Genomic DNA, 126,637 nt, shown 5'->3' on the forward strand with positions numbered 1-126,637 from the left:
AAACCCTAAGCGCAACGGACCGGAACTTCCGCCAGCTGAACTGCCCCGAGGGTAGTAACTTAATAAATTACGTGTTTCTTGCGGCCACTCCAGGGAAGCCGCGCGCGTGACGGACCGTTCCTGACAGGGCCCAGTGTGACAGTGTGACACGCACGGTTTAGCCCTCGCCCAGATGGCCGCCAGCGGAGTTGGAGGCCGAGCCAGAAACCATACCTAATTTTCACCTAATTAATTATATCATCACAATGACGCGATGTTTGCTGTCGGTTGCCAGCCAGTCAACCGGCGGCAACATAAGAAAAGCCTTCGCTCCTTGAGGGGCAAAGGCTTGAGGGTGCGCGGAAAATTCGAGTAGCCAACGCCGATATTTTCCACTTTTTCGCATTTCCCAGACAGTCCCACAGTGACGCTGACAGTGATCGACGATGGAGGCGCGCGCGAACTGCAGGAAAAGAGTATGGTAATGAAACTCTGTGACATAAAAAGGGACACAAAATTTTTTGTGAACAGGAGAGAGAAAACGGATCGCAACGCCCGGAAAAGAAGCTAAGGCGAGAGAAAAGAAAATCCGTTATTAATTGCACGTTACGGGAATTGAGCAAAAAAATGGACCGATAACACACGCAGAAGGCAAAAGTAGCGAACCAAGGACCAAGAACCGTTTTTCCGGCAATTTGGTGCTTTTCAGATTGAGCGGAACCCTATTCACTGCTTCACTCGGCGTTCGATTTGTTTGTCGTTTTTCCCGTTTTCTGCTTTTTCCCGTGCTTGCCATGGTCTTTCTCTTTTCGATCGTTTGAATTTGTAATTTTCCATGGAACTTGTCGGCGGCCGGCGATTGGAATCGGCAGCTCGGGTTTCAGCAGTGGACTGATTATAGATTTCGGAGGTCGTCCCGTTGATACGAAGGATTTTCGGGAGAACGTTTATTACTTGTGTGAACGAATTTCGATCGTATTTTGTGTAAGATCACATTCATTTATTTATTCATTTTCATTTTATTGGTTTTGTTTTCTAGTTTCGGGTTTCCCACTTTTCTTCTTTACTTATCAATTCGACGCTTTCTTCAGCGAAATGTTATGATTTTGCTTACTCTTTTCATACATCACACATTAAACTGTGTACGTGTTATTCAACGAAACGTGGTGGTGGTTATTGTTCGTCAACAACGATCGCTGCATACTGAGTGCGAGTGCAACATCTGCCGGAGATGTCTCACACCATTTATGTGCCTCTTTCCTTTTCGCCGGTGCTTTATTACCCGAAATCCATCAGCACCGGCCAGCCAGACGGTTGGCAGACCAACGTGTATCCTGCACGGCCTCGGATTTAAGCGTAGGGCGGAAAATTAAGCAAAGCACCGCGCCGGCGGACAGAAGGACATAAAAATAATTGCAACCATGTGCCTCCGTATTCCGGCCCAGCAAACGGCCCGCGGCACCGACATGACGGTTGAATGGGACACTTTGGCCGACGTCCCGTGGGGCCGGAAGATTCATCGGGTGTCGCTGTGGAGCATGAATCAATGTGTCACATAAGTGTGGTGGGGGAGCCCGGAACGGAGTGCAACAACGTACGTCATCCGGCACCGTCGGCATTCGGCAGATGTGTCACACGTGCCGAATGTCAGGCACGGCTCGGACCAAAAATATGGTCGGCCACAGACGAATTATGAGCGAAGGCGACGCAAATGGAACTCGTCGGTTTTCCCAAAAGACGAACCGGAATCACACCGTGTCAGCAGAACCCGGTGGGGCCGGGACTCCCCGGCGAGCGACGGGAAAGAATTTCCAATTTCCTGTCGAAGCACACCTCGGCCCGGCGTAGTCTGGCCCGCTGTCCGCAAAGGACGTACCGCATAAGTCGGGTGGAAATTATTTTTAAACCGATATCGTGTGTGTGTGTTCCGGTTGATTTGGCAATTCGGTTCCTATCGGGTTCCTCCAGACCTTGGCATACCCGGACCCGGAGCAGTATTATTACTTCCAGGCACGTTCTTCAACGGGGGAAGTCGAGCGTCGTGCACGGAATGTGATTGATATCGCCGGCCAGCCTGGACTGCGTTTCTCCATTCAACCGCCGAGGTTCTCCGATCGTGTGTAGACGATCCTCCTGGGCGCCCGCATGGACGACTTCCGGGAAGCGAGAGAGAGGATGTGGTTCCCTGAATGACCCTCGTCCCCGGACAGGTTGCCACCAATTATGACTATTAATAGCCCATTGACAGGGCACCAAACACGCACACACACAGACACGTGCCAAGGAGGAAAGCATTCAAACGCTCGTCGCACAGAAGTTGTTGTATGTTTGGTTTCAGTTAATTTGTCACGCACGAACAGTTCACGCTTTGCTATGATTCGTACTTCGTCCACGGTCTCCGGGAGCCTCCGCCGACTGCTGGTTGTGGGGGGAAAGGAGGGCCACGCTTCTCTTGAGAGTTTTGTTGTTTGTCTTCCACCTTGTCACATGTCGTAGAGTACTTCAAAGCCGGTCACAATCTCGACGTGCCGATGCTCGTCGTCAACATGCACACGGACGATCAGAGCCGAAATCAGTGAATATGATTCAACGATTAATTGCGAAAACACAACCATTCGGTGCATTCGGAGGACGTTCACATAGAATCTCCACAAACTCTCTCCGGAATGGTTGATAGGGGTGGTGGCTCCTAGGTGGGCACACTGAATTGCGGAATGGGAATAGTAAAGATGCTGCCAAATTAATTACCATAAGTGACTAGTGAGTTCCTGGCCAAGATGATTTTGTACTAAATGTTGAAATGTTGGAGCCGTTTTTGGGGCGCTTCGGGTGAGATAGCCAATGTTGAACTAGTGAACGAGCATTTTCAGCATTATTTGGAACGATTTCCCTCAAGGTATGTTGTATTCAAGTCAGTATATTGTATTGCAAATCTATAGTATCCAAACCAAAAATCTAAACCACGCTTAAGGTAACTACTAAATTGGTGTTAGTAAATAAACGCTGCCTGACTCACTATCTTCTTTCTTCTAGGAGCGCTGCGAACTTAGAGTCCTGTTGATAGACTGTTTATTGTTCAAAGTTCTAAACAAAAAGGAGATGATAGAATTTCAATTTTAAAATATTAAGAAATTAAATTAAAAGCTGTTATTTTAAACTTAAGTTTTAATGTATTTTTTGTATTTACACTTAAGTTCTTTGTCAAAACTACCAAATAAATAACCCTGGAAAAATGTAAAAATTGGAATTAACCACGATTCTTTTAATCGGACAGATAAACAGGCGCACAAGCCACATCACCTTTAACGGCTCACCCGATTACCATCAATAATCGCTCGAAGCAGCCGGAATTGAAGATTTTCAATTATCGCTCGAACGGAACCGAGGGTTCTGCACCACCATGACTGCACTGTGCACGTTATTCTTTATATTTTCGTCCGTTTTTGTATTTTGTTCCGATAACCTGCCAAGTGTTTATTGGCATTTAAGCACAAAAAATATGGGGCGCCGCGCCATTAAGCAACCATTAATATTTATTATTTTCAACCATTTGAAATTTCACGAGCAGCCAACCCGTTGGCCGTCGCCTAACCGCATTTCCGAGGCTCCAGCAACTCTGCACGAGCAACAAGTTGTGCAAAGCGTCTGGTCATGGCCGTGGTCGGCCGCATTGGTAGATTAAAAGCGCAGAAACGCAGCAAAAAAATAGAACCCATCGCAAAGTCGTCCCACTCGGGCACACTTATGAATGTTTAATGCTCAGGGTTGATATTTTTTATTCCTGCCGGAGTGGTGGAAAGCTCTCGGCCCGTTTGCCGCCGCGATTGGCGACTGTCGATTTAAATGTGAGCTTTTCCGCTCGTCACGGTTTTCTATTACCCGGTCACTGTGCGTGTGTGTGTTGGGCAGATCCCTTTTCCGCCCTGATGCCGGTGCCGGTGGTGGTCAGTATTTTACCGGTCAAACTATCTCCCCTCCTGACCACATTTTCCCTCGGTTTTCCGTGTACTAACGGCGAACCAACGTTCGGTGGGGCGCATCGCGCAAGATGAAATAAAATACAAAAAACGCGCCGCTGCGGTGCTGTTGGCTTTCACCCAGCTTGGAGTGGTATTTTCCAGGAAGCCAACCATGGCCAACGAGAGCACCAATTGCCCACCGGGGTGCAGTTTGTCGGAGGTAGGGGAAAAAAACAACACAATTTTCATTTTCATCAACGCCCGAACCCCGGCCCTACCCAGTGCCTCTGTTCCGATGGTATCCAAAATTGAATTGAACCCCTCCAAAGCCCAGTGGCCGCAACCAAACCTCCACGCTTTCCACGTACCTGGCTTCCATTCTAGCAGCTTCATCATCATCATCATCATCGTCGTTGTTGTTGTTGTTACGCTTCTTATTAAAGCTCCCGCAGGAGTAATTAGGATGCGCTTCTCCGCTTTTCTTAATCTTTACTGATTAGCATAATTTGTTACGAAATGGATTACCGTGTGGCTTCCGCCACGCCACGGACCACAAATTTCGCTCTAAAGGGTGGCCGCAGTGCATCGGGTTGGAAGGCAAACACCACGGAAGCAGCTTATCCACCCTTTCCAGCCCGTTTGTTTGGCGCAAAATTAGTGTCCCGTGCAGACTGACAGTGGGGGTTAAAGTTCTTGGCCACTCCGGAAGGCGGAGAGGCCGTGTGACTGATTACCACTGATTGTCGATAATCAACGAGCTTGTGTCAATATTGTCGATTCGGTTTGCGGAGTGTTTGGCTATTGGTCAGTGTGTTGCCCACTAGCTATATAGTGTCTCTAAAGATCTATTATCGCATTTTGAGTTAATATTAATTCAATCATATTATTAGTGGACATTTCAATCACTGCAAGCCGGGACCGGTCGGCGGTTTTGATGAAGCGACAATTACAATGCACCCAAATCGAATTCTATGCTAATGTGTGCTGTGACCTTAGCATCGCGGGATGTTTAACATGATTGCGTTTACTGTTTGACGGCGTGCCAATAAAAAAACGGAACACGTTACTCTCCATGCAGTGCATGAATTAAAACAAACACCACAAACACGGTGCTCTCGGTGCTCCAATAAACACGCCTGTGGCAGGGTCATAACAAACATGAAAAAATAAATAAACCAAACTGCAATCGTATTTAACGCAACTAGCGACATCGGACAACGGCCGAAACCGAAGAAGCAAACCAATCGAAAAATTCAATCACGTAACCGAATTCAGGGACCCCAACAACCGGCTGAACAACGAACAACGGTCGACAAATAAACGCCGGTGTGTTGGGCAGAACCGAACCGCAACCGATGCACAGTTTACAAAGGCACTGAATTGCACAAACCGCACTCCTCGATGTGAGATGCACGCACCAGGGATGGATGCAGTTTGGTATAAAAGCGGATCCCCCGCACCACCCATTTGTTGTGCACCGACACCGACCAACCTGCCGACGGTGATAATTAATTTTGCATCAATTTAATATAAAGCGATTTAATTCACTCACTTTACCGAATGCATTTTGCAATCAACCGACCTAGGGGCCTAATTCCAGTTCGCCCATTTATTTGTGCCCTAAATGCTACCAATACTCGAAACATGCCGCTCGCGAGTGTGTTTGTGCAAAGAAAAGGAACTGTGAAAGCAATAAAGTAGAGTTTGTTGAGACTTGGCACTTTTTTTATGTTATTTTAATCGAAATTCCTCACGATCGACATCGGGAAGACGGGCGAGGCCACTAGGCAAGATCAACTTCTTCCTGCCCGAGTGACAGTTTGTACCGGTGATATGCCGGCGCAGTTCCGGTGAAGTGGAAACAACTTTTCCACCACTATCATCGAGTCTTGTGCCCGTCAAGTTGTCGCAAACTTCCAACAACTACCACGAACCTCCGATCAGTACTGGTGCGCCTGGAGGTCGATTTCAATCGAACGAACGGAAGAAATTTATTAAAAACTTTTGTGGAAAAGTGTGGAAACGGCCCCGGTCCCGGAAGCGCCGCTCCCGGAGTGTTCGGCAACGAGTTGTCGAGTAGTTTATTGAAATCATTGTGCCAGCATCGTTCTTAAACCATCGACAGCTCAGCCGTACCTGACTGTGTATGCGAACACGACATCGCCGTTGTGTGCCCATTAAAACTCATCAAAATGTTGTTGCTGCTGTTTTGCATTCATCGTACGTTCTGTAGCTGAACAGAAAAACCGATTGATGCATTTTGCAAACTAAAGCGGCAAAAGCGGTCTCCATTGTGAGACAGCCGGCTCTTCCACCTGGACCAGCTTCAGTGCAGCCTTTAGGCAAACGAAGCGAGTGCGAAAATGGTTGATCCACGATTGGACGAACGTCGAACTGTAAGCCGAGAATCAGCACTCAACCGGAAGTTCTGATACACTCCCGACATGACCGATTGAAAGGAAAATCCAAACAACACAGAGCTTTCTGGAAGGCACTGCACGAATGCGGCTGAACGAGAATTTGTTTTTCTTTTCGACACCCCACAAATCCTCCAGCTCCGGAAACTCAAGGTCCAAGGATAACGTCACCGGCGCGTGGGAGGTAACGTAAATTGCATGTTATAATGTATAAACCATGTTCGTGTGGCCCCTGGCGAACGGACTCGAAGGCAGGTGCCAGGACTAGATTCGCCACATTGTGTACCTCGCTACACCGGCGCAAAAATAACGATTAGTGCACTCTCTTTCGCACCCTCGTATGAGCTCTTTGGCCTCCGGCACGCCAGTATCCAATATCCTCGGCAGCCGGGCTATCGGCCCACGGGAAAAGTTGTCGTTTGGGAAAAGTCTCCAAAATAAAACCAGTAACGCACGAGGAAGTAGCTGGTTCGTGAAGCTTTTCTCCCATTCAAATTCAAATCGCCAGGGCGCAAAAACGTGGTCAACGATTCGGTGTTTTCTTGGGCTTCAGGCGTGCGATCAAAGAACGAGGTACGATGTGGTTCCGACCAAAAATTCTCGAGAAATAACTATGGAGAAACAAGATTAGACCGCGCCTCCGAAGAGCTTCTTCTAGGAACCATTGCCAAACCATTCAGAAATGGTCATTTTGAAGGCGAGTTTAACATCGGCCTTCGTTATAGAATTGATAGAATCAATTTATTTTCTTTGCTTTATTTGGCTTCTATACTCATTTTGTTAATTAAAGTGGTAGTAAATGCAACAGTTGTAGAAGTTCTTAGAAGTACAGTCAATTTGGCATAATTGACAGTATAATTGGAAATATTTAATCTGCAGAATGGTTTGGTTGGAGTGAATTTTTTGATGTAGATGCGTTAAATGCGTTTTGCTGGGATTCAGTTATCTTCAAACCTGTCGATAACCCGGTTCTACTTTGTGGCGTTGTGCCGTTGTGAAATATCATCTTATTGGCGTAATCCATTGAAAGCAACAATGTTTTAATTCACTGTTAATATCTTACAGACAATGATTGGCCCTACCTCGCATTTATTGCAATAATAGTTTCTGAACTACCCGCGCCATCAGCATTTGAGGCAGAGCTGTTTTTCATTCCCCGTTCGATGTAGCTCGGAACCCTTCTTCGAGAGCTTTAATATTAAAGTTCGCACTCGTATGGAACCTGTGAAGCTGCCAGCGAACACACACACACACCGGCGTGGAGCCACTTCCAAAAGGGCGAACATTTTAGTAATCAGCAGTATCCGGGATTTATCGCCCAATCGCACGGCCTCCATCGGGGGCCCGAACAGAGGCCGAAGTAATCTCTTCGAAGCACCAAATTATCTTCCAATTATTGCCCACTTTTTTCCCGATGGGGGCCCTCAAAAGTGTTCCGCGAGAAGAAAGTCGTCGTACGTGCGCCATTCGGGCCGCGTTCCTTGTGATTAATTTGTTCTCTCTTATCCCCGCCCGCGCCCCCGTCTTATTTTGGGAACTCCTTCGGGCTACCAGAGAGTATTGCGTTAATCTGCTCTGTTCATTATCATTATTGATGGGACTCAGGATGCCGCCCGGAGGAAAACCGATAGCACACTCCACCATCGTGGAGCGAAACTCTTGCGCGCGCGATTTATGATGGTTGCTGTGCCTTCACGACTTCATCGTTTGGCTCGATTGGGCTCGAATTCGATTTTTTTTTCTTCCTAACTAAACCTCATTATTTCGTCCTTAAAGCGCTCCCCGCCAAAAAACGGAACCCGAGCGGCAAGGACCTGCTCATTAGAGAACGGATGGCGGCAGGGCAAAGGAAAACTAATTTCGTTTTAAATGTGCCGGGCCGGCCTTCCAGGTGTTGTTGGGTCGGACGGTCTATTTACGTAACGATTTCAGCCCATTAAATTCAATACCTGAGACCGGCTTAGGCTCATTAGTACCGGCGGGTGCCGGGTGTGGGCTATATTCTTGGGGACAGGACCCCCACCCTTTTAATTAACGAAAAGCACACTTTCCCGCCTAAGGGGGAACTGGGCGCCCGGCACCTAATGACGCCGGTCACGGTCTCGGGAACGATTGATGAAGCTGACCCCCCGACATAGCTCTGCCTGCCGAACCTCAGCGACAGAGTTTTACTTCCCGGGTGCTGTAACTAGATTTCGGGCCAAGGTCCGGTTCAGGATTTCTTCCGGGTCTAGACGGCACTTGAAGTGACGAATGTCGAAAGCCGTGCGCTCGTAAGCACATTTTTGCCTTTTCATGAATACGTAATGTGACTCGACGCGCACCGGGCCAAATTTCTCGACACAGACTCGACTCTTCCGTGGCAAATGGTTGGCTCTAGAAGTAAAAGGACTGTCCCAGGACATCCGACGCCGTCGCTCGCGGAAGTGTTTTCGTAATTGTATTGTCATCTGCGCCGCAGCTTAGATTTCCAATCGACTCCCCGGCACCAAAAAGGGAATTGCAAAAGTCGGTGAAGTTTCGGTGCCCCTTTGAAGTGTTACCGGCAGAGAGAGACAAAAACAAGTGAAGTCATATGTCAGCTCAGAAGTGATATCTCCTCTCTCGGGTAACACATCAAACAGCCGCGACCAAGGAAGGGAGTTTGCGAAACAAAGTTACAGGAGTTCTACATTGCACGGTAATAGAAGTGACTCGTCGTTAGCAGCAGTTAGTGCTGATTGCCGTAATTCCCTGATTGGATATAAAGTTGCGCACTGCCCAAAAAGGGAGGACGATGATGATGGTGTGTGCCAATAAAAGTTGCGCGTGATCGTGTCCTGCGACAAACTTGAGTTACCGCTTCGTTGGAATCCGCCCCTCTTGTGGTGGGCAGGACTTTAGGTTTCCCACAAGACCTATTCGTTGTGTCAGGGAACGCAACTGGTACAGACGTTCATAACTCATCTTCTGACACATTCGTCTGCCCGTTGGGCCGTGGGATCCGGTGACGTCCCCGCACGATGGTTTTATGTACCTTTGCGCGGTTTTCGATTAATTTTTGAATGTTACTTAAATGGTTCCACATTTCAAATTGATTTAAACGCTTTCAATCATTCCCGCACCAACGTTACACTGGCAGGAGTTTTCTCAGAACCCACGGACACGCAGGAGACCGGGAGGCCGGGAGCGTCGCGTTTGATGTTGTTTGAAGTTCTGCTGAAGCGCGTTCTCGAGGCCCTTCTGGTCGATTAATAGAGATAGCGCACGGATAGCGACAAACAAGGTTTTGGCGAATAATCAATTTACTAAAAACCTTTTTCCACACCGCAGCACCGAACGGGGCAAAATGTTTGACGAGACACGCCGAGGGATGCGGGTTTTGGGTTCACCGCCGTTGTGCAACCCGGACCCCGGAGAGTTTAATTGATCTTCCATCAGCAAACATTTCGGCAACCTTTCGCACCCCGGAATCCTAGACGAAATTGATTAAATCTCAACCGAAAATCGATATCCGCAACAGGAAAAACCGTTTACGGGGCACCTGATTTGGGGGTCTCCCTAAATTGACGTGAATAATTAATACGCAACCGTGCACTGTACCCGCTGGCCGAAGGTTTTGGCTGCTGCGGACACATTCCGCTATCAATGGGCCGCCATTTCGGGGGCAATCCCGAGCAAACCGACCGCAACATCCTTTCGGCGGTGTCCGATGGGCAAATGAAATAAAAACCGAGTAACTTTCTCCACCATTTGGCGCGCGAAACGATCAATAACAGGTGTCGATTTAGTGCTCGATTAAACTTTTCAACAACTCCCGGCCGGCACCGGCCATTCGATGTACAGACAGATAGACAGATTCAGAAGTTGGGTGTGAGTTGCCCTTGCCAGTGCTATGTTTTGGGACTCTCGTTTTGTTGCTCCCTTTTTGACCCTCCCGCTCTACGGTTTATTGGTGGGCCCTTTGAAGCTGCCTTTGAATAATTCTGGCTGTGGATCGGGAAAACGGATCTGGACGGTTGGTTTAATGGGTATGTAGAGGAAAGTAAATCGAAAATTACGGGAGCACTCGTAAAATTAATCGTGCATTAGCTTCCTGATGTTGCCCATTACCTTCCTGATGCCTGCCAGTGGATCTTTGAAATTTCTTGTGTCATCCTAATACCCTTAAGTACAGTATTTGTATATTGCTTTAATTTTCTATATTACATTGTTTTTTTGACAACAAAGTGCCATGAGGCACTAAACCCGTAATCCTTGCACCATTTTAAAATGGTTTTTCACAGCTTCCGTACGCGAAACGGAGGAGACTCACAACAAGCCATAAACGTTAAACCAGTCCTAAGGGTGATCAACGCCGGTCCTAATTCGACAAAATTGGTACTACTAGCCTGCACGGTTGCCTTGCATTTCGTGGCCCGGCCGAACGGCTGCATCTGCGAACCTGGCACCAAAAAGCATCCTCAACCTCCCCACTAGACACACAGATCACGTGTCTGGCGCAAATATGACGTAGAACGCGCGCCACGAGCGCGAAAGAAAAACATTCCACACTTGGTTTTTCACTTCCACTGGTACAAGCGAAACCATAAACGTTACCGTTTGGCTTCATGGCTCTGCGCTCCGGCCACTGCGACCCGTGCCAACGGTGTACGATGAAATTTATACAACGTTCAGAGCATCTCCCGGAACGTTGCCATAACGCTTCGGCCAGCTTTCAATTACCTCGTGAACCTTCGTGCTCCATAATTGAGCCATTAGCCACCCCGCCGATCCGGAGCATCTGGTCTGACAGTCGTCAATTTGGCCACGCGGATTGCGGTGTACGATGCAGCAAAACTCATCTCCGCCTCATTATGCGCCACACTCAGTCGAACGTGGTAGATAAAGTAAAAACTTTACAACCAGTCAGTAAACCGAGAGTGCGTTGCGAACGAATAACAGTCACGTTATTGATGGGTGAATTTTTTGACACCGAATTCAACAGTTCACATCACAAACGCTTCAAAATTACGCCTGCAACGGATGCCCAACCGGTTAGCGATTTGAATTCAAATTGCTCGACCACTTTCGGTGCTCATCTTTAGGCATCAAGGTGCTTAGAAGAAGAAGAGCAACAAAACATGACGATTTTATGAAAAATCTCCTCATAGATACGGACACAAATCTACGGATAACGGTGCTCTAAGCAGTGCAATCTTTATCAAACCGGCATTCACAGCATCTTTGCTGGTTTCCGTTCACTACCTTCTTGTTTAGTTTAACATTTCACATTGCTAATCGTGGAGAGCAATCTCGTTTGTTTGTAGCTTCGCAAGCAGCTTTGGCTCGTTTAGATATCCCTCGACCAAATTAACGTCGCCGTTAAGGTTGGCGAGCTAAATACATCTTTGAACACATCTTTGTTTATAAGAATAAACCCTTAAAACTACATACCTTAACGGAGCATTCCATTCCAAACGCTTCCTGTTTTGCAACCAATACTGACCAAAAATTCGTACAACGAAAACAGTTCTTCGGAGGATTCTTTTTCTCTAAAAGGCATCATTCAGTAAGTAAGAAATAAACGCAGTTCTGTTTCATCCTGTGTTTTCAGTTGAAAGTGCTGCACTTTCGGTCGCAAGAATAAGTTTCCTGGCGTTTTGATCACTCATTATCATGCTTTCTTTACCATTCGTTCAACGCCTTTCATGCCATCGCCGACCAATTCAGTAGTTATTTTAGAATCCGTTTGAAACGACCTAGAATTCGAAACCAAAAAGACTAAAAACTGTTGTTATTTTGTTCAATTCGAGTTAAATTGTACAGTCGGAGTCGGACTTGACGTTGCAATCAACCCAAGATGTATATAGATTTAGTATGATGTGATGCCTTTAACTGAAAAATACTTTTATATTGTCTCATTTCGTACGTAATTGAATATTCACTTTCAGTGTGTTCGAAAGTATGAAACGAATTAACGAAATAGGCGATCAGTTGCTACCACTGTTTCCAACAGTCTGAATATAAGTATTTGAATGTGTCGGACTGCAAAGTCTGTCGGAGTGCGTTTGACAGCCCTCACTGAGCGGCAATTTGACGTTTGTCCTTTGTTGCTTGGCAGTTTGCTTGGGTTGTATTTTTCATAGTCATTCCCGTTCGAGTCCCGAGTGCATTTTACAATTCGGTCGCGATCGTTGTGCTTTGTAATCGTTTATTTTAGTTTGCTTCAGTTGTAGCACCCGACAATTTAGAGGAACCCGCGTCCCGGTATAATGGCCGCCACGTTGGAAGACAAGGCACTGTGGGAGGAGTGTGGCATAGAGCTGAGCGATGAGGTGCTGAAAATGTCCACCGACGAGCTAAAGACTCGGGCGCTGCTGATGGACAACGAAATCAAAATCATGATCAACGAGGTCGCGAGGATGAAGCACGAAGTGAAGACGCACAACGAGAAAATCAAGGACAACAAATCGAAGATAAAGGTAAACAAAACGCTCCCGTACCTGGTGTCATCGGTGATCGAGCTGCTGGACATGGACGGGCAGGAGGAGGAAGAGGAGGACGGTGCGGTGAAAATGGCTGACAGCACGCGGAAAGGCAAGAGTGCGGTCATCAAAACGTCGACACGGCAGACGATTTTCCTCACCGAAATCGGGCTCGTCGAGGCGGAAAAGCTGAAACCGGGTGATCTGGTGGGCGTAAACAAAGACTCGTACCTCATCCTGGACACCCTGCCCGCCGAGTACGATGCGCGCGTCAAGGCGATGGAGGTAGACGAGCGGCCCACCGAACAGTACTCCGACATTGGCGGGCTCGATAAGCAGATACAGGAGCTGATCGAGGCGGTCGTCCTGCCGATGACGCACAAGGAGAAGTTCAAAAACCTGGGCATCCACCCGCCGAAGGGAGTGCTGCTGTTTGGGCCGCCCGGGACGGGCAAAACGCTGCTCGCCCGCGCCTGTGCCGCCCAGACGAAGTCCACGTTTCTCAAACTGGCCGGACCGCAGCTGGTGCAGATGTTCATCGGTGACGGTGCGAAGCTGGTGCGGGATGCGTTCGCACTGGCGAAGGAAAAAGCACCTGCCATCATCTTCATCGACGAGCTGGACGCCATCGGTACGAAGCGTTTCGATTCGGAAAAGGCCGGTGACCGCGAGGTGCAGCGGACGATGCTGGAGCTGCTGAACCAGCTCGATGGGTTCAGCTCGTCGGCCGACATCAAAGTGATTGCGGCGACCAACCGCGTCGACATCTTGGATCCGGCCCTGCTGCGGTCCGGGCGCTTGGATAGGAAAATCGAATTCCCGCACCCGAACGAGGAAGCCCGGGCCCGGGTGATGCAGATTCATTCGCGCAAAATGAACGTTAGTCCCGACGTTAACTTCGAGGAGTTGGCGCGCTCGACGGACGACTTTAACGGGGCACAGTGTAAGGCGGTGTGTGTCGAGGCCGGCATGATCGCCCTCCGACGCGGGGCCACAGCCCTCACCCACGAGGACTTTATGGACGCCATCATGGAGGTGCAGTCGAAAAAGAAGGCCAACTTGAACTATTTCGCGTAGAACCCGTGTACAGCCGACACACGGTCGTAAGAGAAGTTTAGTTTGAGCTGCTGTGAAACTAGTTTTTTTTGCTTTTCGTTAATTTATGATCAATAAATAACCGTTTAGTGTGTTTCGTCGGTACACGTGTGCTTGCTTTGCTCGTTCGTCGACCGACCCTTGCTGATAGTACTCTTTTCGACCAGGTACTTGATAATGAGAAACACAGGGTAGATTTTCAGCGCTTCATATCTTTCTTCTCGTGGTCTGTGCTTTGTTTGAATGATTGTAAAGAACTAAATAAAATGAAGCATTGCGTAGCGTCAGTAAACGGTTGGGTTTTATTCTTAACACAATAAAATGCTAGTTCACATCCATCACACGAACTGTTTTCTTTCTCTCGCGTTGTATACGGTACAGTATAAGCAATATGGCAACACCCTCGGCTGAGGGCGGTGAAATCAAGGCACTGGCGGCGCCTCCCTGTATAGCTGCGGAACATTGGCGAGGACAGCAGGTTTTGCTCGTCGACACGGAAATACCTTCACTCATGCACCGTTTGGTTCCGGCTGTTCACAATCAGTCTTAACTGGACCCGTTTGTACTGTGGGTGAGTCTTTCTCCGGTTCCGAGTTGCTTGCTACTGGGTCGTGCTGTTCGGACCGCGAGCTAGGGAGTACCTCTGCTGGAACCACATCAGTGACTGCTTGTTGATCACCATCATCACCGGCAATCACTGCGACTTCCTCCAAACACTGCTGGCCACTTGGTGGCTCCATAGGAGTCATCGGAATCTTCTCACAGCCGCCCTGCGTGCCCACCGCGCCGGGCTCCGTGATCACTTCCGTTAGTAGTGGTGCTTTCGCGGCTCCATCTTCCTGGCCCGTGACCGTATCGCAACACTGGCGACTGGCACACTGCGCTATGGTGCGACACTGGATCAGGCAGCTCTCGGTCGGGGCAACCTGGCCCCTTTCACTCATCGTTTTGAATTCCGGCTGGATCGTCACCTGGTAGATGCCCTGCTCGTGGAAGAACTCGATCACATCGTCCCGGATGGTATGGAATACCTGCCAAAGAAAGAGACAGGGCGCGTTAGAACGATTCCGGAAAACGCTTACAGCGGAAGCATCTTCTAAAGGTTACCTTTGGGCTTTCAAATATGATGTGCACCGTCGAGACGTACTGGTTCCGGCTCAGCTGCCAGATGTGTAGATCGTGCACACTGTCAATATCTTTGAACCCGTCCAGTAGCGATCGTTTGAAGATTTCGATATCGATCGTGTCGGGGATGGTCTGAAGCAGTATCATCCCCGATTCCTTCACTGTGAATGGTAGTGTATATTTTAAATGATCCTTTTTGGCCAAAGCATGGGATACTCACTATACGGGTAGCTCAGGGCGATCAGAATCACACAGGACACGATCGCTAGCGCGGGATCGACAAACTTGGACGTCTCTTCGGTGGTGTAGTACACGATCAGCGAGCAAATGATCACGATCACCGTGCCTAGTGCCACAAACGGGGGGGAATAAAAATAGAAGAACACCTTGTAGTGCACACGGCAGGGACCTAGCCTATCCGGCCACAGACTTACTGCAAATGTCACGCGTCAGCTCCCGGACACTCTCGCGCTTCGACTTGCTACGCAATTGCAGCGGTGCCTCATGGTGTCTCGAGCCGGACAGACGTCGATTGCCCTTCCGCACACCGTCCCCGCTGATGGAGTGGTCAATGATGACGTTCCCGCTCGAAGTGATGTACAAAAAGCTGCCCTGATGATAAGTGTACCCGCCGATCAAAAGATAACAAATACCGTTCAGCACCAGCCCGAGCGAGGCGAGCACTAGGATTTCGCCCGCAAAGTGCATCGCATCTCCGTGATGCGAGATGTGGAACAGGGTTTGAAGCGCTTCGACGACGGCCGAAAAGCAGAACGAAGCCATGAAGATGCAAACAACGAGCATCGTTAGAATATCGATACGGGTCCAGCCGAAAGTGTTCTTAAGGCTGGTCTCTCGCACCGCGCGGGCTTTCGCCTTCACGTTGCGCTTGATGTCCAGAGCCATATCCGTACTTTCGCTGCTGCCTTCCGGTGTTCCCAGTGCAAGTGGAACCTCCGTGAGCTTGCCGCCGGCTCCACCACTCACTTGCGGATCGGTTAGCTGTTGCGAGACGGACCGGGCATCTAGTTGCAAGGGTTGTCCACAGTCTTGGGCCGTGTGCTTGGCACTTTTCTGAGCGAGACAAGCAAGAGTACAAAAAGAAACATTATCCCTGAACCTATATCACGCTGGATCGGCATGGGCCGCCCATTATCTCCTTATCGGTACCGCTGCAATAATGGATAATTAATTTTGTAATCGCAGTTCAATTCGGAGCGTCGCCCATATTTTTACTGTTTGGACTGGAATGGCATAGAGGGGGGCAATCTGTAACTATCCACAATCGAATCGATAGCACGAACGTGAACGATAATCGATCGCCGGACGGGTAGTGGGTATGGCCAGTTATGAGAGAAACAATGCGATTATGCGATAGAAGTTCAATGTTGATAGCTGCCTGGTAACAGGTTGATTATGGGCACAGATTATGAAGTTACCAAAGTTGGCACTACCGATTTCTTTATCCGGTCCGATTTATTTTATGCGTAGGAGATTTTATTCTAGTCTACCTTATCTTTTTACTACCATCAATCTAACAATGCGTCTCGCCTCGGAACTCATGTAAAAGAATGTTTGCGTTAAGACGTCTGATTGTAAGGTAATATGCATTATAAAGAAAATAATTCCCGCAAACCAAAAGATCACAAGGTTTTCCGTGCTTTAAAATTAGGCATATAATTGAGACGCCAAAACACTGTAATTTTCAAAAACAAATTCGTTCCCCATTTCTACTTCTACAACTTGGACCCACCTCATTGATACGGCCTGTTCAAACAAACCGGTGATAGGGCAAACAAAAGTGTAAACCTTTACAAGCCACTCTAATTACCCACGATAACGTGGTAGAAAGCCAATGGAACACATTAATTGGGTGCCACTGCAGAGCCTACACACACTTCAACGAACGTTGAACCTTCTGGGTGAGTGATAACGTGCGGCTTGAATTCGGGCTAATGAAGAGCCTCGAGCCACGTGTGGCCACGTTCTACTTAGCTTACGGCGGCGTTGACAGCAGTTGCATATCCGACGTTCAGTGGCCGCGGCAATTTAAAAATAACGATGCGCTACGGAAAACTACGCTCAAATGCCATTCCAGTGCCAGCTATGGATGCAAAACGGTGCCTTTTCGCGTACCTTGCAATTAGTCTTCGATGATGTTGCGGGTGGTGGCCAACCTACAACGCATCGCGAGGCATGAAAGCGAAAGTCAGCCCATAAATACTCGGCACCGATGCCGAGGGTCTTTATCTTGAAGCGCCATCGTACGGGCTGCGGTGTTCAAGTTATTCGCGATCCCGCTCAGAGGCGTTACCGCACTTGAATGATGAGCTGATTTGAAACGAGTACACCTCCGCGCAATGGCACGATCGTACGGGTCTGGGCAAGGCAAGCCACGAAGCTAAATGCCACCCGGCTTGCTTCGTCGGAAGAAGCGTACCTCATAAATAATGGCCCACTAAGCAAATCTAATCATCGTAGCAGCTAATCATCGTACTTCTGTCTCCGGCCGGCAAACAGGTAAGCGCCTATTCAAACGAACGTTAACACGAGTAGCTACAATAAAAGCGAATCAAACAGATGCTTTATGCTATGCCAACCTTTATGGTGAGGATGCAGCCCGTGAGGGCGATGATGTTGCACATCATGTGATAGGAGTTAACGAGCAGCACCAGCGAGTGCGAAATGTGGCTCACAAAAAGCTGCACCACGAAATACACAGTCGAGAGAGCTAGAACGATGTAAAGCTGCACCGGTTGCAGTTGGTAGATCCATTCCTTCATCGGCATTCTAGGGCTCTGCCGTTGTTGACGGGTTTTATCACACCAAGACGAATCACTGTTGGCTTCACCAGTGCCACCAGTTCAACTCCTTCATGGGACCTGCAAACAGAAGACGAAACGTTTGATAAGTTCTCGGTGTTTTCAATAATTTAATAATTAAATTTTAGTTTAATCAAGCCATTTAATTCATTTACTAATGTTTAAAGGAGTTACAGGGCTGTCTACAAAACAGCGTGACGGGACAAGGAATTTGGTGCTTTTGGTGAGCTCAGCTGACAATTATCTATTACAACCTGTTGGGTCAACCCCACACGGTAACCGCCCATCCGTACAAATACGAACAGCCTATTGAAACCACCCCACCAGAAATTTTAACGCTTAAGTGCACATCTTTTCCTTCACATTGCCACCAACGTTACCCCAAATGGAAGCCAAACACGCCACAATCAAGTTTTGTTCACGCAGCAGCATCATTACTTTCAACAATAATTCTGATCCCGCATCACACACTTCCCTCTTTTATTGGGCCCCCGGACTTCGTGGACGCCGCGGCCCCGAATAGCCGACACCATCCCGTCCAGGTACGGCCCGTTGTGAACTTTACATAAATCAAATTTAATTTTAAATTCGACGAAAAATTCTCGCCTTACCCTGCGGGAGCGCATAAATCTGTCCAAAGGCAGAATGATTCAACCCTAATGGAGCCGCAGGCAGGGGGCCACAACACGCACATTTTAATTGCATTTCGCAGGAATCGGCCACCGGAAAAACCGGTTCCGTCACACGGTGCAAGGATCAAGGATCCAGGACAGCGGATTTTACAACACATCTTTTTCCACGAGATACCTTGTGACCACGTGAGCCACGGCCGTTTTATAAGGCCGACTGTAAGACTCGAGAGCTCGACCGCAGATAGCATTCGTTATCGCGTTTGATTATCGACCAGCATGCACTCTGTTGGCTGGCAGCGCAATTGTATGATCCGTCCGCCATTAGCCACAATAAGCGCACAATATGACAATTGGATAAATGTACTCTCCGTGTGATAGCTTTGCGGCCATTTGAATACCGGGAGACGGAGAAGTTAAGAGCAACGCACGAGAGGTTGGGCTGGCTCGAAAGCTGGATGGAAGCTCGCGGTAGGTGCAATCCACTTTCGCTAATCGTGTGCGACATGTTCACTGAGCTACGACGACGAAGCGGATACAGTAAGTTACTGGGGACGGGTGAAATGCAAGAAGGCGACCACGGGAAGGAAGCGACTCCTCAACAACGGCGTGGCGTAAATACCTGTCACATTCGATCGAAAGCACTGGTTGCAATGACTGGTGCCCATAATATTTCCATAATTAATAACGTGTGAACAGGATTTCGAAAGGGTTTCCGTGGGACGATGATAGCCGGTGTCCCAAAATAGTTCCCTTATTTTTAGTCTCCTAGCTGGAAGATGTTAGTGGTAACAGACCACCTCTTTGGCCTTCGGTGGCCGGCTGGGAGCCCAGCAACGTTTCCATTCCTTAAGCTAGATTAAATTTATGATGAACCATAAACTGTCGCTGGCGCAATTGCTCTTATCACTCGGGTTACACCCGGCGTGTGTGGACTGGTGGCTTCGAGTTTCTTCGACTGACAATTGGCACGCAATTCCGGGGACCGTGCGCACTGTTTGCCGCAGAGCTTAAATGCCTTAGTGGCACTCGGAACCACTCCGTTAGTGATTACCATACTTTATACGCGGTTCGGGGCACCGTGAAGGAGATGCGGAGAATTGCTTAACTACAATCAATTCAATGCTAACGAGGAAACCAGAAGAATCGGTAGACCGCTGAAGCAGCTCCCACGGTCTAGACAGGAAGTGGCAGCTTCAGTCACGAATTAGGTGGCCACACATTAGATGGTTGCTGAGCCTGCGCTGAGCCGTTAGCGAAGAAATATGTTATGTTTTAATGTCCCCTCCAAACAGAAGCCATTTCATTCAAATGAAAGTAGTGACCATGATGAAGCGCCCACGTACGGAATGGAATTCATTGCACGCGACCGAAACCAAGAGTCACAGGCAAGCGATGGCCACCGCGACAAACCTTGTCCCAGTCCCGGGCGTTACATCAGCCGACCCTAATCGAACCGATCAGCTCCAATCGATTTTCGCTACCGCCACCGCTACCATTGCATTGCCCAGCTCAGCGCCCCCCTTCAAGTGTGTGTTCCACATTAAAATCCATCCACAAAAAAGTCCATCCATCAGTCCGTTCAGTAATTCGTTGCGCGAAGGTGTCACGGAATCCGTGCCTCACAATACGTACTCGACCGATGACACGTGCAACGCAGGCACAACGCGCAAAACTGGAACAATATTTGCACAATGCGCACCAACAATCCACCACCTCCGCCGTGGTACTTTGACACTGAGCAGACTGCGCCACGCCACGGTGTACCGGAAGGGTTTTTGGGGCTGTGGTTGAGTTATTTTAAAAAGACTCTAATTGGTTTTGGACACATAGCCGACATCCGCCGACGTCCGCCGTTTGTTTGAAATGTTAATTCGGCGGTCATTTAGCACTTTGCTTTGCTGACCGCGGGAAATCGGCTTCGTTTGATAACTGGGCCAACGGTCGGCCGACTGAGTTGCCAGCTTCCTTCAGTGGTTCTACTTCTGTCGAGCCGGGTAGGGCCATTCTGTGAGAAAGATCAAAGTCACAGTCGCACGAAGCGGTTCTTCTTTTGTGGCGATCCGCACACCCTGTTTATGGAGATGCGACAGCTTCTTGACCTCGATCGCTCAAATCTCGCCCAAACCGGATCGATCCACCCTTCCACTGCCCTCCAAACCTCCATGATACTAGGTGGTGCAATGGAGCCATCCCGATGACCACGAGCTGGCATCAATTTCGTCAAGGTTGATGCATATTTGTGCATTCAAACGGCGTCGTCTGTCTGCCTTTCCCGAAAATGTACGGCTCAGTGTCAATGACCATAAGACCGGCTATCATTTTCACCCCCGCCGAGGCTCGTCGTTGTCGTCCGTCCGTCCGACACCCACGAATTTGTATGCCACCCGCGGACGAGGTCAAGGTGAAGACGGCCGGTCCGTAGAAGGCGTTTGTTTACCGACCGGCTCTTCTTTCGATGTCCCTGGCCCGGCCAGTTCTCGATGAAGCCGCGCAGAGGTTATCGAAATGTTTGCGCCATCAATTAGGATTTTGATTTAGCCTTAGTTCGATTCGGTGGGCGTCAGAAACGTCATCTGGTGCTGTAAAGACAGGTCAGGGAACAGACAGCATAGGGAACTTGTTTAACTCCTGCTCCCATTGTAGATTCCTGATTCCACTGACTGACACTCGCGCTATTAGCAGGACCATTTTTCTTGAGGCTAGACATCAAAACGGTAGCACACAAATGCCCCGGGGGCAGAGCATAATTGCTAATTAGGCTGTTTAGAAGTGAGCCTGCCGGGGAATATCTGATTCAACGGGCCGCCCAATTACGATCCGAATGATTTATTAGCACGCCAACACACTCCAACACAACCTGTTGATAGGCAGATCATCAGATGAGAGAGCAGACATAAACCGACTCCGGTTGGTGGTGCGATAAAAGAACCGCCGGGGTACCGCAATAGAGGACACAATTCAAGTAGCGCGATTAGATTGGGGTTTTTGTGGTTTCCATCATGAAGCGGCGCCAACGCGTTCAGCGATAGACACTTTTCTGGTCACGATGACCCCAAGGTCCAGATAGGCCCAGATCAGCGGCCGTGGTTAGTAGAGCGAAATAATGATCGTCCGCCGGGGCCATGTGTTCCGGTTCTGACCCCAACATCGCGATCCGATAGCGAAGTGTTTAGGTGCGCGATATTTGCCCCCTAATCTGCCGTGCGATAAACAATAGAACCGCACACCACAGCGAAAGCCGCATTCACAAACATTCGCCACAACAGATTGTGGCTCATTTTTTTCCCACCAGATCGAGTCGAGGGTGATGGGGGCGCGCGTAGATTGTGGAAGACTTCTAGTCGCAAGCCCATATTCACCGTTATGGCTGAGGCTTTTGCACTTTTAAGCTTCTTATTTCTGGTGGTTCTCCTTTGAGTATCAATCAATAATCACCTATCGGTTTTTCGGACACTCCGACGGCAGCGTGTCGCGTCTGGACACCCTCGGACTAGGGCGCGACAACGGCGATTACTCGGGAAACCGCTCGAAACGAATCGCTTCTAATAATAGATTTCGACACTGAAAACAGCACTTCTTTTCTTCTTCTGTGCCCACGCGCTCTAATTTGGCCCCCAAGCGAACGGCGGAAAACTACGGGACGCCCGATGCTGCAAAACCGGCACCAGATTGGTGGCTTTCCGGCTTCGAACGCACAACGCGGAACAACCGGTGGTGGAGAACGATCGCGGCACAGCCAAACGTCGGATCGCGGCGGAACGATCCGCTTCGGCCACTTGTTGAACGCGAACTGCTGTACGCGAACCTCTAAATCGCGCGAGACGCGATATTCGGCCGCGGCTCCCGCGACTGTTTACACACAGCCGGGTGGGTGTGGGTGCCGGTCCCGATGTCTATCCCCCCAGGCCAGTGATCGACACGATCTAATCTAATCGCAGACTGGTTGGTTTTGAGGGGTATTACGTCGTCGGTGCCACTCGAAAGGCAATCTGTTTGTCTAGCACTGTGCAAAATTTGGAATATTTCATCCGACGAATCCGAACTTACAGTTTAAAAATGCCACTGTTTGGGATTTTGCTACGATAGTGATTTTACCATTTCAGGCTCTCCGAAGCACACGATAGTTTTACACTTCACAGTGAATGACTTTTACGCTTTTCCTGGCCGACCCTGCATTCAAATCGTACACAGAAGGACGCAACGACGAACACATCAAACATCTCCACGCGACCACAAAATATTCACACCAACACACCGGCTGTTATTTTGTAATCAACAGCTGATAGCATTTCCACCACCAGAACGCACGATATCCGCGCAGCATAATGCTTTAATTCGGGGGCTCCATGAGAGCGTTTCCCAGCATAAAAAATCACCGGATGTGGCTCGGGAGTTTGGTGATGACTTTGACCACCATAACCCAATTGCATAAAAAGGCACAACCGCTCGATGCGTGCGAGCCATAGAACAATCTCTCTAAAAATGGCTCTTTAGCACTTTTAGGTTCCATACAAAATATGAAGCGCATTCACTTACCTGAGGGAAAAACAAATCAAATTCAGCTTCCGGATTGTGCGATACCGTTCGACAGCAACACAAAGTATGAAACAATTATTTTAAACTTAAATCTGAATCCCAACGAAACAGAATCAAGTTCCAGAACGGCACACTTGCGACTGATTTGCGCATATCCTGCATATCCTGCGTTAAGTCCAGCGGCACTTGGATCCTTCGTTCCCACCCTTCCCACGATCTTCCGCGTGGCTTGGTGTGCGTGTGCGTTAGTGCATCATGGAGATCCTTTTAACACCAATGAACCACTGGTTAGGGTGTATCGTCAACTCGGTTCCGGTTCGGTTTGCCCTTGCCCAGCATCGATAATGTCTCTATCAGGCTTAGCATTACCGGACGGCGCAATCTACTACCCGCAATTGGTACTGCTAGCATTGCTCACTTTGTCATGTTATGCTTCAGCCGGCGACCGAAAGCACTATCGTGGCTCGTTAACAGGTACACGCACACGCGGCGCATTACTCACGGCTCCGATAACAGGAGCGAGATGCTGTGCGTCCTTGTGAGTGGTGCTTGATAATGGCGATTTTCTAAAGCGTGATTAATCGACCTTGAGCGAAACCAGCTAGCCGGGTTTTTCCTCAGCCCCAACATAAGCTTAACGACATAAGCTCAACTTTCTTCAAAAACGTGCCGAAACGTGCCCATGTGACGCACTGGCAAAGTTTGATTGCGTCATTACTCTCTTCTCCAACCTGCTTGAGCATTAATTTTATTCTCACCGGATTTCAGCACACATCAGCAACATTACCGGTTCTATAAGCAATCCAGAGCCGCATTTCGCACCGCGTCACATTTTACAGCGGAAATGTATTTTTTCTATATAGTACATTAAGCAAACATAGTTTATCCACTTCGAAACCACAGTTTTTTGACTATATTAAATTTTTAATGGATACATCTAAATTTTATTATTAGCTAATGAGGAGCTTTGAGAAATATTTGCCTAATTTGCAAGGAACTTCAACATAATTAAACCAATGCAGGACACAATGTTTTAGAATAATTAACGGTTCTCAAGATGTGAATTATTCTATTTGCGCGAAACGTTTCAATTATGCTCTGAAATTGCATATCTTTGGGTCATTCAAAATTTAACCGTGAATTATTTCAACACTTTTTATGTGTCCTTGCAACGCTCGCTTTTGGGTGAAACATTTCAATTTCGTCAAATGTCAAAACAAAACTGTCTGGAAGCTGTCAAACAAAAGTTCTTGTACCAGAGCAAAACAAAACCCAGTTTGCAAAAACCCCAAAAAATCATTCCGTTGTGGGGGAAAGACACGGGGGAAAGTCAAGTGTGTGACGATTCTAATCCAATTAACATTCCGTGGCTTGCATTTGTGGTCGAAGTGAAGCAACAACAGTAGTTCGTCCGGTACACCCGAAACGGTGTCGCAATACTTCGATCGGGTAGACTCCCAAAACAGAATCCTGGAAATGGATGCTGAAAGTTTAAGATGCTTGCTGAGCGGTGACTACGGTCTGGTGGAGGATGCACTAAACAAATTCAACAAACAGGTACCCGGCTACTACGGCTATTGCGGATACGCGATTTGCGCACTTGCTTACTCCCGTAAACTTGTTCCTTCTCTGGCTGGCCAGAATTCCCAGGTGTTCAACTTCACGCACTTCACCAGCACCGGCCAGTGGATGCTGATCTGGAATAAGTTGTTCGCGTACCTGGCTGACCCGAGCATGCCGCATCGGGTCGGGTGTCTGATGGCCATCAAAGTGCTGAGCCGAGACAAAACGTACCTAAACGAGTCGGTCACGGCCGAGCAGTTGGATGCGTTGCTACGGTTGGCCGGCATTGGACCGGTTGGCGAGCGGTGTGACGCCACGGAGGAAGTACAGGTGGAGGCCCTAAAGTGTCTGAGCAATATGATATTCCAGAGCATCAAATGCCAAGAGATGTGTCTCGAGAACGCCTCAACCGAGGGCATCATTCGGCGGGTGAAGATGTACAAGTGCGTCTTGCAAGTCAAACTTCCAAGGACCGAAACCTTCATATTTTCCCCATTTTTGTCATTGCTATCATGAACCGCAGGGAGGTCGCATACGGCTACGACATCAAATATTTCGACATGAAGCTACTGTTTCTGCTGACCGCGATCAATTGTGATATTCGGGCCAAAGTGCGCGACCAGCTGCACGGGCTGGTGTACCTCGTCGAAACGCTCGATCTATTCATGGGTCAGGCGGCAACGTTTAAAGAATTCAGCGTACGTGGTTCAATGGGTTTAGTGTACTTTCCTGCCACTAATTCAACCCTCTTTCTCTTCCGTTGGCGCCGACAGGACAAAGATTTAGATTTGATCAACGAGGTGCTGAAGGTGCTGTTCAATCTGACTGTGCGGACGGGCGATGGGCTGGTGCCGGAAGAGGAGGAAGCGAATCAGTTTCACCGCTTGGTGACGGTTCTGCACGATCTGTTCTTCTACCGCACGCTGAACCGCGATCGCATTGTGTCCCTGCACTCCAATATCGTGAACCTGCTGACGAGCGTCCCGGTAAGCTGTTACCTCGAGCTGGTAACGCCACTGCAAACCAAAGAGGAACAGGACCTGATGCAGGACGATGCCGACGAGTCCTCCGTCACCCCACCGACCGTGCCGTTCGAAGGAAAGAACGTTTACGTGCTGCAGGTGTTGGTGGAATTTCTGCGTCGCAACTTTCAACGTGCGGAGAAAAAGTCGGATCAGTACGAGATGCTATCGCCAGTGCTGACCGTACTGATCAAGGCAATCCGTGCCGATCCGGTGCATCGGCGTTACGTCCGTTCGGTAATACTGCCACCGTTGCGCGAAGTACACGATCGGCCCGAAATAGGCAAGGAGCTTCGAAACTATCTCTGCGCGCTGCTAACCAGTCCTTGCACGCAGATTGCCGACTTATCGGCCGAACTACTGTTTGTGCTGTGCAAGGAAAACGTTGGCCGAATGATCAAGTACACCGGGTACGGCAATGCGGCCGGTTTGTTTGCCAACCGTGGGCTGCTCGGTGGCCGATCGGTGAAGGTATCCGAACAGTATTCGTCCGACAGCGAGGACAGCGACACGGAAGAGTATAAGCAGCTGCAGCACGGCATAAACCCTGTGATCGGTTGCTACGAGCCCGCGAAACCGAACCCTCTCGAGGGAATGTCCGAGGAGCAGAAAGAGTACGAGGCGATGGAGCTGGTGAAGCTGATGGACAAATTGCAGCGCCAGGGGCTTATTCAACCGTGCAAAATCGGGGATGATGGGCGACCGCACGCCGTGGACCACATAATGGAACTGCAAGAGGAAATTCCCGAGCAGCAGCGCGACTACAAGCGAAAGACATAGAACGGGGGCGCTGGTTAGCGAACATTTCTGTGCATTCGTTAACATGTTTTTTTGGAACGATGTCGCTTCTTTGGTCGCTCATCGTGACCGATCCTTGTTGCGGTTTCACTTGTAGTATTAGAAGAATGAATCCCATAGCACTCGGATTCAGTGTGCTCGTCATCTGCTCACCCCAAAAGCAATCCGCGGTGTCGTCACACGTTACCGTTGCCACGTTCGGACATCAATCCATGGCCAAAACCTGGTTCGATACTAAATTTTAACGTCAATATGGAGGAACGACATGGAAACAAGGAGGTTGCGTGCCGCAACACTGTCTCTAGCGATGGTACAAAAATCGGGTTCCAGATCCTAATCGTCGCTAGCACGAGATATGAATAATACTTTTAAAACGGAAGGAACAGAATATTATTCAAAGGGTTAACACAATCTCCTTCCCTAGCGGTATGTGCGATTTGTTTCGTTCTCCGTAATACGGCTGTCGCAGAACCATAAATCTCGTATGTGTTAGATGTTTGCCGATTGAGTTCACTTCCTAGTGTCTTATTTCTTAGTTGCCTCGCAACAAATAAGAATATTAATCCCTCATTCAGCTACAACTATTCTCTCGTTGTCCTCTCTGCTTGGATGTCGTGTTTAGGACTCCCTATGGGGTTTCATTTGCAAGTGTATCATGAAACAATGATCTCCAGCCAATAAATAGGCCAATTCCAACAGCTACACAAGTGTTTTCCATTCGTCCGTTCAAAGTTTTTCATCCGCGCTTCTGTTTTAGTTCCAAAAATCTCATGTAAAGAGATCAAATGTTTTTGTTTTCGTGTTTATTTTGTAAGTTACGGCAATAAATTTTTACATACGCTTGTCGTTCACATGTTTATGGCCCGTTCAGAGGCCCACTCGTTTCACACGGATCGCTTCGCCTCCAGTTTTCAGACGATACGAGACGTTGACGCAATCACTGAATGAACTGTGGCGGTGTTGGCTTTTCGAACTCATCCAATTCGGCATCGTAGTACTGAGCAGCGCGGTACGGTCTCAGCTCCCATGGAACCTAAAACGAACGAACGTTTGAGTGGCTGCATACACCGGTTTCTACCACTTCCTACCTGGTCCTCCATGTACGTTAGATTAACACCCAAATCTTCCAGCGTCGGTACACCCTTCTCTACCACGTCCGTAACATACTCACGCTCAATTCGCTGCGTGTGCACGTCACCAACCGGGAACGACGGGCATACGAACTCCGTGAACAGTGCCTTCATACGGAACGTCGGATCGTAACGGAGATCGTACCGGAAGTAGCCCCACTTGGCGTCCTTTCGCATGACCTGGTGGAACCAATCGAGGAGCACCGATAGTTTGTACCGCCTGGGCCCAACAGCCTGATACGTTTGACCTTGGCTGTCCGGATCCTTGATTGCATTAACGATACCCTGTGCCAAATCGGAACAAAACACCGGCTGCTTGATGGTACGCTCGCCCTTATACCACAGCGGCATGGCCCGGAATTGTCTGCGCCAGATGTGCGCATAGTAACGTAGAAAACGGTCTTCCTGGCCATAGATATCGGCCGGCCGGAACACGATCGCGTCCGGAAATTCTTCCCGAACCGCCAGCTCACCGTAGTACTTGCTCTGCAGAAACTTGCTGCCGTCCTTAGTGAAGAATGGTTGCGGAGTAGGCGTTCCGTTTAGACTCGAGACGTGAACGAACTTTTCAACGCCAGCTTCGCGAGCGATGCGTGCCAGCCGGCGGGCTCCGTCGACGTGTACATCTTTGAAGGAAAAGTTTTTCGTCTCCCAGTCGCGCCCAACCAGATTGATGACAACGTTCGAGTACTTGACCGCCTTGCGGATCGCATCCTCGTCACGCAGATCGTAAGGATGGAACAGCACTTGACCCAGATCGCCGACCAGCTTTAGACGCAGTGCTTCGTAGTGATCAGCTCGGTAGGGGATGATCACTTGCGAACCGATTTTCCCCAACTTATTGCACACGTAGCGACCCAGGAAGCCGGTGCTACCGAAGACGGTGGCCACAATGCCGTTAAAGCTGGACCGACCCCCGGTTCCGCGCTTTATTGCGGCCACATTGGTCGTCTTTAGCTTACGCGGTGCATCGGTGCTGTAGTTCGCCCTGATGCACACGACTCCCAGCAGGCCGGCTTGTTGTTCTATTTAGAAGGCGAAAGAAGAGATTCGGGGTTCGGGAGAAAGATTCAAACAAATTACATAACTAAACAAAACGATAGAACTTCCAAATCCGGGAGGTTGGTTCAATGAATGGCCGGGGACGGTTTCCCAACGACGTACTTGCCAACTGCACCCCACTCACGAGGATTAGTGATGCCATTTTCCCGGGGGAAGGTACAGAAATCCGACTTTCCGAAATTGCCAATCGAAGGCTAATTCGTCTTTTGGTCTCGCTGTGCAGTTCCACTGAGATGTTTTGAAAGAGCAAAAATACGAAAGCCACTGATGTCATCAATGACGTTTCGAAAGGAGGTTGTCAAATTGGTCTAGATAAAAACATCATTATCGAGTGTTTTAAGTTAAGGATTCGTTGACTGATTGCTCGAAATGTCAGCTGCTGAGCGCCACTGTTTTGAATCCATATTTTTGACGTTTCACTCGCGGCTCACAATTGCCCGGCGTTTTGTAAGAACATTTTTCCGTGCAACCGTTTTGTAATTGTTCAGCGATCGGTAAAGAGACCGCGAGCTCAGTTCCTTTGTTAGTCAATAAAAGAAAATTGTGCGACCATTTCACTCGCAATGTTACACAATATTTCGCGCCTTCGGTTGAGCAGGCGAAAAGTGTTTACCAACATACCATGCTTGCAGTGTCCGCGAAGGAGATGGTTTTCGCAGCACGCGGCACCGCCAGAAGTGGACATTTCACTCAGTACCGGGTGAATAGCGAAAGGATCCAGTTTAGCAGGGAACTAAATTAATATGCTTTATCTCTCGAACAGGCGCGTGGTTCGGATATCGTGCGGAAAGTATGCGCGCTTTGCCGATGGTTGCTCCGTCGTAACGATCGGTGATACGGCCGTGATGGTAACGGCGGTGGCGAAGCAAAAGTCTCAGAACTCATCCTTTCTACCGCTGGTGGTGGACTACAGGCAAAAGTCGGCAGCCGCTGGCCGGATACCGACCAACTTCCTGCGCCGTGAGATGGGCCCGTCGGAAAAGGAAATTCTTGGCGCACGGCTTGTCGACCGTTCGATCAGGCCACTGTTTCCGGCCGAGTTTCGGCTCGACACGCAGATCGTTTGCAACATGCTTGCCATCGACGCCAGCAACCCTCCGGACGTGCAGGCCATCAACGGAGCTTCGGCTGCCCTTGCTGTCAGCGATATACCGTGGAATGGCCCGGTTGGGGCCGTCCGTCTCGGACTCGTCGATAACGAAGTGATCGTGAATCCCACGCGCCGGGAAATGCAGCTCAGTGCCCTCGATCTCGTGGTAACGGCCACCCGCCAGAATCTGGTCGTCATGATCGAAGGTCGCGGCGACGTGGTGAACGAGAACGAGATTCGAATGGCGATCAAACGGGGTACGAAAGAGGCACAGCTCATCGTCAACGGTATCGAACGATTGCAGAAGGCTTACGGAAAACCAAAGCGCACCCTAGAAGCGGTCCCGGCCGTGGACGATGAAATCGTGCAGGCAGTGCGCACGATGGCGGAGATGCGATTGCGGGAAATATTTCGCGATTTCACGCACGATAAGTTTAGTCGCGATCAAGCGGTGGGCAGTGCGCGGACTGACACGATCGACAAGGTGTGGTCGAGTTTCCCGACCACTGATCCTGCGCTCATCGGGGAAGCGTTTAACAAGTTCGTTCGCCACGTCTTCCGGGAGATGGTACTCGAGGACAGTGTCCGGTGCGATGGCCGTGGCTTGGATGATCTACGGCCAATCAACTGCTCGGTGAACCTGCACAAACCGCTGCACGGCTCGGCGCTGTTTCAGCGAGGGCAGACACAGGTTTTCGCTACCGTGGCCCTTGATTCACCCGAAAGTGCCCTGCGGCTCGATGCGATCACGTCGCTCGATACGGGGCTGAAGTCGAAAAATTTTTTCCTCCACTACGAGTTCCCACCGTACGCGACGGGGGAAACGGGTAAAATTGGGCCGATCGGGCGACGGGAAATCGGCCACGGTGCGCTGGCCGAGAGGGGGTTGGTACCGATCGTTCCCGGGGAGCATCCGTTTACGATACGGCTCACATCGGAGGTGCTAGAGTCGAACGGGTCCAGTTCGATGGCGACCGTTTGTGCCGGTTCGCTGGCACTAATGGACGCCGGCGTTCCAGTATCGGAATCGGCAGCCGGTGTCGCGATCGGATTGATCACCAAGTACGAAAACGATGACACCAAACACCTGCAGGACTATCGCATTCTGAGCGATCTGCTCGGCATCGAAGACTATATGGGCGATATGGACATGAAGGTGGCGGGAACCCGGCGTGGCGTGACGGCGATCCAGGCCGACCTGAAAGTGCCCGGCATCCCGTTGAAGGTCGTGATGGAAGCGCTCCAAAAGTCGATGGAAGCCCGCTTCAAGATCCTGGACATTATGGACGATTCGATTGCGGCCACGCGCACCATCCGTAAAGACTGTTGGCCGGTAACGGACCGGTTAGTGATTGAAGCGAACCAACGTCCGAGGTTGCTCGGGATGGGCGGCATACATCTGAGGCGCCTCTACCTCGAGACGGGCGTACAGCTGACGCAAGAGGACGAGACCAGCTTTCGTATCTTTGCCCCGTCCGATGCGGCCATGCACGAAGCGAAGGAGCACCTGGAGGAGCTGCTTAAAACGGAGAAAGTTCCCGAGCTCGAGTTTGGCGCCATCTACACCGCGAAGATTGTGGAACTGAGAGACACGGGCGTGATGGTGACACTCTACCCGTCAATGCCACCGACACTGCTGCACAACTCGCAGCTCGATCAGCGGAAGGTGTGCACTAGTAGCGGGATGTGGCTTTTTTATGTTGAATGTCATTTCGCTAACGTTTGCTCCTCTTTTAGATTGCCCATCCATCGGTACTCGGTTTACCGGTGGGATCGGAAATACAGGTGAAGTACTTTGGTCGCGACCCGGTGTCCGGGTTTATGCGTTTGTCGCGCAAAGTACTGCAAGGACCGGCAACGGCCATGAACCGGAATCTGGATCGGATGAGCGGTGGCGGTAATGGCGAAACGAAAACCACGTAACGTTCGTCGATTAGCTACTAAAGATGACTCACTGCCTGCGGTAGCGGACAAGTTAGCGGTAGGACAAGACAAGAAAAGCGAATGAACTATGTTGTAAATATTGGTGCTCTCCCGAGACCCCTTGTCACACACTATGAGTGCTTTATTACTACTGGAACGTTTCCGGCACGATCAGCGCAAGGCCGGCGGAAATGATTTGACTTTTGTCTACCGCGGCCTCAATGTCCATCGTGATCGAGCACAGAAGCACGTCGCGGGAGATGCTGTTGTACAGTGGCACGGCCATTGCATCGTTTCGACTGGCTTTGCCCTCGAATTCCTGGCACTCGTAGCTCAGCGCGAATGGACCCGTCGACGTTCCACTAGCGTCCGATGCCGATGATTGCTGGATGGCCAGTTTGGTGTGCTTCAGTGTGCCCCCGTCAATCTGTGGACAAAGCGATGTGTCTTGCTGAAAACGTTACAGCCATACGGTATCGATACCTACCAAGAGAGGCTCCACAAGGATCCCGCTCTTCGGGGCTCTTGAAGTTGTTGGCCCAAACGAAGCGCAAAGCGTAAGTTCCGTCGTAGAAACACCCAGTTCCTGCGCCTTGCACAACTTCAGCACCGCCAGCATGGCTTCCACGTTAAACAGATGGCTAAAGTCCACCCGGGCAAGCGTTTGGCGTTCGAGCAGCGTATTGAACATGCTTTCGGCGTGGTTCCTCTTGAACGTTACCGCCCGCAGGTACTCGATGACAGTTTTCGGCCCACTCCAGATGCGGCGCCATTGCACCGGCACCAGGTTGTCACAGATGGTCGTTAGCAGAGCACGGTCCTTTGCGTTCAGTAGTGCTGCGTCTTTGAGCGCTAGCTTCAGTGCCTGCAGTGTCTCACCGATCACGACGTGCAGGTGCCGGGCTGTCGTTAGTTCGGAGACCACGAAAATGGTCCACGGATCGGTGCTGGCACGGGAGCGCTCGATCAGTGATTCAAGCCGAGTGACAATCGTCGTCGCATTTGTAACAAGCTTAGCCCACAAACCTACGATCGGTCGTAAGCGTTTCTCGTAGTTTTGCACCGTTCCGGCCGAAAAGTACTGCGACCGGAGTGCTTTCAACGTGTTGCGACAGAAGATGAGATCGCGCGACGCATTCGTAGACGATGGGATACCGTACAGCGTCGGACTGTCGGTATCCGGCAGCTGGTCAAACGCTTTCACGTAGTCCTGGTGAAGTGAGGACAAAGTTCGATTTAAAAAAACCGTTCACGATGTCAGTGGCCTTGAGTCAATAACTTACCTGCACGTGGCTCGAATTGGGCACGGTTACGTTGAGGAACATCGGCTGCCAGCGGCTGGTCATGATCTTCTCGTCGATAAACTCCGGTATCAGGTGGTCCAGTCGCTCGAAGTCCTGTTCGTTATCGATGCGGCCACCGTAGCTTAGCTTTCCGCACAACCCGCGCATCAACGGCCAAGGGATCTTCTGGCCCACGGCCGACCCGGCACTCTCGACGTACTGCACCATATCCATGGCGCTGCGCAGATCGGCATCGGAGAAGTCGTACCGTTTGCTCCAACCTGCCATTAGCATTTGGAATGGCCCGAATGAATCGGTTGGTTCAATCGATCGAAGTCGTCTGTTGATTACTCACCCTGCGGGATGTACGATCGTCGTTCCTGGACGATCGAATGTAGCAGAAACAGCCCGACGTGGAGTTTGATCATTTTAAAGTCACGCTTCTTGCCGTCCAGCACCGGCGAGTGCTGCTCGAGCAGCAGCTTCAGCTTGTGCTTCAACCCGGCCGGCGGTTCGTACAGCACCTTAAGGCATTTCTGGAGAAACACCTCGCCGATGTCGCGATCCGTTTCGGTGGTGAGCCACAGCCGGAAACCGTCGGCAAGGGTCGTTCCCTTCAGGGCGTCATCCAGTGTGCCGACCAGAAAGTGCGGAACCGTGTGGACATTTTTGATGCAAATCCAGCTGCCCGTGTTGGCCGCATCCTTCACCAGCTTCAACGCTTCCATCTCCTGGCCCTTGCCGATCGAGAACTCACCGTACTTGGCCAGCCCGATGCCGGGCGTGTGGCGTGCGTGCTCACGGATCTCCTCCGATGGATCCATCCCGGAAGCGGTCACCAGCAGGAGGGGTTCGCAGGGGCTTGATTCTTCGGCCAGCGCCCTGATCGAGGGCCGGGTACTGTAGAGCGTCTTAAGTCCCAGCATGTTGCGCACAGAACGGTGTATGGTTTTAATTAACAGATCGGGACGCAGAATTTGGGCGATCAGGATCTGTTGAAACTCGCTCAGTGACACCGGAGCCACCGCATCCTCCGACTCCGTGTAGCGTCTCCAGGCGGACTCATTGTCCAGCGCCAGCTGGCGGTATAGCTCCGGGTGGAGTGTTTGCAGGGCTATGACCTTACCCCGCAGTTCCGGTCTGAGCCACGCCGGACACCGATCGTCACCCGCGGTGGACGGAGTGTCCGCGTTGGTGAAATTATGCACAAACGATTCCCACTCACGCTCCGGAAGCTGCTCCGGAAACGCTTGCTTGCAAACGTTCAGCCCCAGCAGGATCTGATCGTCCCGCGGGATGCTGCGGCTGAGGAGCGAGTGAACCCGCCGTACCAGGATGCGGTACAGTTCTTCCGCCCCCGTGTGTTTATCGTTGTCGACCACGCTCAGGAAGATCGTGACGTACTTGGTCACGTTGATCGGGTAGAACCGGTGGATGCCCATGTACAGCTGGGCGGCCTGCCGGCTGAGGGCGGTCCGCTGCGTGTAGTGTTCCATGATCGTGTCACGGACGTGCAGGAACTCTTCGAGCGACTTCTCGATCGCCACCGAACTCGCCTTGATGCTGTTGAGCGTGCCGAGCAGCGGTCCGTTCTTCAGCAAGTCTCCCTGGGCCGACGACAGCTCCTGCAGCAGCTTGTCCTGCAGATTGAGCTTCTCCTTCATCAGTTTGCCCTCTTCCTGCAGCAGCTCGGTTCGCTTGCGCTCGATCTCCGGCTGGCGGGCGTTCACCCATCGGGACGTGAGCACATCGGTTAATCCGGCCACCGTCGTCGTGAAGCTGAGCGCCATCAGCTGCGCCCTCAGCTCCACACCCAGCGGGAGCGTTTCGTTTTGCGTGACGAGGATCAACTTGAAGTCGTCGTGCAGATCGACCGTTTTGTTGCCCACCTGCAGCAACCGCTTGCTGAAGCGACTGTGTACCGCCGTGCAGAAGAGCGACAGCAGCGGGGGCTCGATCGAGTTGACGCCCTTCACGATCAGCACCTTCCCGAAGCGTACCGCTAGCTCGAGGCTGTACGCGAACCTCTCCGCTCCCTGGCTCGTTAGCTCGAACGTGCGGTGTAGATAGGCCAGATAGTTCACCAACCAGCGTTGGCCGTACTCGGACGGGTCAACCAGCAGCGGAACGGGCGTGGTGCAGAAGGGCAGCGACAGGTACTTGGCCAGCAGACCCGCATTCTCCCGGTACTGCTGGTCCGCCGTTAGTCCCATGCTTTCCCAGATGATCTTGTCCTGGTTGCTGACGAGCTGTTGGTCCACATCGAAGATCGGGCCGCCTGTTAGCTGGGCCAGCTTGTCCATACACGTTCTGGAATGAGCCGGAAAGTTCGTTAGGTCGGTCGGTTGGCGTCAACCATGACGCCACATACCTTCGCTCCTCGAGGCTCATCTGCGAAAGGTGCGTCAGGTTGAGTGCGGTGTAGAAGCTGCGTCCCGCCAGATCCTCGATCGCCTGGTTCAGCTCGCTCAGCTCGTTGCTCCAGCTCGCGTACTCGGTGCTAAGGCTCTGCACCAGTATCTCGGCTGTGTGAAGTGTGTTTCTGTAATGGGCGAGCAAGGAGCAAAAGATGAAAATACGATGGCCACACCATCGGACGACGAATTAAAAGCTCTGGCGAGTTGCGCGTTTGCCCACCACCACCTTACTTGGCATCGTCCAGCTTTATCTCCAGCATGGCCGCTTCCTGCGTGTACACGTTCAGCTGCTCGGACAGACCGCGGACCGTGTCGTTGACGTTGTCGAGCCCGCTGGAGAGCGACTTCATCGACGCTTCGGCCTGATCCAGGTTCTCTTTCAGTGCGTTCTGTTCCCGCTCGAGCGGCTTGATGCTCTGAGTTACCTTGGCGTATCTCACGTTCGCCACGACCCAGGCAGCCAACGGGGCCGCGGCGGCCGACGCCCGTTTCGCGTTCCGCTGCTCGTACGAGTCCGCCTTCGCCGCCAGCAGCCGCTCCACCGCGGCACAGTTTTCCGGCCCGATCCGGGACGGGTCGAGCGATCGGATGTCCTCCTTCACGCCGCGCTTGGCCAGAAACGTCTTCATGCTGTTCCACGACGTGTCCCGGATCCCCATCAGACGCAGCACGCCCTCCAGGATGTCGCGCACGATCTCGGGCGGTGCCCGGAGCGACCGGATCTCCGACAGCGCTTCCGTTTTGATCTGCCCGACGGCCGCGCTCGCTTCGCGCAGCGTCGGCTCCACCAGGCTCAGCTCCTGCTCGATGGCCCGCTTGCGTTCGATCAGCTTCTCGCTGCTCTCCTGCGTCTGGCGCTGCAGCTCGAGCAGTTCCGTCTTCTTGTCGTTCGCCGACCGCATCGTGCTGCCGATCATGTCCAGCGACTGGTTCGCCAGCTGCCGTTTCTCCGCCAGGGCACCCTGCTTCTCCTGTGCCTCGCGCTTCAGCTGCTCCACGACGCGGTGCGTCTCGGACAGCTTATCCACCCCTATCTGAATCTTGCCCCGATGCTGCCCCTGGCGCCGTTTCTCCAACCCGTACAGGGCCCCGTACGTGCGGAGAAGCTGTGTGCGGCGCAGCGGACACCAGCTCCACTCGCTGAGCGGCAGATTGACCAGCTTACCGAACGATCCCGGTAACGGGATCGCATCCGTCGATTCGGCATCCTGCTGCATGGCACCAACGGTGCCAAGGTACATGCTCAGGTCGTCCGCCGTTGACACGCTTTCAGGCAGCATCCAGATCATTTCGGTTTTCTGGTACAGCGCGGGATAGCGTTCGAAGAGCGCCCGGATGGTCGGGCAACCCGATTCGAGCACCAGCACCAGATGGAAGTTTGCCTTCAGGCGCTGCGCGAAGAAGGCCGCCACCGACGGCTGGAACGAATCGGCGGCCGCCTGGGCCTTCAGCGGAGCGGCCACGTTCTCGAGCTCGTCGCCAAAAAAGTCCTCGGCCAGTTCGCCCCCGGCCAGGATCGCTTCGCACGCACGGACCGCCGCGGGTAGGTAGCTGGCGACCGCGTGCGGCAAACAGAACGCCACCGGTTCGCCCTCGAGGGCACAGGTTTGCATCGCCAGCTTCAAGTCGGCGCTGAACTCGGTCGACCCGTACTGGCGCCCGAGCTGCGGGACGGCCATCTTCACGGCGAGCTGCGTACAGGCCGTGTACAGGGCCTGTAATCGGCCGGAACCGGTGCGACCGGCGAGCACCAGATTAACCGAGGGCCGCACCAGTGTGCGGCTGATGGCGGCTACCGTGTCGTAGAAGGCATCGCCCATCGGCACGTCCACGATGACACTTTCGGCATCTGCGAATGGAAGCGAGAGGACAGAGAAGGATCGTAAGCAGCAGCGAGTTGCGGTTGAGTTTACTGTTGTTTCGTTTTAGGCACGGCTTTTCCAAGAACAAGGGTCCTGGGTGAGGACAGAAGCCCCGACAACAAGGAGCATAGGAGAGCAGACGACGAAAGAAGTTGGCCACGTAGTTGATCGATTTCATGGGCGAGTGATCCACTCCGATCGTCTGGACACTGACTATCGTTCGTTATGGTGTTACTGTAGGAGGTGTCTATGGGCCCGAGGGATGTTGGAGTTTACGGACTAGCCAGTTGGTGAAGCGTCTGAGGGTCTCCTGAGACTCTGCTTCTAATCGACCATAAATTTTGGAATAGGCGCTTGTGGATGCTTCCAAATATGGTAAGTGTTTGGCAAAAACCTCCAGTCCTTCAGGGGCAGCAGCTATAAAGACCGGTCCTATTCCCCGTAGAGTAACGCACCGGACCCGGATATTTGTGATTTACTAATGAAGACGCATTTTGCGACGACTACAACAGGTTGAAGCCGAGAATGGTTCTATGCTCGATTGAAGCCCCGTATCGGAAGTGAACCACAGGGCAAAGGATGCTGCTCATATGGGAATTGATCGAAGGTACCGCGAAGGCTAGCTGGATGGTACTTACTGCACACGGTGACACTGTGATCGACCAGCTGACGCCACTCGTCCACCGCCAGCAGCCGTAGATCACCGGATCGTGGCAGCCGAGACTGGCTGGCGTCGTTCGCCGGAGCGAACACATCTCCGGGCGGGGCCGACAGACCAAACTCTTCCCGCATGATCCCATCGAGCTGGTGGCGATCGTCGGCCGACACGAGCCGATCGCGGAAGATACGCTCGGCCTCGTACACGAGCGCCCGACCGAGGGCATCCGCATCCGGGTAGTACAGCAGCCCGGCGATCCACCGTTCGATCATCTTCGGCGTGAAGCGGTAGTGCGGGGCCACCGTCGGCAGGAATTGGTCGTTCACGCGCCGATACACGCGGATGATGGAGCGCACGAGGTCGGCCAGTTGTGGCCGGTGCGCGGTGCCCTTTCCCGCCAGCCGGTTGTACACCGGTAGCAGCGCACTGCGGACGATGCTCTCCATGTCCTGGTCGGTCGGGTATCCGAAGCGCACGAGCCGGCAGGCGGACAGGAAGCGCGGTGACATGGCGCCTGCCGGACCATCGAGGCTGGCCACGGACGCGCACACCTGTACTCCGCTGACACCGATCCACTCGACGCCGTCACAGTAGAAGCCGTTCCGGTGGATCAGCTGCAGGAGCAGCTCGACCACCTCGCACGTGCCCCACCCATCGACGGCACACAGATCGAGGTTCCGCAGGTACAGCACGGTGCGGGCCCCCTGTGGCCGATACTCCTTCCCCTTCACGGTCGTCACGAGCAACGAGTGGCGGCGAAGCGCACACAGGACGCTGGCCGCTGTCAGCTGAGCGGAGCAGCTGACCGTCACCAGCTGGTGGCCCGCGAACTCGCCGACGATCGCCTGGAGCAGCAAACTTTTCCCGTTGCCGCTCGGGCCGACGAGCAACGCGGCGAAGAGGCGCTCGTGGGGGGACCCCACCACACGCCGCAGCAGATCGCCGGCCAGCTTGATGAGCGGTGTGCGGACGAGCGCCGGCACGTACCCGTCCCGCTCGTCGATCGTTGCGCCCGTGATGTCATCCGCGCCATACGGTTCCAGCAGCTCTCGGAAGCCGTTGTAGTGATGATACTCGGGTGGCACTCCAGCGCCATCCGCCATCGGGGTGTCCGCCCACCGGTACACCTCGGCCGAAAGGGCACCCTTGGCCCCGTCCGCTAACGCACCATTCAGGCCGCACAGAAGCCCGGCACAGAACTGCTCCGGGTTGCGGGCACCGGCATCGAGCGCCACGAGTGCGGAGTGGGCAAGTGAGACCGGGGAGTAGCCGGTCGGGCGTTCCCGGTGTTCCTCGATCCAACCGAGCGCCGGGTGAAGGAACCGCTCGCAGTACTGGCCCAGGGACCGCTCTCCCCCTTCCGGATGACGGACGTTAGCGAGCCACCGGTCGACGAGTAGCCGCGGTGGGAGGTCGTCCTCGTGCAGGCTCACGATGCCCATGCGCGAGATGGTGGCCGGCGAGGCGGCCGCCAAGTCGTGCGTCTCGAACAGGAAGTTCACGTTTGCGCCGAACTGGATGCGCCAGCCGGACGGAAGCGTCAGCAGCCGGTTGTCATCCAGCACCGAGTTGAGCGCTTCGATCCACTCCGGGTCGACGTCGCCGTCGCAGACGATCCACGAGGTGACGGTGCGGGGCTCGGCGGTCACGGCGACCGCCAGCGACGTCAGCACACCGTCGCACCACTGGCGCGTGTCCGGATCGAGCCGCCCGAGCAGCTGCGCCCGGTCCATCGACTTCGGAGAGAGGGTGTGGATGCGCACCGTCCGTCCCCCGACGACCAGCGCTTCCTTCAGCAGCGCCACCACCGTCGACTTGCCGCACTGCGGTGGCCCTAGCACCACCACTCCCATCCGTTTACGGAGCTGGCCCTCCAGCTCGAGCGCCTTCCCGATTTGACGTTCGTTCGGCAGCAAGCCGATCGTGGCGAACGCTCCGGCCACGGCCCCCCGCAGCTCGGTATCCAGGGTGGCACCGGTCATGGTCACGCCATGGAACACACGTCCCAGCAGCACATCGAAGCGCGTCACGTCGGTGGCCGTCAGACGGGAGGCTAGGTTCGTGCGGATTACGCGCACCACGGCGGCGGCTTCCTCCGGCTTCCCCTGGTCTGCCCGGAGTGCCGCACCGCACGCTCCTAGAACGGCCTTCAGTGCACGCAACCCCCAATCGTAGTGACGCTGGCGGGACAGGGTACACTCCGCCAGCCGGAACAGCTCCACCAACTGCGCCCCGAGCCGGTCAGCTTCGCGGAAGCCCTCCACGAACAGGGTGACTCGAGCGATCTGCTCCGGGCGCGGCGCTTGCATCGCGATCGGCCGGAACAGGGCCTGCAGGTTGAGCGGGAGCTGCTGGCGGCCCCCGTACTCTTCGCCGGCCGGGTTGAGCGTAACGAATACGCAACAATGCGGATCGAGTGGCCTGATAGTCTCCCCGTTCAGCACCACCTCCGGCTGGCGGTCGGCCAGTGCCCTCTGGAGGGGCTGGATCAGCATCGACACCCCGGACAGGGTGGCCTCCTGCAGGCGGTTGAACTCGTCGAAGCAACCCCACGCCCCACACCGGGCCAGTCCGGTCAAGATGAGGGCCATCGCGCCCGTGTCCATGCTTTCGTCGCAGTTAAAAACCAGCACCAACCGGCCGAGCAAGGCGCCGAGTGACTTGACACACTCCGTCTTGCCGGTTCCGGCCGGTCCGAACGGATTGCCGCCCAGCCCGGCACGCATCGCCTGCGTCAGCGTGAGGTAGCAGCGGTGAGCGAGCGGCGTGTAGACCAGCTTTCCGTAGTTGCCCAGGAACTCGTACCCGTACCGGAACTCGGCGTACACCATGCGGGCGGTGACCGCGGAGGCGCCCTCCGCGGTGGAAGGGGCGTAGAAGCGGAGCTGCTGCAACCAGTGCCAGTCGGCCGGGTGTGTGACGTGATGCGCCGAAAGGTAATCGACCGTTGTCCGCTGGTGCACGAGATCGATCAGGAGCGCGCGCAGCTTGAGCGCCGTCAACCCGTCGGATGTTGTCTGAGCGGCCGCCGTGGCCGCGTGGCGGCCGATCTCTCGTTCCAGGTGATCCCGTAGCCCACCGAGCTGCATGCCAACGATGGCTTTCTCGGCGCGGCGCGTAAACCCGATCGCGGCCACCAGACAAAGGACCTGCATCGGATAGCGCTCGATAGTGGGCAGATCGAACGTGTCACCCGTCGCCAAGCACTGGCCAATGAGCGTGGCGAGCGTGCCCCGCACACGCTCAACGAGCGTCGTTAGCCACTGTTCCACCGGCACCGGCGCCGCGATCGCGATCGGTTCGCAGAGCGTCAGCTGATCGCCCTCCTCGCTGGCGATTCCGGTGAGGTGACCGTCGGCGGTTAGCACGACCCGGGCGACACCGGGCAGCAGCTTGCGGATGTGGCGCTGGACGATGCTCTCCTTGGCCGACTGGCCGAGCAGCTCGAGCAGGTCGTCGTCGGACAGGAAGTAGAAGCGCGCGAACGCGTCCCGCTTCGCCCGGATGTACGTGCCGAGGGCGGCTTGGCAGCGGCCGATCTGCGCCTGCAGCGTCTCGATCACCGGCCGCACGTTCGGGATCCGGTGCAGTGACGCAACCCGCGGATCCGCCGCAATCTCCTGCAGCAGCGCACGGAAGTGTTTGTCCACACCACGGAATGCACCCTCCTCGCGGCGCAACGTTCCAGCGCCGAAGATCGGTTCCAGGTAGACCCAGCGCTTCTGGATCTGGTGCAGATGCGCCACGATGTAGTCGAGTGTGGCCAGCTTCGCCTCCCACACGTCCGCCTGGTCCGCGAACGAGTCAGACGCCGCGTTGCGGGCAGACTGCAGCAGCAGCTGGTGATCGCCGATCTTGTTGAGCGTTTCACCGTAATCGCGAATCAGCTGAACCCGCGCGCCACCCGAATCGACGTACTCGGTCAGCCGGAGCGTGGCGGTGGCGGCCCACTGTTCCAACTCGCCGATCGCCTGCCGGATGATGTGCTCGGAGGCGGCACCCCGCACGATCGTTTGTATCTCGCTCGAGCGCTCCAGCAAACGGCCGCCGGCACCCAGCACGTCCCCCAGGCACAGTTCGTGTAGCGAGCGGGCCTCAATCCCCAGCAGCTGACAGAGCGCGGCCCAGTGCTTCTCGATCAGTGCCTCCGATTGCAGCGTCCCCAGCACCGGCAGGGCGCCCCGGTACCGGTCGACCAGCACCGCAATCCGCGTGCTAGCTACCGTCACCGGCGTCGTCGCCGGCTCCCAGCGTGACAGCAAATCGGTCAGGAGATGTGGCCGCCGTCGGTAGATGGTCCACTCTTCGCTGGCGACCGTTTCGTAGTCGCGCAGGAAATCGTCGAACAGCTGCCAGGCGCTGCCCTGCTCCGCGATCTCCTGCTCGAGCCGCCGGAAGATGTCGCCTGACTCCGCCGGCACCGTGATGTTAAACTTCTCGGTCTGTTTTCTGCAAAGGAACAGCGGTTAGGAGGAGTTTCCGGGTTTCCGGTTTGGCTCGGCCTACTTACGCCAGGGTTTCCCGCTTGCCGACGATCTGCTTCCACTGGGTCTGGCGCTCGCGGAACAGCGTCATGTCGGCGGACTCGTTGGTCTGTGGTGAAAATTCGGGTAAGAACGACAAGGGGAGGAAAATATATACACATCGGGGCACCAACCTCCAGGTCCTTGATGGTGGATTCCCAGCGGATGGCGAAGCGTTCGGCGTCCTCGTTCAGCTCGGCCAGCTGGCGTAGGACGTTCTCCTTGACGACGTCCAGCCGACCCTGAAGCAGCGCCTGGTGGTTGTCGATCAGTGGCTGCAGCTGGGTCCACTGCAGCAGCGTTCCGCCGAGGGCTGCGACACGCTCCTTGCACCAGCCGGCCAGACACGAGTCCTTGCCCTGGAGCGACCGCACCAACTCGCCCATTCTCGGCAGGTCGCCGACGATCCGCTCGTACTTGGCGCTCGACTCCGCGATGCCCAGCTCGTCCTGCGGGATGTTCTGCAGCACGCCGAACGCGTACGTCAGGTACTGCTGGAGCTCGGCCACGGCTTCCAGGATGGACGTCCGCAGGCTGCCAGCGAGCGCTTCCCAGTAGCGCCGACTCAGCGACTCGATATCGCTGCAAAGTGGCCCATAGTTGACGACCAGGCAGTCGATCTGCTTCTCGCGCTCCTGGATCCGGGCTAGCTGCTGGCTGAAGCGTTTGCAGGCCCGGAAGTTGCTGTCCCAGTGCTGCCAGGCGGTGCAGTGCACGGTGCACAGCTGCTCCAGATCGTCGACCATACCGAGCGCCACGAACGGGAGCCAGCTGTCACGGAACTCGCGCAGCTGCCGGAACACGACCTCCGCTTTCTCGTACAGCACCGCAAAGTGGCATCGGTTGCGCTCGATCATCGTACGGAACAGGGTCGTCTGCTCGGAGAGTCCTTTAAAATTGACCGGCCGCTCGATGAAGCGGCGCACCTGCGCGTAGTACTTCGAACGGATCTCCTCGGCCGTCGGCCGGAACTGGAGGCGCTGCTGACGGAACAGCAGCTCGACGTGGATCTCCGGTAGCCGGTGGTGCACATCTAGCAGCCCCGCCACGTACTGGTACTCGAGCGCCTTGTACAGCTGGTGGTCCCAGTGTAGTCTGAACGGTTGCAGGTTGCCGTACCCCTGCCGTTCCATCGCGGCCAGCACCTCTCGGAGCGCTCGCATCTCCTCCTTCCACACGGGTGCCTGCCGGATTAGATCCGTGTCCAACAGCTTCAGGAGCGCCTTACGGGCCTGCTCGTGGTACCCGGTCAGGACGTTGCTGTCCCGCAGTAGCCGCTTGACCGCTTCCTGGAGCGCCTCAATATACCGCTCGACCGACTCCTCTTCGGCCCACGACACGGACTCGCTGCGGACCAGACGCGAGAACTCCATCGCGTGCTGGAGCATGATCGGACGGATGCAGGGCACCATGACGCCGCCGATCGTGTTGTGGAATGTGGCCACCTGCTGCAGGCGGCGCGCCTGCGCCACGAACCGTACCGCGTGGGCCACCACGTCCAGGATCGGTTTCGGGTGCTTCAGCCCGAGGCACTGAAGCTGGCGCGCCTCTTCGATAAACGTGACCAACCGCGACCGGAACGTCACCTTCATCAGTTGCTTGTCCGATTTGTCGAACTCGACCACCGGCTGATCCTCGCGTAGGCTGTGGAATCGAAAACATCAACGGTGGCTCTTCGGTACCACAATACCCCCTTGCTACCTACCTCAGTTCGCCCGCACGGATGGCGCTCTGTGCCTTGGCGGTCCACGCCTCGAAGCTGCCCCGGACGAGGACGTCCATCTCCTCGCGGAACTCGACGATGCGCTTCAGTGCGTCGGCCTGCCCGTCCCGATCGCGGCACAACGCGCCCACGATCGATTCGAGCTGGGCCAGCTCACCTTGCACCACCCGGTAGCACCGCAGCTCGGCCACGTCCGGTGTTACGTCGCTCTCGGCGAAGTTGGTGCCACTGAGCAGGTCACGCAAATCGCGCAACATCGCGTCGACACTGCGGAACAGTTGGCTCCGCTCGGGAGCCAGCGTCTCCAGGATCAGGGGTCGGCCGAGCAGTTCCAGGTAGCGGTTGAAAACCATCACGGCGTGCCGGGTGTTGCCACCGGTTTCCACCAGCTTCTGCTGTAGCACGAACGCGGCACTCGCGTCGATCTTGGCCAGCGCGAGCTCCATCTTCGCTTTGGCCGTCTCCCAGCGCTTGTTGCCGAGCGGTGTCAGGTCGTACACGTTCATCCCTACGGGCGGGGGAAGGACGCTTTAGTACGGTGCCATCCCTCCCGGTCGGTGTTCTTACCTTGAAACGGTTGCGCCACTTCATTCACCAGGGGAAAGTATTTTTCGCTCTCAAAGAACAGCGCGTAAAGCAGGTCCTTCAGGTGGCGAATAGATAGGATCTGAAAGAACGACCGGTTCAAGAATTATTTCGCTGTCCTGCAGGGTACAAGACGCCTGTTCCCACCTCCTTATAGCGCGTTTGGAATTTGCTCAGCAGCTTCGACTGGTACGGATCACCTATCCACGGGTGCGGCTCGTAGTAGGGCCAGTCCAGGCGCGTCAGCGAGTCGAACGTCTCGATCCACGAGTCCAACGTCTCCCGGACGTGGCCCATGGCGTCGTCCAGCGAGACGGTACCGTTGTCCCAAACGTCCAGCTCCATCAAGTGGTCGGTACAGGCGGTCACTACCCGAACGGCTGTCGCGCGGGGGAAAGAGATCACGAGATATCAGCCCGATCGTCAGTCAAGTGCGTCAACCAAAACGTACAGATCATGTCGAAGATGCTGCAAATGCGGTTCTGCGGAAAGTGGCTCGGCAAGTGCCAGATCTCTTCGAGGGCCGTCTGACATACGCCGATCAGTTCATCCAGCTGGTTCAGACTCATCGACTCACCGTCACTGTGGCATGCCAAAAAAGTGTCGATCAACAACCCGAACTTCCGATGTCCCCTATGACCAACGGACTTACCCGAACTGACGGCTGATACGTTCCAGAATGGCCGCAAACGAGCGTGCCGCTTCACGATCCGCCTTGGTCGGTAGCGTTTTCGTTTTGTGCACCCAAAAGCCCACCTCATCGGCCAGCGACAGTATGCCGGACTCGGTAAGACCGAGCGACAGCCCCAGGCTAGAGTGCAGATGCTGCAGCAGCGTCCGGATTTCCGGGGGGTACTCGCACTTGCGCAGGATGTACGGTGAAAAGACGCGCTGCAGCGAGTTGTAGATCGATTTGGCCAGGCCACCCTCGAGCGTCAGCAGCCCGATCTTGGCCGGCCCGGTGTGACCGGCAAAGTCTAGGTTGGGAATTTTGTAGAACAGCAACCCGTACACGTCCTCGACCGGGACGGCGTTCTGCAGCAGGACTTCGCCATCGACCGCGAGGGCGGCCAGTACCGTCACGTCATCGTTCTCGAGAAACTCCTTGATGACGTCACCTTGATTGGCCAGCGTGGTCACACCGAAGAACTCCACTGCGGGAAGCCGCAGGAAATACATCAGTCGCATGGCCATCGACCCCCTGGAACGCTGGCCCTCCCCCGCAAACACTTACCACATGCGTTGTAGATAAACTGGAACCGATTGGCCATCCTTTCGGGGCGATGCAACGAACCGGGAACCTACTTTTTACTGCCAGCTTTCGACATTCGAGCCTGCCCCGTTCGCGAAAAACCGGTCTGTTGTCATTATTTGATTGCCATGGTAACAGCGATGGTGCACTACCATGGTTACCGCAGGATACCGCCGAGCAAGGACAAGGTGAACCGTTGTTTACACTGTTTGCTGCGTGTGCAACAGGTGGCCAACATGTTACGGCCCCTGTACGTGGTTCCCAAGGATACAGTGCAGTTGTTGAGCGAAAGGGAAATGGACACCGATATTCACAAAAAAACAGAATAACAACATTTTATTCACACATCTAGCCATGGTGGACGCTACAAACGCCAGGGTGACGGAGTTTACTTAGACCGGCCAAAGTATATCCGGGTTGATTCGGGGTGGGATCCCTTCCAGGGTTCCAGGCCTGTTAGAGCTCCCAGCGGCCAGAGACAGCACGAATGGCGGATAGCATCGCGAGCGCAGCAGTCAGCAGGGCTGCCGCCGGTGTGGCCACCGTACCGGAACCTGACGGAACAAACAGCTGCTGTTAGCCGTTGGAACAGGAGATCCTCGGAAGAATCGTCACTTACTCGCTTTGAAGCAGACGCTGTTCCGCTCCGTGTAGCCGTTGAGGCAGACGCAGGCATTCATGAAACACTCCATCGACTGCTCGTGCGGTCCGAGGTGGAACTGATAGCAGTTCTGATCGTCGTTGCAGCTATCCCCGTGCACTGTAACGGACAATAGATTGTATCGACCGACTGAGGCGACTGAGCTCGCCGTTACTCATCTGAGCAACGCGGAAAGCCGATTAAAAATCTGCTAGTGGCGTATCAGATCACGAGCCGCGGACTTACCGATTTTCCGCTCGCACACATTCCGTAGCGTCGTGGTGTTGCTCATGTGCCGCGGGAACTGGAAGTGATTGGTATCGCAGGCGCACCGCCCCTGGTAGCAAACGGAGCCAACACCGAGCGTGGCAATGCACTGATTCGAGTCGGTGCAAGGTTGATCGTGCCCGGCAACCGGCAGGCAACTGCTGTTAGTCGCATCGGCCACAAAATCCGGCCCGCACAGGCACTGACCACCGTGGCACACCGTGCTGGAGCTGGTGGCGTTGTTCGTGTTGCAGTCATCGTTGGTTTCGCACGGCTTCGTCAGGTTCGCTACCGCTAAAGATGATGATCGGGACACAGATCAGTCACAGTGTGTCAAAGCCAGATTCAGATGGACGATCCAACTCACCGATTATCGAGTGACACGCCTGCTCGTACATGACAAAGTGCTCCTGGCACTGGCAAACCTGTTTCGTGGGGTCACAGTGTGCGAAGTGATCGTGGGCCGAGCACTGGCCGCCATCTTCGCACTCGCCACCGAGTGGTACGGATTCTGCGCGCGCCAGACAGGGAGAGAAAGCGAGCGAGAGGATCACAGATGATGGAGGTTAGGGTAACCCGCAGCTAGCACACTTACTTGGCACACACTTCTTTTCGACGCGGCTCGGCAGGAACCCTTCCTGGCAAACGCACCGTTGCGTTTGCTCGTTGCAGAAAGAATTGGCGATCTGGCAGGGGCACTGACCACCGATCTGGTTCGAGACTCGGTTGACCTTCGGACGGGCAATACGACGGATAGGGCAATCGATCAATCAACCACGCGTTGCGCGACTGCTACTTACCACTGGCCGACACTCGGTGGCATTGCTTTCCTGCTGCAGGTCAGTGCACCGACAATGGTGCTCCAGGCACGTGGAGCTGACCGTGGCGCTCCGAAACGGTACGCAATCTTGATCGCTTTCACACGTCAAATCGACAATATCTGCGTGCGCGAGAAGCAATGCATATATTATGCAGCGATAATGATCGAACCCGATGATCGATGAACGCCGAGCCGAGCTACAATGGAGATCCTTCACCCTGGTTGGTGCGTGTACTTACCACTCGAACTACCCAAGTCCAGCGCTACCAGCAGCAGAAGGATCGCAATTCGGCACATGTTACTCGTGGAGCGCTTGTAGGTCACTTGTGTGTTCCCGCCGAGGTCGACCTGACTAATGATCGACGAGATATCGCACCACGCACGATTCCCCGCGTTCGGAGCTTCCTGAGGATCAGGATGAATACACATATACACACTGATACTGATATCTTTCTTTGTTCTGCATCGAAAGCTCCGGATCGTGTCGAGCAGTTCGCTGACAGGCTGATATCGATCGTCATTTTGTACTTTTCCTCCAAAAAAATGTAGATCACCCTGCCGGGGCAGTTTCAGCACCTGGCCAGAGCATCGACGGACGTGGAAGTGACGGAAAGCGAAAACCAGAAAGGGGATCAGTAAGCAAGTGAGCGGCAGTGAGTTCATTAATCTTGCACCGTGCCACTGAGCGCGTGTGGACATTAAATAACCGATGTTTAACAATAACGAGCCATTGGGGCGCCCCAGGATCACGCCCCAGAGACCTACTGGCCGGCATCCGTCCGCGCCGCGGGGGGCATTGTGCGTGAAACACGTTTGCGTTTATTTCCTGGTTCGCGGGGCGACTTTGTTCTTCCCGTTCTGCGCGGCCGACGGAGAGCCTCCGTAGAGAGAGGGTATAAAGGGCCTACCGAGCCCGGTGGCTCCGATCAGTGCCTTAACATCTTCACTTCGACTACAGCGACTGCTGGCGGCCGCATACACATCGTCGCTACTGTGCCGGAATCGAACCTGGTGATTAGTGTACAACCCGATTTGTGAGCGGCGTGAGAAAACCCGGAAACGCGCGAGCACGAGAAACAATGGGCACCGTGGGGGAGGACTCACTCGCCCTGGACCCGGTGAGGCCGGCGGCAAACCTCCTGCAGGTGGGAGAGTTCTATCGGAACGCCACGGTCCTCGTCACCGGCGGGACCGGCTTCATCGGTAAGGTGCTGGTCGAGAAACTGCTCCGGTGTTTTGAGGTTAGGAAAATCTTTCTCCTCATCCGACGCAAAGGCAACGTGGGACCCGCCGAGCGACTGCAGCGCATGCTTGAAGGACCGGTGAGTGTTCCAGTATGGTAAAAGCCGCTTCCCAAGGGGTAGTGCCCCTCTCCAGCGTAATCGGTAATGTTTTTGGTCGGTTGCAGATTTTCAACACCATTCGGTCCGCGCTGCCGGACGCCGGTGAGCGGCTCGCGAAGGTTGTTGCGATCGAGACCACCTTCGAGCAGACGCCGATCGTCGACGAGATTGATCGTATCAAGTTGTGCAACGAGGTGCAGGTGTGTATGCTGTTAATACTCATTGCTTCATACGATACTTGATACTAGAAGTGCGAGTCTTAACTAGTCAGGGTTCCAAAGGCATAATTTTGTTTGTACCCAACCCAAGTTCGTCTAGTTGAAGTTGAGAATTTGTCTTAGTGACGGCTACTCGGCTACTACAACCACCGAGTGGCCTTGGCCTGCAACAAGTCAACAACTTGTCTTAGTGAAGCTTGCGAAATTTTTGGCGAGTAACACATTTGCTGTCCTGTTGACCAAAATACTCGATCCTTCAAGAGGTGAAAAGGTGAAAAATGCGCAACGGATGGTGAGATACGCCAAAGGGACGCAGCAATCCAATTTGGCTCATAGAGCTAACGAAACGGTGGTTTTATGAAGATTTGCATTGCTTTGTTCGGGAAAGGTTTGCGTACAGGAACTGCACTAACTGTCAGGCTCTTAAGACTTGTTACAATTAAACTTTTCATCATTTTGCAACTTCAAAAGTAAATTATTCTCGTTTCGCTGTAGGCGCAGTTTTGGTATATGCGCCAACAATACTGTGGAAACTACCTAAAATGTTGTTATTCAAAGTATTGTCCTTCTAACCGCTACAAGGTTACAATGATTTGTTGGAACAATAATGGACGAATTATCAACTGACCTCATACATAATTAAAGGAACAGGTAAAAGCAAAGCACAGAATAAACACAAGTAAAAGTTGTTTCACACATAAAAACATGAACGAACCAGTAAAATCAATTAATAAACACAAGAAAGTAACCGATAAAAGGAGCGAAATCAATCTATCTAACAATGCCGGATGAATCTAGGAATGACGTAACAAGTTTTCCTTCTTGTTTTTTAAATCTAGATCGTTTTCCATGTGATGGCATCGATACGCTTCGACGAAGCATTAACCGATGCGTTCGCCATGAATGTCACCTCGGCCCAGCGGCTTTACAGACTGTCCGGCGGTATGTCGAACCTGCGTGCCATCGTACACGTGTCCACGTTCTACTCGAACTGCAACCGGAGTCACATCGAGGAGCGCATCTACGACGACGTGCCGTTCGGTGGCCTTGACCACATCCGGCACTTCCTGGGCAAGCTGAGCGGCGACGAGAAACACCGGCTCACGAAGCTCATCCTTGGCGACATGCCCAACTCGTACGTGTTCAGCAAGAAGTGTGCTGAGGGGATGGTCGCCCGCGAGTTTAGCGACCTGCCGATCGGGATCTTTCGGCCACCGATCGTGATTTCCGGCTACCGGGAACCGGTGCCCGGTTGGGTCGACTGCTTCCACGGAGCGACTGGGTGTTGGGTACCACTGGTGCTCGGCAAAACCTGGTGGTTTTACGGCGACCCTAAAGTGAAGCCGTTCATGTCACCAGTCGATCACACGGTCGCCGGGATGCTGACGGCCGCGTGCGACATCTATCAGCGCAAAAACAGTATCCTGCCACTGGAAAAGCCCGTCCCAGTGTATAACTTTACGTTCGAGAAGAACGCCTTCTCGTACGCAGAGTACGTGGAGCTGGTCAGCTCAGGATTCAGCAATCCGCTTCACAGATGGATGAGGTACGTTGCGGGTAGGGACTCGTTGGATCGAAGCAGTGGGGTTCAGTGGGCAAATTACCACCATTTCGTCTTCGTTTCAGTCTCATCAAATTTCGAATCAGCCCGTGGAGGATATTTCCCCAGATACTGCTGTGGCTGTCAATGCTTCAAGCACGCATTGCGGACGAGATTTTGGCATGGTTCGGCAAACGTGGAAGGTAAGCTCCAGACGGTTCACCATTTGCCCGACAAACGGGGGTCACGCAGTGTGTGGTTCGTTCGTTTCAGTAACGTAAAAATCTGCTCGGCCATCAACAACCTGTCGAAAGCGGTTGAGTACTTCCGGCTGCACATGTGGAGCGCCGATAATGGCAACGTGCGACGCATGCTCTCGATGCTGTCCCCCGAAGACGCCCAGCTACTCGAGTTTGACGGTGATCGGATCGATTGGCGCGACTACCACAAACACTTTATTGAGGGCATCAGCATGGAGTTGATGCGCAAAAATCAACGCAGGCGACAGCAACGCCCAAAGGCAGCGTAGTGGCATGGAAGGATATTAGAACTAAGAGCAGTACGGCGTACGATTTTTTAAATTATTACACTTGACTTGCCAAAGCTGCATTACACTTGACTATTGAGCAGCGTTCATGTTTTAATTCGTCTAGGATACAATAGTTATAACACTCAAAGTTAAATAATATAAGAACTATATTATTGAAACTTCCAACCTTTAAACGCGTTTTCAACGGAGGTAGCATTCTTTCGATTCTTGCTCGAAACGTCCACTGAAAAGATGTAGAAACCCCGTTATCAAAACAACCAAGGCAACACGATGGAAGTAAAATAATTCCGGAACGTTTCCAAAAATCCCAGTTATGGCTAGTTGAAGAACTCTAAGAAACCATAAAAATTATAAAAGGCAACGAAGTTCATACGGCAAAAATGCTTAAAGTTTCCGTTTAAAAAACTGAAGTAAGAAACTTAAAAACCTGAAAGCAATTGAATTGAATAAACTTAAATTTAAATAACAAGTTCAATGATTTTTATTCAAAAGTAGCTATTCCCGGCGTTCGTCGCCACGCCTCATTTCATTTTTATTTCTCGATTATCCGGCGTTTCAGAGGATCGGATTTCCTGCTGACGTATCTGATCGGCTTCTTTTCTCACTTCCCGTTGCTCCTCCGTTTCAGACGATCGGATTTCCCGGTGACGTATCCGATTGGCTTCCCTTCTCGCTTCTGATTTTTATTGTTGTCTGGATTTGAATTTTCTGAATTTGTATGGGAGCCTCCCTACTCGGAGGTGTGGGATTTGTCGTTTTGTCGGAGCGGATTTTTCCGAATTAAAAAAAAATACCACACGCTGGCAGCGTGATACGGAAATCGCCCAAGGCACTGGAATGGCTAAGAAGTGGCGCAGCATGCGAAACCCTCTGCGTCAGCGCTGTCCACGCAGTACATCATCACGCAGCGCAAGTGCCGACTGCCGGTTGAATTGGTCCGGCTTCACGAAATATCGATCACTAAAGGCATCTACCGAAAAAATAATGGATTACTTTTTCACCAACCTAACATATAGAGTGGTCACTCGCTCGAGTGGTCAACTTGATAAAGATTGTAAACAATCCTTGCACAAATACTTGCAAACTTACACCGACGGGCTCTCCAGGGGGCTTAAACGAAGAACGGAACAGTGCGGATGGAACCGGAAAAAGCAAGAGTGTAATGGGGCAGCGTGCCACGTGTTTAGATTGACCGGCAACCATGTGTTCCATAAAAAATAAACTCGTATAGCCCACGAAAGCCGTTTGGATTACGAGTGGGACTGGGTGTTCTTATCAACAGTTTGGCAGTTTGTACAGATGTCGCAAGCTGAGACATTTGTCGGGAAGGGCAAGCACGTGGTACGCAACCCTATCACCCCATTCTTAGTGTGGCATTAATCGGTATCAGTCACCGACCACATCGAAGTACACCTTAAACCGATCCACCGTGCCAATGGATGACATAATTTACGGACATTAGTCACCCGCGGCTGGGCACGCTGACACCACGCCCGCCGCTGATAAGGGGCGCACATATTCGAATGGGTATATTTCCTAATCGAGCCACAAATCCATCAAACATTGCGGTTTCCAAACGGGCAGCGAACTCGAATGCCGGTTCTTTGGGGATGGTCCCGTAGATTGGAGAAGCTTCACTTGATAAGATAACTTGAGCCGCTGGTTCCGCAGTATGTTCCGTCGGATAGACTTAAAAAACGCAGTTTAATCTGCAATATCACATTAAATGTATTAATATTTTAAACTTTTAATACGAGCGTACGGAAGCAATCAATTAACTGCGCAACCAACGACGGAATAAAATACGCCAAAATGTATGCAAATTGGTAAGCATTTTCAAATTTTATCCTTCAATTTGCACGGTTTGCAGCTTCCACGTATTCTGTTCGATATACATTATTTACCTTAACTAATAAAAAATTTCGTAGTAGGTACTCGAAGCCAGAGCACTAATTATTGGTAAGTGGTTCAAAATATAGTATAAAAATGATATTATACCGCACGTATTTACGTAACGCACCATCTTCAGAGAACAACCCAAGACAATGGGGGAAAAACTTTCCCACCAGTACGGCTTCCCCAATTACGGAAACACTTTCGTTGAAAATTGAAGATCAATAAGGGTTAAATAATGGCCGGTTGCGAGCCGCCAATCTCTTAACTAATTGTGCCCTAGTAACCCAACATAATGACAGACGGCATGCCATAAGCAATAAACCGACGACGCACCAGCGGTGGCCGTTACGTTCTATTGCTTCCTTCTAAATGCTGCCCTGCGCAACCTTTCGGTTCGACGAGTTCGGTTCCCGGACGCACGAACTTAGATGTACCAAAAAGCACCGCCGAAGGGAGTCACTCTACGGACGTCCCTTCCCAGCACGCAATAACGAGCGCACCGTTACACGAGACCCGTGGATCCCACAGCCGTTTTTGTATCCCGTTGCGAAAAAAAACCACCAAGCCCAAACAATTGGCCCACGAAAATCGAAAGCCACCTCCGAAAGGGGTCGACCGATCGCGATCGCGAGAAGAGAAGCAAAACAAAAATCGCGCAGCATTCGCACCCGGGGACGGTTGCATAATGTCATGGCCCGACGTCGAATGAAGTTCAGCGAGTGAGAAAAACGGGGCAAAAAAGAAAAGGCGTTAAAAAAATTCACCAAAATTTTGGCATCATCGCGTTTACGCGATCATCAGCCGAGATCGCCACCACGAGGCTAGACGGTTGGCTCTACACACACACACACACACACTCTTATCTCACGCACACCGCACGCGGAAAAGCGGAACATTCGCCTCTAACAGGGGCCGATGCTCGACGGTGACATCCTGGAGTCGGGAGGATCCGTCGGGCGCATTCCGATGCCGATGCGGGTGACCGTAAACAATCACGACGTAACCTCGCGGCGGGTGCCCAGCCCGATAGGGGCCCAGACCTTCGCCGGGTGGGGGGCTGAATGGGAAATTTAATTTTTGGTACACCGGACGGCGGCGGCGGCGGCCACTATGGAATTTGGCTCAGGCTACAGGTTCGCGCGGTTTTTATGGGTTTTTTTTTCTCGTTTGGGCGCCAACCGGGGCCATTGTGTAATTTGTATACTATTTGGCCACTCTTTTCGGGCTTCGGACTCTTGGACCTTGCCATCCATCGGAGAGAGGACACGGGGATGTACACACAGACACACTGCTGAATAAAACAGCAGCCGCAAAGGGGTTACGATTTGGCGCTGGCCGTCTTGCGCTCCGAGCTACCGAGGGGTTAAAGGCCAGCCGGCGATCCGGGATTCGGTTTTTGAGCATCTTATTAATTCTGACACACGAGAGGTTACAGCATGTGCCCGCCAGTGGCTTACGCATTCGAGTGGCCTTCGAGGGTGTTCAAACCTTCGGCTGATAAAGTTTCGATCTACGAGTACCGCGAGTGGTGGGCGTTGTGAAACTTCCAAAACGGTATCAATATCCTGTGGGTGACGCTGTGTGCGTGTATTGCATCACGGAGCAAGTAGCATTCAAATGTGGCCCCACCTTTCCGCTTCCCCCGGGGGTCAGGTCGCCGGACCGGGCCGGACCTAATGTCGCCGCCATTAGAGCGGCTCGAGAGGTCAGTAACTCGCCGCCATTACGCGTCACCAGATATCACATTACGTCCGACAGTGGCGGCGGCGACGACGGTGGGTGCTTAAAATATCGATACAGTACGGCGACGGCCCCGGCACCTTCAGCCTAACCTCCACCGTGGTCTATTTATAAAGCCGTTTGCGGAACGTCGGCCGACGTTCCGGGAACCGAACGTTGATGGGGATTTGTGTTCCATTGCGCGGTTCGTGGCCTTGGACTCGCTTCCTTCCTTCAACCGCACGCTTTACTGGATGCTGCTACCTGCTCCATCTGCCAGTCTTAGTTGGTCTCCAGCCATCTCCAGCGCTCGTTACAATCCAGTGATCCAGTTCTAGTAGTTCTAGTAGTTCGCCACCACAAATTAGACTCTACCGGCGGGCACCGGCACGAACCGAACCGCCGGCATCTGGCGGCAGCAATTGGCACAGACGTGTGACATTTCCGGCGTTGGCCTCGTGGTGGTGGCCGCATCGTGTGCCTCGTCGGGGGGCTGCGCGTGCGCCCCAAAAGCCGCCCCGACGACTGCCGAACCCGGACATGACGTTTCCGTGTTACGTCACCGGTCACCGTGTAGACCGTGGGCTAAGGGGAAGTAGCAGAAAATAACGGTGCTTGTGTAAAGGTGATTTGGAAACCCACCATATGCTCTCTGCGTCCTCAAAAAGGACCAGAGAGCAAGACAGAGAGAGCAAGGAATTGTTAGTAACGCTCCAGTATGTGTCGTTGGGATTGTGTAAGCCGGCCGAGAACCGAGCGTAACCCCCAGCGCCACCGGCGCCACACCATGTGGGCCATGCGGCCAGTGTCCTGTCAAGGTGTGGACACTGACCTGTGTGGGCGAGCTGCTGCTGGGTGGATAAGGCACGCACGAGGATTACGTAAATTCTAATACACTTCAACCCCGCCACGGTCGATTCGCGGTCGCGGTTCAGCTAGCCCAAAAATCGGCTGACCGATCGGCGTGTTTGTGTGTGTGTGTGTGTCGGTGGTGTGCTGTAACCATTGACGACCATCGTGTGGTCTGGGCCTGCGCGCGCGCTGACCCGAATCTTCCCTTTCGAAGCCGTTTTCGGTTACTTCATTCATATGTCCAATGAATCGGACACCCGACCCGAAACACTATGACTGTGCGTCACGTGTGTCTGTGTGTGTGAGGGAGCACGCACGCGAGAGAAACAATAAATCCGGTCTCTTTTGGGGGCGCGCGCGCGTTATGGCAGCGAGGCTGCCTCCTCTAATGGGATCATCGCGACGATCCCTCGATGTGATCGTCCGAAAAACACCCGCAGGAGAGCTCCAGAAGGCGAGAGCGAGAGCCGTAGAGCAGTCATCCTATTATGGAACAGTTGCAGGGGATAAAAGTGCTGGAGTGCAGCTCTCGGCGCTTAGATCGGGACATCTAGTCTCAGGAACCGCCGCGAAGCGTCTTCAAAGTAGGCTACGGTGACGAACGAATGGAGTACCCAATTTCGGCGCAATTAAAACGTCAACAGGAGGAGACAGCGAATCCGAGCGCCAATCCTTGAGTTCTCCTTTCAAGTGGGACGAGCCTCCGTAGCCTCGGTTAGACACCTCCGTCACAAGCTCTGATTGGCTCTGATTGATATTCCGTTTCCTTTCGGTTCGTGGTCTTCGACGTTGCAGCCACTCTCCGCTACCCCTTTCCGCCGTTCGTCCTGGGTGTGCGGGTCGCGTGATTTCGCGCTCGCGCCCCCTTTTGCAGATGTCCGCGGCCCGTGGCGGCGACGACGGCGGTGGCCCTGCGAGAGGGGTTACATAATAATACGCACGTCGCCACGACTGCGTTTCATGACCGCGTGCAGGTCACACGAATGGCGGGCACGGCGGTGGTGATGATGCGGCACAAAGGGCGCGAGGGACGCGAAATGCAATAAACATTTTCTCTCCCTCTTTTTCTTTCTCACTGTTTCTGTTTTCTTTCACTTTGAAGCACATCGCGTGTTCTTCCTGTTTCTTTCCTGATCGCTTCGGTTTTGTGTGTTGTTGTTGTGTTGTGGAAGCTGTTTTGTCCTTTCTCTCTGTCTCTCTCCTTTTTTTTCTCTTTCTTTCTTTCGCTTCCTTTCTCTTTCTTTCACTCTCGCACACTCCTTCGCACACGCCGGTGCACCTCGCGGATGGACTTTGTACATCACCCGTTTGGCTTCGGTTTAAACTTTCTTTCAGCTCTCTCTCTCTCCCTCTCATTCTCTTTCATAAAGATATTTCATAATCGCATTCACGGTCCCCGTTCACGGTCCGAGCGGATGTTTTGTTTCGACGCCCGAGGGTGGGCCCGGTCCGGGGTCAACGGAGGCACGGAGGCGGCCAGGTACAGGTCGCATCGCATCGATACTTTCTCCCGAAACCGGACCTATAAAAACAATCGGTGTCACAAGTGAAAGAGAAAGAACGCACGGCCGCCCGGGGACAGCCGGTTCCCGGCACATTCCCTTTCGTTCCCTTTCGATCCCTGGCCGGTCGAGACCGGGGCCGTTCACTTTCTCCCGCGGGTGCCCTTTCTCTCTCTGGCGCGTGCGTTCGAGTTTCGGGGATGCGAACCGGCTCTCCGGTGATCTGTCAAAAGTCGCGCTGATTGACATTCCACGCATAGCCGCAGCAGGTCCGCAGGTCTCTGTGTGTTTGTGCTCCGATATTTCCGTTCCGTGGGGTTGCGGGTTGTTGCGACGCCGCGCAAAAATGTCAGCGGATCGGTGCGGTCCGTGCGTCCCAAGTCGTCGTAGGTCGCCCCCCGTCCCCAACGTCCAGAACCAGGGACCAGAGAAGCGCCGAGATTGAATTAAAGTAAGCGCGTGGTTTTATTAATCATATTAACCAAAGCCCTTCGAGACCGAAAAAGGGACCGGAACCGCTCAATTACGGCTCCGAACTGAAACGACGACGACGAGGAAGCCAAACTACCCCGGACGAGTTCAACGTCCGTCTCTCGCGCGCCGTCGCTTGATGTGCCGGCAGATTGATTCATCCACTTGAAGAAGTGTCCACTAGAGGGATACGGAATGGAGCGGACAAGTGCATTACGGCATTGTGGCGAGTCTGGACCGGGACAACGGGGAGCGCCAGGAACATGTGTACAGCGCCGCGAAAGGGGTAATCCAAGACCATCGTCTGCTCTGCTTGTGTCTGTGTGTGTGTGGGTAAACGCATAAACAAATCCCTCTGTATATCTCTCTCTCTCACTCACATACTGTAGCTCTTTTATCACCCCTGACAGCATTTAAAGGTCCCCGCCCGCGGTAGGAGTCCTGCGGGAGTGCGGGCGTTTCGAACGCACACACACATGCCCACTGCCACTGGGCGAAAGTAGGACACACTCCCGGGGGAGAAGGGACCCGGGAAAGTGGGCTCACGCACAGGTGAAAGAGAAATGAGCGAGTGAGTGAGCTGTCGCCAGCGTGATTCCGAAGGCCTCTCACTCACTCAACTCGCTCTCTGCTTCTCTCTCGTTCGGTTTCTAGGCAAGGATCAGGGATCAGGCCGCAAGTGCGCGGGTACCAATGCGCATCCCGCAACATCATCGTAGCATGCCGCAATAAACACCGTTACGGATTAGACACCTAAGGAGAGATAGAGAGAACGACTGTGAGAGAAGAAGAAGAAAGTATCCATTAACTGGTTCACCTTGCTCTTTCTCTTGAGCCACCGAGAGACTTGAGTGAGAGCCGCGCTATCAGCGGTTTCGATAAGGGCGTTGCGATATTTAAGAGTTAAACAGAGAGAGAGAAGCAAATAGAAGTGGGCCATCCGGGCGACAGAGAGCCGCAGAATGGGAGAGAGAGAGCGAGAGCATATATCTCCTTTCTAGTGGTGGTTGAGTAACGGAGTAGTGTCTGTAGGGTAGTAGACGGCGAAAGTTGAACCCCACCAAAAAAGAGCAGGCCCAGGTTCGAGTGAGCGAGCGAGATAGGGGTTGCCCGTTTCACGCACGAAGATGGAAGCACGCGGCCGCGGGCGCGGGCACGCGGGGTTCGCTCGGTGGCCAGCGCGGCGACCACTGCAGTTAGCAGAGTTAGTGATGTTTTGGATGTTGCGCTCGTACCCTGCTGCTCGTGGCGCGCTGGTGCCTCCGGTGGTCAGTCAGTCAATTGGTCAGCACTCGAGAGTAAGCAACGCGCCAGTCGGTATCGAGACTTCTCTGCAGCAGCAGCAACAGCAACCGCAACAGCACACCTTCGCGGCATCCGCATAGTAGCTCCAGCAGGTTCGGCAGACGCAGACGGTAGTGAAAAGACCGCCCCCGTGTGCGTGCGTGCGTGCGTGCGTCCATGTGGCTGTGATGTTGGGACGTGAGGGCGCGCGTAATGAATGTGTGTACCTCGCGAAGGATTGTGGACTTCGCACAGCAAGGATAATCGGTCGTCGTCGTGGGCAGCGTTCGCGCCCGGCCGGGGGCTGACTGACTCGCAGTGTGTCTCGTACCCGACGGGACCTGGGATGAACTCCTGGGCTGCGGAGGTAGTCCAAGAAAGCCCAGTTGATGGGCCAGGTTCAGAGGGTCCAGACATTAGGCAGCATTAAAGACGGGTAACCAGCCAGACGGGTAACAGAGTGTCCGTCCGACAGTGCCGTGTGCGTAGATACCGCCAGGAAGGCCGAAAACAGGTCGAACTGCCCAAAAGGACCGGATTTGGGTAGCAATAAGCGGAGACTCTCTCTTGGGAGAGCGTGGTGTGTGTCAGCCGATCACAACCGCCACCACAACGCACACACCCCGGAGTGTGCGCAAAACGGTCCCGGGCCCGCCGTCGCCGACGCCGCCGACTCCTACCTGCGGCCCCTTGGGTGTTTTCCTTGGGCTTCCGCTAGAGTGGTGTGTGGTTGCGTGTGCGTTGCGATGACGTACACGGCGCGACACTTTCCGGAACCTCCTTTGGAAGGCTCCCGCGCACTGCCCTGCCCGGTCGGTCGGGGTCCTTAGCCGGGACTCGGTGGCACCTCCAGGTCCATAGTCCCCAACTGGCGGACGAGGCGCGACCTAGAGTCGCGCGGCGTGGTGTAGTACTAGGGCCCTCGGTCGGTCGGTGTGTGAGAGCGAGAGAGAGCGAGACCCCACATACACACCCACCGTAGGGTACGCACACGTGTTCCGGACGGCAGTGCGGCCGAAATCTCCGGTGACAGTTACCCCGCTCGCGTTGTTTGACATTTCACTCCCCGACAACGACTCCCCGACACTGCGCAGTACGGGTCGCGAGGGGAATCACGCCGAACGGAAACGGTGCGAATTGACTTCAAGTGCCTGCCTGCCTGCCTGGCCGGCGCGCCCACACTCCCCCGTGGCCGCCTGTACTCTCCACTTGACGGAGGGTCTGCGTCGAAGGTCAGAGCAGTGTGGATTTGTTTACAGGAGCGCCAGACCAGGCCAGACCCCTTCCCGCAATCAGTGTGCATCGCAATGTGCGTGGGTAGTGCGCCAGAGAGTAGTGGAGGCCAGTAGTACTAGTACTCTAGTAGTAGTAGATACTACGTGGTGAAATTCGCGGTGTGCCGACCTGAACGCAGAAGTGTGTTGCAATCTCGCTGATATACCCGGTCCCGGTTCTCGTTTCCTTTCCAGTAGTTCCAGCCAAGTGTTCAGCATAGCCCCAGGTGGCCCCCACAGTGTGTGAGTGTGTGCCCTATATCTCGGTAGTGTTCAGGTCCATTGTCCAGGCTCGATGATCGCTTGATAGCAGGTGGTGGTGTCCAGCAGAGTGAGAGTGTGAACAAGGTGCGTGCAGATCGCTGCTGATCGGTGTGCCAGAGAGTAGTGTGGCGAGTCGTGTGCGTTGCCATAGCAACCAGACAGGCCACCGTCACAGGCAGCAGCGCACCACCATGAGCGATACGTGCGGCTCGAAGGTGCTCGAGTTCTACCAGGACTCGGTCGTCCTGATCACGGGCGCCAGTGGCTTCCTGGGGAAGGTGCTCCTGGAGAAGCTGCTCCGCTGTCTGGACGCACGCAAGGTGTACGTGCTGATCCGCCGGAAGCGCGACTACAACGCGCAGATGCGCCTGGAGCAGATACTGAAGTCACTGGTAAGTGGTGCGACCGCAGGTCGGCGCGTCGGCGACCTAATGAGGGGGCGTCAGTTAAGACCCAGGCCCGCCTGTGCATCTGCATGTGTGTGGGGTTGTGTGTGTGTGTGTGTGTGAAGTGCAGAAAATGATAAAAGAATGCGGTGGCGGCGCGGTCGCGATCCCGCGATCCCAGTGAGCAATATGCTTAATTAAGTGGCTGCGCTGCGCCACAGAGCTCGTTGTCCGGATCCGGAGTGGCGCGGTGAGGGGCCCCACTACCGTTATCTTCTTTATCGCGGTATTCGCGTGCGTGTTCGTGCATTTGCAGCACCCTGGTCGGGGGCCTGGCGGGGTTGTTGTGACGGATCCCCAAGTAGCTGGCGGATACAGCTCGTAGCGGATTTGCGTGTGCCCTGTCGCTCTTGTCCTGATTTCTTCGTTTCTCTACTCCTCTTCCACCCCTTCCTGGCACCTGGGCCTGGGCACAGTTATTCGACCGCCTTCGCAACGAGACCAAGGCGGCGAAGGGTCTGTTCGACAAGATCGAAGCGGTGGAGGTGAACTTCGAGCGCGACGACCTCGGGTTGGAGCCAGCGCTCCGGGACCGGCTGCGCAGCGAGGTGGAGGTGGCCTTCAATCTGCTCGCCTCGGTCAACTTCAACGAGGCGCTGGACCAGGCACTGGAAACGAACGTCGAGTGCACCCGGCGCGTCCTGAGCCTGCTCAGTGGCGCCCGTCGCATCAAGTCCGTTGTCCACGTGTCGACGTTCTACTCGAACTGCAACCGGACGGTGATCGAGGAGAAGATCTACGACGACATCGGGTTCGGCGGGTACGACAACATCAAGAGCACGTTCGCGAAGCTCCAGGATGACCACAAGCAGTTCCTGTCGCCGGTCGTGCTCGGCCAGTTCCCGAACTCGTACACGTTCAGCAAAAAGTGCGCCGAGGTGGTCGTACGCGACAAGTTCGGCCACCTGCCGGTCGGGATATTTCGACCACCAATAGGTAAGTTGTGAATCAGAGACCCCGCTATAGTAGTAGAGGATCTGCGTGCGAGTGCTCCAATCTGGATTAATCTTGATCAGGTTGCCCCAGTCCGGACACGTGAAGCCGATACGTCCGTCAGACAAGTCCGATACGTCCGTCAGACTACATTATCGATACGAATCGCGCCCCGATCCACGCTACTTGGGCACGCGAGATCATCTCGCAGCCAATTAAGGATGCCCTAATTAAATTCCCCAGATCTTGAGAATCACCTTCTTTAGCATATTAATATCTTATCGACGCTTATCGCAAATGCATTGTTATTAATGCGCTTCTTGCTAGTCCGACGGCCCTGGCGATGGCATGCGAGACGTTCATTACGAAGCTCCGTTTCCGAATTACGTAGCGGCGGTCGTTCGGGGTTTGCATAACACATCTCCCCGACATCCCCACGACATCATCACGATGACGACTTGCGAAAACGCGGCCAACCGCACGAGCGGGCACGCACCGCGCGACGCGCTCTTCTTCCTTCCTCTCGGGTGGTGCCTCTTCTAATCGCGCGGTGTCCTTGCGGCCCGCACTGCCTTCCTCCCTTCTCTCCCCTGCACAGTGACCTCCAGCTACCGCGAACCCGTACCTGGATGGATCGATAACTTTAACGGCCCGAGCGGCATGGTGGTACCGCTGTCGCAGGGCCTGTACAGTGCCGCCCTGTTGGATCCCAAAAAGAAGCCGTTCATCGTGCCGGTCGATTTCTGCGTGAACGCGCTGCTGGTGTGTGCGTACGACGTGAGCAAATCGAGCGTCACCAAAACCATCCCCGTCTACAACTACACCGACGACAGCAACCTCTGGACCTGGGATCAGGTGATCAACGGTTTCTTCAGCGGACTCGGCCCGATCAGGAAGCTAGTGGCGTAAGTGCCTGTCGCCCAAAGTGGGCCATTGCCACCAATCATCTCTCTCTCGCGATACCTGTGCCCGTTGTTTTCGTCGCCCATTTTCCCCGCCTAACCTTCGCTCTCTCTCTGTCTGTTTTTTCTCAGGAAATACTTCACCGGCACAATCACGGCGAATCCGTTGCGGTATGCAATCTGCAAGCGCATCATGATGTTCCAGGCCTTCTGCCTGGACCTGATCCGCACCTTCACCGGGAAAGAGAAAATGTGAGTATCCCTGGGCGGAGACAGGGTAGGACTCTGGACGGGGGCTCCCCCTGACATGGTTTCGATTCTGCGGACACCGGCCCCTGGTTGCAGAAAACAAAAATCGGCCATTCGCTTTCCCGCCACCATGTTCCCGTCATGCTAACGGTAGTTTCTTCTTCGCCGAGCATCGACGCTTTGGCCATTTCACGCTCACCGATCTCACTCACTGGCGGAGCGAGTTGCGGGAAATTGGCACGCGCGCTCCACGCGGTGAGCTTCGCGGCTTCGGCTTCGCGAAATTCCCTTCCGACTTCGACCCTGGCGGCCCCGAGAGTTTGTTGCTCCGGGCCGAAGCCAGCGGTTCCTCCCGCTCTGATTCGCTGGTCCCCTCTTCGGACTAGAGGACGGTTTATCTAGGCCAACCACTAGGAGTGGGATATCGGTAACGGCGCTCTTCGCGGACAAACTGCATCCAGACAAGCGTCGCCCTCTCAGAGTCGCGCCAAGAGAAGGTGGTGGTGGTGGTGGTGGTGGTCGATAATAGAAGCCACACCGGCAAGTTCAATGCAAATGCGTGGTGTGCGTGTGTGGCTGTGAGTTGCAAAACCTGAATTCCGTGAAAAGCTTTCACCGTACCGCGGGGCCCGGTCGTGACTCAAGTGATGAGCTTGCTCTCGCAACACCGGAGCAACATCTGGCGCACGTAAGATATGAAGGGTGTACCCACAAGCTGGACACGCCGTGGAGCGCTGTTGAATCATGCGTATAGCACCACCCCCTGGGGCGCGCGGGTGGTTCCGATTGACCAGCCATCTTGGTCACGGAGGATAACACACACCGATTAATGCTCACTTTTTTATGGGCGCAGTGCGCGCCACTATCGCCAGAGATGCTCTCAGGTCGGGCGCTCTATGCAAGTTCCAATCAAGCGAATCTTTCCACTCCACAACGGGCTGACTGGTCCAACAGTAACCTAACGTATGTATTACTTTTATTTCTGAACCTAGTTCTGAAGGCACCGAGCCACCGGAATAGGCATAGTCATATAGGCTGCACGACCCTTGTTACCGGGATACAATTGTAGCAGGGTGGTCCATCTAGTGTTTGGATTCCGAAGATGGGGCGCAAAGTATCGATTGTGGCTGCTGCGTTGCATGGCACGGAGCACCGTCCTGTTGGAACAAAATGTCGTCCAAGTTTGTAGCTTCAATTTCGCCGAAGACCCAATCCACGTCAACATTTCTCGGTAGCGTACACCATCGGCTCCTTCTTCATTTTCGACGAAATCGGCCTCCAGTCCACAATCCCCACCGAGACTGTCGCTCGTAATGACGGTGCATCGGCTTCTCTTGCACGACGTCTGGGTTTTCCGAGCCCAGATTACGTAAATGTCAAATTGTTTACTAAATGTTTACAATATCCGGAATGAAGTTTGACGTTTTAAAAGTCAACTAATCGGTAGTTTAAAATACAATCACTCAATGGATCACCCTATACTTTAGTCTCCATCCAAGGTATGAGCCACCGAATCAGCATCTCGGGGACTTGGAGACTCGTTGTGTGAACGAACACCTGGCTTTTTGGGCAATCGTGAATCACTCTTGGTGCTTAGTCAGACTCTGGAGCGCGCCGAGTCTGGTTGAAACGCTCACGGCCAACTACTGGACGTGACAATCGGAGCTCCACAAGGGCAGGTTCGAAGATCAACTACTTTGCTCTTTCACGCCAAACTTTTGTTCAAACGTTTTGGAACTTGCCAGGCTTGACCTTACTATGGCCATCTGATTCGCGCTCCGTCGAGGATTCCGTTCGAGCAGCAGTAAGGGGTAATAGTCCATTCTTTTAACACACTTGTAGGTGGCTAACCTCACGCGAACAGCCCGAAATGTAATGCCTATGTACACTATTACTTTTGAATTTCATTTTGGATATTTTTCTCAGGCGCTCTGAGATGCAGAGACCTCTGTCATTTTCCTATTATTTTTGGCATGGTAGAGTCGGCCACGGTTTCATTGATTTGATTTGTGGTTCGACCAGCGACACTGCCCCACAATGTGTCGAGCTTAACGGGCTCACTATAGCAGTTCACTCATCTTCAATCTCTCACTAGCAGGGGAGGGCGGGCAGGCGGTATGGTTCTTCAGAAAGGTTCGCCGCGGCCGCGGAACTGCCGCGGTTTACAAGTCCCTCGAACCACAATCTACGCGACCGCGAACGGCGCAGTACCGTAACGCCGTAACTGACGGCCGGGTTAGTTATGGTCTCTGCGATGTTGATGATGATGATGATGATGTACGCGGAACTAGCGGAATCTAAATAAACCCTCCTCCGGTCACTTCGAATACTTCGAGTGTCCACCTTTGCCCAAGATCCCGGTGGCCAGACAAGATCTCCGAGTGCCGCGAGAACCCCGGGGCTAACGGTACGCGCACGGCGCAAGTGAGTTGAGTAAGATCAGTAATGAGAAAATTGGTTCTTGTAGCCCCGGTGGCCGCTGGCCGGGGTACGAAAATAGCCGTAGCGCGCGCAAGAGGCTTGTGCAATTAGCACACGCGAAGTGTACACGAGAGAACGCCAAGCCGAGAACGCGCCAAGTCGTATCGTACGCGGTGCGCCGGTTATGTTGGCCGGCCACAGCTGGCCAACGGCCGGAGCCGGCGGGATAAGAATGGCCAGATGGCGCAACCAGCAGCAGCAGGCGGTGGGTCCATGGCCAACGGGTCACCGACAACCCCGATGGTGTATTGAACCGGTGCGCAGATTCTCCCCGCAGGTGAACGTGTACACACCATCAAGCAGCAGTGCCGAAGGGTTAGGACCCGCCATTGAGTGGCCGCCGGCGGTCCATGCGCGCAATACTGGACGACCGTGTCACCGAAATCGGACACAAAGCGTCTCCCCGAAGGCGATCAGCTTCGCAAGACACACACACACGCTGTGCGCGAAAGCGAGCTCGGTCGGTTGCATAATTGGAGTAATGTACGGGGCCGGTAGCGACCGGCGATGTGACCGGCGATGGCGATTTATTGCGCCAAAGCCCGAACGGCGGACGTTGCAAGATTGTAGGCCGTCATATCATTAGACACACACACACTGACTAGAATTGGCTATCAAACTGTTGACAGCAACCGCAGCAAGCGACGTCTCGCTGTGTTCTTTAATCGATGGAAGGTATGCTTGGGGCGCAATTGCGTCAGGACACGCCACCGGACATTCGAAGGGGGGGAATTGGAGAAACAAGGTTCTTGAACCGACAAAGTCCTGAAGTATAGCCCCGACGTCCTTACTTTGTTAACTTTTCCGACGACAGTGACCTGAGCTCACAAACGACCAGTCCAACCAGTTGTCTAACCCGGCGGCGTTCTTCTAATCCCCCCGACAGCATGCAACGGTTGTTCGCCAAGATGGTGACGCTGAGTGAGGTGCTGAGCTTCTTCTGCCTGAACGACTGGCGGATGACGAACGCCAACATTCGCCGGATCAGCGAGGAGATGTCGCCACTCGAGGCGGAACTGTTCCCCCTCGACATCAGGAAGATCAACTGGACCGAGTACTACCGGAACTTCGTACCTGGCGTGATCAAGTACGCCGTCCAGCCCCGCAGCCCGAGCATCAACGAGCGGAAACTGAAGGAGTCGAAGCTGCGGGAAACGCGGAAGCTCAACAGCGGCCTGTTCTACTTGCTGTGGAGCTCCGTCTTCATCATTGCGCTGAAAATATTTAAAACGCTCTTCAACAAGGTGTGAAGAACTTTCCAGAACTCCGTACGCTTCCAATTTATCTAGGTTGAATTAAGGATGTAAACGTAAACGAACAAGGTTACAAGGGACACGAACACCGCACACGCTACACCACACACACGCATACACACGCCACAGCAGGGGCGGGCGGGCAGGATCCAGGGAACACTACGCGCCAGAGGCATGTCGCGCGCGCGGCCACCTCGTCATAAGCAATTGATGGCACTTTCAACACGAAAGGGAAGACCATCAAACAACAGTAGCAGCCACAACAAACGGAAACGGAAACATCAACATCAACATCAAAATAACAAGTAATAGAATACTAGAGAAAACGGGAAAAAACTTTGCCACTAGCTACGTAGAGCTAAGATACCTGACAGTTCAGTGACAGAATTTTTTTTTCAGACAAACGATAACGATTAAATTAATTATAAATAAAATAAACATTTTGTAGGCTTTTTTGTATCTGGTCGATTGTTTTTATTGGGCATCCAGCGTGCGGGGTGCCGTCCATTGGGAGTGTCACCGGTGGTTACGAAAGAGCTGAAACTCTGTTTGAAGCGTTTTCGATGCGGTAGTAAAATACACTGAAGCGCCGTTCGCTAGGAACTCCGTCCGGATGTGTGAAGGAACAACCCAAACAAGTATTTTTCGTTGGGCTGGACTGTGCCTCTTGTGGCGCCTGTTTTATAATGCACAACCTAGCACATTGTTAAAGTATTTTACAAGTAGGTAGTTACCGTTACACTGCATTTTCTTCTCAGTAATTAACGGTTTTCTGAAAGAAAAAGAAATTAATTTCGAAAATGATTGGTGCAAAGCGGATTGCATACCCCTAGGCGCACAACCGCACTAACCAGAATGCTGTGAGGAGTTACAGTTCTGCTCAAAAGTTTTTGGAAGAAAGGGGTATCGATATAACCAACGCAAAATTCGCGAAGGCTCATAAATCGTTAATTATCCGCATTAAAACAATTCCCGGTTGACCTTGGCACGGAGCAATCGACCAAACTCACGCGTCGCTCGCACAAGCTTCAACCTAAGCGACCGAGGCAGTCGTTGCCATGGGAACGCAATTCGTTGGTTGCATCGACAGAGGCTTTATTTTACTCGAGGTTAGGAGCGCAGTAAGGAGTGTAACTGTGGCGTCGCTGGTAGTTAAGATGGCCAATAAACCGATGCGGTTGCTCGAAAAGTACGACATTCTGCTCGACCATTTGGACTTCGATTACATCCGTCGGTGCGGGTGCGCGCGAAAACTAGAAAACATCGTCCAAGTGCTGCGTTCCGGTGAGGAGGGTTACTTTCCGCAGCTCACCACATTCGCCGAGGAGCGGCTCAGGGCGGTGCTCCCCGGTAGTCGGCTGCTGCGCAAGGAGCAGCCCCTGGCCACTCGCCACACGCTGCCCGAGGAAGAGTGGGATGCCATCTCGGCCCAGCTAAACCAGTGGCAGGACGAGATGAAGACCCTCGCCGGTACCATTCAGTCCAGCGGGACGGCCAATGCTGCCGAAAGGCCTGAGTTACCGCCGGTGCGGCAGGTCCTCCCGGTAGCGGAGCAGTCGGGGCTTAGTGGATGCGCGAACCCAAAGAAGGGTGCAGAACGTATCGGATCGTGTGACTACGGTAGGTGGGACCACTACGATCCGGAGGCGGAAATGTTGAAGATGGACCTGGACGAAGAGCGACACCGTGAGTTCGTGCGGATGGAGAACCAGAAAAATTTGGCCAAACCCAAAATTGAGGAGCTACCTCCGAAGGTGGAGTTGAGCGAGGCCGAGAGGGGTGCCATAGCCAACAGAATGCGCGAGAAGGGAAACGACTACTTTCGCGCCAAGGAGTACCGGGAAGCGGTTGAGGAGTACAGGAAGAGCCTGAACGTTGCACCGACGGCCGTTTGTTTCAACAATCGGGCAATGGCGTGTAAGTAAGCGGGCCGGACTTCCTCGGACCTCGATTTTTTTTATCACAGCTTATCAGCTACGGTATACTTTTAGACATAAAGCTGCAGCGCTACAAGGAAGCGATAGCCGATTGCGACGAGTGTCTCTCGCGGGAGCCAGCAAACATAAAGGCTCTCCTGCGGAAAGCCCAGGCATTGGTGTCCAACGACAATCGGCGTGAGGTAAGCCCCGCGGGAGCACGAGTATCGTCTGAATCCATACTAATCCGCCCCGCGTCGGATAGGCTTACAGGGTCTACGGTGAGGTGCTTCGACTCGAACCAGCCAACAAGGTGGCGCTCTCCAACACGTCCCAACTACGAGCCCAACTTCCCGATCTTCCGCCACCGAACGCGGTTCGGATGGCGATCGAGGAGGTGGGCAGCGCTCAGCAGGACTCGGCCGATGACATCGACTTCCGTGCGCTGGTGAAACCGAAAAAAATCATCAAGGATAGGCTTCCGGAGGCGCTCAAGCAGCTGAAGGCGGACACGGCCAGTGCGCTGCGCAAAAGTGCCGCGACCGCACGCGAAGAACCCGAGATCCGGTTACGCCCCGAAACCACCGGTACTCGCCGCACTCCGTTGATTGAGGAACTATAGCCGGGGTTTAAGTTGCGATGGTTCACATAATACACGTTTTATTAAATTAGCATCCATCGACGACTTTCATTGTCTTTGTACGATCCGATACTCGCAACGATTCGCATCGTTTGAGTGTTAACCGGTGCACGGCGGCCGATACTCCTTTGGCGAAAAATCGAAAGTAGTCCCGCCAGTCGATCAACTCCACGTCGAATGGCAGCAGTCGCTTCGTGTCCGCCGGCAGTCGGTCCCAGAGACGGCGAATGTTGGCGTTGTCCGAGGTCCACGATCGGCACCGAAAGTAGCTCGTGGATTCATCGAGGGCCACCACGCGCTTCACGAGCGTGTAGTTCCTGGGGAAAAAGTACCATTAGTGCGCAATGGTTGAGCTGGCTTCGGAAGGCTCCTTACTTTTTGCTTCTTCCGAGCGCGATCCCGACGAGATCGGCTATCGTTGCCTGAAACAGGAGCCACCCGATCAGCAGGCGCCTGACCCAAACCGACGACGTCACTTGCAGAAAGTAACGGCTAGTAAGAGGGAAAACGTTTCGATACAGAATGAACCCGAATGGCGATGACCTGAGACCAAAGCTCACCCCAGTATCCGCATGAGCGGTGAATCCAAACCGAGGGCCACCAGCTCGCCAATGTCTCCGTTGCGGATCGGGTTCTTTTGGAAGACGTAATTATACACTGGAACCTTGGGGTCCTTGGCGGGTTCACGAGCTCTACGATCAGAGTTAACGAAAAGTACGAGATAAGCACAACGCCGACGTAACGTTCCCCACCGTTGACTCACCGCGTAGCATTGTCCCAGCCGACGGCCAGCAGGGCATTGACGCAGTAGTCCACCGGAACCATATCGGCGGTCGCATTCTCCTCACCCCGCATCCAGTAGATCTGGCCCCGCGTAACGGGCACCGCCATACCGGCCGCGCCATTGAAGTTATCCACCCACCCGGGAAACGGTTCCCGGTAGGCGGACGTAACGATCGGTGGCCGAAAGATCACGAGCGGTAGGTGTGCAAACTGCTGCCGAATCATTACCTCAGCGCACCGCTTGCTGAAGGTGTAACTGTTTGGCATTGACCCTAGTACCAGTGGCTTTAGGTGGTTCTTCTCGTCGACGCTCAGAAACCGCAGGATGTTGAGCAGGTTCTCGAACCCACCGAACGGAAGATCTTCGTAGATGCGCTCCTCGATGTGCGGCCGGTGACAGTTGGAGTAGAACGTGGATACGTGCACGATCGAGCGCAGGGCCACGAAGGGTTCCACCAGTTGGAAAAGTTTGCGCGACGACACCACATTAGTGTCCAGAGCCGTCTCGATGTCTTCGTTAAACTTAACCGACGCCATCACGTTGAACACGATCTGCAGGGTTGATGGTACTTGTACTAGGACTTTAACTGATGAGTCTCTGTGCGGAAGGTACCTGAACTTCTCCAGCAAGCAGTCGGTGGCTCTCCGGTGAGATAACGGCGTCGGACTGGAAGTCCACTTCAATGGGAACTACCTTCGCCAGCTGATGCTTTCCGTTGTGGGGCAACGCTCTGAGATTGGCGAAAATCTAAAAAAAACCGTAATGAAATGTCATCCAGTTGCAACGCACAAACCTAACAATTAATAGTCCAACATTATCGACAGCAAACGGAGAGCCATACTATTGTTCTGGACCCTGAACATGTTGTCTAGGGTCCAGCATTATAATTTATCCACTACACAAACGACAATAGCCAACCGCACTCAGAACACTCTTCCGAATAGAGACCTAGGGTAGGTTTTGTGCCCGTGAGCCACTAACCGCATCGTCGAGCAGCTCCTGGAACCGTTCCGCCACGCTCTTGTTGCGCTTCGCCCGCATCATCAGAAACACTTTGCGCACTGCAAAGCACCGGAGCAGCTTCTCCAGTAACACTTTGCCGATAAAACCCGTGCCACCAGTGATCAGTACGCAGGAGTCACGGTAGAGCTCCGTGACAACATCGGCGGTACCAGCTTGCAGCACTGCACTGAAGTCACCCATCACCCTCCGGACAAATCCGTGGACCAAAATGGGAAGAATCGCGTACCGGCACGTTACAGCTACGAATGAAACTTCGGCCCGCCGGAAGGCCGCTCTTATATAGGCAGCGTTGTTTATTCATGTTTTTACGCTTTAAGAACGATGCCGGTGCGGTGATGCCGTCAACGCCCCGGCCAAGACATCGGTGGACTTTGTTCCGCTCCGGTTGAAGAAGATCACCGCGGTACCGCGCGGTTGATGAATGGTGCGAATGATGAATAAGATTGGTCTAGCAAGTGGAACAGCAGGTACTTGAGCCAGCATTTGCTCAGCCCTCTGACGCAGGACGCCGTGTAGGACGCCGAACCAACGCCGCTGCCGCTGGTCAGCGCAGATTTCCGCAGCAGCTACACCAAGAACTTAGAAGTGTTTACCGGTGTCTCGGACCGGACCCAACAAAAACGCCGCATATCTTCGCTGGGCCAAGTTCCCAAAAATTCCCCAACTTGTTTGACTTCGTCGACAACGCAGAAAGTCAAGCAGCCGCTCAAGACCCAGGTGGCGGTGTCAACGATGGGCTTCGATGGATCGAGCCGTCCACTTCACCTTGAAGGTTGTCTCGCTCTGCAAATACGCCGGCCCGAAGTGCGCAACATCCGCACTACGCACTACTACTATTACTACCGGTGAGTGGTTATTGAAACGAAATGGAAAACAACTTTATTGTTTCGCACGACTTCATGCACAGAGTATTTAAAAACGGCACCTTACGCAGTACCGGCGCACGCTACGGCTTGTGGACGATCAAATCCCAGGTGTCCTTCAGCCGCAGCTCAAGCACATCGTCGGCCGACAGCGCGGTCGTACCGTAGCTGAGCACACTGTACCGGCGGAAAAAGTACAGCAGGCCGGCGAACCACACCGTGAGGATCGCGCGAAATATCGTCGACACAACCGGTGACCGGCGGTCGACAAACTTCTGCAACACCCGCTGACAGTGGTCGATCACGAAGCAAAGCAGCAACACCTTGAACAGCAGCGCCGGCAGGTAGTTGTACAGGAAGAGCGTGCGCTCGACGAAGAAGTACGGTAGGTAGTGTATGAGGTAGCCAGCGAGGAAGATCTCGCCCCCGGCCCGGAACCGGTCCCACTCGGTCGGCTCGAGATCGAAGCACTGGCGCCGGCGGCGTACCAGGTAGAACACCAGGAATGCCACGTAGAGCACGATCGCGAGTGTGGCCGAGTACCAGAGCACCAGGTTGCCGAGCAGGTGAACCTGGGCGTTCGATGCACCGTCGATCCAGTACGCGATCCCCTTGTCCAGCAGGGGCCACTCATGCGGCTCGGACGAATACATGTGGCTCTCGACCTTGTCCGAGTGGAGCAGCATCTTGAGCTGCAGCTCGTAGAGCTTACTCCAGAACGATACCCGTGTCGGCTCGGTCGGTATCATTTCGGTCGCGAGCAGTTTGCTCAGCACGTCCTTCTTGTCCTTGTGCTGCGTGTAGCGGTGCTCCTCGACGTTCCAGATGGTGTCGATGGTGTACTGGCGCCGATCGGCCGCCACCTCGAACTGATTGAAGCCCCAGTCCGGCAGCTGGTCGCCTGTAAACTTGAGCGCCGCCGTCGTGTTCACGTGTACCAGCCGGACCTGCGACGTGATGGCGTGCCACTTGCCGCTGGACTCCTTGGCGTTCAGTAGCTCCACCTTCCAGAGCAGGTTCGCCGGCATCGAGATGTTGTAGTCGATGTAGCAGGCCACCTCCTGGCAGAGCGGTGACATTGGCGAGGCAACGTCGTGCGAGTTGAGCGCCCGGCTCGTGACCCCGTGCACCAGCTGCACCACGTCGCCGTCCTCGATGTAATCCGGTTCGTCCTCCACCATCAGGCTGTCCCGGGTGGGGCGCTTCACAATCCACCAGTTGTTCACGTCCTTGAACCCGTAGCACGTCACCTGCTGCTGGTGGCTCGAGCCCCGCCCGTCCGCGTACTTGACCGGGTAGACGTGCGTGTGCGAGTGCAGCCAGCAAACCCGACCGTGTGTGTGCTTCAGAGTCACCTGCGAACCGTGTTGGATCCGCAGCGGTTGACCTTTCGTTATCGACGCCAGGCCCCCCTCCAGCGAGGCCTGAAACGCACTGGTCATCACGTTGTCGTGTGGGCCCGCCTTGTACAGTGTCGCAAAGTGCACATAGAAACAGGCCAGGTAGACGGCGATGGACACGCTGACCATCAGGACGATGCTGGCCACCACCTTCAGCACCAGCCGGGGTGCGCTGGAGCGCCTTCGATCGGGTAACTCCATCCACACGTGGCGTCCCATTATATACACCGCCAGCAGATAACTGTAGAACCCGACAAACTTCACTAGGACAGCCGCGGTAAGACAGCTTGCTGCCAGTGCTCCCAGCGCCCACCAGCGCCCGCTGAAGGGTTGGGCTTGGACGAACTTGAGGACCATCAGGATGCCGAGCGCTGCGAAGAACAGCAGCATCGACTCCATCAGAATGAAGCGCGAGTGCGTCAGTAGAGCATTATCTGCAAGGGGTTCCGGGGAAGGGGTTAGACAAGAGCTGTAGATGATGCGGACCGTTGGGTTGCTTACCGAAAATAATGAGCAGTCCGCCCAAAATACTTATTCCTTGACCGAGCTTCACCTGCCGCAGGATCGAGTATACGATCGGCGCCAGCAGACTGCCACAAAGGGCCGGCACGAAGCGGAGCGCAAAAATGGGAACCGACTGTAAGAGGACAAGTAAACAGTTTCGTAACATCAGCAATACCATTCCCACAAGCCATCAGCGTCACACGTCGCTGACATTTTTATAATAACAAACGAGCGTGAAAATGAAGAGAAAGCAGTGCTGAATGAATTGGACGTCCATTGTACTACTCATCCGGGTGAAGCTTGCACCCTACGCGCACCAAGGCCAGCAGGCTGTCGTTGAAAGCTTTTCCATAAACACCATACCGGAGACGTGACGTTCATCTTCACTTTCATCTTCGACGCACCAACACCAAGACGACCGAAACTCGTTTTGCGCTCGGTTGCATCTAATCTCGGTGGCCCTCGGATGGCCGCCACTTACCGCATCGTACTCGCTGCCAATTTTCGGGAACTCGAAGTTGCCGCTGTAACCTACGGCCCCGGCTGCCCCCGCGATCAGCAGCTTCCCGAGTGGTGGATGTTGATCGAAGTAAAACGTGTTTTTGAGGTACAGCGACACGAACTTGCCAAAGTGAATCTCGTCGAAACTGTAAGTGACAAATGGACGCGTTAGACTCAGAGCGTAGCACGTTGGAACCGAGACGACACTTACACAACGCCTCCCGGGTGCGTGATCCGATAGAATCGGGTTACGAACGATAGCAGCAGCAGCCCGATGGAGGCACCGTTTAGGCGCACGTTCACGGAAAAGCTGAACCGCTCATCGTCACCCTCTTCCCGATTAATCGCACTGCTTTGGTAGGCAGCTTCAAAGCCATCGCCGTGCACTTTCGAGGGTTCGTCGTCTGTGTCAAGTCTTTCGTTTTTCGAACGGCGTTTGGCATCGTTTGCGGTCGGTTTGCAATCGTCGTCAACGTCAGCCTTGGGGTGCTGCATGGTTACGGGCTTCCTGTTGCGTATACCTGTCGTTTCGATGGAATCGTCGACTATTTCCATTGTTCGGGTCGGCTGGTGGGGATGATCAGTGCCACGACATTGAAGTTGGCTTTACGCAATAGGCCACACGGTGAGGAACTATTGGGGCTGTTACGTTGTGTTTTTCTTTCTCGTACAGCAAAGAAGATCACTGAATCACAGATCCTCCCGCACGCACCTCCAACAGAAAACTAAAATGGGAACAACGACTTGTGGTTCGAAGAAACTTGCGAAGGCACACAAGCACCGCGACATCAACTGTCAAACTGTGCGATCATCGAAAGCCCTCGGTCCTGAGAGCTTTCGACACACTGTACGATCAAGTATAAAATTCACTCCGAAAGCTTTATATACCGGGCCCGTTTTGTTTTTCTTTTGAAAGCACTTCCGAAATTTCGTGTTTGATTTACACTTCTTGATTTACTCAAATAATCGATGGTAGTTGCTAACCAGAAGGAGTTGACAGCGTGTATTCCATCGATGGCGATGTATATCGGTATTCCAGTTCCGTTTGATGCCTTAGTGCACGTAGTTTAGCAAATACAACCAACAAATCGCAAGAACAATCATTCTTTGTTGCTGTATTAACCTGAAAACTACATGACTTCATTCCAATCCATTCTATTGGATTTCGGTGCCCTAACTGTAATCAATCGTGTATTGAGAGATTTCGCAAAATACGTAATTAACAAATTATAAACCTGTCGTTAATCGAACATCTCATCGTAACAACGCCTTAGAAGTCTGTTTTCTGAAGTCTAAATTGTAACACCAATAGCAATTGCTCCAATAACAATCACTAAAATAATAAATACGGCCCGGTCTGTTCTTCTAAGATTAAAAAAAATCACTAAAATCCCGAAAAACGAAAAAATTAACTAAGGTATAAATGTATTTCTTTCAAACATTCCAACACCTTTCTTAATGATACACACATGTGCCGCTAATTTAATCTACTTAGTTAAAGAAAGCTTTTAAAACAATTGACGAAAACGGTCAACTAGATGAAAGTGTAACTTTTTATTATTAAAAGAAATGACGTATGGGCATTATATTCAGTGTGGAGAGATATTAAGAACACGCACGTTATCGGTTCTTGTTGTGAATTTTTGTATGGATCCTCAAATTCACCGTCGAATGAAAAGACTTGTCACATACCTCACACCTGAAGGGCTTTTCACCGGTGTGAGTGCGGATGTGAATCTCTAGTTGTGATGTCCGAGCAAACTTGGCGGAGCAGTATGGACACTGATGATGTTCATCCTTGTTGTGAATTTTCATGTGCTGCTTCAGATAAAGCGCCGCATGGAAAGATTTGTCACAGACTTCACATTTAAAAGGCTTTTCACCAGTGTGAGTACGGATGTGGGTCTTAAGTTGGGTTGGTCGAGCAAACTTGGCGAAGCAATGTGGACACTGATGCTGTTGATCCTTGTTGTGGATTTTCATATGATTCCGCAAGTTTACGGTCGAGTGAAACGTGTTACTACAGATTTTACACTCTAAAGGCTTTTCACCGGTGTGAGTGCGGATATGAACTTTTAATTTGTATGGCCAGGGGAACTTTGCAGGGCAATGCGGACAGCAATGATGCTGATCCTTATTGTGAATTTTCATGTGCTGCTTTATGTTCTCTGCTCTATGAAACGGTTTGTTGCAGATTTTGCACATAAAAGGTTTTTCACCTGTATGAGTGCGGATATGAATCTTTAGTTGAGATGGCCGGGCAAACTTTACTGGACAATGGGAGCACTGGTAATTGAGGTCCTTGTTAAGAATTTTAATGTCTTTCTTCATGCTGTCTGTTCCATGCAACGCTTTGTCATTAACGTTACAGTTGGAATCTTTTTCGCTGTTATGAATTCGACCATGAAGCTTTAGTTTATACAAATACGCGAACTTGGCCGGGCAGCTAGGACACTGATGATATTGATCCTTGTAATGAATTTTCATATGCTGCTTCATGTTACCCACTCCATGAAATGCTTTGTCACAGATATTGCACTTAAAGGGCTTTTCGCCACCAGTTTAAAGATGGACTTCCGTTTTGGGGGCCATTTTTCATTTGTTTTCTTTCAACGGTACATTACGTCTATACTTATCCTGCTTTAATCTTTTCACAATGCTCCGATGAATCCCAAAAATCACAACAATAAAAGCTTGGCCACTCTTTCATGAAACATTGCCTAACTTCAGGCGTCTAGCGAGACAATAGCAGATATTTGGATATCTTTTTACTAGGCTGTCCAATAAGTTCGTAGCAGAGGGCGCTGCTAAGAGTCTAATTTTTTTATTGTGTTGGTACACTCTTCATATAAACGTAAGTGAAGTTTCATTTCAATCGGTCACCTTATTATTTTTTTACAAGCCATTTAGGATCCACGTGTCAAGGTATTTTTTACTTTGTGTCTAGAAATCGCCCAAAAAGGTGTTAGCATCAGTTTATTGGGATACGAATGGAATGAAACCGTAAAAATTGTGTTTTTCTTATCGACCATACGAACTTATTGAACAACATAGTACCGTTACACACCTTTACACACATCTGGAACCCCTTTATGCATCAACACCAACGTGTGTCTCGTTGGGTAGAAAGTCGCGATCAGCGATCGCCGTGTTTGCTCAGTATTCCGCAGTTTCCTCCGTAGTGCGCCCGTGTTTGCATCGTGCCGATGGTCGGTGGGCACATTGATCCATTCTCTACCCCGTCCTAGAGCAATAGGAGCGGATTTTTGTAAATAAATGTCAACGGGTGTACGTGCCTTGAGTGGGTGCACTTAGCGAAAAGAGGTGCCAACGATGGAATGGGAAACTCAATCCCATCGGAATGCAAGTGCGAAGTGAAAATCGGTTCCCAAAGCGATCGGCGCTCGGCCAAAGGTGAATCTCAACTTTCATCCGTGATCAACTCGCGTCGGTGTTGGTGCTGGTGATTGTGCTTGTCTGCGCGGATTGCGGAAACGTCAAAATTTGTCACGAAACGCGATCTCGCGATCCACGTGTGCCAGAGTGAGTGAGCGAGTGTGTGTGACAGAGAGAGAGAGCGAGAGACAGAAAGAGAGAGAGACAGCAATGGTCTTCTCGCTCGCTAATATCAAAGTGCTAGGTAAGTGTGCGTGCGTGCGCGCGACAAGGAGCGCAATAGGAATGGTTCCTGGGCGCGCTGGTGTTTTTGTTTTGTTGGTTTCTTTTGTTTCGTTACTGTTTTGTTGTTTTCTCGTTCTGTGCGTGGGACCCAAACGGCGATCGGTGGAGAGGAAATCACCAACCAGCCACCACCACCCACCAAAAGGCGGTATAATGTGAAGTTTATGAAAGGGATTGGCCACAAAATCTAAACCCTTCGTCAAAGCTCTCGCACTCGTGTGTCCACCACCATGATCGGGGTGATTGTCTTTTTTCTGTTTCGTCTTTCAATGGTGTCTTTTGTTCGTATGAATGCCTCTGTGTGTGTGTGTGGAGGACTCCTCTCGCGCTTTGGGGGTGGGTTTATGTTGCACAGAATTTTGCAGAAGCTCCAAGAGAGATTCTCACGAACAATAGCGCAGATCAGTTTGTGGGTGTGTGTTGACCATTCTGCGCGATCGTTCCCAGTGTGCGTGTGTGGCAGAGACATAAACAGGAACAAAAAAGGTGGACACTGAAAATATGCAAATGTTTCCGCGGCGAGCCACGGGGCCTTTTACGAGTCAGACGCTGCCAGTCGCCGCCAGGCGATCATCTTTCTGGTCTCAAGGTCTGCCAGGGGTTATCCATGGAAGCATGGAGGGGCATAACGATCGGCTGTGATGTATTTTTCCCCTGTCTCATTCTGTGTTGTGCATGTGTGTGTGTGTGTGTGTGTTTCGTTTTGGTTTTAGCCGTGGTTTGGTTACGACTTGTGGATAAAGAAAAACAACACCTTCAACAGACAGCCTCGCGTGCCACATATGGCTATGGAGTTTAATAAGTCGTTATCTAATGACAAAAGGGTGCATCAGGGTCCCCTGGTACCGTGCAGGTGCACAGGTTGCATTACATCACGTGCCGCACAGACGTACGTTCGGTGTGCATAGGAAGGCAGCGCGCGCGCCACAACGGGCGGCTTCGGAAAACGCAAGAGTTGTGTGCGACGGAAAGCGAGGAACCCGATTTTTTTGGTTTACTCAACTGACGAAGATACACTAGTCCTATTACATTGTGATTACATTCGCGTGCCGCGGTTGCAACATCAACCAATTTCCTGTACAAGCAAGCAAAGCAAGATCTCTGGCGGGAAGTTGAACGAAGTTTTTGGAGTTTCGCAAAACAACGTCCCATATGCTTTCGGAGAAATACGAAAGTGTTCTGGCCCGGTTCTCGATTGCACCTAGCTATTGACACTTCGCGCACCTATGTACACACTCAGCTCACGGTGGTAACCGGTGCTACTCATAGCGGATCGTTAGAAAATTGTTACTGGGACTCCAGAATCTGACCCGTATCGATTGCTCTAGTCACAATAATTGCAGCAGCAAAGTTTCCTAAATTTAGCTGTTATTCACTGTGTCTCATAAAATCCGACGTGCAAGCGCGCAGACCTCGGGTTTTGGCTGATGCAACGCGGCACGCTGTTTGTCACGTGCAATTAGGCGCTCGGCCTAGGCGCAACCGCAGCCATCATTCACCACGGAGGTTCCGCGGAGGTCTTTTTGCAATTTCACGAGCAATTGGGGTCGGTAATCGGTCGCTAATGCGACCTAGCGGGCTCGGAGGACCCGTGGCTGGTGGTCCGCGCAAGAAACAGGCTGAAGCAACCGGCAAGTTGATTGGCTGGCACCGAACCCGCCACGCGCTTCGATTAGATGGCCCGTCCCGTCCGCCGCATTCCGTTGGGTCGTTATTTACTATTTCTGGTGATGCCTGGGATCGAGAGGATGCCCGTAAACAAGGTGGCGTGGCATGGCGTGATGCAGGTTTAGGGTGTAGCGTGTTTTCAAAACACACCGGCATGACGACAAAGGGTGTGTGCGGTGCTGCGGTATGGCATGCAGCGCAGTTTATCGCGATCGTGCTCCGGAGGCAAAACTTTGTTGGCTCATTTTTTTTTATTTGAATGGGGGCCGAACATTTTGCAACACTTTACGTAGCGACGATGGCGCCTAGAGCGCTGCGAAATGCCGAGATGACAATGCTGGGGTTTGGGTGTTGTTGCTTTTTCGTGACACTCCGCGTGACACACCGCTTGAAGATCGTCAAACAGTGGATGCGCGGTGTCCGTGTTTCGGATCACGGGTAGTTTGGGAACCGAAAGCGATGCACGCTGTTGCAGCAACAACAAGATAAATGAAAAATGATGCTTTAGTTGGTAAACATTCTATCGCCATCAACGCATGCGTAAACATATTTGTTAAAGTGCGTGTTCAACAACATAAATTTGAATTTTCCTTTACCTCTTCGGTCCTTAGTTTGATCATCAACCAACCTGACCGAAGCATACCGTAGATCCTGCGAATACTTCTGATTGTATTTCGTGCTTTTCTTTACAGCCACAACACTGCGGCAGCCATCGGCTCAACCCGAGAACCAACACCCATAATCCCGATTCGAGGCTGCATTACCTCTCTTCACGCGACCGACGGTGGCTCATTTTCCCTCACCTCCGGTACCGAACGGGCGGGGGTGAAATTTTCACCATTCAGCCGTGCGAAGGCGCACCCGAGACCTGTCGGTGGCCCCTGTTTGTACAACCCGTGTTCAACACCGCCCTAAACTCGGCCAGGACCAGCCATCCGCGGTGGCACGCGCTTACACGTGCGCTTTGCGACTACGCCCGGCGAAAGCTCTCCCGCGATCGCCTTGCCCGTGAAGTGAGTTTGGTGAAAAGTGAAAATTCATCAATACGCTCGATGGTGTTCGATTTTCCACCGGCCAGCCCGAGAGATTGCAAGGGGCGGTGCCCGGCGCTGCCACCCTCGTGTTCGAGTGCATTTTGTTACAAGTCGTGTCGTGCCTGTTAAGTCTACTTATTCGCCCCGCTCCGATCGTGCTTGTGTTCGACCGGCCGAGAAAATCGGGCTGGAAAACGGGAGCCCCCAGCGGGTGCCGGGCCGGAAATGTGAAAGTGTGCTGTCGGGCCGCCAAGTTTGGTAGAAATTACTAGTGGAGCCGGACCCGAGTGCCGGTGCCGGAGAAGAGTGTCCCGTTTTCGACTTCGCATTTGGCAAACGGTTGAACGGTGAGCCACCCTCTGCAGTGTGTATGTGTGCGGTGTTTTGCCATTGGAACGTGCTTACGGAAGTGAATTTGAGGAATTTTTAGGCGCACTAACCGAGGTGGCCGAAGACCGGTGGCCTGGCAGCCGACGGCGACGACGACCCAACGCGTCGGATTATGGATTGCCGTTCCGGGCGACGCCGACCGCGAACCGATCGGACACAATGAGCAACGGTACGGCGAGCGGCACTGGAGATGCGGACAGTTTGGTACGTGTTTTCGTTTAAGCTAGCCTCTTCGCCACTATCTCTCACTAACCAAAACAACATGAGCCTATCGACCTACGAAAGCGTCACTCATTTCCATTGGCACTTAGCCCACCGTTTTATGAGCACCCTGTAAATTGGCCGTTAATTTGAATTTCAAACTCGGAGTAGGCGCATTCCGTGGCCAATCTTTCTCACACTGTTCAACGTGTACACTTTCGGGCTTCGGGGCTTCGGGGCTTGGAGGTAATAAAATTGCCTTTCAAACCGCGGTGCGGCTTACAATTGAAAAGTGACACTCTGATCCTCGCTGCCACATTTTGCTGCGTCGCGCCAACCCGAGACACCGACCGCGATAGCGAATGAACGAGACAGAGAGAGAGATAGAGGGAGAGAGAGCTTGAAATTGAGGCAACGTGTCACATACACACCTGTCTGCCGCGGGAAGTTCATTGTGCCATTCGACACCGTGTGAACCAGTTTGTGGAGCCTTCTGTCTATTGTTCCACGGCGTGGAACGCGGGCTGAGCTGGCTGCGTTGGCAAAGATGATGGTGTTTCGCTGTTTTATGATGGCCACTTTTGGGAAATGGGACCAATTTTTCGGGTGCTCTGTTCAGCGTGGTGGCATTCGCAGCGATGGCCATGCCTAGATAGCCCAGAGACCGTCCATCAAAAGGGGGAGTGATTTAGTGGTACCACTCCAAGTTTAGTAGCAGAGCCACCCGCGGTTGAGCTGAACTCAGGGTTGTCCACAGCACAGAGTGTGGCCAGAAAGCCCCAACACCGAAGCCTTTTGTTTCTGTTCAAGTTAATAAAAGATTACCCGAAAGTTGTTCAGAAATCAATCTGGGAATTGAGTCCACTTTTCCGAGAACTACTCCTAAAGCCAAAAGAACCAATAGAGAAGAGTTTCGCAGAAAATAAACAGATCGAAAGCGTTTATTTGTTTATTGTTTTCGGATTTTAAATTTCCAAACCATTCTTCATCGCTTGAAGGGTGGAGCTTTAATTCCGATTTTGAAACCGCAACTTCGCGTCGATATCGATCAAACCGAGGCCAACAAAGGAATGTCCGTCAAAGAAACAACGAATGAGATTTACAATCGGATCGTCCTCGGAAAAGAGGTCTGCTGGAACTCGAGCGAACAATTGTTCGCAATTTTAGGCACCTTTTCCCGCGTTTGTGATTTCCCAAAACTCTGCGTCCGTCGCGTCAGAGGTACCGTCCGAAGGTGTCGTGTCACGCGGCGCGCGTCTCCAAATACAACCCACGACGCCCCTTTGGTATGCGAAATTGGAGTCACCTCTCAGATTAGATTGACAGCGAAGAAGATCCACGACAGAGGTTCCATGTGGCCGTGTCGGGGCGGGGAACACGACACGCCATCACGCGCACTCGTCGGGCAGAGTTTCGAACTGCGAATTCCTGCGCCGTTCATGAACTGCGGCGGCGGCGGTGGCGGCGCACTCGTTGCCGATTGACCTACATTGGAGCCGGGGCGGCGGCGGCACCGACGAGTGTGGCGTTACAGGCGCCGCTGGTGAAGCGTGAAGAAAGTCAAGGTGATGGATTAACCGAAACGCAACGGATGAGACCATTCGCACACGGCGCGGCGCTCTTCTGCACCTTGGGCGGGAGGTCGAAGAATTGACCGATCCGCAGCTCCGAGCCGATACTCCCGCGCAAGGGCCTAGCTCGGTGTCCCCTTCACACCGGGTCGACTGAAGCGATTGGGCGTACGCATATCTTGAATAATAATACCCAACTCAAGGCGTTCGTTTGTCCCGTGGTGTGCCGATCTCAGAGTCGTGAGTCGTCGCCAGCTCAGTCGAGTTGGGACAAAGTCGTGGTTGCAAAAATCGTCCCACAAACGGCTCGGGTTTCTAGGTTAGGGTTTTTGAGTGACATTTTCTTGCAGATCAATTAATCTCACGGTGTCACGGAAAACACACAGATTGCGCCATCGACAACGGGGCGGCCAGCAAGGCGTGGGCCGCGTGATCACGCCGCGTTTGGTCCCATTCGCCAGACGAGAGAGAGGTGTTTGAGGTGGCACCGTCATTCGATAGGAAAAAGTGGTCACAAATTGGTGTGACATTCGCGCTAGACCGGGCCGAACCCATCGCAAGTAAGCAGAAAAGTCTCCGATGCCAGTTCGATACTAGGTCCACCTGCCATCGAGGATCGGGCGCATTGAAACACGTACCAGCTTTAAAACTGCACCACACCCAGCCCGGCCCGGAGTTGTTGACGTCGATTAATTCAAATCTTTCTTCGGCCGGCGATTCGTTTCACTTTCTAATGCTGTGTCTGCCTTGGAATGCGTACCCTGTGCCCGATACACACCGCAGGCAGGCAGACCAAGGCCCCGCAAGGTTGCTTTGGGGCTGGTTAGGAATGCATGGCTCTGGCAGCGATGCACTTGCCCATGATTGGAATAAACGAAATTATAATTGAGCCACTCAGCACCGAAGGTCGATCGGAATGTTTGTGGCAGTGAAAGTGCTTCTGGTGCGGGGACCAGCGGACGGGGCGAGAGAGTGGCTCCACCGTCTTCTTGGCTGTTCCCTTTCGATGTTCGAAAATCATTATTACGCGTGGCTGATGAGATGCGGTGGGTTTATTGAATTTTTAAGGGTACGAGCTTGTTAGGAAGCGCTCCAACGATGGACTTTCTCTCTCTCTCTCGGACCCGGGTCTGCCATTCTCAGCTAAACGCATGTCCGACAGTCAGGCGCGAGACAATAAAACATAATGAATTGTGTTGGAAAAAAACCGCAGTAAACACAATTACCGAAAAGCCGATGCCTGCCGAGGTGTGCATCCGAAAGTCCGATCCCGATCGGCCATTAAGATGATTGAATGTCTGCGGCCGCTACAGCAAACTTACAGCGAGTGATGCTCCCGGTTACTCCGCATACATAAACAGGTTCCGAAAACTTTCGAATGCCTCAAACCTTTTCTCGTGCCCCAAAACGGGGATCCGGGCCGTCCGGTCGACATCGCGCAAAAATCTGCACGTTAGCGCGGTCCACTTTCGGCCGGCCGCTCAGGTCTCAGCTTGAAACATTAATATACATGGTGGTTGTGCGTGTGAAGCGTGGCTACATAATTTCGCAAATTCTACGCCAAACCGTTGCCTAATCGAGCGGAACGGCAGGCTGCCAAGTTTCGCTGCCTTTCTCCTTCGCTCTTGTTGTCTCCATGCCATCCAAGTTTTCTGTTGGAACCTCGCAGGTAATGCTATCCCCGACAAGCATCACACCACAGCCAGCTACCCAAAATCTGGCTTGGCTTCCCCAAGATCCGGCCCAAGAGAAAACGGCCGCCAGCCCGACTTTCGTGGAATGTGTGCGTGCGGTGGTTTAAAGGGAAAGTAAGCACGTGCTTCTGCGAGACATACTGTTGGGCACACATCCGGTTCGGTCTGGCCCAAAGCCCAAAGCTGGCCACGGTCTGCTAAAGCTTACCTAGAGTTTTTATTCACCAATTCCCAATTAAAGCTATTCTCGGTGCCCCGCGTGTAACCGTAACAGCAATGCCACCTGGAACGTAAAACTAAGCCCCCCATCGCCGTCCCCCCGATGATGTTGCGACGTTTCATGACGTCACATTAGTGCGCCCCCATGGTCCCCACTACTACTGCCTAGTTCCGCTTGTTACAGTGCACTTTGGCCTGCAGATCGCACTGGGCGAGGTGCGAGTTGAACAGTAGCCCGGCCGGGCACGAGCGCTCGTGTGCCACTCCCAGGAAGCAGAGCACAAACTTGTCACAGGCGGTCGGATGGGGCACATTGCCGGCGCCGTGAGCCGGGCAAGCGTAACACTCCTGGACGGTGGCCGGTAGACACGATTGGCGGGTGGCATCGAACCGGAACCCATCGGAGCACTGACCATAGAACGATTGGCCGTCGAAGCAGTAGAAGTACGAGCGACAGTCACGCGGGTTCTCCACCAGGTATTTGCCCGTCGGGCGACAGATCGGTCCGGGGTCGGAGTTGGCGGTGGCCGCAACCACCAGCAGCAGCAGCAACAGGGTTGCCGTTGATCCTAGGGAAAAGAAGGTCTGTCACGGACTGATCACAAACCTCCCGCCCCAAGACGGCGCTACCTTTCATCGTCGGCGTCGTCTTCGTCTGGGTCACAGCCAAACACTAGCGCACCCAAAAAGTGTACTGGGCGCGCCCGGTGGGATGGCAACTGATTTTATAACTCTCCTGCTGCGACCTGGTGCCCGTTATCGATATCGAGTGCATCGTTCGACGTCAGATAAGGACGGTCCGTGTAGGAGCGACATCTCTCCCGGTGGCATCCATCATCATCCCCGGCCAGGGTCGAACGAACGAATGTACCACGGTTACGCTGTAAAGAACCCTCCTCTATCTGATATCCTCAAAGACGAGTAGTTCCGGAAGACGCACGATGCGAAAATGATTGATGGGCCATTGATCGTAGTCGTCACAGACAAGTGGCTGTCGCAGACCGGTGGTCTATCGTATTTTCCGTCTGCTTCGTCCGTGGATTGACTCATCAAAGGGGCCGCATCCGAGATCTCAATGGAGCCGTTGATTAGAACGGGTAGCAGACTCGCGCGAACCTACGTCAGTGCGCCTGGTACGCGAGTTCTGTTCCGTGGATTGGATAGTGCGCATGCAATGTTGATCTAGGAACCTTCATCAGCAGTGGCGAACAATTGGGGAACTGATAGTGGTCGCCCGGTGGTTGGTCTTATGCCTTATCATTCGATCAGATAAGCTAGCGGGAGCATATCAATGTTTTCGGTTATCATTTGCATGGCCACAGGTGACAAGAATGCTGATAGCAGCTCCAGACGACGTTGAGATAATCAATAAAACAGTTCTACTTTCTATAGGGTTTATGTGGCTATCGCTGTCGCTGTCGACGCCATCGACCGTTACGGCTTCTTGTTCATTTTCGAGCTAAATGTTTTGTTACTAAATGTCTTCAATTTCCAGAATGAAGTTTGACGTTTTAGAAGTTAATTAATCGGTAGTTTAAAATCTAAACATCCTATATTGGGACGTCCAATGCGAAGAATTGAATGGAGAGTTCTAATGGGGCTTTCGCGGACTCTGTATGTTTCAGTATTTTCTTTACAATGCAAGCAACAAATGAAAATGAGCAATGGCAAATGGGACAATGGAAATCTTCCGTAGGACTACCAATTATACGATGATTTGGCCACACTCCGGAAGTTGGCCTCCATCGCCGCCGAATGATTCCGAAAAGTTTGACCGAATTTCGCTGATTGGCGCTCAGCTCAACATGACGCAAATGATGCTAATTTGCGGATGGATGGCTGAAATCTGGCGGCCAATTAGGAGGCAGACGTCACTGCAAATCGCTCACCATGCGGAACATCTGACAGGCTCGCCGTGCCAAAATTCACGCTAATCATATCGCTTTCTGCTTCGCACTAGATTTAGAAGAAAAGAAACCATTTCTAGGGCACCCGAGCCTTTGAAAGCTGGGCTTAACGGGTTAGTTCCCCCTCGTCCTAACCGCCCGCCTGTAACTGGCCACCGATAAGAACCCATTGCGCCTGGTTCGGTTCGGAGTGTTTGTGTTGGTCCAACAACCGTTTTCGGACGGGGTTCGGTTACTGTTCGGATCGTATACCCGAAAATAAACGGTCCAATTGATGCGTAATCGTTCGCACCAACTGGTGCGGCTCCTAATTATGGGGGCCTATCGCGGGCCTCGATGAAGCTGAATTAAAAACAATCGGACTCTCATCAAGCCGGCTCATCTGTTGGCGCTAGGCCCGAACCCACCAGCATAGCAGATCCAGTGCGGGAAGTTCAAATTGGGTCACCAATTTCCGCGTCGGTGTCTTCGGTTGAGCGTTTTCGGTGCTGGCGTTGAGACGGTTCCGGTACGAACGTTCGCAATGCGCGTGGCATATGATTCAACCCCAACCGCCCACATACGAGCGCCTTTTGGAAATGTGATCGCGCGCAAAGCTAATTGCGCACTTCGGAGAAGAGGGCTGGAATATGAGCCAACCAACCCGACTGCACACTTCAATCCGGCCGTCGGGATCGTATTAACCGCTGACGAACGCTTATTGGATCGCTTTAACGCTCCGAATGGTGCGACACCTAACGCAACGCCGTTGCCGTCCTGCGCCCGTAGGCGGTTAACGATTTCCGTTCTGGGGCCCACGGTTCTGGGGACCCTGGGGCGTTCGAACCAATTAAAGTGGGGTAGAAGTACTCCCCGAGTAGCAGTAGTAGCAGCAAGCAATCTACAGATGGCCACGTTCTGACGAAACTCTCATTTTCTTCATTATTGAAGTCACGGGTCAGTGGGATATTACATTGCACACAAAACCTTCGGGCTATATAAACATTCGAGGCAGGGCACCAAGAATGCTTCATTTCTACAACTAGAAGCGTTCATCTCCGTGCCATAAACACTGCTTTTAAGACCAAAACGGCCTACCGAAGGTATGTTTCGTGTTTATACTGTACGAACATCCGTCTTTCTTATTCAATTTCATAAATATTTTGAAAGAATTCCTTGCTCTAGCTTTCGTTTTAGATTCGACAGTAAAGTTAGCTTTGTTGAGTTTTCAAAGTACTTTTGCAACGAATTTCGGACATTAGTTCATTAAAACGTTCTAGTTTATCAGTTGCTCCGTAGAGGTGTTTTATGAATAAGTAATTTTGTTAAAATACGCCACAAACATGTTCTTGCAAATATTGAATATAATAAATAAATAATAGAATAAACATTTAAATAAAATAAGTGAGGCAAGCTATTGGGTCCATTATAGGAACACCGTAGATTGAACCAGAATACTGTGTTGGAGCTCAGTAACATTAGAAGAAACAACGTGAACTGTCGTATGAAAAAACAACTCTAGGAAAATTCTACCATCGACGACTCACCACTTTCGTTGAACCTTATTAGCCCCACTTTTGTCCAATTAATACCGATTTTTCTTTTCACTTCTGTTGACTGCTGATGAGTTGGAAACATAGTAGCACTTAAGTTTTAAAGCATAATTCCTTTTAATAAGGGCGCCCACACGTAATACCTGACTTGACTGCCTCCGCTAATCGGTTCATGACGCTGATGGTTGCTCGAATTAACAATCTCGTCGCATTTTTGTTCTACAACCATCTCTCGTGAAGCCAACGAATCGTTAAGTATCGTGTGTCACGTTCCGCTTCCCGCATCCCGACGAATCTTTCGAAGATGACGATGAAATGTACGGTGGGGCACCGTTCCCTGATCCGAATCCATCCTCCGGGGCCCGTTAGGGGATCTTTTTCCACGTTTCATTGCAAGCTTAAAGGGAAAACTATAGCTCCGGGCACCATTTGTCGCAATCCGTTGCATCTCCGGCGTTTGGTGGCCGGAGCTACAGGTTCTTTGCTAGAAACCCGCCCAACCGTGACGTCACTCGCATCGCTAAGCATAACCGGCGTCCCGTGGGTCAATGGCTAACAACCAACGAGTGGTGTCTCGTGCGACGTCTGAAGCAGGTTGTTCTGCACGAGGTTCTCACGAGCCACGAGAATAGTTGTTGTTATTGTTGCTGCTGCTGCTGATGTTGTTGTTTGGTTTGGTGGAGTTTTTGCTTCAATAATATCAACAACCCCCGTGGGTCACAACCCCTCGCCGGGGACAGAAATCCGTTTCACACGTACCTCGCCAGCGGTGCTGCGTTTTTCCCTCTCATTTTCAACCGATTTAATGTCCAGTCCACTGTGCGTGTGTGTGTGTTCGAGCCTACGGACCCTCTGGCGGCCCGACCGCACTTCCGCACGGCGCTTTCGGTTCCAGCTGGGCGCCCAAGAAAACAATATAAAATAGTCATTAATGTGTTGCGCGTTGTCTGCGTTATGCGCGCCCGTCCGTCCGACCATGCCACCCTCGGCGCGGGCCACCCACCCATTTCTACTGTATGAACCGTTTTTTGCTGCTGTTGGCTTTTTTCTATTCAAAATAATTACTAACGGAGTGGACGGACAATCTTTTTTTTCCATCTTCCGGCTGTCAAAATTGTCAATTTTCGGCGTCATTAATTGGGGTTTAGCTTTGGAGAGGCTCAAAGCCGCATTAGGCGGCGTCCATTAAATCATCCTCTATGGTGCGCAGGTTTCACGGAAGTGGAGCATGATGCCGTTCAATGTTGCGTTGCGAACTGTCCGTCGATTCATGTTGATATGCAAACGATGGCACAATGTTTTAACGACAGTTTATGTTGCAATTTCTTAGGATAAAAGAACATTCTTTGATTGATTCGTTTGGTTTGGTTGTGTTTCTTATCCCTTCTTCCACTTAGTAGGAAGTAATAAAGTTTTTAATTAGTGTTTCGAGAGTCAACTCGTGCGATATTTCCTTGAAAGCGTGAATCGTCTCTGAACGTGTTTTTGGCAAATTTTGTTCGCTGCTTGTTTAACCATTCTGGCTGAGCTTTTGTTCAAAAACATCATCAAAGTGGAAACTCTGGTTTGATGCTCTTTACGGGCAATTCTTTCTTCGCATCGTCTCGTATCCCGAAAACATGGACCACGACCCAATTAGCTTGTAATGATTTTGAAGCACCAATTCCATCGCTTTCTTAATGTTTTTGCTAATCAAAGCTCACACTAGTGCCTGTACCCTTTTACTCAATAGATTATTTGATCAAACCTAGTCGCCACAAACTTCTAAATTCCCCGCAAAAGGATCTGTAAATCGAAACATTTTCAAGGCAAAATTTTCTGATCCAAACTTCTGTTGAAAATGCCAAAAATGCTCAGACTTCAAATTCATTAATGTTTTTTGTAAACAGTGTCTAGTTGGTCAGTAAACCAAATAAAAAAATTAACTCAACATCCAACCAAGTCACTTTTCATCCCACCCGGTGGAAGCGTTACGAGCGTTACACTCGCGGGTCGCGGGCGCTTCGTGTTGTCTGACAGTTCGTGCGCACAGCGAGAAGTTGTTTATAACATCGAAGTGTAACGCATCGAGTTTTTTTGTTGATTTCGTTCCCGTCGCCCAACGAAGGGCACCGGGGCACTATGGGTAAAAGGCGGTCATAAAATAACTTAAAAAACTAAGAGTTTCCTATAATACATAAGTTGACCATGACTAATCCGAATCTCAAGCCTTCCATGTTGCGTAGCTTTCGAGAATTTATCCGTCAAGGTCTTTTCTTTCTATCTTTAAGTCTCTTTAGAACCAACTTTTATCAGCTACTTTAACGCGATCGTTAGCAGAGTTCTGCAATGGCAATTTACCTATATTATACATCATTCGAAGGGTGATGAATCCTTCTTTCATATGAAATAATAAAATGTTTAAGTTAAGGCATTGCTAGTACATTTTTATCGGGAATTATTATAGAAAACTACGAACAAGGTTTTTTACGGTTTTTCAACTTCGGTAATGCAGTAAAAAATGTTTCGCGTTGTTTCGCCTAAAGAAGACATTACAATTAAAATTGAGGTAATTTTAAACTATTTCCAGCAAGTTTTGCTTGCGACTTCCTGGGACTTCGTCCGCTAGGCTTATTTTAAGAAAACAATTCTTGATACATAAGGAGGCGCCTGGTCTTATGCTTCTTATTTATTATTCGTCAATCTTATTTATTATACTTGAACGTGTGTATCGCGTGCAAAGAAAACAAAATAGTTGAAAAAAGTCCGTAGATACTTCCTAAAAACAAATATGTCCACCTATCTCATACAAATTCCCCACTGTGTTTGGGGGGTCGGGGGGTCGCCCCCGAGCATCATCATCATCAGCGTTTGTGCCCGCTGCGCAGCGATTGTGATGTTTTCGTATGGAAAACGGGTTAGTCGTAAACCGCGTGTCGCTCCGTTCGCAACGTTCCGTTCGGTACTCGCGGATGTCGTCGAAGACTCGGTGGATTGACGCGCCGGTAAGGTCGGTTCACGGGTCACACTACACGGTTGGAAGTGGCAAAATGTTGTTAGTCCATAATTTAGTGTTTCCTTCTCCGGTGAAAGTGTTGAGCTGTTGTGGTGCCCGTTCCCGAGATTTAGTGTTGTTTTGTGGCCAACCGTTCAGGCTCACCAGCCACTAATGACACTTAACCACAATAATAATACGATGGAGCGTCCTTCGGACCGGTGGCTGGTGATCGCGCCCGCGTACCGTGTTGCTGACCGCGACCATCATAATCATTACCAGCATCGGTGTTGCGTAAAGGGCAATGTAAACGGCGCGCTGATCGCGATCCGCAAAACATTAACGCTGGTTGCTAGGATGCGGAGTGAGACCGACTCACGCGTTCGGCAGCGATGAGATGAGCCGCGTCTCACCCGCTCACCAGCTCACCGATCGTGGCAGTGAACCGTGAAATGTGTGGTTTATTTTTACACGAAAAAAGAAACGAAAAAAACCCAAAACCGCGGCGTGGCGTGGCACGGTGTGTTATGCTGGCGGCAGCATAAAACAAATGCGTGCGTCAGACGCCGTGTCGTGTAGAAAGCATGAAATGAAGTCAAAGTCGCGGGCGCCCTTAGGATAAACGACGGTTTCTCTTCCGTCACTCGATTATCATTAAAATCCCATTAAACCTCCAGCACGGCAGGCATCACGGGCAGTGCATTTCCGGGTGGGGCTGATCTAACTTCCTGAGATTTGAAAATCGACATGTCGCTCCGTGGGACGACCAATCGGTGTTCGCCACTTTCGATGGTGCATTGCTTCCTATAAATAGTCGGCGGTGATTACCTTACACTCGCCCAAAGTCTGAGGCTCGGACACCACGTGCTTCGGTAGCCCTTCTCGGATGGTTCTTTCTACTGAAAATAGGCTGCAGTCAAGGCCAAAGGTTGGGGCCCTTTATTGGTCAAGCCAGGCTACAAATAGGTCGGTCAGTTGCCTTTCGCGGGGATGTGCGGTTTTTGATCAATGAAGGATGTTGCTGTTGGGATTATATTAGAAGGAGGGCCTTTTTAGACATGAGACATAAACCTTCATTAAAAACTGTGAACCATGGAGAATCTTCGGTTAGTTAACCGGCAGACCTGGTGATTGAAGTTAGAATTAATTAGAGTTCTTAAAACTCTTATTTTACGCGCTCCGCCTGAAACTGTCATGGAAAGAAACGCTTAAATGTTTGCCCAGCACGGCCCAGCGAAACCTTTTTGGTTTCTTTTTTCTTGTGTTCTTGTGGGGTTATTTGAAATTTTTAATGACCCTCCGGCGGCTATATTTTATAATTACCACCCGGAAAAAAACGGTACACCCGCGAGTCCCAATCTGTCGCGCGGCGTTCGCAGTTTTCCCGCTGCGTTGCCGGCATTTTCGTTCGGTTGCATAATTAAAGAATAACAGATTTCCACGGCGGTGCCCATCAAACTGCCCCTTTTTTGCGTTCCAAGTCATTCTCAGCCCTCCAGGCCGCTCTCTGGAGTGATTGGGTTTGGGCGCAAGATTGAAGGCACGTTTCCCACCAGTACCGGTCCGGCCGACAGTCGCTGGAAATGAGCTCCGTTTGCGCAAACGAAGCGGTCGCGTGTTGGTTCGGTTTTTCCACGAGAGGGTCCACGTTTTTGTGGGGGAGGGCTTTGTCCAAGGGTGGGGTGGGTACTTGTTTCCGTGGGACTCTCCAGACAGACAGGAAGGCACGCGGAGATTCGTCCTCCCGAGCGCAGGTGACATAGCAAACGGTGCACGTTCGGGAGGACACTCCGCAGCTGAAGTGGGTTTTCTGTATGCTCCGACCGACGAGTATGGAAGCCCTCCCCATCGGAGGACGCCGGTGATGAATGAAACTGCTTGTCTCCATTGTCACCACAGGCGGAGGATATTCACGGTCCGTGCACAGCTCAACGAAACGATGAAATACCGGCCGGCTCTGCCTGTCACAAGTCGGTCGATTTCCGTCAGCACTCGTCAGCCTGAGATTGAGCACTTTATTTTAAAGCGCGCCTCATTTCCGGCGTGCGAGAAAATGGAAGGACCAGCGTGAAGCAACATTCGATGCAGATTTGTGGCGCGGAGTTTTGACGTCCTTTTGCCCATAAAAAGTGTCAACTTTAACGTTTTCGAAACGCTTTTCTAGCGCGAATCGCGGACCGCAGCCAATTACATGGCCAATGATTTACGCAGCGACGGCTACGCGGTAGTTACATCGTCGTTGGCGCCGTCACTGCATCGCAGAGAGATACGTAGGACCACCACCGTGTTTGGCTGGCGGCCGAGTTACGCGCTAACTGCATCCGCATTCGCCACAAGATTCACCAGATTCCCAAAAAGGCGACGAAGGAATGACAAAAACACACACGTCGTGTGCGCTGCGCTGCTGTTACGCAACAACCCGCCCGTGGCCCGTAGGCTCTGTGCTTAGTGCTCCAAGAGGCACACTTAAAAGGGAAAATTGTTTGTGATGAAAGTGTAAGCCCAACCTCGGTTCATGATACGCTCCGAAGGACGGTACTTCGGCTGCCGTCTCTGAATGGCACGCTGCTTCACGGCACACCGCGGATGGCTCCCGGAAGGACCCATTCGAGTGCAGAAAGTCTCAAAACAATGGCAAGCCCTTTCATAATTTCCTTCTGGGGAAGACTTGGAATTTAAAGGAACCTCTTTTTCGAAGGAAATTTCTTTTGATTTGATTGCCATTAGGTTCACATTCCTAATCCTATTTATGGCTGCCAAGTGTGTATAAAAAAGCCATAAAACCATAAATTCTTCTACCCGTGCGAACAGCTCTGGCCCACACGGACCGATAGCCTTTAACATTCAGTCAGTATGCTGCCACCACCGGGCCAGTGGGCCAGTATGCAAAATAACCTGTTTTCGCCACTCGAACTTCTTGTTTTAGGATTGGAACTCCGACTGGAGAGTACGCCGCCATCAGGCATCCCCAAAAGACAGGCTCTCGACGACAAACTTTCGCGTCGCGTCGGAAACCAGTTTCGCTAGGTGCCTTTTAAAAATGAAGGCTGCGACGTCTGGGAACCGCCACCACCGACGACGAAGTTTCTTGTGAGACAACGTGCGGGGTGTGGAACAAGTCACACAAGAGGGGGACAAGTCGTCGAGAGGGACTGACAGCAACAATAAAAAGCATCCGCGCCACACGTTTTCACTCGTGCGTGACAGACAGGCTTCTTTGGACTCCGGAGCGCACTCGGAGCGCGAGGGCCCATTTGGTCACACACCAGGAAGCGTGGTGCTGCGTAGTCACGAGCTCCCAAAATGGGATATTCTGGGGCTTTGGCGTTGCTTTTCTCGGTTTCCCACTCGAGGCCGCGCCAAGCGTCATCCGATTGGAATTCCATTCTGTTTTCCTTCCTACACCTGCCGAGGAGGGGCCGGAGGAACATTCCAAGAGTGGCAGCTCCGTCGGGCGGGCAGACCGTTGCTTTGCTTTACTTTTTGATGGCGTAGCGAAATCTATAAATACTTCCCGGGCCCGGGCCACAGAGAGAGAGAGAGAGAGAGAGAGCTGCAGCAACTCTCGATGATGGAACTTTACTTTCGCAGCCGACGAGCGGCGACTGGCCGGATGGCCGGAAGGAACTACCGGAACAAGTACTCCCACTCGACGGGAGCGCGGTCGGTCGATACGCTCACTTTCCGGTGGGTGTCGCGCGTCGGGCTGATGAATTGGAGCGGAACGTAGGGCGGGCGGCATGAGGGGTGCATGGCCGCGGGCATTGCAATCGATTACGGTTGATTAACTAGACGGACGCGGGTGAGATCGGGTGGGTCGGCGGAGTCGGGCCCGTTATAGATCGTTTCGCGTCATGTTTAACCAGGTGAAAGAATGTGGCCTTTTCCAGCTCAACTTCTTCCACATGGCAGGACACACGTGTGTGTGTGTTGGAAATCGCCCTGCCACACGCTATCACCACATGGCGAAGACGAAACGCTGTTGCGTAAGCTAGTTGGCAGCGAAAAATGATTACATCCAGTTCCTGTTTCCAGTGACGGCACAGGATAGGAAAATGCGTCTGTTGCGCGTGTGTCTATTTAGTACAGGAAAAATGAGACAGCCATCGCCCCTTAATGGAGATCGGTGGATTTGGGTTAGTCCCAAATTATGGTTGACTTCTGTCAACGTAACACTTTGGCCATTGCTGCTTTGGACATAAACTCGACTCTGGAGGAAATCCGGGACAGTCAGTTAAAGCGATTCGGATGTTAACTATCACAACAATAGCGACAGAAACGATTTAAAAGGCCTTAACCAACTACAATTGACTGTAGAAGGCCTAAGGCGACCGTAAATTGATACAGAACGGTCCAATTGAAGACGACCTGACGGCTCGAAGACGATGAGAGATTTTAGTCCCATTGTGGTCTATATAAAGTCAACCAAAAAATAACGACTTTTGGGTCGACCCAAGAACCGCCCTTCGAAGGGGACCTGTTCTCTTCCGTGACGTGTTTCGAAACCAAAACACATACGATGCGGGCTTAGTCAGCCATCCGTTTGGTTTGCTCATAATTTACCGTGTAAACAACGCCAGCGCCGGAATGCGTTCGTTCTATTGTTTCGAACGCCTCGCCCGAACCTGTGACGCTGCAGCAAATTGCGAAAATATTATGCCAAAACACGGCGCCCCACGTATTGATCATACGGCCGAGCGATCCGAGGTGTTCTTTGTGTGGCTTTTGGACAAACTATTGCTTCGTATAAATTAGTCGCCGCATCCGCAGAAAAGACTTGAGAAGTAGCCATTATCTCGGCTGCGCACCATACAAGTTAAAATATGGCATATTTTAAAACCGGAAGCTTCTTTCGCTGCGTGGTGAGTGTAGCTTGTTTCCAACTGTCTAGCGAAATCATTGCCAAATAAGCTAACTTTCTTGCCGTTGCCGGCGAGTCGAGCACATTAAAACGTTTCGCAATAGATTTGCCTAGAAAAGGGAGTAAAAAGGCAAGATTGCAGGGAATCGCAGAACTGGCAGAACCCGCATTGGGCTCGGCACCACCACCGAGGGACGGCGCGCAGGACGGCGTGCAGGAGTCGTTTGGCAAACGACTCCGGACACCATGCTTCCGGACACAATAAATCCTGTTTGTTTGGGAGATTGGACCGCGGACCGACCATGTTATTGCCAAGTCCCGTGTTTTGTCTGGTACGCCGCCACCGTCGTCGTCCGGATGGGCGGAATTCGTTTTGCTTTTCCAGCCAAGCGGTGCACGGAACCGAAGCCAAGAGCGTCTTGTAAACGTCTGCTAGAAACACCCGCCGGTTCAAGCAATGAACAAAACGCGCCACCATACGGGTAGGTCTAGAGTGGCAAAAGTGCACTACCGTGCACTAGCTGACCCGTGCGGCACGAGGTTGAACGACTCCTATCCAAACCGGTCGGTTCCTCTTTCGCCGACCAAGACACTATTGCAAGAGTTGTAAGAGATATCAACCCAGCGATAGGCAGGATGCTACAGTGTGGGGTTGGCGGGTGTAGGCCAACATTGCAATCTTTCTCCATCCGGCTTCTCGTTCAACGCACCGGGTCCCCGTGTTGGAGTAGCAGATATTCGAACAGGAGGAGTCGCTGAAGCGGACTGCGTGTGCTGGCGAGAATTTAATTACGATGTCGATGGCACGGTCCGCCAGCAAGGGAAATGATTGGGAATACTGTTATCGTAGTAAATATAGTTTTCCAACTCCGCTCCACGGTACGGTGCGCACACGGTGGTGGACATCTGTTAGTGTACGGAGCGAACCCGCCTAGACTCCGGGTGAGAGTGCTCAGAAAGCTGCGTTGCGTTGGAACATATGTCCATCGAACGGTGCCCTGGTTGGAACAGCTGATACCGAACGCCGAACAATCCTGTAATTTACATAAGTCTATTAGTCAATTTTGTTCGATGTTGTGTGTGAATCTTTGATGCGTATTGATTTTATTTGTTTTTGATAGCTCAATCCGATACGGAGGTCGGACGTGGTACCGTCAGTCGCTTGGTTTTTTCCAAACATTTTAACTTCAATTAAATTGACTAATATTGCTGCTATTTTAGCTCAACTAAGGTGCTCTACGCTTAATAATATCCTTTTGATGTTGATATGGAGTTGTTCGTAGTTTTCACAACTTGTTTTTGGAAGAACACCCTTCTCTAAAGTGTGGAACACACCATTAGAAGTGAGAATCTCTCTCACTTTCTTGTCCAGATCTGACACATAAACATTCTTGGGGAAGACCTGACCGGCTTTTCGGTGCCAGGAGGTAGCCCCCCAAAACCGTGTTGTTGTTGAGCTTCGCAGGAGATCACCGATCACCCATCCATGCCACATCTGACCCCGATGTCGACTACTGGTCGGAGGCTGTTTAGATTCGGAAATAAACAAACATTTGGTAGACCTCCTCTAGGCAGGCATCAGGAGCAACTCGTCTAAAAGACCGTGCACTAATAGAGAGTGCAACTTCAGCAGGAGAATGTTTATGGACTTTGCTTCCGTTTTGTGTGTGTGTTTTGGCTCAGCGTCACGTGTTGACCACTAGGGCGAAGTGCCCATAAGTAAACTCAAGAGTGACTAACAATCCACCCGAAAGCTGCCAGAGCAGCGGTTCTGCTGGTTCGTGTTAACTTAACGCGGCATTACTCATCAGAAGTTTTGTTGTGGTCCCTAGGCGGCCCGTTTTTAGTGGCCATTATCCATCGATCAATGATGTCAGTGTGGGTCTAAGCGCCAGCAGCCGTGCCTTCGCACTGGTACTGGCCGCACTGGTGCTGGTAATTCTCACGGGCGTGAAGCGCGTTAGGGTGTTTCGAATGAGTCATCACTCGTCACGATTCACCGGACGAAAGGCACCCTGAATGGAGTACTGCGCCTTTCGTTAGGTGCGCGGTCACGAGGAAACCACATCAAAAGCACCACGTGTGTGACACCTTCCGGTTGGACGGCGTGGAATATCGACCTGACAGGCACTTGAACCGCTAACAAACGGTTTTACGGGGGTCCCAGGAAATTTAAAATGTTTTTACAACTCAATCCGAGGGGAGTTCGGCGTCAGTGTTGCCAGCGTATGAAATGATGCTCCCACTAAACTCTGTGTTGTGACAAACCAACATTCGAGTAGTTCGTCGTCTAATCTATTCCCCACTAAACACACACACAGCCTACTACAGTGAAATGAGTGAAGTGATGGAACGTAGACTCATCAGGCGCTCTAATTGATCGGAATTGAGACGTGTTGAGCGAGGTTAAGCCTCATGGACGATCGTAATTAAGAACGAGGAAACGAACGGCTAAAAACCACAAACCTACGGAGGCGAGTTCAGCGAGTCGGGTCAATTGGAGAAGATTGGAGTTCCGACCGACGGACGCGGTGCCCTTTTCCGGTGTTCCGTGTAGCGTCTAGTAGGTTTTCGCGAATGTCTCGTGTGTGCTTCGAGTGCGGACCCGAAGCAGCCGAACCCTGACCCCCGACCGAGAGAGTGCGCGCAAATGTTTTGCCCGAGCAACGAAACGCTCCAGAATCTGACGGAAAAGACGAAGCTATTGGCCCACAAATGCACCCAGCAGATCCGGGCAGCCGGTGCCGGTGGTGGTGCTGGTGCAGGTCCTACCGCCACGGGTCCATTAAGCAGCGAACAGGAAGTGGTTAGCGGTCAGCTCGCGGCTCAGAGCACTAGTGTCGATCAGCAGCAGTCGGCGCAGCAGCGATCTGCGAACGATGTGAAACCTGCCGGAGTGGTTAGTTCTCCATCAGATGGCGCTGGAAAGGGATCGCTCAGGTGTTTCTGCTCGTGCAAGGGAACGTTCAGCAAGATCATGGGCAAGAAGTACGCGGCCGGTAAACAGCCCGACGCTCACAGCCAGCGCACCACCAGGTGGTATGTGAAGGTAATACAGATGGCAGCTCGGCAGCGGGCTGATAGGGGTTGGATCTCGCAACGAGGTTAAGCGAGTCGTCGGTCTATTAAACACAGGTTAAGTATTTGGAGCATCCGAGGCATCCGCGGTAACCTTGCGTGCGGATTGATTGAATCTGGCACACCACGGAATGTGCTTGGAATCTGACGATATCTCCCGGCTTGATCAATCCGCAGCCGATCTCTTCAACGCGGCACGATCGCGTTTGCTCAAACGGCTCAACACTTGGGTTCGGTTTTTTTTTAATCAAAGTTCATCCACTCGACTCGTGGCGATGTTTTCATGCCTGCATTGCTTGTCTTTCTTAACGATCCGTAAACACATTAGCGTAATTGCTCATTGCAAACATGTCGTAAATCGTTCTCCCTGCCGCGGCTTCATCGGCGCACACGAATAGCAATGCAGCTAATTTTTGTTTGGCCGGGCGATGTGACGACAGAAGTGATAATATACAGAGACGATAGTACTACAACTTCCGTCAGCCGTCGCCCCTTTATCTGTCGTTGCCAAGCCTAGACTTTGACATAACCTCAACCGCCGGCCAACCCAAAGCCTGGTCTCTCTGTCTTCCTTCTCTCACTAGAATATGGGTTTTATTGTTTCACTTAGTTTCGTGACGTGACTCATGGCGCGTGATGTTCTCAATTGCTGTCAGCACTTTGCTGTATGATGGTACGCCCGGTCAGATTCTGAAATGGGTCTGTAGTTTAACTCGCGACGTAACCCCACACTTTGCTTATCGCTTCACAACCGTCGTGGGCTCGTCGTGTCGCAGAGCAACTCTTTCAAACAATAACAAAACGGTTTTCCAGCATTGAAGACCGGCTTCATTGAGTGTCAACCGGAAAGAATGGGGAACTGCATCAGACATCAGACTGAGCGTGTCGAAATAGAGCATTATTTGACTCCCTTCCCAACTACGCTGGTGTCATCAATTGAGGCCCGATAGTCGATGAAGTACTGGAAGTTTCTAGAGCACGGTCCTAGACTTGGCGTTCGGACAGTCTGATTGCAATATAAACTCCGAACCGGCTTCTTGGTCTGCATATGCAGTAGGGCGTACTTGATTAGGAAACCCAATAAATATATCGTTGGTCACAACGAACTTTGGTGCGGTCTTTGACCTCCAGTTCCAATCCATGCATCGCGTATTGTTTCGCACGTCCCAAGGAACGCCCCAAAGCGGACGAAGAAAAGTAGCCTTTCGTTCCAGTTTATTGAGTCGGATTTTACGTTCCGACCGCACCCATTCGTCTCGCGTCCCATGCACGCCACGCGAATCGTGAATGGCGTGTCAAAGTGTCACGGTTCACTGCAGCGGCAGCTCGTGAACGAAGCGACCAGCGTGACCCCCCAGCGTAATAGATGGTGTGGAGACCATCCGATTCCTCCCGGCAGTCCTCTGGCACCACCAGATAATCCTCCGTCATTTTGCGTACTAGTGAGCCCCGTAGAACCCAACAACAGACTTGCTGTAGAGGAACGGCCCTGTCACCGGTCGCGGTAGTCCGCGTCGTCCGCCGAAGGTGTCTTCTGTTGGACCTTGCCCGGTTGAATATTCATGAGCCCGTATTAGGTCGAGCCTCGTAGCGTAGTGGCTCGTCTTAGCGCTAAACGACGCTCTTCCTGCGACCCTCCCGCCGAACCGGGAGGACACCCCATTGTTAACCCCTTTCCGGTCGGATTTGACAATCGTAGGGATTTTTTGTTCCTCGGCCGTAACCAATTCTTCAAACGCTCCGGGACACGGGGACCATTCACGCTGCTCACGTGCTGTGACCGCGCGCAATTTCGTCCAAAGCGTGTCGTGCACGGTGGAGCTCCATTGTTTTTTTTTCCTGCCGTTCAATTAACGGACGGGAATGGCGCACATTGTTTGTGTCCCGGCGAACCAAGATGAGTCGCCACCCTGCGCTACCCTGGTGATGGTCTTGAACTTGACCCTCGGCGTATTTTTTATGGCTACTTCTTCCCGCTGATCGCTTAAATTGCTAAATTTCACAACTGCGCAACCACAAGATGACTCACCGTGGTGGTAAAAAATTCAAATATTCATTGTCTGCACTAACTAACCTCCACTAAACCTACGACCCTGTCCCAGGGATACGCTTGGCTAGGATCGGCAGCAGCTCAAGCGCAGCTTACTACGTGTGGTTTGTAATAGTTTTCGTTCTCATCGATTACTGTCGACAGACTCTGTACACATCGAAGAAGGCGTCGCACTCTTGACAGTTCGGGGTACTGGGTTTAATTTTATAAATAGCAGCAGCCCTTGTAGCAACACGCCCAACAGTATATAGTCTGCCCAGGGTAAAGACATCACGATTTTATGGAAATCGTTTTTCTTCTCTCTACCATTTCTTTCCAGCAGCCCACCTGGCGGTTGTGGGGCGAAGAGCGCGAAGAGAACGCCATCTACACGGTCTACCTGAAGAAGGTGCGTTACCACCGGCCAACACCCAGTGCCAGCAGTGTAAGTACCGCCCGAGTTTGCACTCCATACTTTGCTTGCAGCCGCCCCTCGCATATTATCAGTGGTCACCACCCGAGCAGTCTAATCAGGTCACCAGACGACGAAAACGTCTCGTTAGTCATCTCATTTTCGTGTCAGACCGCAGCCTTCGACCGAACAAACGGGGTCCATTGGTTGTGTGCTTGCCAAACGCCCCGGCAGACCTCGTTCGAGGTTGATGCTCTTCTACTACCGAACCACATCCTTGCTGGCCCTTCGCTGGCCCTTCGCCGGTAATCGATCGGCTTCGGAGTTTTACAGCGAAAGGATGTCCGCCTCAGAGATGTGATTTTTTCCTTCGCTGGAGCACGCAAGAGATAAATGGTGTTTTTCGATGGCCGACCGAGCTCCAGAGCCCTTGTTGACTTCCAGCACGAACGGCCGCACTCGAAACCGCAAGTAGGCTGCTTCCAATGGGGAAAAAAGCGGCCGGCCAAATGTCACTCCCGGCCGGAGAACCATCGTGGACCGGATGCACTCGATGGGCGCCATCAGACAGGCAGGCACACTGCTAATGACATTTTGCTGTGCTCCAGAGCGCGAAGTTTGAGTTGGTGCTAATTTGGTTTGCTGCTGCTGCTGCTGCTGGCTTCGTTGACCCTCGAAGGTTGTTTTACGTTTGAATATTATTAAAATCATATTAAACGTTATTAGTAGCCACTAATGAAAAATACGATGCAAATGATAATTTCTGAGCTTTATGCATAAATTGTCACTGAAAAGCTGGGGACTGTAAGATATGTAGATGTTGTGACATCCGGCACCGAACTAATACAGCTTACACAATAGTAATGATGATTTGACAGTGAGTTATTGGCCTTCAGAAGCTTTCTCATTTCTCTCGAAAAAAGAAAAAGAATGATTGAAACTTATTCTTTTACTTTTAAGCTGTACTTTTTATTTTAAGATTAGCGTAGCTTAGCAAGAAACCTTCCCTCAGGCATTTCTAACAACAATCTAGGTTTAGTTTTTGGACCTTTTCATCATTGTTCACCGTATCAAAGCACAATTTTTTTTATTTATTTTTAGTATCTAAAACATAGCTTATTTGTGTGATGTATCGGTAAAGATTGGTAAAGCAATTCAGTGAATGCGACCCTTTTCTGGCATGGGACACAGGAGTTTTCAATACATGTAGTATACGATCAATCGATCTGTTCGGCTTCACAATTGAACTGTCGTTAGCAAATGGACTTTGGTCGTTGATTGATGGATGGTCGGATTGGTTGATTGTTGACGAAAGAGTACATTATCATTTCTTATGCCAACTGTTTCAAGCAAGAAGTCGTTTTTGTTTGAAAACATACATGGTAGACGTATGTTTTCACTATGGAAAACACTATGGAAAGATTTAAAATTCTTCCCCAACTAATTCGATTACCGACCGACGGATACGGATTGAGGCCCTCTACTCTGGCCCCCTGCTAAAGTGTGTTGTGCAATAATGCTTCCCGATTGAAATCTTTGATACCGCAATCGTTCCCGCCATTTCTCGCACCGTCTAAAATGCTTGGCAAATCGAATTAGATACAACCGTCGGGCGAAGGGCTGCTCGGCCAGCACTATATTGTTGCCATCGAGAACGTGGGAACCACACCGTGGGGCGAGGTGGCACTTGGTCAGCTATCGGTGGTGGGACCGTTGCATAATGTGTCATCCATCCCGGGGGCCCTCGCTCGTTAGCGCCGGGCGACCCGTTCGATAATCTATCAAATTAAGCCCCGTGTCTCTCTGAGTGTTTGCAAACAGACTTTTTTTTGCAAAAAGCTAGTTCCGCCCCGGGCACCCAAACCTCTCGGTGGATGTTAATGAATGAATTGGAATCCATGGCCGGCCGACTGGGCGGCCGGTGACACATTGTGCTTGTGGAGCAATAGACGCATGGGAACACGTGGTGCTGCACCATGCAAATGCAATGGGGCACCGATGTTTAAACGGTGCGCCTACCGGAGGGCATTTGTAAAACAATACACACAACAAAGGCACCGTTCTAGAGCCTGGGGCTGTCGCGGGTGATTGGGCAGGTGGGTGGCAGGGAAAATCGATGGAGCCCCCATCATTTGCATACAAAATTGATTAAAGGCCGCTACGATGTTGGGACATCAGCGGATGACGAATTGTAGTTTTGTTATGTTTTTCATTTCACTGTTCTTGTCCCATCTCGGTTGTGGTTCTTTGTTGTGGGCTGCACACTGGCGTGTGTTTTCCCTTCGCACATACCGATGGCAATCAGTAATGGGTTCTGAAACCAGCAGCGAGGCCGCAGTAGAGTGACTCACCCGTGGTTATGGGGCCTATTTTATAGCTCTAGCGCTCGGAAAACGGAAACGGAAAACGTATCAAAAATCCACGAGTCAAAGAGATTGAAAACGTTAGCTAATTTAATGACCTTTTTTCTTTGTGAATCAAACATAAAGTTTCAAATTTTATTCAGAAAGATTATGTCTCATCTTTCTTTAGTCGACCAATTTATCAACTCAGTAATTTGATTCCACCAACGGAGCAGAACTTATGTTAGTCAGAAAAAAAAACTTCTTCACAAAACCAGTAAACTTCAGTAAATTTTAAATTTTTTATCTATTCAGTCTCTCATTTCTTTTAATAAAACCTTAACATAGTTTATTTTTATCTTCAAGTTGTTCTCATTTTTAAATGCTAAACGGAAATGAATTTTAAATTATCAACCTTATTTGAACAAATATTATGCGCCGAAATATTTAATGGAAGATACTAATAAGATTGAAACGAAATTACTAAGAAGTAAAGCCGAGTGGGTATACACGAGAGCAAGACAGAATAAAGGTCCTTGTGTTTTTATTCGGTGTATTCCTGTTGATAAATGTCGCCCAATTGTGAACTCCTGCCCAAAATGCCATTAATAATAATTTTACTATTATTAATAACTTTATACTATTACTATAATTTAATTTGCAAATTCTCCTCTTTACCACCTACCATCCGCAGCAAGACTCCGATGACGAAATCTCGCACCTGGAGTGGGAAACGGTGCGCGTGAGGTTCGTGAAGGCGGCCACCTTGTCCCGGCTGGTCGACGCGCTCGCAACCGACGACGGTGAGCTTGAGAGCACGTTCGTTAACGTTTTCCTGAACACCTACCGCACGTTCGCACAGCCCGAGAAGGTGCTGGATCTGCTGCTCGAGCGATACGAGAAGCTGCACAGCGAACCGGGCCTGTTGCAGCCGGAGTCACTGTCCGATCAGCACAAGAAAACTCTAGGTACGGTGGCGGGTGGCGAGTGACTCGTGGAGTGTATGGCCCATTCTAATCCGATCCCTTCTTTCTACAGTCTCTGTTCTCCACGTGTGGCTCGATGGGTTCCCCGAGGATTGGGAGACGGACAATCTGCAACGGCTGCTAGCATTCACCTCAAAGCGTTTGCCAAAATCGGAAATTCACGTTAAAGCTTTAAATAGGTGAGTTCCCCCAACTCACGGGCACCGAATGACGCTAACGACGCGCTCCTGGTTCTAGGTTTACGCATAGGTTAGACAAGTACAGTAGAATACCACCGCCGTTGCCATGGTCCAACGATTATCACGATTTCACCGACCAGTTCGGTGGCCTGTGCCTGACGCCGGCCTTCCGTGGCCCGCCGTCGCACCTGCTGCACTCGTACCGCTTTCCCAACATTCCGGTGAAGCACTTCGCCGAGCAGCTGACCCGCATGGACATGGAGCTGTTCAAGCGGCTCATACCGCACCAGTGTCTCGGTGCGATCTGGTCGAACCGGGACAAGCACGAGTGCGGTTCGGTGCTGGCCACCGTCACGCAGTTCAACGCCGTCTCGTTTCGCGTCATCTCCAGCATACTGATCGAGCCGCGGCTGAAGCCCCAGGAGCGGGCGCTTCTCATCTCAACCTGGATCGACATTGCGCAGGAGCTGCGGCTCCTGAAGAACTTCTCCTCACTGAAGGCGATCATTTCGGGGCTCCAATCGAACGCCGTCTATCGCCTATCGAAGACGTGGGCCGTGCTCCCGAGGGATAAGGTAAGACGCGCACGGCGATGGATCCGATGTATGATCGGTAGTGTGATTTGCTTGTCTCTTTGCAGTTGGAGTTGTACAACGAGCTGGCAAGGATATTCTCGGAGGACAACAACGCTTGGGCGCAGCGAGAGGTGCTGATGCGCGAGGGAACGGCCAAGTTTGCCGACACGGTCGGCGAGAACGATCGGCACCTGCAGAAGGTGTTCCAGAAGCAGAACACCCTGATCAGCCACGGTACGATCCCGTACCTGGGCACGTTTCTGACCGATCTGACGATGATACACGCCGCGATACCGGACACACTGCAGGACGTGCTGATCAACTTCGACAAGCGGCGCAAGGAGTTTGAAGTGTTGGCGCAGATCAAGCTGCTACAGGGTGCCGCCAACACATACCACCTGCCGGATGATCCGCTGTTCGATCGGTGGTTCGCCTCGTTGCTGGTGCTCGATGAACGCGAAGCCCACACGCTCAGCTGCTCACTTGAACCGGCCCCAGAAATGGTGGCCAAACGTCCACCGGCCCACCACGGTACGGTTTCGGGAGCGACCAGCAATGGTGCGGCCGGTGGTACTCCGGGACACAAGAAGAGTGACTCCATTGCGTCGAACTCGAGCAGTGGGGCAGGGTCTCAGTTCTACTGTGATATTAACAGCACATCTAACGCGAGGTAATGGGCGAACCGCGACTCGGTGAATTCTCGGTGTCTGAATTTACGGTTTTATTTTACAGCTACAGCTCCCGGAACAATTCGCTCGATCGTGACGCTACACCACCGAACGCGTCGATCCTGTCGGCCGCCAGCAGTGTTTCGTCGCTGTCGATGGACTCCACCACGTCCAGCAGCCAGCGGTCGACCCATCCGAGCCAGAATGGTGGCGCTGGCGGTATCCGCACGCCTCAGTCGGCCCGTCACAACAACAGTACGGCCTCGAGTAAGAGCGCCAACGGGAGCGGTGCCCATCACGAGACGCCGATCATTAACGGGCAGCTGGTGCAGAGCTCGCCGCTCAAGTCGGGTAGCTCGCCCGACTTTTACATCATCAAGGTGACGTACGAGACGGACCAGGTCGAACTGGACGGTATCGTGCTGTACAAAAGTATCATGCTGGCGAACAACGAGCGCACGCCGCAAGTCATACGCAACGCCATGCTGAAGCTGGGACTTGAGGGCGACCCGGACCGCTACACGTTGGCGCAGGTGCTGCCCGACAAAGAGCTGCTGCTGCCGAACAACGCCAACGTGTACTACGCCGTCAACACGGCGTACAATTTGAATTTTATTCTCCGACCGAAAAAGGATGCCCCCGCCAATGCCGCTCCTCCGGGGCTCGGTGCTACTGCTGCTGCTGCTGCGGCCAGCATTCGTCCTTAGAGAACCGATCGACGGCGAGGGTCGGTTTCCTGTTCATTTTGTACATTTATTTTAAGCCTAACGAGAAACCGACGTTGTTGCTTGTTTTTAACCTCAGCCAACCCTGACCGGGGCGGCACCCGGTCGGTCAGTGCCGGCGCTACCAATATTATGTCGAATACGTTTTCTGCTTTGTGCTCCGCGGCGAACTTTTTATTTAATATCTGTTGCTTCATAGTCGCCGCTCGCCTGACACAGGCCAATGGCAGCTCGGAGGATCGTCACGAATCGTTGTTGTAAATTATAACACTGTAGGAACAAGACAAACGTAATACATTCTAACGGACGGAGCGCCCGGTATGGTATTATAGCGACCGAAATACTTACAAATTTACCACACAACAACCGACTAACTCGGAAGAGTATTTGATACTAGCGGGCACAGCGGGCCTTTTACCGAATGGCCGAGTGTGGTCGACGATTGTGAAAACTTTACACCTGGAGCTTCTTGCAGGGTACTATTTCTGCCTCTATACAACAGAAACACAAAACCAACTAGGGACAAACGGCGAATATCGCGCGTGTACAATAAGTATTTTATTAGTGTCTAATAAACGGAAAACACGGTACTCAAAGTCATTCTTCGGTGTGTTTCTTGTCCTTTTTTTGGTTATCGTTCATACTTTAACAATATATTGTACCATATAGCGATGTTCCCCTTTGTCTTCAGCCTGTAATTTCCACACGAAATCCTGGATATCTCTTCTTTCAGTCCTTAACAGTCACTTCCTAATGATTGATGTCATTTCGATTACTTACTCGAATGAAATCACGGAATCAGTCTGGGAGACAACGGGAACTCGACTGGTTCCTGATAAGCTAGCCTTTATCAAATAGTGAAAAGGCGACGATGTACTATCACACAAGTGACTAGCACTGAATAAATAGATAACGGAGAGTAGTAAGTGGTCTAGGCCCTAAACACAAAAAGGCAAACCACAAGAAACAAATCAGAAGTGGTTCGATTAATCCCTGCCATTATTTAATCGAACGCCTGTGAAGCACTGGCAGGTAGTATAGCCATCACTACTATTTGCTCTTCCCATAACGCTCTCTAAGCTTCTCGGGCTGATAAGAAAACGTGAAGTTGGCCAGGTTTTGCAGTGCCAGTGTGCGGTGCTCCATTCGATGCCATTCACAACGGCCGACAAAAGGTCGAAGCAATGTTGCTGTTACTGATACTCGCGCTCGCAGATGCCGTTGGTAATTATTCGATTCGAATTGTTCCTGGATTCCACCCTTCAGTGATTGCCCTTCTCTTGCAGATGATCGGTTCTACTGTCACAGCTGCGTGTCGTCAAGCTACCGGAACTGTGTGTGGAATCCGTACACCTCGCTTACGAAGGACTGCCCCGGTGATCGAGCCTGCGCTACGGTGATCCTGCCGGACGGGCACACCTTTCGCGGGTGTTCCCAGGACGCGGAGTGCATAGAGGCGGGCGACGCGTGCGTCCTGTGTGACTCGTTTTCCGGCTGCAACATCGCCCGCTATCCAGCCGACCGGCTGCAGTGCAATATTTGCCAAACTTCGTCGCTAGTTTCGTGTGCCGCCCTGCCCTATCCGAGGCAGTTTGAGAAGCCCTGCGTACGGTACGTTCCGGGCGATCGGTGCGTGACGGTGTTCGATGGGTTCGACGTGTCCCAGCGTGACTGTCTGTCGAGCATCGGCGAACCAGATCTCGCAAAGTGTACGAGTGGATCGTCTGCAGAGTGTCCGAGTTGTACGGCCCCGAACTGCAACGAAGCCAGAGTGCGGACGGATGACCGGTGTCTTCAGTGTACGTCCAATATGACGGGCTGCGCGAACGGGAGACGATCGCCAACGAGCTGCGAAAGTCCTTCCGGGGGTACCTGCTACTCCAAAGTGGATGCTGACAACGGTCTGCTGTATCGGGGTTGTTGGGTGAACCTGACGCCGGCCGAGCAGGAGGACTGTGCCAAGCAGAGGGACTGTGCCCGGTGTTCGGGGGAAGGTTGCAATGCGCAGTTCTTGCCACAGGACACGCTCAGTTGTGTGCAGTGTGACTCACGCGAGTCTAGGCTCTGTGCGCAAGCGCAACGAAACGATAGCCTCGTTCGGCTGTGCCGTCACCATGTGGCTGGGGATCGGTGCTTTACGCAGGTTTTGAACGATGGCAGCACACGGCGGGGCTGTATGTCCGATTTGCAAGATCCGGCCACAAATTGTGAGCCGGAAGGCTCTCTGTGTGAAGTGTGCTCGGGCAATGACTGCAATCGGGGTGTGTTGCCGGACGATCGACAGTCGTGCCATCATTGTGACGCTGCCCACCAGCGCGGATGCGACCAGCAAGATGGTGGGACGGCCTTGCTGTGTAGGTCGTACCACGAAAACGACCGATGCTACACCAGAGTATCGCAGGGAGCAGGTATTCCAACTAAAAGTCGAACTGCGATGTGGCCACGGTAATAATACTCTTATTTTCGTTGCAGTTTCTCGTGGCTGTGTGTCAGACTTGGACGCAACGACGCCCTGCCTGGAGCACAGGGAGTGCTGGATGTGCTATGGTAGCAATTGTAACTATTTGTCCGAACTGAAGTTGCGAAGCGCAGGAACTCGGTCGTACGCAGCTTCCTTGTCTCTTTTGGCTATGCTCATCACCGAATCACTGCTTGTCGTGTCTTTGTTTGACTTGAGATACTACAGTTGAATAAAGCTTCTTCTCTTCGTATGATGAGTTTCTAAACCTATTCACACTAGATTAAATAGTGGCCTTAATGTTTGGCAATACCTCGTCCTTGGCAAATTGAACCAAATTCAGCTGGCGCGAGTTTTCTCATGTATCTAACGGGAAGTGAGAAAAGAAGCCGATCAGATTCACCACCAGAATGAAAAGTCTGATCGAACGAAAAGTCAGCCTGATGAAAAAGGATGTGAGATTACATAAATGAGACCAGAAATATAAATTTGATCTAAGCCTTTGAGACCTTCTTCGATGGTCCCTGACAGAAATGTAGAATCACTGCTTTCATTCTCGTTTTCAACGCTCCTTTTGAATTGAAGTGCTCCGGAGGCTTTTAAAAAGGGAATTTTTAGTCCCTTCCAAAACGTGCCTCAAATGTCCCGAAAGCTCTGCTGTCAAACAAACCGTAGGCGATGTGCGTATCCGTGTGTGCGAGTACGGTCGTGACACTACCAAAACAAACCATAGTAGCAAGCTTATCCTTTTACTCCTTCAGCTGTCCTTCTCTCGGGAAAAGCGCAGACACTTTTCTCTGTATCGTTTATTCTCTCTCACTCTCTCACTCTCTCTCTCTCTCTTGTTCTAGCTCTGCTTTACTTTTCTCTCCACTCTCTCGTCCCTTCTGTACTGTTCCTTGACTGTTCTTTCTCTCTGATGTAGGAATTTTCTTCGTAACTCCCTCTCCTTGCTCTCTGGCTCTCTCTCGTGATCCTAACGCCGCTGTGTGGGGTTGAAAACTACTCCCACAATCGCAGTAGTAGCTTCTTTCCAATGTCTCCCTAGCAAACGAGGGGAGCCATGATGAATTTTGTCAGTTCGAGGTGAAACGTTCAGCGAGCAAAGCATGCAGACCACGCACGGTACAGACACACAGACCCGCCTTCAAAGTTCCAGTGTGTCAGCTAGCCTCACGGCGGGGGCTTCGGGGTCCATTTTGGGCAAAAATTATTGCCTCCAGCTCCTGGACGATCCTGCTGAACGAATTCTCAACCCTGACGGGTGCTGCAGTTCGGGGTACTTTGGTTGCGACTAACTTCGAACCCACCGCCACATCGCAGTAGCCAGAGTGAGCTTTAAAACCAGTCCCCCAGTTATACTACAAAGTGCTTGCTACGCAGGGGGTCAGGACCGCAGTAACCTTCCGTCGACCCACCCAGATACACACCCGCCACCTGGCGGCCAGTCTCAATGTGTTTCCGTTGGAACCTCTAAGTCCCGCAGGTGTTGTGTGCGTGTCGCGTGAACGAGTCAACGATACCCAATTGTGTCTGTGGCAGGGCCTACGCTAGATAGTGGAAGATGGTCCACACCGTTCAAATCGATCCGGCAGGCCCACAGACTGTGGTCTGTGGTGTAGGCCACCTGCAAAAGTGGCTCCTGGGAGACGGTCTGACCACACCTGTCCAACCAACAGTGACAGGGGACAGTGGAGTTTGTCTTCTCGCACAAAGAACTGAAACAACCACCCTTTGGCAGTGTCCACAAACACACCCACTCGTTCGAGGAACTCCACAAATGGACAGTCCAGCCGATGGAGCCTACCGTGCCCGCTTTTCACTCCCTTCTGCGCCCTATTGTTTCACTTTCTTTTTGGTGTCGGGGACTTTTACGACTTTGTGTTTAACAGTGCCATGTAGGTGTGTGTGTGTGTGTGCCTCCCCAGTTGGTGGGTGTGAGCCGTCTCGCCCCGGAGAGATTTGTATCATTTTGGGGGTAGCCCTCGTGCCGTTGCGTGTGAGGGCACAAATGGAAAATTGTTCGTCTCCATCCGTCGTCATCGTCGCTGGTCGCGCTACGCCATCGAGTAGTCGTCTGAAACACTGCGCGACCAAAAAGAGAGGACTGATGAAAAATGTGCTTTCACACAGGACTGTGAGAGAGAGAGAACATTTGTAATAGGGCGCGAAGTAGGGCAAGGTGGTGGCCCCACGTCACGGGGGCGCGCATTCCCCAAGGGGCGCGTTCTGGCCTGCTGTGTTCGTTCATGTGTATGTGTGTGTGTGTGTGTGCAGTAGTAGTAAGGTTTGCGCGAGGCGATGCGAAGTAGCAAGGATAACGGCAATATGCAATAGCCTACTGTGAATGCTCGCATCCCGTGAGCTTTCACCGTGTCAGAGAGTGTGTAGTTGTGTGTGTTTGTGCATAGGAATGAAGGCGAGAGCTTGTAGGCGAAGTTCCCTGAGTAGGTTCGCCGCTGGGACGACGATCCTACGGCCACCTGTCCTGACCTGAACCAGTCTCTAAAACCGTGCGCCCATTTGTGTCCTCCGCCAGGATCGTATCTTGTGCTGTGTCGGTGTATGTGGGGGGATCCTTCGTATCCTTCGGCGCGTGGTGATGCTTGTGTGTTAGTGCGCTCTTCTGCCAAACGCACACACTCACACACACTTACCAGACTTCTGTCCGCCCGCATACACGCGATCCTAGCGCGTCATTCAAGGAGTAGTAGCATACCCGTCCAACAACGCACCAACACTAGCAGAGAGAGAGAGAGTGTAGAGTGTGGCAGAGTTATTTGTTCGGTCGGTTGGGCTTTCCATTTTTTTTTGCTTTCCGTAGGTGGCTTGACGTTGATGGGTTTGGTGCGTTCGTGTGTTCACGGTGGCTTTTCCATTTTCCACCAGCAGCAGCACCAGCAGCTGAACGCGAGGGTAGACGGAGAGGTGCGAAAAGCCGTCCGTTAATCACGGCTAATGAAGATGCCGTGTGCCTGCCCGTCGTCGTGGCTGAGGACGTCGTCTCGTCATCCTTCCTTCCTGTGCTCTACTAGAGGCGTTTAGAGTGTGTGGTTAAATACCCGTAAAGTAGCAGGGAATGCGTGTGTGCTCCGACAGGCGCCCTTCACGGTGGCTCTGGCCTTCTTTACTTTGGTTTTGCGATTTTCTTGGCGAGCAAGCAAGGGAATCGATTTATTTTTTCGCTTTCCCGTGTAGTTGGGGCTGCAGCCGAGTATTCGAGTGTGTTTGCGAGACGTTACAGGAAAGGTTACAACCTTACTATTTACATTTGCATCCCACATACATTCGGTGTCTGCGTTACGTTCCGGCGCTAAGTTGTTCACCTGCCCCGAGTTGCTAGTGTTTTGATTTGCGTTGCGAAAGAGCAACAGAATAAATAGACAAAAAAACACTAGGATGCAGTTTCCCACAAGACACGACTTTGTTTGGCTAGTTGTTTTTCAATGGTTGTAATTGGGAGACAAAATAACGTTTGTTTGTTTGTCGCTCAGTGATCGGTTTAATCATGCCCTTTTCAATTTAATTTTGTTTCTCCCAATTCATTAAAGCTCAACGTGAGTTGGTTTTCTTATTAAATTTCCAACGTACGGTGTTGATTTGAGAGATAAAACGGTAGCAGATTGTGTTCCTCAGACTTACAATTTACCGTTTTTTTTTACTGATAATTGAACCCAATACACTGTGTATAATGTGCGATAAGGTGCAATAAGGATAATTAGAAACAAAAGGTCAATGAGGCATTAAAGTCGCGAATCCCCGTGCCGGCTCCCTGCTTTACAACTCCCAATCCCACCAGCCCTAGCCAGAGCTTTCATATTTTTCTGTGTCCGTGTGTGTGTGTGTGTGGGAATAATGAAAAAGGCAACAATGGCCGGGCGAAATGGTTGGCACACCAATGTCAGCCAGCCGGCCCGGCAGTCGAAGCAAACTAAATCAAATTATTTTATTTCCGTTTCATTTTTCCGGGTCATACTTTTTGCTGCGGGTGGCCTCTGTGGCACTGGGCCCATCTGCTGTAGTTGAAGGCCCGCCGTTCCCGAGCTCCGAAGCCTTTGGAACCCCGGCGGCACGTTCAACAGCACCAGCACCCGGCGGGTTTTGGCGAAGGAGCGTAGTAATAAAAATCGCTAGATAAAAACCATTCAAAATTTATAAGCCCACTCAGCCTGTGTGGGCTCTCGAAAAGGTCGTTGGAACACTGCCGTCCGCCAGTGTCGCGGCCCGATGGTAGTTAAGAGTTACGCAGCCTTCGCTGCCAAAGTTCGGTCCCGGCCGAAACTTGCAAACTTGGGGTGGCGCATGGAGCATATAAATTAGACCGCGGTCTTTTGCACAGTGCCATGTTGCTGGCACAATGGGCGTTGAGATGGCTAGACGATGCCGAGATTCGATCGAACGATCGATTTTCTGAACCTCTATAGCGTTCAACCGATGCACACACCAGGACCCCATCCCTTTGGATAAGGGCTAAAATATGATGTCGGGGTTGTTTTGGGAACAGTCCTCGGCTGCCATATTTTGCTGGGAGGCCAGCCCAGGACCTACTGCCCCCAACGGCGCCTTAATTGTTCCCATTATTTGTTCCCATTGTGGCCCGTTTTCCGAACCAAACGGGCCGATTGTTTCGCCTCTCCGCCGCTTTGGAGTGGGACTCGATTTTAAGGGGGCACAGGGCCAAAGCCAGTTTTTCAAATGGGGCCCATAATTGGCGCCCGGCCCTTCCTGGCCCGGCCATTTACAGCCGGAAAGAGGCTGTGTTTAAAAGCCAACCGCCGAGAGACGTGACGAAATTTAATAAGGGAAATCAGAGCGCACGCGTGTGTGTGTTTGTGCGCCGGTTGTATGCTAAGCCGGAAATCTGTGGCCCACCGGAACGACCGGAACGACCGTGCCTTTATTTGCACGAACCGCGTGTCAGCCCATCCGGAGTCCGGGAAATTATTTATTCAATCGATTGGCGATGATTGACGGGGACGGCGAACGCCGTGGCCGTTCTCTGTCGCCAACTGTCGCCATTGCCGGTGCCCAAGCCACTCGAAGGCAGCGGCTTTCAACACCTGGGTCGTGTGTCCGTGTGTGCTTGCGCTCACTTATCGAGATGTAAGTTGATTTATGTGCAAGCGGAGAAGATTATGCTGTCGTAAAGTTGTCAATGGCTTAATGCCCGCTGGCATCGGAATTGGTACGCCCTAGCTTCCGATTCCAGTTCCGTATCCCTGTGTGTGTGAAAAGAAAAGTGCACCCATTTTAATACTTCGCCCACGGTAGTGAACTGGCTTTGTGGTCGTTTGCAACTGGACACTTCCTGCGACGAGTGTCGTGCTTTAAACTACAGAGGGGCCTACTCCAGGGCTAGTCCATCAGCACACTTTTATAACTACTCTCAACTTACTACAAGTACGGCCTAGCTCAGGACCAACAACTTTTCGACATTTACAATGTCCTCTCAAAGTTTGATATTCAAAAACAAAGAAGAAAAGTTAAGCATGTGGTCGAGACAAGTACGACAAGAGACTCGTGTTTGTTAGTTTGGCAGCTACAGTCGTTGCAAGTTTTAGGGGTGATTCTAAGACTTTCGGATACTGAACTAGCACCGAATCGTCTCTCGATTATTTAATAGTACCTTGTAATTTTGTCGAGTACCTAGTAGTTGATGGAGGCGTCAACCGAAAAGTTGGATACTTGTCTCGACAAGTAAAACTTCGTTTTTCTATACGACGATAATGACACCTTTGATCTTCGTAGAACCTTCTCTACCCTTAATACACGTACCATACGTAATTTTCACGTCACTGGTGGACTTACTGGGTTTGAATTGTTATGAAAGTTAAATAATGGGTTACGTTAAGCGTAAAGTTCTGCAGCCTGCTTCACTTCCCACCGAGCGAAGCTTCAAAACTTCCCTTGTGGGTGTTCAGTAGCAGTTGAGCAGTTAGGGTAAGGCGCCTGTCCGTTTTTATATAACCTGCCCAACCAAAGTCCCCAAGTTGTGGCAACCAACAGAGGGGAGTAGCGTTTGTGTGGAATAGTTGGTGTGTGCCATTCTAGTCAGCTCTTTAGAAGCCACAAACCACACACACGCCAATCGCCACCGAAACGTCAAAACGTGTCCATCAAACATGTAAACAAACAGATTCGCAAATTATCGATTCATCGCGGAATCGTTGACTCGTTAGCGTATTTTTGAGAGTTACAGCATTCCTAACGGGGTAGGCTCTGCGTATCGGGGCAGTCCGATTACCGAGTTAGGGATGCATCGTGCACTCACCGGATACACCAAACCCAAAACAGCTTTATGGGCCGTTTTAGTCTACTCTGTGTGTTGTGCTGTAACCGATCAAAATCGACCGCCAGCAGTACACTCGGGAGCCGTTGCGAGAGAAAGGCTTTCTACGGCTCTGCCAGTCCCCAGTTCTCGAGTTCTGGAGAGCAGCAAAGCCCATATGTGTGTGGCGACCTGCGAAGAGAGACATTTTGTTTGTGCTGTGCTCCCCAGAAGAGCGAGCACCGCCTCGGACCATCCGATATTACGGCTGGCGGCGGCGCAGGCGTGCGTGGAACGCTTTTTTGACAGTTCTCTCTCGCCCGCGCCGCGTGTACTAATAACGTGTTCTGCCATCTGCTGGTCCGACGAGGACATCCGACTTCAAAGATGCAGCACACACAGAAACTCGCCAGTCAGCGGATAGGTAGGAAAATTCTTGATTTGGCACGTCAGACGAGTTTGAGAGTGCGGTGCCACTTTCGATTCTGAGGGCGAAACCGCAGTGATGGCTCCACAGCCACCACACAGCGCCTGAAAAGCAGTGCAGAGCCTGTGTGCATTCCCTTTGTCTGGCCCACTACGGAGAACACTGTTGCATGGGTCCAGATTTCAGGTCTTCAGGTGGAGGTGGAGCTTCAGGGCTTTGGGGAGCACGCATCCTCTCACCTTGCTTAAGGTCACGCCGCAACGCGCTCTCCGACCGCGGCGTGACCGCGCCAAGACGCGAAACGCGAACGCGTGCTCTCCGGTTCTGCATCTCCGTGTGTTACTCACCGCCGGGGCGCGCGTATCCTCAAGGCCAAGATAACCAGGACAACCAGGGGCCGATAATCGGGGGCAAAGCAGGTCACCGGAGAGATGGCGACGCTGTCAGGAGGAGAAGCCCCCCCGCGTAGGCGCCATGCTTTCGCGTATCTCGGGTCTCGGGAAGTTGAGTACCAGAAAACTGCTGACGTGACAAGGTTTTGACATTTGCCCGAGATATCACAGTCGCAGTTCGGCCGCCGAGAGATGTCCCCCCGGTCCAGGGCACGGATGATGCTGCCAAGGGCACATCGCGTGTGAGTGTGTGTGTGGATAAAGAAGAGGCTGCACGGGACACGGCACGGGGCATATCGCTTCTGTCAGATATGAAAGCAAAAGTTCAAAAGAATCTCGCGGCCAGTGGGGGAAAACTCTCGATTGGACTAGAAGGCGGCTTCCAGAAAGGGGCCGTAAAGAATGGATTAGTGTGCGTGTGTGTGTGTGTGATAGTGGATTGCCGTCAAGAGCTTCACTTGCAGCCGCGCGAAGTGTAGAATGTGGGCAGAAGTACACGCGCCCGCCGTGGATGCGTCACAGACAGCAGTGAACCCCGGACCACAAAGTTGTTCTCTCTACCCGTGGACGGTTCTTCATTTTTTATTTATTTTTAGCCCTTTTCTGTGCTCCATTCTAATTCTGGTCTCTGGCTGTCTGACCCCATACGTACGGGGGGGAGTCACGATGTCCGCAAAGCAGTGAAGAGAGGTCGAAGAGCAGGACGGGGTCGGACCGGTGGACTTTATCTGTAGGGACTCCCACGGTGGTGGCATGATGTTGATGTTGGTGGCTCCGTCGTGTACGTCATAGCTCTAACCGTAGGTGGTTGCATCCTGATACCGTTGCTTTAATACCCTCCCCTGGGGCGCCCTCCCGACGATGACGACAACACCGATAGTTTGCTGCGCTGGCGTCAGGTCGACGGAATGTTCCGCATTTCGCTGACACTCGATTCGTCCTTACCACCCTTTCCGTCGGCAGGGGCACCGCAGTGCTTTGAAAGGTGTAAAGTGTAACGTGAGCTTGAGCTAAAAGTGATCGGAATTCATTGTGTGATGTGTCGAAAGTGTGTCGAAGAGTGTCCCAAAACACGCACCTCCTGAGCTCTCGGAGTAGCAGCACCGTGTGAAGTGTGCGCAGGAAGGAAGTGCAGAGTGTTGTGAAGTGTAGTTAAATAAGAAAGGAAGGAAAAGAGAAGATAAAAATGGCCGCCAGTCGGTCATTCAGCCGATGGTGATCGGGCGACGGATGTTTGTGCGGCATTGAAGATGAAACAAACTTGGCTAGCGTCCTCAGCACCGTCGAGGAGCAGCTCGCATCGGAAGGTTTATTGCTGTTAAACGCTACTTCTTCTACTACTAATACGGTAGTGCAAGTGCGTGTGTGTGTGTTCATGTGGCGGCCTGTCGCGGCGCTCTACTATGGAAGGACCTTTCTAGTGCAACCATGACCTGATGCGGTGAACCGATGGATTATTCTCTACTAGTCTGCTGTGCTCCATATTTCGGATAACGCTAACAGAAAAGGTAAATGCTATGTACTCTACTAGGATGCCCTATCATACCCTCACAGGAGTATCGCGTTATTTGATCTTGCATTGAACGATCCACATCTCCGTTTTAAACCAGGCATTTTGAATAATTTAAACGGCTTCGGGAGATAAATAGTTTATAAAATGCATCCATGCTAATGCAAGTGTCCAGTTTTTAAACCGGAGTGTTTTTATAGGCTCAACGTCAAAGGACCAAAAAAGGGCCAGCCATCATGCAAATTTGATTGCGGAGGAAAAAACCCGAATTTGGAAGCTTTAGAAGCCACTACATGGTGTCGCGTGGTGTTAGTGAACGGGTTGCGGGTTCTTTTCCATTCTGTAAAAAACGGGGCAGGACAAATAAGAAAAAGCTGGAGCTCCCGAACGCAACCGTAACGAGCGCGGAGAACCTGCGAACGGACGATCAGAACTGTCCGCATAGACGAAACGGTAGTGAAACACGACGCACAAACACAACGCGAAACGCGCACGCAACGACACCCTCTGCACCGCCTTGCGTAATGGCCAGAGTAATTTCGAAGCAGTGGCCGCTGGCCGTGGCGCACCCACCATCGATTTTTCCATAAATATTTCGTAACACACATTTTCTCGCGACGCGCGACACGACGGGACGACCACCGGCACTCGGCGGAAACATCTATTGGTTTTCACCCGCTCGTCGTCGTCGGGATGTGTCTCGCGGACCGATCCGCATTCGGAGGAGCATATGGCCTTAAATTCAGTACACTACGGATTCCCCGTCCAACAATCGTCCTCAGTTCCTAGCCTGAATTGGGAGCACGCCGGCAAATCCGGCAATAGACAGGGAATTAGCCTTCAAAATGCTGTGAAGAAATTGTGATAAGATTTTGAATAATAAGTGTCTACCGTAAAAGTCCCCAAAAACGGTGCCAGCCTGTGTGCTGGCCATGGCTCCGGATGCCACCGAAAGACGTGATCAATTTTGTCTTTAAATTTATGACCTCGCCAGACTTGGCAGCGGTGTCGGGAGATGTCCTCCCGTCGCAAGCTGAATCACGCCGCCAATTCGCCAATCCCATTATGCGGTCTCCCTTGCTCCCACCCCCCCGGGACTCCCTAATGGCTGTGGTCGGGTGGAAGGCCACGCTGACACAGATCGATCCCCGGGACATCGACGGGCTATCTGCGAGAGGGGGCCGTCCGTCAATGTTTTGCCCCCCCAAACGCCTTTCGGACCAACGGGGCCAACGGAAAATTAAAAAAAGAGCAGCACGCCAACCGAACAAGAACACACTGCGCCGACGAAGGGGTGTGTCAGCATGTAGCCCGGCTGCCGGCCGGCCGGCTTTCATCGCCTGCGACATCGCCAATACTCACAATGCCTTGCGTTGCCAAAGGACATGCCGTGCCGGTGCCAAACGCGTGTCCCACCGTCGCCGCCGCGGGGTGACCAAACGAAACCGCGGAACCCGAGGATGACGTTCGTGGTTCCGTGGCGGATCCTCCGGGGGACCCGGACATTTGGCAGCCAGTGCCGGGGTGGGCGGAGTCGTTGGGCCCCTCAAGCGCCGGTGTCGTGTGTCATTTTGGGTTGCTTTTTTGGCAGCGTCATTAGAGACAGGTGTCAGGGGACTTTAATGTCGCGGGAACCGTGCGCTACGTGTGTGCTGTGTGTGATGGCTCCTTCGCTTTTCGGGAGCGCGAGAAATGCAGTTCACTCAAGTCCTGGTTCTCCAGGCGTCGCACGATCCGCGTTTGGCACTGTTTATGGTTCCTGCAAGTCCTTATTATTTTGTGCTCCATTTTGGGCGACTTCGTTGTTAGTTTAATTTATTTTCTATTCTCACTTGAATTGTGCCGAGTACACCTCGTTTGTTGGGACTTTTAACTTGGAGCCTTCGGTTATTTATGGACGCCAGCAAGATTCTCTATGGTTGCTCTATGTTTAACAATTATCTTCATTTACTATTTTATTTAATATGTTTTTTACTGCATTCATTGGAGAAGGTATCGTCCTAGAAAAGAGAAGAGTAATGTTTCTAACAATTTTACCCCACTTCAATCGAGGCACTACACTCGGACAAATAATGGGGAGAGTACCTTATGCGGAAAATCAATGCAACTCTTAGCTTTTTGTATCACACTTATGCCCTACCACTTCGCGATGAACGCGCATCGGAAATCTATTGATTTGGCTATCCTTCCTTGTTGGCTGCGGTCGAGAAAGCAGGTCGAGGTCCAGGTGATGTCCCCCTCTGAAACTCTCGCAACCGAGTCAGCCCGGCAATAAGGTTTCAAGAGCCACGAGGAAATGTCTTATGCTTGTTGAAACTAGCCACAAGCTAAGACTAAGTGTCGGCACGTAAATACTAGATAATAAAGGCTCAAATAGATCCCTTTGGCAAGTTTCATCCTTTTTTTGGTTCTTCGTGGTTTGACTAGAGTTATTTCAAGTTTAATTTTCCCCGAAAACGACTCTTGAGAAAGTCTTGCCTTTTCACGTATGTAGATCCCTTTATGACTATCTCTTTCCATTGCACCAACACATTCTTGAGCGATATTTCCCAAAAAACAAAACTTTGTAACAAATCGCCTATCATTTTTTATCAAACGGCCCGTATATCATTCAACCGTTAATTAAGGGTATTCACCCGAAATATGCCATTATTTTCATCTTCTTCCTACGGCGATTGTTGCCGGACTGCAAAGGGTTGTCTTTATGGAAATTAGTGTACCTAATAGTACGTTAATAATTATCGTCCTACATCATTCCGGTGGCGTATAATTATTCGGCGGAACCGTGCGGCGTCTCGCAAAACGACACTATTGCGGCACTAGCATCCTTTTTCGCAACAGCAGCACGAAGTTCTTCGCTCCATTGTGTCCACTGACTCAATCCACGCCACAAGACGCGCCAGGCGAACAACATTGTGCTTCCTTTTTATGACTCAACCCTCTCACTCCATCGATGGCAACCTAACGATGACCCTCACGGGTGGGACCGACTTTTCAACCGTGCCTAGCCGCGGTACCCAAGACCGTGCCTTGGGCGGTACTTGCGACCGTGTCCAGCCTTACATGGTCCCGAAGCCGAACTCATTGTGAGGCGTTGCGGCAAAAGTATGCAGAGGCGCGCGCGTCATACGGCGACGCGCCATTAATTGAAATTTACGATGTGTGGAAATTGAAACGGGAAATTCAATAGCACACCACTGCTGTGGTGATTGGGCAGGGTAATGGTGGTTGAAAAAATCCCCTTGGCTACAAGGGAAGAAAGTGCGGTCCTTTTGGGGGAGGTACGGCCACACGCAACTAATGATACGGAAGCTCCGCGGTGCGGTGGAAAATTGGGTGATGATTTGAAACATTCCAAACGGACACACACGCACACAGGCACACTATCACGACCTGGCTGGAGTGATGTCAGTTTCGTGAATTATTTTGTGGCTTCATCGGGGAGCGATCGTGCGAAAAGTGGCCACTCATCGCCCATCGATAACCTGTTGTTCGGGTTGGGCGATTGGTCCTTTCCGTAAGGAAGGAGTGCACGCAACGTGCGAAACTCGCTGTCGTTTTCGATGACGTCGCTGCTGCTGCCCCTGCTGGTGGCACCTTCGAGCCACGATCGGTGCGTGTCACGGTTCGGTATCGGTAACTCACTCCAGGTTGGTGTGCAGACATGCGCTGCAACTTGTTTGAAGAATTGACCCATCATTCTGCCTCGCCTCGAAGTTACGATGGAAAACATTTTAAAAATTCGAGGCGATCATCAAGTAAAACATCGATCAAGTGCATCACTGCCAATAAGTTTAGTCTTTATCGACATCTCTAGCAATATTGAATTAGTAGTCTAAATAGTAGTAGAAGCCTAAAACGACATCAGTTTTTCAAACGTTGATTTCTTGTTTAGAAAAATTTTAGAAATTAAAGAGTGTGCTGCTTTTTAAAGACTCACATACCATATTTGATGAGCTTCCTCAAACGACCGACTTTTATTCTGCTCTGATCTTTCGAATTGATTCATATGAAATGTTCAACACCTGGCACAAACCTTCGCTCAAACTCTCTCAATGACGAATACGCAAGACTTCTTTTATGTTAACTAAGTCTTACATTCGATTTAAACGTTACGTTTTTGATGAACCTTTGTCGATAAAGGCATTAAGCAACATTCCGAGCGATTTCGCCTTAGACAGTTGAAAGTATATTAAATAATCGGACAGTTAACCAGAGCTGTACAATCCGACGGGCAGAGTTTTAGCGAACAGACATCAATAATTAGAGTGTCTGCTGACATCATGTATGATTCACAGAAACAACAACGGAAGCATAAAGCTACCCCGTGGTGCACCAGATAACAAACTTATGATTGTTTCTTGCACTTTAAAGTCTCATAAAATTATTTCGTGAGCTTTGTTACTACATTCTAACTCTGCCTGATTAACTGATTGGTCTCTGTAAGAGAATCCGTAACGCATCTGATCCTGAGTACGCACTAGAAAAAAAATTCCACCGTAATATGTTCGCGTGGAAATTTATTTTCTTGGCCGGACCTAGGAGGTCACTCGTCTTGTGTGTGTGCTCGCGGTTCATAACTCGATAACTTCTTTAATCAAACCGTAATCAATTGCTCGTTTCCAGCACCTACCACCTACCATCAGCACCAACGCCCTCTCGGCACTCTCTGCAAATGACGACCGGAAATGAGGGAAGGAAAACTTTACTTCCGCTGGGAGGTGGCAGGGCGTGGGCCGCTGGGCTCCTCCGGCGTTCAACTTCAAACGCGCGGAACCCTAACTAATGAAGGAAACGGAGCGCGAACGGCGGGCCGCGGTCGGAACATGCAATCGATTCGGTTGCGGGTTGCGATGCAGCAGACTGCACTCTCTCTCTGTATGCATACATGCAACTGGTTCTCGACTGCGGCAGCGTTGCAGAGAGCCTCGTCCCGTCGTCTCCATTCTGCATTCGCCCGGAAGGCGCGTTGGGTGGGCTGGGGTTTGATTGGCCACGAAAAGAAACTCGGCGGGCACAAAAGTGCCCGGCCGTCAAGATGACGATGGCCGCGCGGTGAGCCGCGCCAGATAAGCGCAAGGAGCAAATCAACGTTAAACGAAGCTGATAAAGAGCAAATGAAATGATTCTTCGCCGGGGCGGAAAATTTTACATTCATTTCCGGCGCCCCGGCTTACCATCATTTCCGGTGGCCCCCGGGAGAGTTGGTGGGCTGGGGATGAGGTGATTTTTTTCGCTTCCCCACGCCCGTTCCCGCTACCCGTGCACCTTGTTGCTGCCGGAAACGGGATAAATTATCGCTATGCTGGTGAATGAAATGGAGCTTTGACATGAAGCGCGGGTCGGCGATCGTTTTGATAATGGCGGCTCTCCCCGCCCTCCCACAACCACAGTGACTCAAACTGGCCGGGTGATTTATTCGCCATCATTCGTTTGGAGAGAGTAAACATTTCCTTTATTAGTGGCTTTTGATCGGTGGGGTACACATATAAGGCTCCAGCTGTTGGCCTTTGGCCTAGAAAACGCTTATCTTGATTTTTTCGGTAAGCGAAAAATCCGTTCACAAGCAAAAGAACGCCTAGATGTAGGCAATCTGCATTTTCGCGTATTCAGGTCAGGCCGCCGTTTATCGACTCGATCATATGAATGCCGGGCATTATTAGTGCAAAAGAATATGTTTTCTTTATTTTTTATTTATCAAAAACATTTTTGAATTTTTTATTGTATTTATGAACATGAAAAGTGCTCGAGATATCCAACGCCTAGTTAAAAGTGAGCGACTGCCAAGTAAGAGGCAGTGTACTTTCTAGCAAGGGAAGTTGTTATGTTGAAACCAGCCACAAGACAGCGACTCTCGTAAACATTCTCTGGAGTCACGAACAGCTACAACCCTGGCGATATTTGAATCTTGCATCTTATACGAGAAAAGCACTGGACGATTCATTTGCGAAAAGACGTTACAATGATTAATATTGCCAGTCAATAATTACCATTGCAGTAACAGCACAGTCACATAGGGGACTAACTACGACGCGAAAATCAGACTTCAAAATGCGCATCAATATTCGAGTTGCAAAAGACTTGCCAGCTGAAGTGCTCTTCATGGAACTGCCAAAATGCACTTCGCTATGTAACTTAGCATTAGCGGTTTGCTTCGCCCGTAGCTCTAATGGCAGGCATAAGTTTTCGGTTGACAGATGAATGTGTTGAGCGTTGACAGATTGTTCGTACAATTGTCGATTGCCGGCCAATCTCTTACTCCATTTGCATAATATTACAACATTCGGGAAAAAACAGTATAAAGGCGTATTTGGAGTTCCGTTGCGTAGCTTCGTGAATCTGATCCCGATCTGATTAGCTGAATGTGTAGTAAGCTCCAGATTCTGTGTATGTGTGTGTTAACTCTCGAAACTCTCCGCGGACTGACACGCAATCAAAAAACCGGTGGCAGGGCGCTCCTATTGTTCTGTGCCTTATTGTTCCCACTGGACCAATGCCAACCATCTGGACCTCTCTGCTGTTGCCGCCATTGCTGCTGCTGCTGCGGGTCTATTGATTATGCGTGCGTAAATGTCACGTGCCACACAGTTTGACATCGGACCATCGGCCACCGGAACGGCGTGTGACGTGGTGGACGGTCTGTCGGCCCAGCGGATCTCAAATTAGGCACACCATAGCAGCGGAAAAAAGTGGCCCCCGTGGCCCATGGCGTGTTTGATGGTATGATGAAAAATTAATTAAATTTACTCCAGCAAATTTGGCACCGGCTCAAGCGGCCGGCCCTCGATATGGTTCCGGGAAGCTTCAATCAAACCCGAACCACCACCGGAATGTTGACATGTGTGACGTGGCGGCTGATGGAGCTGCTTTCCATTTTGATGCTATCGAGATTGAGCGATTTAATTTACACCGTTCGATTCGATGGGCCATCGTTGGGCCACGTCCGAACGTCCGACGAACGTCCTTCGCCTGAAAGCACTCAGTTTAAAACGCAGTTTGTTAAATTTCCCATTTATGCCAATGATACTTTCTTCATTATTTGGGGTATTATTTTCTAAACGCCCCGAAAAAGATCAAATTTTAGTTGTCAACGAGGATTAGAGCGTAGCAATTGAAGATTAAAATTCAATTGATCGTTTGAATCCTATTCGAGCAGTTTCGAGCAACCACCGACAGATTTCGAGTTTTTCGATTGTTGAGTGTTTTTGCTGCCAGTTGCACCATCAACGTTTGGTTATGCTAGAACCTGGAAATCAACCAGATGTTAACCGAGTTGAATTAACTGATTTTAATAATTAAAACAGTCAGAGACAGTGTTTACCTTTTCGGTACCACCACGGATTGTGTTAGCTGAGGATGCTTCATTTCATATTCGACATTGCACTAGTGTTGATCAAAAGGCTGGTGAAAAAACTTCACTATTAAAGGATTTGCCGGTTCGTGATTCATTGTTCGGGATAATTATTATTAAGTCTTTTAAAAACAATGCCTCTGCCGGTCGCGTATTTTTTCCACTGTGTTGTGTGTTTATAGAACAGAACATCGCGGATCCGAATTATGACAGCCGTAACCGTGACTCGTGTTCGTCAAAGCAAAAAATAGTACAAAAATGCATACTAAAAAACGGATTAATTCTCCATTTGTCGGCATTTTAATCATTCTCCTATTGCTGTTCAATGGTCTCACTCCCCGTATAGAAACGATGGCGCTAATTGGCGCCGTTGACGATGCAACAGCATGCAAGTTACGGCAAGTTCTCCAAGTTCACGCTTGCCTCACCAGTTACAACGAAACCAATAGCGACGATGACGAACACTTGCTGATAACGGCAATACAGCAAGCGTCCAGTCCTCTGAGTCAACGCGATCGGGTACACCACACATCTCCATCAGGTACCAACATGCATCAGGCTCCAGCATAATATCGGCAATCACCAACATCAGGTACATAAGAAGATAATCATCGTCACGATAAACGTCAGGAACCACGTTAGAGCAATAACAACATGAATCACAACAGATAAGAGAAACCGTCAGATAAAAACAGGAATATTAGAGATGAAGTAGAAAATTATATAAGAACAAAGCAATAGAAAATACACCAGTCTTGTCCTAACAGCCGAACCGTGCGTTTCGATCAGCGTTTCACATCGAAAGAAACATAACTTGCATCGAATTTGCCCCACAACCTACCGAACAGCTTTTCGACACATTGAAATAAAGGTTGATTTATTAACCTGCAGACTCCTTTAAATAGCATTGAATACGGTTCCAAAGCTCCAGCCAACCCACTGAAGCTTGGTATGCTCACGACTGTGTAATTGACCAATCAACAAAAGACCACCGTTTCGATACCACGACCACCTCGGGGAACAATTAATGAGCAAATTTTACTTCACCTAACCCAACGGAGGCACCCG

The 126,637-nt window shown here is 51.9% G+C and overlaps 16 protein-coding genes across 16 annotated transcripts; 8 read left to right on the forward strand and 8 right to left on the reverse strand.

The window, feature by feature from the left end:
- Positions 1-12,481: 12,481 nt before the first annotated feature.
- On the forward strand, positions 12,482-14,190 carry LOC128268624 (26S proteasome regulatory subunit 6A-B-like). Its single transcript, XM_053005758.1, has one exon. It carries the CDS (start codon positions 12,589-12,591, stop codon positions 13,876-13,878), a length of 1,290 nt encoding a protein of 429 aa, XP_052861718.1. The 5' UTR covers positions 12,482-12,588; the 3' UTR covers positions 13,879-14,190.
- A 9-nt stretch (positions 14,191-14,199) lies between these two features.
- Positions 14,200-17,810, reverse strand: LOC128268623 (uncharacterized). The gene is made up of 5 exons (XM_053005757.1): positions 17,622-17,810; positions 15,456-16,095; positions 15,242-15,367; positions 15,004-15,182; positions 14,200-14,927 (listed from the first exon to the last, which is right to left on the reverse strand). The coding sequence occupies exons 1-5, from the start codon at positions 17,808-17,810 to the stop codon at positions 14,406-14,408; spliced, it is 1,656 nt and encodes a 551-aa protein (XP_052861717.1). The 3' UTR covers positions 14,200-14,405.
- Positions 17,811-24,448: 6,638 nt separating this feature from the next.
- LOC128278552 (synembryn-like) lies at positions 24,449-26,740 on the forward strand. Its single transcript, XM_053017280.1, has 4 exons — positions 24,449-24,568; positions 24,653-25,017; positions 25,098-25,272; positions 25,348-26,740. The coding sequence occupies exons 1-4, from the start codon at positions 24,488-24,490 to the stop codon at positions 26,374-26,376; spliced, it is 1,650 nt and encodes a 549-aa protein (XP_052873240.1). The 5' UTR covers positions 24,449-24,487; the 3' UTR covers positions 26,377-26,740.
- A 437-nt stretch (positions 26,741-27,177) lies between these two features.
- LOC128276774 (NADH dehydrogenase [ubiquinone] 1 alpha subcomplex subunit 9, mitochondrial) lies at positions 27,178-28,835 on the reverse strand. The gene is made up of 3 exons (XM_053015237.1): positions 28,689-28,835; positions 27,483-28,549; positions 27,178-27,427 (listed from the first exon to the last, which is right to left on the reverse strand). The coding sequence occupies exons 1-3, from the start codon at positions 28,726-28,728 to the stop codon at positions 27,332-27,334; spliced, it is 1,203 nt and encodes a 400-aa protein (XP_052871197.1). The 5' UTR covers positions 28,729-28,835; the 3' UTR covers positions 27,178-27,331.
- Positions 28,836-29,149: 314 nt separating this feature from the next.
- LOC128278577 (polyribonucleotide nucleotidyltransferase 1, mitochondrial) lies at positions 29,150-31,599 on the forward strand. Its single transcript, XM_053017306.1, has 3 exons — positions 29,150-29,286; positions 29,350-31,342; positions 31,414-31,599. Exons 1-3 carry the CDS (start codon positions 29,150-29,152, stop codon positions 31,597-31,599), a joined length of 2,316 nt encoding a protein of 771 aa, XP_052873266.1.
- Positions 31,600-31,747: 148 nt separating this feature from the next.
- On the reverse strand, positions 31,748-45,921 carry LOC128268484 (cytoplasmic dynein 2 heavy chain 1). Its single transcript, XM_053005599.1, has 15 exons — positions 45,885-45,921; positions 45,303-45,804; positions 45,102-45,232; positions 44,798-45,030; positions 44,633-44,732; positions 44,048-44,573; positions 42,477-43,986; positions 42,330-42,412; positions 37,800-42,268; positions 35,531-37,148; positions 35,254-35,424; positions 33,238-35,192; positions 32,883-33,163; positions 32,087-32,809; positions 31,748-32,026 (listed from the first exon to the last, which is right to left on the reverse strand). The coding sequence occupies exons 1-15, from the start codon at positions 45,919-45,921 to the stop codon at positions 31,748-31,750; spliced, it is 12,618 nt and encodes a 4,205-aa protein (XP_052861559.1).
- Positions 45,922-46,316: 395 nt separating this feature from the next.
- Positions 46,317-47,965, reverse strand: LOC128268486 (multiple epidermal growth factor-like domains protein 10). The gene is made up of 7 exons (XM_053005602.1): positions 47,869-47,965; positions 47,610-47,749; positions 47,405-47,540; positions 47,177-47,320; positions 46,789-47,103; positions 46,522-46,662; positions 46,317-46,456 (listed from the first exon to the last, which is right to left on the reverse strand). The coding sequence occupies exons 1-7, from the start codon at positions 47,924-47,926 to the stop codon at positions 46,359-46,361; spliced, it is 1,032 nt and encodes a 343-aa protein (XP_052861562.1). The 5' UTR covers positions 47,927-47,965; the 3' UTR covers positions 46,317-46,358.
- Positions 47,966-48,708: 743 nt separating this feature from the next.
- LOC128278578 (fatty acyl-CoA reductase wat-like) lies at positions 48,709-51,259 on the forward strand. The gene is made up of 5 exons (XM_053017307.1): positions 48,709-48,951; positions 49,038-49,172; positions 50,030-50,736; positions 50,817-50,933; positions 51,004-51,259. Exons 1-5 carry the CDS (start codon positions 48,709-48,711, stop codon positions 51,257-51,259), a joined length of 1,458 nt encoding a protein of 485 aa, XP_052873267.1.
- Positions 51,260-58,998: 7,739 nt separating this feature from the next.
- Positions 58,999-67,259, forward strand: LOC128268485 (fatty acyl-CoA reductase wat-like). The gene is made up of 6 exons (XM_053005601.1): positions 58,999-59,018; positions 60,474-60,934; positions 61,405-61,924; positions 62,520-62,826; positions 62,956-63,075; positions 66,440-67,259. The coding sequence occupies exons 2-6, from the start codon at positions 60,734-60,736 to the stop codon at positions 66,801-66,803; spliced, it is 1,512 nt and encodes a 503-aa protein (XP_052861561.1). The 5' UTR covers positions 58,999-59,018; positions 60,474-60,733; the 3' UTR covers positions 66,804-67,259.
- A 704-nt stretch (positions 67,260-67,963) lies between these two features.
- LOC128278579 (sperm-associated antigen 1) lies at positions 67,964-69,344 on the forward strand. Its single transcript, XM_053017308.1, has 3 exons — positions 67,964-68,723; positions 68,798-68,925; positions 68,988-69,344. Exons 1-3 carry the CDS (start codon positions 67,964-67,966, stop codon positions 69,342-69,344), a joined length of 1,245 nt encoding a protein of 414 aa, XP_052873268.1.
- Positions 69,345-69,390: 46 nt separating this feature from the next.
- Positions 69,391-71,349, reverse strand: LOC128278580 (fatty acyl-CoA reductase wat-like). The gene is made up of 5 exons (XM_053017309.1): positions 71,128-71,349; positions 70,129-70,697; positions 69,923-70,054; positions 69,738-69,854; positions 69,391-69,679 (listed from the first exon to the last, which is right to left on the reverse strand). The coding sequence occupies exons 1-5, from the start codon at positions 71,347-71,349 to the stop codon at positions 69,391-69,393; spliced, it is 1,329 nt and encodes a 442-aa protein (XP_052873269.1).
- A 745-nt stretch (positions 71,350-72,094) lies between these two features.
- LOC128278581 (protein O-mannosyltransferase 1) lies at positions 72,095-74,992 on the reverse strand. The gene is made up of 4 exons (XM_053017310.1): positions 74,649-74,992; positions 74,418-74,583; positions 73,934-74,069; positions 72,095-73,866 (listed from the first exon to the last, which is right to left on the reverse strand). Exons 1-4 carry the CDS (start codon positions 74,990-74,992, stop codon positions 72,116-72,118), a joined length of 2,397 nt encoding a protein of 798 aa, XP_052873270.1. The 3' UTR covers positions 72,095-72,115.
- Positions 74,993-76,057: 1,065 nt separating this feature from the next.
- LOC128278583 (gastrula zinc finger protein XlCGF8.2DB-like) lies at positions 76,058-76,901 on the reverse strand. Its single transcript, XM_053017311.1, has one exon. The coding sequence runs from the start codon at positions 76,766-76,768 to the stop codon at positions 76,058-76,060; it is 711 nt and encodes a 236-aa protein (XP_052873271.1). The 5' UTR covers positions 76,769-76,901.
- An 8,159-nt stretch (positions 76,902-85,060) lies between these two features.
- Positions 85,061-85,532, reverse strand: LOC128278584 (probable chitinase 10). The gene is made up of 2 exons (XM_053017312.1): positions 85,526-85,532; positions 85,061-85,464 (listed from the first exon to the last, which is right to left on the reverse strand). The coding sequence occupies exons 1-2, from the start codon at positions 85,530-85,532 to the stop codon at positions 85,061-85,063; spliced, it is 411 nt and encodes a 136-aa protein (XP_052873272.1).
- Positions 85,533-99,114: 13,582 nt separating this feature from the next.
- LOC128276990 (ral guanine nucleotide dissociation stimulator-like 1) lies at positions 99,115-107,745 on the forward strand. The gene is given in 7 exon segments (XM_053015446.1): positions 99,115-99,218; positions 101,620-101,721; positions 104,725-104,998; positions 105,069-105,246; positions 105,281-105,770; positions 105,836-106,440; positions 106,509-107,745. Coding segments are annotated over 7 exon segments (2,358 nt in total). The 5' UTR covers positions 99,115-99,146; the 3' UTR covers positions 107,146-107,745.
- Positions 107,746-108,308: 563 nt separating this feature from the next.
- On the forward strand, positions 108,309-110,013 carry LOC128267401 (uncharacterized). Its single transcript, XM_053004229.1, has 3 exons — positions 108,309-108,387; positions 108,450-109,571; positions 109,636-110,013. The coding sequence occupies exons 1-3, from the start codon at positions 108,348-108,350 to the stop codon at positions 109,851-109,853; spliced, it is 1,380 nt and encodes a 459-aa protein (XP_052860189.1). The 5' UTR covers positions 108,309-108,347; the 3' UTR covers positions 109,854-110,013.
- Positions 110,014-126,637: the final 16,624 nt, after the last annotated feature.

This window comes from Anopheles cruzii, chromosome 2 (assembly GCF_943734635.1).
Source record: "Anopheles cruzii chromosome 2, idAnoCruzAS_RS32_06, whole genome shotgun sequence".
NCBI lineage: Eukaryota > Metazoa > Arthropoda > Insecta > Diptera > Culicidae > Anopheles > Anopheles cruzii.

What these genes read in the sequence shown, in the direction of transcription:
- LOC128268624 (XM_053005758.1), top strand. Translation starts at nt 12,589, where the DNA reads ATGGCCGCCACGTTGGAAGACAAGGCACTGTGGGAGGAGTGTGGCATA.
- LOC128268623 (XM_053005757.1), bottom strand. Translation starts at nt 17,810, where the DNA reads ATGCCGATGAAGGAATGGATCTACCAACTGCAACCGGTGCAGCTTTAC. An exon ending in CGCCCTGAGCTACCCGTATA is followed by an intron (nt 15,183 to 15,241) that starts GTGAGTATCCCA and finishes TACCATTCACAG; the next exon opens with TGAAGGAATCGGGGATGATA. An exon ending in TCATATTTGAAAGCCCAAAG is followed by an intron (nt 14,928 to 15,003) that starts GTAACCTTTAGA and finishes TTTCTTTGGCAG; the next exon opens with GTATTCCATACCATCCGGGA.
- LOC128278552 (XM_053017280.1), top strand. Translation starts at nt 24,488, where the DNA reads ATGGATGCTGAAAGTTTAAGATGCTTGCTGAGCGGTGACTACGGTCTG. An exon ending in TAAACAAATTCAACAAACAG is followed by an intron (nt 24,569 to 24,652) that starts GTACCCGGCTAC and finishes CTGGCTGGCCAG; the next exon opens with AATTCCCAGGTGTTCAACTT. An exon ending in CAACGTTTAAAGAATTCAGC is followed by an intron (nt 25,273 to 25,347) that starts GTACGTGGTTCA and finishes TGGCGCCGACAG; the next exon opens with GACAAAGATTTAGATTTGAT.
- LOC128276774 (XM_053015237.1), bottom strand. Translation starts at nt 28,728, where the DNA reads ATGGCATCACTAATCCTCGTGAGTGGGGTGCAGTTGGCAA. An exon ending in GAGTGGGGTGCAGTTGGCAA is followed by an intron (nt 28,550 to 28,688) that starts GTACGTCGTTGG and finishes CCTTCTAAATAG; the next exon opens with AACAACAAGCCGGCCTGCTG. An exon ending in TAACGTACATGGAGGACCAG is followed by an intron (nt 27,428 to 27,482) that starts GTAGGAAGTGGT and finishes CGTTCGTTTTAG; the next exon opens with GTTCCATGGGAGCTGAGACC.
- LOC128278577 (XM_053017306.1), top strand. Translation starts at nt 29,150, where the DNA reads ATGTTACACAATATTTCGCGCCTTCGGTTGAGCAGGCGAAAAGTGTTT. An exon ending in GACATTTCACTCAGTACCGG is followed by an intron (nt 29,287 to 29,349) that starts GTGAATAGCGAA and finishes TCTCTCGAACAG; the next exon opens with GCGCGTGGTTCGGATATCGT. An exon ending in CGCAGCTCGATCAGCGGAAG is followed by an intron (nt 31,343 to 31,413) that starts GTGTGCACTAGT and finishes CTCCTCTTTTAG; the next exon opens with ATTGCCCATCCATCGGTACT.
- LOC128268484 (XM_053005599.1), bottom strand. Translation starts at nt 45,921, where the DNA reads ATGGCCAATCGGTTCCAGTTTATCTACAACGCATGTG. An exon ending in TCCAAACGCGCTATAAGGAG is followed by an intron (nt 44,733 to 44,797) that starts GTGGGAACAGGC and finishes TCGTTCTTTCAG; the next exon opens with ATCCTATCTATTCGCCACCT. An exon ending in ACGATCGTACATCCCGCAGG is followed by an intron (nt 33,164 to 33,237) that starts GTGAGTAATCAA and finishes TGCTAATGGCAG; the next exon opens with GTTGGAGCAAACGGTACGAC.
- LOC128268486 (XM_053005602.1), bottom strand. Translation starts at nt 47,926, where the DNA reads ATGTGCCGAATTGCGATCCTTCTGCTGCTGGTAGCGCTGGACTTGGGT. An exon ending in GGACTTGGGTAGTTCGAGTG is followed by an intron (nt 47,750 to 47,868) that starts GTAAGTACACGC and finishes TCGCGCACGCAG; the next exon opens with ATATTGTCGATTTGACGTGT. An exon ending in GGCGTGTCACTCGATAATCG is followed by an intron (nt 47,104 to 47,176) that starts GTGAGTTGGATC and finishes CATCATCTTTAG; the next exon opens with CGGTAGCGAACCTGACGAAG.
- LOC128278578 (XM_053017307.1), top strand. Translation starts at nt 48,709, where the DNA reads ATGGGCACCGTGGGGGAGGACTCACTCGCCCTGGACCCGGTGAGGCCG. An exon ending in AGCGCATGCTTGAAGGACCG is followed by an intron (nt 48,952 to 49,037) that starts GTGAGTGTTCCA and finishes GGTCGGTTGCAG; the next exon opens with ATTTTCAACACCATTCGGTC. An exon ending in CCGCTTCACAGATGGATGAG is followed by an intron (nt 50,737 to 50,816) that starts GTACGTTGCGGG and finishes TCTTCGTTTCAG; the next exon opens with TCTCATCAAATTTCGAATCA.
- LOC128268485 (XM_053005601.1), top strand. Translation starts at nt 60,734, where the DNA reads ATGAGCGATACGTGCGGCTCGAAGGTGCTCGAGTTCTACCAGGACTCG. An exon ending in GATATTTCGACCACCAATAG is followed by an intron (nt 61,925 to 62,519) that starts GTAAGTTGTGAA and finishes TCCCCTGCACAG; the next exon opens with TGACCTCCAGCTACCGCGAA. An exon ending in CCGATCAGGAAGCTAGTGGC is followed by an intron (nt 62,827 to 62,955) that starts GTAAGTGCCTGT and finishes GTTTTTTCTCAG; the next exon opens with GAAATACTTCACCGGCACAA.
- LOC128278579 (XM_053017308.1), top strand. Translation starts at nt 67,964, where the DNA reads ATGGCCAATAAACCGATGCGGTTGCTCGAAAAGTACGACATTCTGCTC. An exon ending in CAACAATCGGGCAATGGCGT is followed by an intron (nt 68,724 to 68,797) that starts GTAAGTAAGCGG and finishes GTATACTTTTAG; the next exon opens with ACATAAAGCTGCAGCGCTAC. An exon ending in CCAACGACAATCGGCGTGAG is followed by an intron (nt 68,926 to 68,987) that starts GTAAGCCCCGCG and finishes CGCGTCGGATAG; the next exon opens with GCTTACAGGGTCTACGGTGA.
- LOC128278580 (XM_053017309.1), bottom strand. Translation starts at nt 71,349, where the DNA reads ATGGGTGACTTCAGTGCAGTGCTGCAAGCTGGTACCGCCGATGTTGTC. An exon ending in AGGAGCTGCTCGACGATGCG is followed by an intron (nt 70,698 to 71,127) that starts GTTAGTGGCTCA and finishes TCAACCCTGCAG; the next exon opens with ATCGTGTTCAACGTGATGGC. An exon ending in CCGCTCATGCGGATACTGGG is followed by an intron (nt 69,855 to 69,922) that starts GTGAGCTTTGGT and finishes CCCTCTTACTAG; the next exon opens with CCGTTACTTTCTGCAAGTGA.
- LOC128278581 (XM_053017310.1), bottom strand. Translation starts at nt 74,992, where the DNA reads ATGGAAATAGTCGACGATTCCATCGAAACGACAGGTATACGCAACAGG. An exon ending in ACGCACCCGGGAGGCGTTGT is followed by an intron (nt 74,584 to 74,648) that starts GTAAGTGTCGTC and finishes TGTCACTTACAG; the next exon opens with TTTCGACGAGATTCACTTTG. An exon ending in TTGGCAGCGAGTACGATGCG is followed by an intron (nt 74,070 to 74,417) that starts GTAAGTGGCGGC and finishes GTCCTCTTACAG; the next exon opens with TCGGTTCCCATTTTTGCGCT.
- LOC128278583 (XM_053017311.1), bottom strand. Translation starts at nt 76,768, where the DNA reads ATGAAGAAAGACATTAAAATTCTTAACAAGGACCTCAATTACCAGTGC.
- LOC128267401 (XM_053004229.1), top strand. Translation starts at nt 108,348, where the DNA reads ATGTTGCTGTTACTGATACTCGCGCTCGCAGATGCCGTTG. An exon ending in CGCGCTCGCAGATGCCGTTG is followed by an intron (nt 108,388 to 108,449) that starts GTAATTATTCGA and finishes CTTCTCTTGCAG; the next exon opens with ATGATCGGTTCTACTGTCAC. An exon ending in CAGAGTATCGCAGGGAGCAG is followed by an intron (nt 109,572 to 109,635) that starts GTATTCCAACTA and finishes TTTTCGTTGCAG; the next exon opens with TTTCTCGTGGCTGTGTGTCA.